Source organism: Megascapheus bottae, chromosome 11, assembly GCF_031878675.1.
Source record: "Megascapheus bottae isolate mThoBot1 chromosome 11, mThoBot2.hap1, whole genome shotgun sequence".
Classification (NCBI taxonomy): Eukaryota; Metazoa; Chordata; class Mammalia; order Rodentia; family Geomyidae; genus Megascapheus; species Megascapheus bottae.
Window position 1 is genome coordinate 42,076,273 of NC_143519.1, and position 133,405 is coordinate 42,209,677.

General features: G+C 42.6%; 2 protein-coding genes across 5 annotated transcripts; one reads left to right on the forward strand and one right to left on the reverse strand.

The window, feature by feature from the left end:
• The first annotated feature begins 5,294 nt into the window (after nt 1-5,294).
• On the forward strand, nt 5,295-12,542 carry Cby2 (chibby family member 2). Of its 4 annotated transcripts, none has more exons than XM_090342114.1 (3): nt 5,295-5,463; nt 6,117-6,197; nt 11,453-12,542. In XM_090342114.1, exons 1-3 carry the CDS (start codon nt 5,389-5,391, stop codon nt 12,401-12,403), a joined length of 1,107 nt encoding a protein of 368 aa, XP_090198240.1. In that variant the 5' UTR covers nt 5,295-5,388; the 3' UTR covers nt 12,404-12,542. The 4 variants fall into 4 exon arrangements, with proteins under 4 accessions (XP_090198240.1, XP_090198237.1, XP_090198238.1 ...); XM_090342111.1 differs by having other exon boundaries at nt 5,296-5,463; nt 11,216-12,542; XM_090342112.1 differs by lacking the exon at nt 6,117-6,197 and having other exon boundaries at nt 5,296-5,463; nt 11,216-12,542.
• A 47,670-nt stretch (nt 12,543-60,212) lies between these two features.
• Nucleotides 60,213-121,416, reverse strand: Siah3 (siah E3 ubiquitin protein ligase family member 3). The gene is made up of 2 exons (XM_090341727.1): nt 121,194-121,416; nt 60,213-61,009 (listed from the first exon to the last, which is right to left on the reverse strand). The coding sequence occupies exons 1-2, from the start codon at nt 121,326-121,328 to the stop codon at nt 60,341-60,343; spliced, it is 804 nt and encodes a 267-aa protein (XP_090197853.1). The 5' UTR covers nt 121,329-121,416; the 3' UTR covers nt 60,213-60,340.
• Between the last annotated feature and the right edge of the window lie 11,989 nt (nt 121,417-133,405).

The following is a 133,405-nucleotide window of genomic DNA, read 5'->3' on the forward strand; positions in this document are numbered from 1 at the left end:
AATTGTACATAGTAATGAAAGCATCAGAATTCTAAGCTAAGAAGTAAATAAATCTGTAGGAGTTTGTGCTAAAAATGTTTTATTGATAGGCTTTACTCTGAAAGTATTTTTATAATACACTGATTTTAGATTAGCTATATTTATCTATAATTCTCTGGTAATGTTTTAAAGAACTAGGATGAGCTTTTAGCTCAAATCTAAAGCATATTTAGAGTTCAGTGGGGTTCAAGGCATGTATAGCTGAGAAAAACTCTGGTTTTTCTGAACACTAATAGCAAATACAGATTCAAATGTATCAAAACCTTTATTAGGTATCTTTTGCATGGTAGGCACAATACAAAGGATGAGTTAAGTTCATGATTCTCACTATTCAGTGAGGAATATTAAACTTGGTTTATAAATGAGGAGACTGAGTATGAAGGGTGAAGTCATTTGCTTTGCTACATAGATAGTAAGGATGATTCACATTCAGGACTTTTGACTTTAAGCCTAGAATTCTCTCTTTCTGGAGGCAGTATTAGGATTACAGAATCGATGCTCTTAGTCTTCTTCTAACACTTTCCAATTTCAGACAAGTTAGTGACTTTAGGCAAGTTATGTAACATGGTACCTCAGTTTTCTCATTTGTAAAGTGAAATGATAGGTAGGTAAAAGTACTATCATGCAGGATTGTTGCAAAGATAAAGTGATTCTCAAAGGTCTGTGATAATATTTGACTCATAGGAAATCCTCAGCAAGTATTGGGTATTATTCCCCTCATCTATCTTGCAACTTGAACTCTGCTAATTAGACTATAATCCTTTGGAGATCAATGGATATCTGGTTTTCTTCTCTTCTTTTCCTTTTTTTGCTTATTTCCACCCAGAAGCACTGTACTCAAGAAAGGATATTCAGGTGTTTATTCATAACATGTCATATCATCTGCACTTTTTAAAAAGAACTATTTACTGATAACCACTGTGGTAAAGCCTATACACCAGGGTTATGATAGACTTTGTCTTTTGTGTTGTCTAATTTTGTGCTCATATAACATCAAGTTGTAAAAGCTGACATGCTCCTTCTCTCACCAAACACATGAGGTTTACCAAGGCCACTGATGGAGGTTATATAGTTAGTTAGGGGTAGAAACAAAATTCCAGGCATCTGACTTAGAGCATGGGCTTCTGAACCATCCCCTTTGACACCTGTGTTCAGGTGACCATTTCTTCAAGTCACCCTAAGAATTTGTCCTTCCTTAGTATGATGCCCATTTTTTCCAGCCAAATGGGACTTACAGGGTTATTTTTTAAATATACTTTTTATAGGGTGCTAGGCTACTTAAGGCTTGGTAAATTGGAGCTTTACCACTTGAGCCCTACTTCCAGTCTTTCTTATTACTTTTTCGTTTTATGCCAGTCATGAGGCTTGAATTTAGGACCTAAGCACCATCCCTCAGCACAAAACTAGGGTTTATCACCTGAGTATCTAGGATTATAGATGTGAGCCACTAGATCTTCACCCTTTATTACTTTCTTTATTTAAAGTTGTTATTATAAAGATGATATAGAGGTGTTACAGTTACATATGTCAGGTAATGAGTACATTTCTTTCTTTTTTCATATATTTTATCATAATTAATAGAAGGGTTACATTATATTCACCAGATAGAAGGTGCATTACTTCACATACATTGATACCCTTTCTCATGTCTTGGTCCCCATTTCCCTCCCCCCAGCCCCACCCCTCCTCTTGTTTTCCCCCCTTCCCTATCTGTACATTTCTTTTTGAACAATGATACCCCTTCCTTTTCTGTCTTCTAGTTTATCCCTTCCAACCCCATCTACAAATTATATGATTCATTTTCAATGTAATGTCTAGTGAGTACCTGCTGCATTTATTGTCCCTCCATTTCTGTGCCTTTCCTTACCCTCTCAAAGACAGATAAACGAGCAAACATGACCAAAAGAAAAGAAATTTAAAAAACAGTGACAAAGGGAAAAAAAGCTCTTGTTTCTATTTCCTGGAGTTCATTCTGATGAGTGTTATTTTATCTGACTAGATACAGATAGGTATGGCACCTTTGTGTTCCTCTCCTAAGAATATCCTCACTGTGTATGAATGCCTAGTATAATGAATGTTCCAGTATAAATTAGATTTAGCTTTCACATATGAGAGAAAACATGTACTGTTTGTCTCTTTGAGCTTGGCTTACCTTACTTGACATGATTTATTCTAAGTCCATCCATTTCCTTACAAATGACAATATTATTATTTTTAGTAGCTGTGTAAAATTGCATTGTGTGTAGGTACCATATTGGGTACAGATACCACTCATCAATTGCAGAGTTTCTGGGCTGTTTCTGTAACTTGGCCATTGTGAATAGTGAAGCAATGAGCATGGATGTGCAGGTATCTTTATAGTATCCTTACTTGATGTTCTGGGCTATTATTTACTTCTTGAAAAAAATATTTTAACCATTGTGACACTATTCGGAGATCATGTGCTATTTGGAAAACATTCCAACAGCATTAAGGCACAATAATAGGCAACTCATTTACATGATTATACATACAGTTAACTTGGTGATTTTTTTTCATTTTAGTCAAATTGAAATGTATACAATCACATAAATCTGATTATAGTCCTAATAAACAAAGACTTCATGTTTGTCAGAAATGAACTGAAGACCCACCTGCTTCTTCAGACTGCCCATCCTTAGGTGACAATGCCAATCATCATCTCAGAGTGGGAGCAGAGATCTTCTTAATCCCTTTTGACCTTTTCCAAACCAAAGGAAATTTACCTAGAGATTGTCTTTTCTGCTGGATATCGTCTGCGAGACCCTTCCTTTTGGATCAAGTGAACAGTTTATTCAATATTTTAGTAGTCAAGGCATTGGGGGCTTAGGAGAATTAGCTCTGAAGTTTAGAAGGAAAATTTCCTAAGAGCTGTCCACAGCTGTAGGGCCATTCCAATGTCAATGTCACCCTCTGAGGACTGGTCTTACACATCTCCCTTGCAACATCTCCTACCTCCATTGGTTCCTCCACTCTTTCTGAAAACAGGAGTGATTATTGTATTGTATAACCAGCTGCCTCCTGAAAGCTGCCATTCAGTTCTACTTCTTTCCTGAGATGTTTCCTTCTGTTGGTCTTTATTTGTTGTCCAGCAGGCACAATGGCATCTCTTACTTTCTGCTTCCTCAGAAAACCATCAGGCCATCCACGGGCAACTTGGCCTAAGGCTTTGCTGTACTCAGGCTTCTTCATGATAGAGCTTCCCTGTGCCCTAAATGGAGAAAATAACCAATGTTTCCACTCACTTTATGCAAATGGAGATGGCCAGTATCAGGATAAAAACCACACCCACTCACTTTCCTATCCCTTTGTCTACAAAGGTGAAGCTGAGAGAGATTAAAATATAAATCTGAATGCCCATCTTTTCTGCAGTCTGGATGACTCTCAAGGGAGTGGCAGGGAGCCCTGGGGTCTCTCTGATTGATCCTCTTGCTGGTTGGATTTCCCCATATGATATATCATCATACAGTTGGCAGGCAGGAGTGGCCTGGGGAGCCTCAAGTGCACGCTTGGTCTTTCCTGGGTCTCTGCTCTGCATGTCTGTTCAGATTAGAAACCCACGGGGCACGTCTGTGCCTGTGTTCTGTGTCGTGCCCACCAATTGCGACGCTGGTGGAACGTGGATGATTGATGACGGTGTTAACCTGAGTAATAACGAGCATTTGGAGCATGATTGCAAGGAAGCTTCTGGCTGCTGGGTTGGGGATGTGTGTGTCTTTTTTTTTTTTTTTTTGTCAGTCCTGGGCTTGAGCTCAGGGCCTGAGCACTGTCCTTGGACTTTCCTCAAGGCTAGAGCTCCACCACTTGAGCCTCAGCACCACTTCTGGCTTTTTTCTGTGTATGTGGTACCGAGGAATCGAACCTGGGTCTTCATGCATGCTAGGCAAGCACTCTACCACTAGGCCAAACTCCCGGCCCATGTGTGTGTCTTACACAGGAGGAAGAAACCCAGCTAATGGGCCACAGCAGGTGTCAGGACTGGGGTGGCCTAGGTTAAGATGCTTCTTCCTTGAATGTTAAAAGGCAGATCAATCTAGAAACAAGCAAACAAGCCATTGCACAGCCAGAATACCAATCTCCTCCCTCTGAGTCAAAGGGAGTAAGGAAATTTTGTAAGAGGGAGCCCTTCCCAAGCCTGTATTTTGATGATAGCCACATTTCTCTTGTGTTTTGCACAGCAGTTCCTGTGCACATGCTTCTGTGAGGAGTGTGTATGAGGGCAGATGGAATTCAGTTTTCAGACAGTATGGGAGCTGATCCCTTAAAAATAAATTCCTAAATGCTAGAAAGAAAACCAGAGTTGGCAAGGAAGTGCCAATTCAGAAACTCGGCTGTCGGTGAGACTATCAAATGATGCAGCTGTGATGGAAAATAGCGTGAAAGTTCCTCCAAACATTCAAAATTAAAATACTCTGTGAGTTAGCAATTCCATTTATAGGAATATTCCAAAAGAATTCAAAATTCCTTGCATCAGGAAGCTAGTGATACATAGGATTGTAGGACATCCAAGGCGTGCAGAAAATCTCTAAACAGCATTTTCCCTGAGTCTGGATCGAGCTGAGTTCAATCAGTGTAGTTTGGAAAATCGAATCTCTTGAACTCAATGCCAATTCACAGATAATGAGATCAGGGTCTGGGAGAAAGGACATGAAGGTTTATTAACTTTTCCAGTCACAAAGGAGGACTGTTTGAATTAGCTCCTAAGTCCAGTCCAAGAGTTCAGGGGAGAAGGTATAGACCTCCAGATGTGCATGCTGAGCCAGGACTTCTCACTGGAGGGTGGGCGTGGGTGCTGGTGTGAGCCTCTAGTGTGTATTCCTGGCTGCTCTGCATGTCCTTTCACTGCCATGGTTAACAAGATCACGAGAGGGGACCATGCTTGAAGCTGAGAAGACATTTTTGTATTCCCTCACATGGGGAATGAGGGGAGGGGAGGAAGTAGGAGAGGAGGGAAAGAAAAGAAGGCTTTAAAATCGAGTGTCATTGAAAGCATCCTGGTTAGGTAGCAAACTGAAACTATAATCACAAGCACATTTAGGTGTCTGTTCCTCTGACAGCATTCCTCTCCTTCCTAAAGGTCCCAACTTCAAGGACAAGAGGCCACTTCTGGAGAGAGGATGGGTGACCCCTCTAGTCTGACAGGAAGGATGAGCAGAGCAGCAGAGGTGATCACACAGAGGTTAATGTTTGGGCTATTATGTGTCACACTGACCCTAAGCAGCCATGTGGTTGCAGCCAGGGCAAATACTTCCTGCCTGTCAGATGCCTCTTGCCTACCTGTAATGCTCAGAGAGAAACCATGAGCCCTGAAAAATCCCATATTGCTTTGTGATGTCACCTCTGGAATGTTCTGAGTGTTTTGGTGACCAAGTTCTGCACAGGACCTATACCTGGCACCTCACGTTGGTATGATTTTTTACTTGTGATAGAAATAATAGTCTTAGACAATGAAGTAGGTTTAGCCATTTCTGCTTCATAGACTTACTTTTTGTTTTTGTTTTTGTCCTTTTTCTTTTTTGTGGTGGTACTGGAGTTTGAACTCAGGGGCTTAGGCTTGTTAGGTAGACATTTTGTCACTTGAGTGATGTTACCTTCTAAACCCAACCCCCCTTTTTTGCTTTAAATAGTGTCTTCTGTTTGCCAGACATCCTTCAGATCCTAATTCCCCTATCTGAGGTCTCCTCATAGCTAGCAGTGTAGACCTAACTTACTGGTTGAGGAGGGGGTCTTGCTAATAATCCCTCCTCCATGCCTTGGGCTGGCTTCAAGCCATGATCCTCTTATCTCTGCCTCTGAGTAGCTGGGATTACAAACGTGCATCCCCCTATCCAGAATTTCAAAGACTTTCATAGCTTATAATACCTCTGTTAGTTTCTGTTTAGGGACCAATAAAGTATACTTCTTAGATATCATCTCTGTGTATCTTCAGACTCAGATGTTCATAATGTATACAACGTACACAAAAATGAAAAGAAAGCCATTATGTATTTCAGGTGAGAATCTGAAGTCCAGAGGATGGGCTGGGAAGTAGAAATCTTCTTATTTTCTCTTTTCCACAGCACTCGAGGCCAAATTTTACAAGAAAAAGAGATACCAGATCTGAAAGCCTAGAAATTCCAGTCAATGTGGTTCTACCTCAGGTAGGGATAATTGCAGAAGGATGTAAACTATCAGCCTTAGCCAGAATAAGCCTCCCCTTCCAACATTCTAGAAAGATGCTTCAGAATCGAGAGCTCAGGCTCTTTAGTTTAATTGTGGCTATGCATTTAGGAGAGGCCACATGGACCCTTTGGGTCTTGGGATCCTCTGGCCTTGAATGAAAGTGCTGGGTCAGGATGATCTGGTAGAACCGCCAGCCCTAATCTTTCAAATGCCTATGATGTTTGGAAATGGCCAGCCTTCTCAAGTGAGATCATTCATGCTGTGTGTGCACCTTTCTGCTGGGTTGTGGTAACCACTTTGGATTTCTGGGTAGAATTAAAATAGGGATTGGAAGGCATACAGGTAAGATTGAATTGATGACAAGAATATTTATTATGTGGACTGAGAGGCCCTGTTATGTACCAATTAAGAGAGGGGAGAAGGATGGACATGTTGTTATTGTGGCCAATGTTATCTTTAGGCCAATGACTTGTTGAAGTCCTGGCAAGTTGAAGGTTCTCGGGTGTCTTCTGCAAGCACCTGTCTCCTTGGCAGTCATTTTGACTGGATTGTTCCTACTGCTGCTATGTCACAAAGGGGTGCCCTTACTTTCTCCAGAGTCACCTAAGGCCCTGTTAGAAGACCATGGCTATGCAACCAGAGGGGGTGAAATGTAGGATGGAGGTATCCAATGCAGAGGTAAAACTCTCTAAACCTTCGCTTAGGGATAGATACAGGAGACTGGTCACCGGTGGGCATTCTGTATATAACATTGTAATAATTTCCACTGATTGGTTCAGCAGGAGATGAGAAAACATCCTAGATGTTTGTCTTCACATTATCCTTGTAACTTGGTGAGGAATAGCCACTTTTCTATCTATATTCTGGCTGATTTTCTTAGGTTTTCGTAAGTTTACCCAGAATATTGGATAACTTTCTCTTGACCATTCTACAGGAAGATAGTAAGCTGTAGGAATCGGTGTAGGTCTCATTTCTTCTACTTGAAATACACAGCCACCACTACTCCTAGGGTGAATCTAGTATCTCTGGTTACTTCATAGCCCATGAAAACCAACCCTTCTCATCATCCTCTTCTTGCCAAATTTCTTCTTTTAGAGGCAATGGGGTTTGAAAAAACAAAATTTTTGTATTATTACTAGGGGAGAGGTAGAGGGAGACAGCCATAATCTAAGGGTGAGATTAAGATTTGAAAGTGATCATGTGATGGAAAGACTAGGAAAATTCTTCTCTATACCCCTTTTCCCTTGTTCTCCCAGGTACAGCCTAGTAGATAAGGAGAAAAGATGTTTTGAGAAAGTCGAGCTGGTTCTGGGCATGCCCACATTCTGTGCTGCAGGACCTGGGGCAGCTGCTGGAGTCTTGGAAGACAGACAGGGAGGAAATGAGGGGATATCTACTCTCTAGGCCTGTGATTATCTGGGCAGGTATGGCTTTGGACAGGCCTGCCACAGGGGCATATGGCAAACACCTGTCAGAATGCCTGAGGCAGGTCCTCTTGGGGAGAGATAGGGGACATGGACCCCGCTGGCTGATCTGAGTCAAAGCAGGGCTGTGAGGAGGACTGAGGCACTCAGAGCTTCTCAAGCAAGAGGATCCACAGCTTAGGGGAAAGGACTGATCTGAGAAATGCTGAGAAGAAGAAAATGGATGGTATCCTAAGGCAGGCTGAGGACCACACAAATGTGAGGGAGACATTTCATAACATCGGGGTTGAAAAACTCACTAATAAGGAGAGAGTTGAAACTAGGGCTTGACACCAATCACATGCCCAATGCCACTGCTAGGTGACTGGGTTGGGCCAAGTGGTATCTTTAGTCTCTTTCCCTCTCCCTCTCCCTCTCCCTCTCCCTCTCCCTCATTTTCCTCCTCCCTCTCATGCCTCATCTCTCTGTCTCTTTGTCTCTGGTACCTGTCTTGGGAATTGGACTCAGGGCCTAGGCTCTGTCCCTGAGCACCTTTGCTGAAAGCTAGCATTCTACTACTTGAGCCACAGCACTACTTCTGTTTTTTTCTGGGGGGAAATTAGTTGAAAATAAGAGTCTCACAGACTTTCCTTCCTGAGCTGGCTTTGCACTCTGATCCTCAGACCTCAGACTTCTGAGTAGCTAGCATTTCAGATATAAGCCACCAGTGCCCAGCATTAGTGTGTCACTGCCTCTTTCTGAATTATTCATCCATGAACTCCCTCTGTGTGTCTAACCTATGTATCTTTATTCTGAGTGGAGGGCCATTCTAGAAAGGATCCGGTCTCAATTCTCCGGGTGCAGGAGGTGCCTTTGGCTCCCAGGTCCCTGTCCTCCTGGGCATAGAAATTACTTGATTATACTACAAGCACTTCTGATTCATTAGCTTTTATCACTTTTAGGTCCTTCAGGTCTTATTGATTTCCTATTTTTCTCTCACACATTAAATGTTTGTGTTTTTTTGGATCTATTTCCTTCCAGCATATTAACTTGTAAGGCATCAAAGTTGTTTTTTATCCTAGAAAACTCCCAGTACTTCTTGGATATAATGACCAGGTTCTCAAAGGCAGGGACGCACATTTTCCTACTAAGTGTACTCTATGAATTTCATTAAGGTGTTGTCTACCCATAGATCCTTAATGAAAGATCTACACCAGATACAAATGAGCTCCCATAGTACTAACGTTCCTCTCTCATTGTGCCTTTTCTCCTATCCCTTTGTTCCAGCTTGCTCTTCAAGCAGTATGAACTCCATCCCCTACCCCACCATAATACCTGTATCTTTGCTAATCTGAGTAATTGTTCAGAGGAAGATTTCAGGAGAGTCTTTAATGGACAGTTAGTTAAAACTACTACCTTTGACATCAATTTTATTCTCTTATATTTTCCCCTCAAAAGGTAAGATTCCAGGGGGCTGAATATAAGAGTTTGGAACATGGCCATGGCCAAATTTATAGCAGTTGATTCCTTGACACCACTGTAGAGAACAAATCGGTGTAATACTATTCTGAGTGATAATGTGATGCAGGTAACAAATTTCTTGGTCACAAGACCAAGAAAAGTTTCGTTTGAGAACAACATCTAGCTGGCTCTGACTGGAACTGGGGGCAGAAGGTGCTCCAAGTTTTCCCAAAAGTTGATCATAACTTTTGTCATTCTAAAACTGCCTTTATAGTTCATATATTTTCATTGAATTTTCTCACTTCCAGAAAAGGACATAGTACCACTTCAGTCCCACCTCAATTATTCACTTATGTGTTTGCTAAAAATGGATTTTTTCTCATAGAAATAGAAATAAATACGATGATTTAAATTTTAAGTGTTAAAATGCTCTCTCTTGATATATCTCTCTGTGTTTAAGTGTCTCTGTCTGTCTATCTGTCTCTCTCTGTAAGAGTCAGGGTTCCACATTTGCTCTATAGCCAGGAAGATCTTGAACTCACAATTCTGTCTCAGCCTCAGAGTTATAGGCATGTACTATCAAGTTCAGCTAAGCCATAAGGCTACACTGAAGGGAAGGAATAGGAAGAATAGTAGCGCCCAGTTATAGAGCATTGATAAGGATTTAAAGTAAACCTTAGTAATCCTTAAACATTCCTGCTCTTGTGGCACACAGACTAGTTTGTAGGTTGCCAATCTTACAAATGTGGACATATTAAGCTAGAGAAAGTTAAGTCACTGAGGGCACATAGAGGTAATATTTCCAATCTTTCATTACACAGAAGTGGAGAAGAAGGCTATAGAGTGAGAGGAGGTGACTGAGCTCTCTTAATACTGACAAGAGTTCAAATACACAGGTTATCTAGGGCTAGGGGTCTATTACATGTTAAGGTTTTGCTTTATGCTTTGAGGAGACAGGTTAAAGTTCCTTAGGCACCTGATTCAATATGTATGGTAGAACAATTATAGCTGGATAGCATGATTTGAAAGCCACCAGCGAAACAAACACAATCACAGACAACTCATAGGAATTCCTCACTGGATGCTCAGCTAGACTAGATTTGGATGGGAACAAAACCATCATAAAAATGAGACAAATGCTGATACTAAGGGATCATTATTAAATAAGAGCTGATATTATTGTGGTTCTACAGATGATATATTGAAATATTTATGCATTGAATGTCATGTTACTTTCATATAATAATCAGGTTTGTGTCTTTAGCCTCTTTCATAATACTAGTAGATCTCATTGATTTTATATATTATTTAAGAATTTACCAACCAACCAATGAACATTTGTAACTTCAGATACAATGCTTATGGTACTTGTGTGTGTGTGTGTGTGTGTTTCAGACTGAGGTTTGAATTCAGAGCCCTGCACTCAGACACTGTACCCAACCCCCCCCCCCCCCAGCCCCCACAATACTTTTGTGGCCTTTCTTAAACTAATAGAGTCGTATTGTCTGACAACAGACTTCAACTGATGAGCTTCTTCTTTGGACTCTCATAGAGAATAAGAATTCTCTTCTTGCAGTTTAGTGTCACATTTTGGTTTTTTGAAATATTGACCTATTTCAATGGTGATTTCGCTATTTAAAAATGACTTCAGAGCACAGTGCTAACTAGTTGCCCAGGCTCCTCAATCAGAAGATGGCAGCGATGTGCTTTATGTTGGATAGGCTTTTGCTAAGGCACGTGCATGACTCTGCTATAGATACTGAATGTGAATCATATTCATTACAGTGTCTTTAAGAACATAAAACTTAGGACCAACCCCGCCCCCCCCCCAAAAAAACACCTCACAGGAACCTGGCCCAGGAGTCCCCAGTACTTTCCCTTGGGACCAATGGTGTTCAGTATTTTGGTCACTTAATTCAGTGATCTTTCTAGAACCAAACTACCTCGAGTAACAAGGACATTGGCTCTTTCCGTCCTGGTGAGGATTGCAGCCATAGTCAGGTGGGGGTTTCCTGGGAGAGACGAGAAGGGTGGTTCCCCCCAGCCACCCACTCCATCGGCATCCCCCCCCCCCCCCCCGGGGGTAGACCAGTTGCCTCCATTAACACCGAGCTTCCCCTTCTCTCCCGCAGAGGGGCACAACCGAGCCCTTGCTGAAGCTCCACAACCTCTACTCCGTCCCTCGCTGCACCAGGCAGGCCACTTTGCCACGAATGAGCCGCAGGGTAGCCAGCCAACATTCCTACCCTCTCAACCGCTTCTCCTCCATGCCTTTGGATCCCATGGAGCGCCCCACCTCCCAGGCTGACCTGGAGCTGGATTACAACCCTCCCCGGGTGCAGCTGAGTGACGAGATGTTTGTCTTCCAGGACGGGCGGTGGGTGAACGAGAACTGCCGCCTCCAGTCCCCTTACTTCTCCCCCTCCTCCTCCTTCCACCACAAGCTGCACCACAAGAGGCTGGCCAAGGAGTACCTGCTGCAGGAGGAGAACCGGGCGCTGCGGGAGGAGAACCGGGCGCTGCGGGAGGAGAACCGCGCCCTGCGCAAGGAGAACAAGATCCTGCAGGTGCTGTGGGAGGAGCACAAGGCCTCGCTGGGCCTGGAGGACAGTCGGGCGTCCTCGCCGCTCACGCGCAAGGACACCACGTCCCAGGAGGTGGTGAAGAAGGAAGCCTCGGCCCTGCCGGTGCAGCGCAGCAAGGAAAACACGCTGCAGCTCCTGCGGGAGGAGAACCGCGCCCTGCAGCAGCTGCTGGAGCAGCGGCAGGCCTACTGGGCCCAGGCGGAGGATAAGGCGGCCACCGGGGAGGAGAGCAAGGCGCCCGCCTCTCCCCACGAGGAACCGCACAGTCCAGGGATGATGCCAGACCAAGGTCCGGGCCTGTCGTCTCCCTTCGAGGAGCCCAAAGGTCCCCCCAACCCGCAGGAGGACTCGAAGACGCTGAGGGCCCTGCGGGAGATGGTCAACGACCTCTCCGGGCCTTCCGGGGGAGAGGAGGCCAAGGTGGGCCCCGGCCTGGCGGACGGAGGGCAACCGCTGCATCTGCTGCGGGAGATGAGCCAGGCGCTGCAGGCCCTGCGCGAGGAGAACCGGCTGCTGCAGGAGGAGAACCGGGCGCTGCACGTGCTGCGGGAGGAGCACCGAGCCTGCCAGGAGGAGAACAAGGCCCTGTGGGAGAACAACAAGCTGAAGCTGCAGCAGCGGCTGGTCATCGACACGGTGACCGAGGTCACGGCCCGCATGGAGATGCTCATCGAGGAGCTCTACGCCTTCATGCCGGCCAAGAACAAGGACCTCAAGAAGCCCGGCAGGGTCTGAACAGCCTCTGCATGCTGTCGTCGACGGGGACAAGAAGGACCACCAGCCGGCGGCGAGAGACAAGAACCCCTCCGTCCGTCTCGTCCTCCCTCCTCCCTAACCCCTAGAAAAGCAATAAAGGCTAAGATGGCTGGGGTCAGCCGGTATCCGTGTGCTGTGTGTGTTTCAAAGTATGAGTGTAGCCGAGCTTTGGTGGCTCACGCCTGTCATCCTCGCTACTCTGGAGGCTGAGATCTGAGGATCAAGGTTCAAAGCCAGCCTGGGCACCAAAGGACCTGAGACTCTTATCTCCTATTAACCACCAGGAAACCAAAAGTGGTCTCAAGGGATAAGGCCTTGAGCTGAAGAGCTCAGGGACAACACCCTGGCCCAGAGTTCAAGCCCCACAACAGACAAAACCACCTTTGCTTGCTTGGTTTCTTCCTTTTTTTTTTTTTTTTGCCTGTCCTGGGCTTGAACTCAGGGCCTGAGCACTGTCCTTGGGCTTTCCTCAAGGCGAGAGCTCTACCACTTGAGTCTTAGCACCACTTCTGCCATGTACATGCGTGTGTGTGTGTGTGTGTGTGTGTGTGTGTGTGTGGTACGGAGGAATCAAACCCGGGTCTTCGTGCATGCCAGGCAAGCACTCTACCACAAGGCCAAAATCCCAGCCCCCCTTCTTTGCTTTTTTAAAATGGATTTTTTTTTTTATTTTTGTTGGTGCAGGTGGCTTATGCCTGTCATCCTAGCTACTCAGGAGGCTAAGATCTAAGGATAGTGATTTGAAGCCAGCCCAGGGAGGACAGAATGTGAGACTGTTTTTTTCAGCTGACTACCCCAAAGCTGGAAGTGGAGCTATGGCTCAAGTGGTAGAGTGCTACCCTTGAGTGAAAAACAAGTCTTAGAGTGCTGCTTTGAGCAAATAAATAAAAATAAAAAGCTCAGGGACAGGGCTCGAGATCTAAGTTCAAGTCCCAGGAACTCTCTTCCTTCCTGCCCCTCCCTTCCCACTTAGTTCTTTTTCTTTAGAGCAATTTTCAGAGTCCATAGTGGAACTGAGCTGAGAATGTCCATAGACCCCCTGTGCCTACTCATGCATAGCCCCCTTTTCAGCACGGCATGTAGTTAGAATCATATAATTGGCTTGCACAAGGATTCTAAGATTCCTCCATGCCTCATTGATAGCTCATTTCTTTTGAGCATTGAATACTATTCCATTGTCTGGATGTACCACGGTTTACTCACATTCTGAAAGGCGATTGGCTTCAGGTTTTGACAATTATGAATCCAGAGTTTTCTTCTCTCGTTTTCCCAGTCTCTCCCTTGTTTGTGTCTGTTTTTCATTTCATCTATTTATTCTGTCCTCTTTCTCCTTTCCTCTTTCCCTCCTTTCCTTCTTCCAATTCCCCCCTTTCTCTACTCCCTCCTTTGTTCTTCCTCCTTGCCTTTCAACCACCTATTTCTGGAGCAGTCCAGAGGACAGAAGTATTAGTTATGAATGACACCTGAAGCAGGGTAGCTGTGGCGGGACAGGGACAGTGCTTACTGTACATTGTGTGGCCCGAGATCTCCAACTGTAACCCCGCCCCGTGTAGGATTTTCACATTAAAATTTCTGAAACACTAGTCTCAAAAAATGTTCAGAGGAAATGAAGGTTTCCATGAGGGAAGTCCTGTTATAGTCACATGTAGCAGATTCAAGAATCTCACTCTGAGCCAGGTGCCAGTGGAGGCTGAAATCTGAGGATTGAGGTTTGAAGCCATCTGGGCAGAACGGTTCCTGAGCCTCAACTCCAAAGAAACTACCCCTAAAAGCTGGAAGTACTGCTGTGGCCTCAAGTGATAGAACTCTGGCTTTGAGCACTAAGAGACTGAGGGACAGTGCTCAGCCTTGAGTTCAAGTCCTAAGACCAGAGAAACAAAAACAAGCCAAACTACTCTGACCAGAAGTTTCTGAGAAATTCCACAGAGAAAAAATCTGCTTCAGTTTACCCAGGATTGTTTGATTTATTTGACCATGGAATCCCTCTGTTTCTCCTGATCACCAAGATCAAGGAGGGGTGGCTGTCGCTTTCTGCTGCTCTGCTTACCCTTTGCCCCTAGGTTTACACCCGTGATCCTCATGGTTTACACATCCCATGATGGGTAGGCTCATGCAGGTGGTTACCAGGCAGTAGGCCTCAAAATGTTGTGTTCTAAGTATTGGTTCTCATTGTGAACTAAACCAGGAATGGGATGGGAGTTTAGTTTCTCAATATTGCTATAAAATGAAATCTGGGGGTCTTTGAAGCAGAGTTGTTAAACCTTTTGATTCTCGATATCATTCACTAGTAACGATATAAAGAAGGACGTTACCTATCTTGCGCACAGGAAAATGATGGCAGCATACGTTTGAGGCTGATGTCTCCTCACACCTAGCCTCACTGTTAATGCTGACTAAATTTCTGAGAAACTCAGAAGGCAAGTCAAGGGTAGGAAAAGAGCCACTCCCTATAGAGCTTTTTCCTGTCAATTTGCACTTATAGGACCCATAGAACCCTTTAAGAAAAGTTTCTACTTCTTTTTTTCAGCCATGAAAGAAGAAATAGCTAGAAAAAGCCATATTAGGACTTCAACAGAGGCAGAACAGCTGCAGATCTCTAAATCTATTGAGATCACATTGCCAATTTCTTGGTCTTATTAGGTTTAAAATGTTTTTGATGCCTTCTTTCCACCCCTCCCACCCATCGCTCCCACCTCAGATTTAGGAACTTGTCAAGTCTTATCCAGAAACAGCATCAGATATTCCAAAGGGTGACGATTGATATGAGAATATTTGTTCTCCCTAGTTGGTGACTACACATGAAATCTGCTCAGAGGGCCAGAGGTGATGAATGTGCTGGTAAAGCCTGAATAATTTATTCTGCTGTTGTCACCAAAATCTGAAAAATGGGAAGTAGTTATGGAGGAGCCTTTGGGTCTTTGTAGATTTGTTTCCTCCAGTATTTGGTAAATTTATCATCTTAGGGCCTCATGAAATTTCTTACCTTATTTGAGTCAACATAATATCTCCAGGGTATAGAAGTTTTCCTTTTCATTTTTTTAAATAAAATCAGATTGATTTCTGTTATTCTAGGCAATGGAAAAACAAAAGATGCACTCTTTCAACGTTTAACTTCAAACATTTAACTTGTGTTAATTTATATAGCAGCAATGGGATGTTTTTCCACCAGCTGAGGGACTCAGAGAAGTTAATACTATTTAACAATGTCAACTTTCTCTGGCATACAGAATCTAAATGGGTGAAAAATTAGCAAGACAAGTCATAAAATGTCATTTTTATGGAGCAGGGGGAGATTTACTTCAAAACAATATTTTATTGTAGAGTACAGTACAATCTGTCATAGAGTAGCTCACATTTCTAACGGGATCTAACCTTCAGTAGAACAGAAGAAAAATATTTTTAAAAGTTTCCTCTAAACATCGTTGCTCCTTTTTCAACTCTACATCTGCCTTCTGTTCCAGCCTTACCTTCTTCTCTAACAGCTGGGCATGTCTTGGGTCCAAGTTAATTAGGATTTTATTAAAAAGAGCTAAACTTGCTTTCTTAACTTCCCAAACTTGGCTCTTGGTTTGACTAGCTTCTTCTGTTGCTACAGTCAACTATAACCCCTCCCCCATAATAAAATGTATAAATCAGGCCCGGGAGTTTGGCCTAGTGGTAGAGTGCTTGCCTAGCATGCATGAAGATCCGGGTTCAATTCCCTGGTACCATATATATAGAAAAAAGCCAGAAATGATGCTGTAGCTCAAATGGTAGAGCTCTAGCCTTGAGAAAGCCCAATGACATTGCCCAGACCCTGAGTTCAAGGCCCAGGACTGGGAAAAAAGTATAAATCCCATCCTTCACCCATCTAATGCTTAAGTTGAGGGTCAGGGACCACAGAGAAGACTATTCACACTTCGTAACTACTAGCTAATTGATGCCCCAGCATTCGGGAGGGAGATTTTTATAGGAAGATTATGCATGGAGGGACATTGCATTCATTTTTCATTACAATAATTAAATACTGGAGGCTGGCTACATATAGAGAAGAGGCTAGAACCCAGTGCTGGCATGGAGCTAGCTTCAGCTTGGCTTTGGTGAGAAATTATGGCAGATGGCAGCACAAGGACAGGGCACTTGTGGAGATAACATATTGTCAAAAAGGGATGGGCATTCCACAACTAACCAAAGGACTCTCCTAGGACTATGTTGATCCCTCTCAAGGACGACCCTCAATAAACTAAGGACCTCCCAACACGACCCAATTGTAATAAGGACTCTACTACCTTTTGACATCACCACTTTGGGGACCAAGCCTCCTATACACAAACTCCTGGAGACACACTCAAACCATATCTAAACCATACTCATCACCTGGAGTGAAAAAGAGTCTCAACAATAGGAATAAGAATCAAGAATCTCTAAGAAAAATTTTCAGGGCTCAAAGTCCATTCTTGAACACATTCTTCCCCATCCCTTCCCAAGGAACTATCACAAATTAGAGTGATTGTCCACCTGTGCTCAGGGATTGCTAGAGTCCAATGATACACTGGAAAGCATAGGAAGCAGCTGAAAGAGAGGAGAGAGACAGAGACAGAGACAGAGAGACAAAGAGACAGACAGACACTGGGGCAAGGTGTCTCATAGAGGAAATTAGAGACCCGTATATCCTTCTCCACCATCATTACCTATATTACCTCTACTATTTTTAGAGTTGAATTTCTGATTCATTAGACAAGAAATGACTGAGCATCAAGGGCATTTGGGGAGTGTCTTATACTGCCAAGAGTAGCTGCTGAGCACTGTCTTTCTTTTCTGTTCATAATATTGAGTCTCACAGTTGGACCCTCTGTCTTTTGCAGCAGACAGAATGCTTCTGCTCGGCCTTGCCAGCCGTTCATCACAGGCAGGTCAGCCCCAGTCTGAGGTCTTGTCACTTCCTTACCATCTTTGTTCACTCCAGCAATGGCCTTTGTAACCGAGAGCAAGTACGGAGCAGGTTGACAGATTATTTTTTAATGTTGTCAAGAGGCATGTCTATTTAATTTATGTCAACTTTCCTCTGTGTAAGCCTATCTCTATTCTTTCCAGACAGGTGAGTCAGAGCTCTCTGTTGGCAGTCCTCATCTTAGAAACATAAAGTCCAGATGCTCTGTGGGCTAGAAGATAATTTCTTGGGCTGTCATCACTTTCTATGGGCCTCCCATTCAACCAACAATCAGGTAACCATTGAATATAGCTCCTAAAGAACCTTTGAATCCTTTTATTTTTCTCTGTTTCCATGGGGCTATTTCCACCCCTGGTCACTGTTATCTGTTGGGGGAATGCTGCAAGCCAGAATATATCCAAAATTACTTCTTCTTTTTATTTTTACCTCGATAGAAACAATATTTTATTCAAGTAATTTCTCATTTTTATTAGTGAATTAATAGAAGCAACAATAATTTAGGGCATATAAGACCCATTATTGTTCATTGAGAATAGGACACGTGTGTGTGTGTGTGTGTGTGTGTGTGTGTGTGTGTGTGTGTGTGTATACATCATGATTCCATAGAGTCTAGTATAAATCCAGAATTACTTCTAGCCCTGTTTTTTTTATCCTGAATATGACATACTATATTCCTACCTCTCAGGACTTCTATTGGGTTCTTTCAAATGAAAGATGTCATCAACGTCTGTGGGACTGATATCCAGAGAGGAAAAATACTTTTCACTTCTATGAAGAGCAGACAAAGCTCTGGGACAGCTGAACTTGGTGGAATGAGGACGGGTGGTTTTGACATTGAAGGGTGTGTCCTCCCGATTTTTTATACAAATACTTTCAGCCCCCAATGTATTCATGTTTAGAAATGGGATCTTTGAGAGACCACTAGGCTTATATGATGTCACAAGGGTTGGATGGGACAAGTGTCCCCTGGGAGAAGAGCCACTAGAAAGCTGGCTCTCTATCTTCTCTCTTCCATTTGATAACACACATGGAGAAGTGGTCATCTATAAACCAGAAAGAGGCCCTCACCTGAATCTGGTCTTTCTGTCCCCCTGATCTCAGATATCTAGCCACAAGCACTGTAAAAAAATCAACTTCAGATGCTGAAGTCACCCCATCTCTAATATATTGCTATGATGGCCATCCCTAACTAAGACACATGACATGGGCCCCTTGCTAGGTGGTTGTGATGAGGTCACCCTGGGCGTGATTTTGCTAATGGACATCAAAACTCAATAGGCTCTCACATGCTCTTGACCTTCAGTGAAGGGCACCTACTCTCTAGAGGTTTGCACCAGCATCATGGAATCCTGGGTCAGACTTTTGGGGATGTCTCAGCTCAATCACTTACTTATGACCTTGGACAGATCTCTTTTCTGTGTTTCCTTGTCTATAACATGAAGAAATCAATGAATACCTTCCCAGGTACTCACTGCCATGCTATAAACTCATTCTAAAACTTGAAACAACCACTTAGGCAGCTCACATTTCTTGTAGTTTGGCAAGCTAGTCTGGACTCAACTGGGTAATTGTTTAGGTATTCTTGGTTCTCTTCCACCAGCAATTTACCCCTTTGTCTCATAGTGGAGGAAAGGGAGCAAGGGACAGAAAGCAGAAGTTTGCAAGCACTCCTGAAATGGAAGCTTGGAACTGCTCCAGATAGCCTGGAGTCAAGGACAGTAAAATACATACTATCTACCTCCTGATGGCAGGAGCTGCAACATACATGAAAATGTGTGTGTGTGTGTGTGTGTGTGGACCGGTCCTGGGGCTTCTGGTCCTGTCACTGAGGTTTTCGCTCAGGCTAGTTCACCATCATCTGAGTCACAGCTCTACTTCTGGCTTTTTGGGTGGTTAATTGGAGATAAGAGTTTCCTGGTATTTCCTGTCTGGGCTGACTTCAAACCAGGATCCTCAGACCTCAGACTCCTGAGTAGCTAGGATTACTGCAGACGTAACTGAGGCAGTACCCAGGATGTATTTAGAAGAGAGACTAGTACGCTATAGCATTTAATGAATGTAGTTCTTATCCATTCCTTAATCAGTATGCTTTTCTGTATATCTATAAGGATGTAGATAAAAATTACAGCCATTGAAAATTATTTACCATATTTAGACATGAGATCAACCTAGATGACCCTCCGTGGATGAATGAATAAAGAACATTAAACCACACCCAAAGAAACATAGGCTTCATGTTTTCCTTCATTTGTAGTAACTAAAATATGTCTAGGATATTCTTCAAAGAGGACCAGAATAGCTCAATACTTATGTGCAGATGATCATGTAAAATTATGTTTATCCAAAGAACTTCAAGATACGGAAACAGGAGGGCTTTCTTTTTGTACTGTTTTCAGTTATTTCTTTTCTCATTTTTTTTCTGCTTGGTTTATTCCATGATGTCATTTTTTTTCATTTCTATACCCTTTGTCTTATATATGTTTATCTGATTTAGAGGAGGGAAGGGAAGACAAAGAAATGACAAGATAAAGGGTGAAGCAATTCAACTGTGATACTCACTAGACAATATGTTGGAAATCAGCTTTACAATTGTCAGGTAAGGGTTGGGGGAGGGGAAGTGGAGAGAATGAGGGAGGGGTTAACATTGTTCAAAAATGTAGTATGTAACTATAAGCCCTCTGTAAAACACATTTACAATAAAACTTAAAATTTAAAAAAATAATAGCCATTGATCCTTTGATAGCGTACCTTATAGACCTTTGAGGGTTTATTTTTCCATTTATTTAACTAGAATATTAATACTTGTGATCCTGGAAGGCCTGTCCGAAGTCAACATGTGGACTCCTTTTTTATTTACAAACACAAAATATTGAGGATTCAATAAGCATATGAAAACAATTATCTTGGTGCCTGGAATATAATAAACACTAAATAATGAAAGCTATGTGATTATTACAGTACTGCAACAGATTCAGTCATTTGAAAAAGAATCTCTACAACTTACCCAGGCCCTATTCCTTCCTAAAACACATCTACTTAACATGATACTAAGAATTCAAAGCTAATGGAGAAATCAATGAATAAAGAAGTGCAATGGTTTTATGAGGAAATTCCCTCATAGACAGATGTACATCATACAAGTAGATCATAACATCATAAGTCCCCATATCTCCAATAGATAAATGGATGGTCAGTTCTCACAACCCTTCACTTCATTTAGTTTTTGTAAAGAAAATTCCAGATGTTACTCATAAATGTATCAATACATACCACCAATATACATTTTATTTTAATTTATTAAGTACTTGGTTATTATTTATTTTTATTTTTTATAATTAATAAAAGGGTTACATGATATTTGCCAGATAGAAGGTGCATTAATTCACATACATTGATACCCTTTCACATGTCTTGGTACCCATTACCTTCCCCCCCACTCCCCCCACCCATCTTGGTTTTCCCCCCTTCCCTATCAAATTTCAAATAACCAAATACAAATAAATTCAATATATCAGATAACAAAGTGAGATACTGTAACAATATGAGATACCCAAGGGACAGCAAAGGAGATGAGAGATAACATAGTACATTAAGGACAACAATCATTCATTATATGGCTTTTGTTTCAATATCCTGGAGGTCCTTTCAATTAGCTTCATACTATATGGCCTTATGTATCAAGGTTTTGCTCTATTGCAGATCTCTGCTAGGAGAGCCTAAGGTTTCTACTGATTATGACGAATGAGGGAAACCATTGAGCCTAAGTTCCTTTGAGTCTGGCTTACTTCACTTAATATGATTTTTTCTAAGTCTTTCCATTTCCTAACAAATGGGGCGATGTCATTCTTTCTGACAGCAGCATAGAATTCCATTGTGTACAAATACCACAACTTGTTGATCCACTCATCAACTGAGGGACATCTAGGTTGGTTCCTACTATTTATTTTTAAAACTCCCTTCTATTATCCCATCCAGCCAAATTAATCATGACTCCTGAATATAATGCAATAATCAGTCCATAAAAAATTTGGAAGGAGATGACAATAAAAGTCTTTGATTCAAACAGCATCCATACATTTTTCTTGTTGTTATGCTCCTTAGGCATATTTTTGCCAGTGCTGGGGCTTGAACTCAGGGCCTGGGTACTGTTCTTGAGCTGTTAAGGCTAGTGCTCTACCACTTGAGCCACAGCACCAATTCCAGCTTTTTCTGTGTATGTGGTACCAAGGAATCAAACCCCGGGCTTAATGCATGCCAGGCAAACACTCTACCACTAGGCAAGACTGCTGGTAGGTTTTTTTTTGAGGGGGGGATTTAGAATTAGCTAATGTCATCTAAGCTCTTATCCTTAGAAGGCCAGGGATAAGACATAGCCAGGCTGTGATATGTTCAATGTAGATATGCCAATGAAGTTTTCTGAACTCAGCACCCTTCAGGAAATGAGGTTACTATTGAAAGTACCTGACACTTCACAGGTTTAGAACTCTTCAAAAAGCTGCTGTATAGAGCTAGAGGTGGTGTAACCAGTATTGATCAAAGGGCTAGGCCTTATTTATTTCAAGGTCATTTGAAATGATGGAGACCCAAGTTAATGACCTTGGGACCTGATCTGTTAAGTAGAATCCACAGAACTAATGCTGAGGAAGGCTTGTAGAGCTCTAAGGTCCGAGGATTGTTATTACTGCCCCCATACCCTCCCCCTCTACCCCCCCCACAGGAAAATTCAATATTAGGCTGTCATACAGAACACTGAATTGATTCCTCCTTCCTTGTTGCTTTTCCTTTCAATTTGTTCTTTTTGTTAGTGCTGACTCTGGCATTGGAAAAGAAGATTGCAAATACCTTACTGTGTTTTCTTTAGTTTTCTGAAGTAGGAAATCTTAAAAAAAAAAACAAAAAACAAAACCCAAACCCTAGCTCAATACATGTGGTGTGAACAATGAGGAAAGATTTTAATCTTTTAGACAAGATAGACTTCTGTATTTATGTATTCATTCAATAGGAGATAAGAAACAGCTATCCTGTGGGAATTCGGTCACAAAATTTGGCCAATTCTCCTTCTTCTTTGTCTTTTCAACTTATTTTTTTCTTGATTGATCTGATTGCTAGTCCATTAAAGGCCTCATCAGCTCTTGTTTAAATGATTAAGGTCAAATACTAAGCAAGTCCATTTTTCATACTATAGTCAGGTGAACAACTGAAACCATAGCTCAGTCTATGGCATGATTCTCCTTCAAAGTTCCCATTGACTATTTTTTTTAGTGAATTTACCTGCCAGTATGTTGTGTTCAATTACTAGTGGGTAGGCATGTGGATTCTTTTAGCTCAAAGGGTGGCCAAGTTGTGAACAAACATATTGATTCCTCCTCATATACCATGCAGCTATCATTTTCTCTATGTCCCATGTGAAGAAGGTATACAAAGGAGAATCCCAGCTGCTAAGACCACCCTTTTACAAGGGCTGTCTTCTGCACCCACCTGTCTTGTGCGATTTGCTCATACAACTTTCGGCATCTAGAATATTTTCAGAACTCTTTTGCTTTTTTGTGGTGCCAATATGGAAGTTTGAACTCAGGACTTCATATTCTTGATCTGCTTTTTGGCTCATGGCTGACCCTTTACCATATTTAAACCATGCCACACATTCACTTCTGGCTATTTTTTGCTGGTTAACTGAAGATAGGAGTCTCTTGAATTCATTGGCCTGGGCTGTCTCTGAACTGTGGCTAGTTTACTCTGTTGTATCATTTGATTTTTAGTTATCCTTCAAGACTCGATTGAAGAATTATTTTGGGAAACTCTTCTAGAAACTCCAGCCTAGGCTGTGGGGTCCTCAATGTATTAGATGTTATTCATCTGTTGGAGAGAGTGATCATCTCTGTTTAGCCAGCTCAAACAACTGCAAATCTCTTACCTAACTATCCTCCCAGATATATCCAGAAATAATACCGGCTATCCAAAAATCCCATGACTCAGTCAAGTTGACACACAAATCTACCCATTTCATAGTCGAGAAAGGGATGATACGATTATTATAGCTTAATTCATTTATCTGATTTTAAAGGCTTCAGGACAGGGGCCGGGAGTTTGGCCTAGTGATAGAGTGCTTGCCTAGCATGCACAAATACCTGGGTTCGATTCCTCGGTACCATATACATAGAAAAAAAGCTGGAAGTGGTGCTGAGGCTCAAGTGGCAGAGCTCTGGCCTTGAGAAAGTCCAGGGACAGTGCTCAGGCCCTGAGCCCAAGCCCAAGACTGGCAAAAATAAATAAATAAATAAATAAATAAATAAAGGCTTCAGGACTCAAACTAGATAATTCCTAATTACTCTCCAATTTTAATGCCAAGGCTTAATACTGATGACATGCCATACACAATAAAAAAAAAAAACTTCTCTTAAAATAGAATATAGCACCATAATAAAAATATTATATATGTGGGGAGAAAATGGCCCAACATCTTATTTTATTCTAAATATTACTCAATGCTACCAAAGTTCTGCTTTTTCCATGACTCATGTACCTGACAGAGATTTCCCAGTGACTTTGATAAGTTTCAATATGAAAATGGTTTGTTAACTTCTTTCAATATGAAAATTTTGGACTATATACACACACATATGTATATGCACATTAACATGCATAGTATTATGCATACATAATGTAAACACACATAGTACACACTCATAGAATGTACATACAAGAAAAATGAAAACTGTGTCTTGAGAAGATCCAAAACAAAGATGAACTAATCAAATTATGTCATAATAATCACATGCTAATAAGAGATTTTCCAACGAGCTTGCATTTATTCAATAATTGCCCAAATATTTACTAAACATCTAACTATATGCCAGGCTTTATTATGGGTATGAGTCACAGGAGAGAAAGGCAGATACACAATTTGCATTTTAATAAAGGAGATGAGTGATAAACAAGTAATTACACAGCAAAGTCACCACAGGTTGTGCTAAATGCTTGAAGAACTTCGTAGGAAATGAGCTGCTTTGGTATTGATGACAGTTTCAGACAGCATTGTCAGGAAAGGCCTCTTAATTGAGCTCTGAGATATCATTGTAGTATGTTCAGGTTGCAGGGAAAAATACTCTAGACTGGGTAATTTATAAATGCTAGAAATGTGTTACTCACACTTGTGTCTGCTCAGAAAATAGCACCTGCTTGCTGAATCCTCATGTGGATGAAGGGGTAAAACTGTGTTAACTCCCTCACAAGGACACCACTACCCATTTCCCTGAAGACCTACTTCTAATCCTCCCATTATCCAGTGGGAGACTTCAACATTTGTGTTTAGTGACCACCAACATTCAGCCGATTGGATGGGAAGTGGGGGCTGTATTCTCCTTGGTCATGTAAGTTCCCTAGGTGTGAGGAGAGTGGAGGGGGGCCCAGGGCATTCCATCATATTCTAATAGTCCCAATCTTTTAGCAAGCCTACGCCCCTGGGCTGGATTCCTTACAAATGCTTCGTAATTCTCCATCTCATCTTGGGTAGGACAGGAGTCCTTCCCTTCTGGGTTGCTTAGGCTCTGATAAAACTCCCATCATGGGGCTGAGAGTTTGGCCTAGTGGTAGAGTGCTTGCCTAGCATGCACAAAGACCCGGGTTTGATTCCTTGGTACCACATACATAGAAAAAAGCCAGAAGTGGTGCTGAGGCTCAAGTGGTAGAGCTCTAGCCTTGAGGAAGTCTAAGGACAGTGCTCAGACATTGAGATCAAGCCCATGACAGGCCCCGCCCCCCAAAAAAAACCAAACTCCCATCAGGTTAAGGTTTGTTAAAAAATAATAATGATGACAATAAGTTTCTCATTTAGAACAGAACATGCCTGAAATTCTATCACCGCAAAGGCTGAGAATTTGAGGCTGGGCTTCAAAAAAGGGTTCCAGGCGAGCCTGTCTTATAGCACAAACTAAAACAAAGAACTGAGTGTTCCGGTATATTTCAAAATAGCTTTTCCCCCGCTTTTCTTTATGAGACCCTGATGGGACTTCTGGAGATAAGACTCACAACAATATTGTCATTACCGATGACCAGGTCTAATGAAATGGAAGTAGACACTACCTTCCGCTGAGAGGGGCCATTCCTTTCATAGACCCTTATACAAGCCCAGGAAGCAGCCTCATCCTGAGGAAAAGGGAGACTCACATTCTTGTGCAGTTTTTTCTGTGATGCTCCCTGGAAATCACAGAGAATCTGCCAGCACACTGGCCTCAAGCGTCTGGGTGGGTGTCTCCACAGGATGGGCTCATCCAAGTGTCACAACAGTTTTTCCTGTTGTGTGAGCCTGGAGGAAGAGGAAGATGGAGGAAGAGGAAGCTGGGTAGTGGAAGGAGTGGCACAGAAGTTCCGGGAGACTGGGCTCAACTCTACCTGCATATGATCTGCCTGGACATACAGAGACATAACTGAAGTCAGATGCTGGAGTCTGCTGAAATCATTTTTAGTGTAACTCAATTGTCTTGCTGACAGAGGACATTTTCTTACCTTGAGGAGGCTTACTCTGAGGAAAGTTGAATACATATGAAATATAGGTTTGGGGCTGAGATTTTGGCCTAGAGGTAGAGTGCTTACCTAGCATTCACAAAGGCCCTGGTTCAATTCCTCAGTACCACATGTACAGAAAAAGCCAGAAGTGATGCTGTGGCTCAAGTGGTAGAGCACTATCCTCGAGAAAGCTCAAGGACAGTGCCCAGACCCTGAGTTCAAGCCCCAGGACTGGCAATAAAATAAAATAAATATAGATTTATACAAAGAAACAGACAAAGAGGTAACTGCCAGGTAAATCCGATCAACACAAAGATCAAAAGCAGCTTCTTTAGATCAAAGAACTGCTGCATTTCTAGTTAACCTTTTTTTCCCCTGAATTATTTGATTAATGGCCCTGGTGGTACATTTCTTTTCTGCTGTGCGCATCCTGAAACAGATTTAGCTTTTATGCTTCGAGTGATGATTTTCTATCACTGCCCTGCAGAAATCACGGGTTGGATGAACTTTTAGTCCTTGCAGTTAGGTGTCTATGTCTTTTCTCACTTTAATCCCATTATTTCATTTCCTTGTTCCTCTTTGTTAGGCTAAATTTTCTCCCACCATTTTAGAAAATCGGGTCTTCCTTGAGCACATTCGATTCCTTTGACTTTGCCTCGTTAGTCGCTCTCCCAATCCAGGAAAGTATTCACATTGACTCCCACATAGGCAGACACATTGAGCCAGTGTAGAAGATGGTGTGCAGAATACTGAGCTGACACCGGGAGACAGCTCTCCAGCATGACAAGGTCAGGATTCATATTCAGATGTTGCAAGAAGTCACAGGGCTCAGACTTGTCTTCCCTGGGAAGACATTTGTGTGGTTATCAAAAGTATTCTTTGTCTTCTGGCTGCATTAGCATGGTCTCTCCTCTATATTTACACGATCTCTATCTCCGTGTCTTCTCTTCTGTTTCTTTTAAGGATATTTATCATTGGATTTAGAGTCTCCTAGTTAAAAAAATGTTCAGAACTATCTCATCTTAATTCCCTAAGATATTGACAAAGATTCTTTTAAAAATATTTAGCTATGGGGCCGGGAGTTTGGCCTAATGGTAGAGTGCTTGCCTAGTATGCACAAAGACCTAGGTTCAATTCCTCGGTACCACATACATAGGGAAAAAAAGGCGTAAGTGGTGCTGAGGCTCAAGTGGTAGAGCTCTAGCCTTGAGAAAGTCCAAGGACAGTGTCTCAGTCCCTAAGCTCAAGCCCAGGACTGGTAAAAAAAAAAATTAGTTATTGATTCTTTTTTAAAATAAGGTTACCCCAAGAGCTAAAACACAGACATAATTATCTTTGAGAATCACTTTTCAATCTATCCCAGTGATTATCTTTCTCCTAGTTTGTGTGCAGTTGTAACTATCCAGAAATACAACTTTAATTTAAACATGGCATCCCTAAAAGATCCCTCGAAAAAGTACAATTTCTCCAAGAGAGGTGGCTTGAACATTTAATGCCCACTAGGCATTAAGGCAGAAAGGAGGATCCTGGTGGGAGAGGACAGATGGGGACCAATTTTAGTAAAGTAATAAGAGCCAACAGTAGGCACTCAGAGATAAAGCATTGCATATCTGTGATCAAAAACCTGGGTCTTCTAGCCATCTAAACCCATGGAAAAGCCCCAGAAGGAAAAGCAAGGAAGCCAAAGGTAGTGTTTGACTGGTCCTAGTTTTGTTTCATATTTATGGTGGCCTTCTCCTTGGATACCATACCATACCTTCCTGCTCTCATCTATTTGTTTCCGGATTTTTCTGAGCAAATGTGGAGACTGTATTGGAACTGAGTTGGGCTTTGAGATATGAACAGGGCCTTTAGCCCCTCATAAAACAGGCCTGTGAGCTGAGGATCGGGAGCTTAATGAATGGTGCAGTGTTTAGATCACTAAATATACTCAAATGCCTCTCCTACCACATTTTCTTGTTTATAATAGTGTCAGTGGATTTTAGGAATATATTTCATGTATACAAACCACTCTGTTAGGATTAAGACGGCTAGTGGAAGTGCTGAAATCCCAAATTCTTTGAGATCCCAGTAATATATGTATCTTGCTCCTTAATTGGTAAGGATTTGAACTCTCTGTTGTATTTTGACTATAGCTGACTTTGGAATAAGCGATTTTGGAGTGAATAAATGAATGAAAGAGTGAATAAGTTAGATCAGCTTACTTTTTAAGGATTTTATGTGTTTTCCTAGTGCTCAAGATAAGCAAATATAGCCCTGAGGAATAGAAGTCTTATTTTAAACATCCTTTTGTTTCTATTAATAAATGGAAACCTCTAGACCCAGATATTAAACCACAGACCTATGGCCACCTAATCTTTGACAAGGGAGCCAAAAAAATAGAATGGAAGAAAGAGCCTCTTCAACAAGTGGTGCTGGCAGAACTGGTTAAGCACCTGCAGAAGACTAAAGTTGGATCCTTCTTTGTCACCTTGCACTAGAATTAACTCCAAATGGATCAAAGACCTGGAGGTAAAAGCTGACACACTGAAAACTCTACAGGAAGGAATAGGAGATACACTAGGCCTCCTTGGCACAGGTCGAAACTTTCTTAATAAGGACCAAGAATCACAACAAATCAGAGAAAGGCTGGATAAGTGGGACTGCAGTAAACTGCAGAGCTTTTGTATGGCAAAGGACATAGCTAGTAAACTAATCAGGAAGCCTACAGAGTGGGAGAAGATCTTCACCAACCAAACAACGGACAAAAGCCTCATATCTAAAGTATATCAACAACTCAAAAAATTGAATCACTCCAAAACTAACCTCCAAAGTAACAACCATCCCATTAAAAAATGGGCCAAAGACTTAAAGAGAGTCTTCTCTGAAGAAGAAACAAAAATGGCCTATAGACACATGAAGAAATGCTCCACATCTCTGGTCATAAAAGAAATGCAAATCAAAACAACTCTAAGATTCCACCTCACTCCCGCTAGAATGGCCAGGATCAGGAAAACGAATGACAACAGATGCTGGAGGGGATGTGCCCAGGAGGGATCACTACTACACTGTTGGTGGGAGTGGAAACTCGTTCAACCACTATGGAAAGCAGTGTGGCAGTGCCTCCAAAGGACTCCCCTATGACCCAGCAATTCCACTACTTGGCATTTACCCAACCACCCAGAAACAAGGACATACTAAACCCACTAGCACAACAATGTTCATTGCAGCACTATTCACCATAGCAAAGATATGGAACCAACCTAGATGTCCCTCAGTTGATGAGTGGATCAACAAGTTGTGGTATTTGTACACAATGGAATTCTATGCTGCTGTCAGAAAGAATGACATCGCCCCATTTGTTAGGAAATGGAAAGACTTAGAAAAAATCATATTAAGTGAAGTAAGCCAAACTCAAAGGAACTTAGGCTCAATGGTTTCCCTCATTTGTCATAATCAGTAGAAACCTTGGGCTCTACTAGCAGAGATTTGCAATAGAGCAAAATCTTGATACATAAGGCCATATAATGTGAAGCTAATTGAAAGGATCTCCAGGATATTGAAACAAAAGCCATATAATGAATGATTGTTGTCCTTAATGTACTATGTTGTCTCTCATCTCCTTTGCTGTCCCTTGGTTATCTCATATTGTTACAGTATCTCACTTTGTTATCTGATATATTGAATTTATTTGTATTTGGATATTTGAAATCTGATAGGGAAGGGGGGAAAACCAAGATGGGTGGGGGGTGTGGGGGGGGAGGGAAATGGGTACCAAGACATGTGAAAGGGTATCAATGTATGTGAATTAATGCACCTTCTATCTGGCAAATATCATGTAACCCTTTTACTAATTACAATAAAAAAATAAATGGAAACCTCTAATAGAACTGCCTATACTGTTTGCTGCAAATAATTTCACATATTATAGTGGACAGGTGCTTTGAGTTCTGGAGCCAGACTAAGTTCATGGCCTAGTTATGCTTTTTAATCCCAGCTAATTACTCAACTTCTTTAGAACTCTTTTGTCATCTTTGAAAAAGAGAGCAATGAGAGTTGCATTTACTTTCGATATTTCACTGTCTCTTCTGTCTCTTTCCCTCTTCCCCTGCTTCTTTCTTTGTCTCTGTGTGTGTCTCTCTCTGTCTCCCTGACTATCTCTCTGTGTGTTCTTAATCCTGAGCCATACCTCTAGCCTTGGCTTTTGCTGCTAGGCTTCCACACCCAGATGAATATTTTTATTTTCTATTAAAGATCACATTTTTTTAATGTAGCTTAAAAAGTTATTCTTACATGTCTTTTTCCATTCAAGACTTGTGCTTTATCACTTTAGCCACAACTCTACTTCCAGGACTGAATTTTGTTCACTCTTCTTCCCTTTACACCACCTAGGCTTCCCTTGATTTGATCTGCTATCCCTAGAGAACAGCATCCTATGTGTAGAAATGAACATTATTATTAGGTTTCTTTCCAATCTTTGTAGTGGGGACACACCTCTAATCATAGATACTCAGGAGGCTGGGATATAAAGGTTCCAAGAACAGAGCTGGTGATATGGTTCAAGTGGTAGGATGCCAGCTAAACAAGAAACAATTGTTAGGCCCTGAGTTCAAACCCCTGTGTTGGAAAGCAATAGCAACAAATAAAGAAACATAACAATGAAGAAAAGAAATAAAGAAAAATAAAAGAAGAGAAGAGAAGATAAATCAAGAAGAGAAGAGAGAGATTTCCTCCAACCTCACCAAGCACGCAGGCCAGCACACTAATGGGTAAGGAATATAGAGACAAAGTGCCATACTTTAATAAACGTGAGTGTAAGTGTGGAGAATGCCTATGACTGTAATGGTTCCCCAATGCAAATTGAATATCTTTTTTTCCAATTCCAAATTATGGCAAGAAGCTAACATGAAATTTTTGCTGCCATGTCAGTGTCTAGAGAAATGATGAGGTCTCCAGGATAGGATAATATATCCTCATCAAGACTTCTAGCTTTAGGAAATTGTTTAATCTCCTTTCTCAGTGGCTGCTGCTTTCAGGCAGCTGCGACAGAAAGGTCCCAAGTGCTATTGAAAACAGCTCATCAGTTCAGAACAAAGCTGATTATGTAAATTGTGCATTAAGATGCAGCTCCAATTTAATTTTATTCTGTAAATAAATATCCCATTAGCATCCATCTGTTGAAAGTCAGGTAAAGCTTTCTCTAAGACGATATGGCCAAGGCCCTGGTGAATGCCCCTTAAAATACTGACAGGGGAAGGATTTTAGGGCACTCAAATTCACTATGTAAAACTTAATTTTGTTCTTTAAGTGGCAAGTCAGCTATAAAAATCAATTGAAAGCAAGAACAAGCTATGATTGGCCAAGAAAGACATTGCATCTATTTCTGGCACTGCTTGTTGGAAGACACATGAAAGCTTTTTGTGATTGCTGTCACAGAGATCAATAATAATTATAGCTCACCAATTCCCTCCAAAAATAAAAACATTTCAGCTGATGAGAAGTGAACATTAAATTAGCACTGGCTCTCTCTCTCTCTCTCTCTCTCTCTCTCTCTCTCTCTCTCTCTCTCTCTCTCTCTCTCTCCTCTCTCTCCTCCCTCCCTCCCTCCCTCCCTCCCTCCCTCCCTCCCTCTCTCTTCTCTCTCTCTCTCTCTCTCTCTCTCTCTCTCTCTCTCTCTCTCTCTCTCTCTCTCTCTCTCTCTCTCTCTCTCTCTCTCTCTCTCTCTCTCTCTCTGCTCCAGGTTAGTTTACTCAACCAGAAATACCATTTGTGAGAGTTAAGTCTTCTGAACAGGCAGGCTCAACTCCCCTTCTGGAGGTGGCAAAATTGCAATGGCTACATAACAAGATGTTCTAAGATAGTCCAGGACCAGTGTAGCCATTAAGAAATGGTATTGAGGACTCAGGCTTTACCCAGCATTCTGTCTCCTAAGCAGGTTGCTATGTTGCCTCATGGTCATCTCCAAGCATCATACTTATCTCAAGATAGAAAGCAGAGGGAAGGGAAAACACTAGTTTCAGGTTCATCTCTCCAGTAGGAACAGTGGAGCAGCTGCCCTGGCTGCAGACTCGAGGGAAGTAGCACACATTAGGGAGGTTTATGAGGGAGGGAAATAGCTTCTTTGGAGTCTAGGGGCTTTGGCTCAGCTTCAGCTTGGAAGAACTTAAGGTTTAGAAAAGGTTCTGCCCAAACTAATGTCTCGTTTTGCAATATGGACAAAAAGCACCATTGGAGCTAATGGTATTGGAATCTTTAACTGCGGTTGAGCATCTCTGCTTCATATTCTATTCAGGATGAACTTAGCCAGCTGTAAAGGGCATTCTTTCTGGATGTAATGGTCACTCACTTACAATCACAGTGGTAAGTACAACATCTCTCCTCCTGACCTGTGGGGCGGGTGGGGAGGAAAGTCAGCTATTGAGTCAATAGCCTTACTGATTTGCACACTGTTCAGTCTGAGCACAGATCACATATGAGGAAGAGGGATTTGGAAAGTGCCTGATGTTGTAATCATCTTGATAGAAAGAATCTGTTCTTTCCAATACTCAGGAGGAAGGACAATGTCATGTCACACATGAGAAGGTGCCAGGGTGAGATAGGAGATAGAAGAAAGAAAAGGCGAGCATGAATGGACAACCTGCACCATGGTCTACACAGAACAGGGCAAGCAAGGCAGGGTAAGTGGGTCCTAAGAGCTTGGTAGCACAAGTAGACAGGGACCAGTGCGAAGCTTCATCATGTTTGACTTAAATGCATTAGGTTAGAAAGCATTCCATTTATCAATTTCCTGATGTTGGTGACTGCCCCATCCATTTTTCTCTGCTTTCTTCTTCTTCCATCGCCCATCTACCTTCCAGGAAGCCCTGGGATTGTAACACAGATGCTCTTGATGTTGGCACCAGCAGAGTCTGCAGCAAAGCTTTAATCTTCAGTGATTTAAAGGGTGGAATGAGAACAACATTGTAAAGAATGAAGAGGGGAGCATATTTGTCAACACTGCATGTTCCTTGCATCTGCAGATGGTCTTTTTGCAAGAGGGTGCTCCATAGGGCTCTTCCCTATCACTCATGCAATACTCATATCATACATGATCACATTTAAATTTATTCATTATATATATATATATATGGCTTAGTTGGTATCCATGAGATTTTTTTGCTCAAGATTAGTGCTCTACTACTTTAACCACAGCTTCCCCTCTGGCCTTTTTGTTTGTGTGTTTTGGTAGTTAGTGGGGGATGAGTGTTGTGGACTTTCCTGCCTAGGCTCGCTTTGAACAGCATTCTTTAGAACTCAGTCTCCTAAGTAGCTAAGATTACAGGTGTGTGCCACTGGTGCCGCACTGTACTACTTATTGATGATGTGTGCAAGATGCAGCTTTTGAACTTCAGGGTTATGCCTACCAAATGTGATTGATACAACAGGAAGTAGGACACCCGCTAGTGACTAGTTGTGGGGAAAAGGCTGAAGTGAAACATGGCTGGTCTTCACATGGTCTCCAAAGAGAGAGAGAAAAAAAAAGAGATAGTGGCGTCCCACAGGTCTGGCTTCTGTTACAACTTCCTAGCCAGTAATATGGGGCAAACAATTGTTTTACATTCTTCACAAACTCATGTCAGTAAGTGCTCGTGATACTGGTCTCTTTAAACAGACATAAAATGAACAAAACAAAACACTCATCTACCATTACCTTGTCTTTGGCTCTGACATGTTGGGGGCTGTCCTGAGGTTAGCATAGCTCTGCTTAGGTCTATCTAATGCGTGGAGCTTGTAGGGACACTTGTTTACATAGATTTGTCACCTTTCTTCCATCAAAAACCATCATGAGTTCATCTCAACAGATGGCTCAAATTTAGGAATCAGTAAGTAGAGATCATTGGAAGAAAGGATTTTCAAAATAAGATACACTGACATAGCCAGGGTTAGGGCTGGGAGTTTGGCCTAGTGGTAGAGTGCTTACCTTGAGAAAGCCCAAGGACAGTGCTTAGGCGTTGAGTTCAAGCCCCAGGACTTGCAAGGAAAATTAAACAACAACAACAAAAAGAAATAGCCAGTGTTGGGGTCGAGATGGATATTATCATTTTATGAGTTGTAAGCAGCCTCATTTTAAAACACAAATGCACCAAAGGCAGGAAGACAAGAGGGTCTGAGCCACATGGTATCTTTCATTCCTTCCGCGCTATTTATTTATATATTCATTCATTCATTTACGTCGGTACTGGAGCTTGAACTCAGACCTTGGGTGCTGTGTGTTAGCCCTTTGGAGCAATGCTGGTACTTTACCACTTGAGCCACAGCTCCACTTCTGGTTTTTTATTGAGTAATTGGGCACTGAGTTTCATGGATTTTTCCTTCCTAGGCTGACTTCAAACTGTGATATTCAGATCTCAGCTTCCTGAGTAAATAAGATTACAGGTGGATATACCCAACTCAGTCCTTAGAAAGAATCATGCCTCAGTGTGGGGGTGAATGCACTCAACTGCTTTTTACAGAAAATGAATTGAAACCTTCTTGCCTTCCATGTCATTGGAGTGAAAAGCATGATGATGATCTGCTGGTGAAATAGACTTCGGACACAGAAATCAGTAAATCACGAGGAATCAGACTGAGACCAGAGAAAAACTGTGCCCTCAATATCTCTCTCTCTCTCTCTCTCTCTCTCTCTCTCTCTCTCTCTCTCTCTCTCTCTCTCTCTCTCTCTCTCTCTCTCTCTCTCTCTCTCCTCTCTCTCTCTTCCTCTCTCCTGTTGGACATGGGGCTTGAACTCTGGGCCTGGGTTCGGTCCCTGAGATCTTCAGCTCAAGGCTACCGCCCTACCTCTGGAGCCATAGTGCCACTTCCCTGCCCTCCATTCTGTTTGTTGGTTGCCTACTTTTTCCCAGCTCTAATGCCCTGGGATCTGGAAGCCCTCGGTCCTGCCCATGGCATCAGTGATGGGTGGTTAGGGTGTGAGAACAGCCATCCTCGCTCATGGGTTTGCCTTCCATAGAGACTGAATCCTGCTCTATTGGGCTTTCCTAATCTCTCTGAGGACAAAGGCAGCAAGGTCAAAGGATAGCTTTCTCTGCCTATGATCCTGGGAGATCCTGAAATCACTTCATGGACTCCAAACCCCTGGAACTGTGCTCCAGGTATCTCAATTTTTACAAGTTCCCCGATTTTTACACCAGTGTCTGCATTTCAGATGATTTTGATCACCCATCTAGAAAAGCACCACATTTTGGAAGACATATGAAAACTTGAGATAAATGATTCTAGAGCCTGATGGTGGAGAGTGTCTATTTGTTCAGTTTTATACTCAAATCTCCAATAAGCATTCTGAAGAAATCACTTGCTGAGGGTTTCTATTTCCTCTTCAATTAGTTCATTGTCCTTATAGCGTTTTATGATTTCTCTTGGCTTGTCACATTGTATCCTCTAACGATGTAACTCTTGGCTCTGTCTCTTGCCTGTGTTTCCTTCAGTGTTCAGCACAGTTGATCATCCCACAAGGTACCACATTCCTTGAAGGAAATAGGCACCACTAAGCTTCCTGTTGTCCCTCAGGTGCCTGTGACCTGCTGCCACATGCAGGGCCCCAGAAGTCTCATATGGTGACCTTTGACCTACTACCTTCAGGATAAACGTTCACATTTTAATGGAAAGCCACCTTGCTACCAGTCACTGTGAACAGCTGGGCATAATTCTGGGAGGCCCCTCCCCTTGATGCCAACACCATCTAAGCACTGACTTGCCATTGCTGCTGAGGTTCAGGGGAGATGCCTGAAGCAACATGACTAAACAGAGCTTGCCTTCCCCATCTTCTGAGGCGGTATGTCTTTTGGCTGCAGGTGCTTTGTAGTTGCACAATGCCACTCATCTTTGTGAATATAAGACTATTCTCCTAATTTACCAGTTCCAGAAGATTAGGAATTTGTATTTTAGGATCCTAGCTCCAGGATATTCAGATTTTTCTGTTCCGTCAGTCTTCAAAGCATACCGAGTCTGGTGTACCTCTGCACCTGTAAGACAGCAGCCTGTCTTGATCGCTGTCTTCTCTCTCCTCTGTAGTGCTCTCACAAGTGTTCTCTTACAGTACACCCTTCTCCAACTTCTGTTTCCAATTCAACAGCCAACCAGATCCTCTGAAAATGTCTTACATGATCTCAGTTTCTTACTAAGTCTCATAGTAGAAAGTCTTGTAGTGGGAAGGAAGGAGAGAAGGAAGGGAGGGAGGAAAGAAGAGAGGGGAGCAGGAAAAGGAAGGGAGGGAAGAGAAGATGGGAAGAAAAGAAGGAGAGAAGGGAGGAATAGGAGAGGAAGAGGAAGAAGGAAGGAGGGAGGGAAGAGGGAAGGAGGAAGACTGGAACAGAGATTGTTAAACTGAAATCAACATAAACCCCAGGCTAAGAGATGGGAAAAACACCAAACTTTTAAAAAAAGACAGTACAAAAGTAATTTCTCACCCACTGATTGTTTCTGATTGAACTCAATAAGAGTGGTGTGCAGTGCCTGCTACATCAATGAATGCTTTCCTGCCCAATCAATTGCTGATCCGTTATTATCTGCTCTCCCACCTGTCAACCATATTGAATGGTGAATGGCTTTCTCTGGCTCCTTGGCAGGCGTTCAGAGCTAGAGGGTCCGTGATATGAAGTTCTGAGAGATGATGGAAGGAGAATCTCACATAAATTTAGATTGAGTCTCTCTATTGGAGGCCAAGTGTCTCCATTAAAGGTGTCCTCTGAAAATCAAGCCCCTTTTTTTCCGAGTGGAGAGGGGTAATTGGTTTATATCAGCTTCATGTGGAAGATTTTATCCCCAACTTCCTGACCTGTGAGCAGTTGCTGCCTATAGCATGGAGTTAGTTTTTTTTTTTCTTTGCCAGTCCTGTCCTTGAACTCAGGGCCTGAGCACTGTCCTTGGACTTTCTCAAGGCTAGAGCTCTACCACTTGAGCCTCAGCACCACTTCTGGCTTTTCTCTATGTATGTGGTACCAAGGAATTGAACCTGGGTCTTTGTGCATGCTAGGCAAGCACTCTACCCCTAGGCCAAACTCCTGGCCCCATTGGAGTTAGATTTTTAAAAAGATACAGAAAGTAGCTGGAGATTGTAGCCCAGCAGTGAAGTACTTGCTTAGTGTGCATGAGGCCCTGGAGTTTATCCTAAAACTGCAAACGACAGCAGAAACAAAACTCAAAAAAAACCAAAAAGAGATGGATAGAAAAAAGCGATGTCTCTTCCTGGGCACTATCCCTTGCATTAGCATTCCACAGCAATGCTAATGTTAACCAGGGAGAATCTGGGGTCACTGCCAGTTTTGTGACTTGCTGTAAACACTGTGCTCCCACAGGGTAGATTAGAGGTGAGCTCATCATATTGATATCTTCCAGCTGCTCTATCACTTTCCCTTGGATGGGACCCAAGGAGCCTCCCATTGTGCTGTTTGATACACTCATTGTTCTGGGCTGCATGGTGAAGAGGCTCGAGGTTGTTCCATCTGTGTGAGAGTGATCATGGAGGCTTCAGAATGGAACCTGTCTCATCAGGAGACTCAGTACACGGTCCAAACTTTGAATGTGTGCTCAGTGACCGACGGTGCATTCCTAGAGAAACGAGAAGTGGGTGCCATGTGATTCCCTAGGGAGGGGCATTCAATGTCCTGCATCTTCCATCTTATGTCTAAACTGACTCTTGGACCTTAAAGTTGACAAGTAGAGTGTGAACCATCTGAGCCCACCCAGCTAGCGAGGCCACAGGGAGTCCTTGCCATCCTGAGCCTTTCCCATGCAGGAACCAGGCTGTCAGTAAAGAGTGCTCTGTAGAACTCGTCCTGAGTCTCGGCTTATGTTTCCCTCAAACCTTTGAATCTCTCACCTGCTGTGCCTTTCTGAATTCCTGACCTAGGAACACTTGAGCATAACTGTGTGTTATTAAATTATGAAGCAATAGTGTTGATGCTGCCACGCAAGGAAAATTATAGCTTTGGAGTCAGTCAGACATCAGTCCAAATGCAATTCCCACTTGGCTATCCATGAGACCCAAAATAGAGTGTGATATTGCTTTAAAGTGGGGATGACATTACTATATTTCAGGCTGATGGAGGATTAAGGAAATACCAGATGTTCAAGGCCATTACATAATGGGGGGTGAATAAAACAAAGAGCCTTAGTTTCTTTTCTCTTCCCTTTTCTTTCATCCAAGAAAGAATAAATGATAATCTAGAGATGTCTGAGTGTATCCAATGGGTACCATGATACTAGGGTGCAGCAGAGCTGATTTGTCTGTCTCTGGCCTTCTCACCTTAGAGGTCTGTGAGTAGCAGGGCTGCCTTTTTACAGACATAGAATGAAGCCCACGGCTACATAGAAGCAATTGCTTGATAAGTGTGGCCAAAGAAAAGGGTGGAAGAGCCAGTGGCTCATGCCTGTAATCCTAGCTACTCAGGAGCTGTGAGATTGAGGATCAAGGTTTGAGAAGAGCTAGAGCAGATAGATCCAAGGCCCTCTTATCTCCAATTAATCACACAAAAAAGCTAGAAATAGAGGCTCAAGTAGCAGAGCACCAACTTTGAGTGAAAAAGCTAAGCAAGAGTGTGAGGCCCTGAATTCAAGTATCAGAAAAAAAAAAGAAAAGAAATTTAAAAAATCATATTAAGTGAAATAAGCCAGACCCAAAGGGATACAGGCTCCTTGGTGTCTCCCATTTGTAATAATTAGTACACATCTAGACGCTCCTAGCAGAGGATCACAAGAGCTCAAAAGCTGTGTACATATGGTCATATAGGATGAGACTTAACAAAATGAACTCTAGGATATGGAAACAAGTGGTTTATCTTTGTGATTGTTTTTAATGTACTATGTGTAGTTATTTCTTTTCTCTCTTTTTCTCCTTATGCTTATCTCATGTGGTTAACTATATTTGACTTTGTTACCTGGTGTATTGTATATACATTTATTTGTTTATTTGAAATAGGGAAGGGAATGGGGAAAGCAAGATGACTGGGAGGGGGTAAGGGGGGTAAAGGGGAACAAAAACATGAGAAGGGGTATCAATATGTGAGAAGTAATGCGCCCACTACTTGATGAATGGAGCTGTAACACCTCTAGACATTCCCCGACAATAATAAAAAAAGAATATTCTATACAAATGGAAAGGAAGCATGTACAAAAAAATATGTTGAAAAAACAGTCCATATGAGGGAAATTAAGCAGGTAGGTATGCCTTCATGTTGGGAGAAGACAGTTCTACCTTTAAGAATCAAATCTGCATTTAAAAAAATCAGCTATGAAGGAACACTATTTATACTGGCACCTAACTGTCTAGGGTCAAATCCTGGCTCTATCTCTTATTGGCTCTGTGACGCTGTGTCTACTTTTTTGCCATGTGCAAAAGTGAAGCAAGTCATACTGCCTACTGCCTACTGTGTTAGGATGAGTTAACACTGAACCCAAAGTGCTACCGCTACACATGGAGCCTGATAACACTGTGTAACGGTGCTCTTCAAAGTATGCTCCCCAGGCCAGGAGCACCAATATTATAAATGATCTTGCTACAAATGTCGAGGTCTTAGACTGTAACTTCTGTGAACCGAATTAGAATCTTCATTTTAATAAGATCCTCTGGTAAGTCATAGTTCTATGGAACTTGAGAAAGACAGTTCTAATAAGCCTAAACTTTTGTGGATATACAGAAGACTCATCACACATTCTTTCTAAACAAAATCTCTGTGTAAGATTGTACTGAAGAACCTGGCCTTGGAGATTCCGCCAAATGAAAGCCAGTGCCAAAAGCCCAGCAGCATCCTCTCCATGTCCCCTTCTTATTGTGCTCCAGCCTTCAATACGTTTTCTCTTCTGGCTTCCAGGCTAACATGCACGGTACTCTATGGGTAGCTCCTGGTTTCCTCCTGGACCTGACGTTTCTACAGTTCAAACATTATGTCCTGTTTAGCCATGTGAAATGGAGTTCTCCATAGTACACTACATGGTGCCATGTCTTAGAGGATTCTTTCTTTGCTCACCTGTCAGCACACCTGCAATTCTGTCCCAAACTACAAACCCATTAAGAAAAAATGAATTCCTTTGTGTAAGGCCTTAAGCAGCTTTCCCACTTTTGCCACCTGGATACGAAAATAACTAGCTTTGTGGAGTTGCAGCCTGGTTTTCTTGGTGATACAGAACTCTGGTAACTACACGCTCACTGTGGTGGCAGCTATTTGGACAGTTGTTAGAATGAAGAGACTCATTAATGTGAAGATATTGCAAACTGGCTTCTCATTAAAATTTTATTAATGCCTCTCCTGACTGTATTAAATGTTTTGGTTTTTTCTTAAATATACCATACTATATTTATACTATTGCTTTCTGCTTTTTACAAACTTAGGTGCTCTCTCCAAGCTTTGCTAGCAGTCTATCACTTGAGCCACAGCTCCACTTGCAGCTTTTTGGTGATTAATTGGAGGTAAGAATCTTATGGACTTTCTATCTGAACTGTGATCCTCAGATCTCCACCTCCTGAGTAGCTAGGGTTACAAGGGTGAAGCCACCAGTGCTGGCTTTGTTTGCTCTTTTAATTGCCTGGAGTGTTTAATTTCCTTTGAGTTAATGCAAAAAATTAATGTAGCATGATCAAACTTGGGGAACAATCTGGCACCGTGTTTTGCACAGCCCCTCTTCCATTCCCACACTTGAGCAATAAAAGCAGGACAGACTTCATTAGAAATTCTGGGGAAACAGCAGACAGAGATCAATAGATTCTACATTTGAAGTCTTCAGATCGTACTGTCATTTGACTGACTATTGTCATTGACTGGTCAGGGCCACCCAGATTTGGGAACTATGACAATTCTTGTATGTTCTTTGGTAGAATGCTAGTGGTGGTGGTGTGGCTGGGTCTTCTCCACAGATGCTCTGACCAATTTAGACCGCAGGGAGGCAGAGCCAGGCTGCACTTCCTCTATTCTGCATAGAGGGGCTCTGAGCCCCTGGTCCCTCAGGGATTCTTCCTCCCCCAGAAATGGCATTCTAAGACCCAGCAGATAAGTGAAATGGTGTGGGTCGCCATGGAGCAGAATCACCAATCTCAACCAGGCACCTGAGATCATGCTGCCTGCTCCTCCTTCCACTGTGATTTAATGATCCCATGGTGGGCAAAGAAAGCTGGATATCTTTCTGCCCCTGAAGGGAGTCTTTCACATTTGCAAAGCCTCCATCCCAGCTCCAAGGAGGCCAAAGGACTTCTGGACCAAATGTGGTTGTTATTTTCTTAATACAATGGAAAAAAAATGTAGCAACAACAAGGGCACGCAATAGCCACTAACATTCAGCCTTTCAGACCATACCGGGTATGTGTCATCAGCTAACACCAGACAGGCTGCCACATTATTCAGGTTATTACAGAATCAGCAATGTTTACTTTCTTATTATAGTTTTCCAATTAGTGAGAGAGCAATGGCAATAGCCCAGCTTGAGGCCTCCAGGGAGATGCCTGAAATTCTACATGCAATTTAAAGGGAAAGGAGGCCTTATCAGGGCTACAACTTGTGCTAATCTTCCCTTCTCACCTAGGGATTAGGAAGAGAGCTGTGGATTTGTGGTTTTAATCAGAGGAGCTGCTGGAACTTTCATCATGGCCTCTAAATTATGCCAGTTGCTCCTTCGATCCCCTGATAGCGCAGGTCATTGAATTCTTCTCTCAAAATCAGGATTATCAAAGCTTTCTCAATTGATGGTTGTATCATCAGCTGTTTCCTGCTTTGAGCTCAATGAACTTTTCCACTTTTCCAGGAGTCCTGAGTCCCTCTGTCTCTAGGTTCCTGCCACCCTGCTGTCCCCAACTGCTCATGCCCTTTGCCTTTATTGGTATGTTCTCACCTCTGTCTTCAGCTGCCCCCAGGACTTGTCTCCCTCTTCCCAAAACTCTAGAGCACAAGAAGTCAGGGAAGAGACCCAGCCCTTGATTCTTAGAAAATATAGTATTCTTTGGGAGGCAGAGATCTGGAGGCTCATGGCTCAAGGCCAGGCTGAGCCAGAAACGTAGTGAGATCCACATCTTTACAAATGAGCTGGGACTGGTAGTGCGAGTCTGTGATCCTAGGTATATGGGTAGCAGGATTGCAATCTGAAGCTGAGCCAGGGCAACATTTCAGAACCTGACCTGGAAAACAATTAAAGCAGATGGGTTTGGATAATTCGCGCCTGTAACACTAATTACTCAGAAGGCAGCGTTAGGGAGGATTGTGCCTTACTCAAGGCTAGCATGACCAAAGAAGTCCATGAGACATTACATCAACAGAAAAAAAAAGGACGTAGTGGTATGGAGCTATTTATTCCAGCTATTGTAAGGAGCTTAAAATAGGAGGATCAAGGTCCAGGCTATCTAGGGCAAAATGTGGAATCCTGTTCAAAAATTACTAGGATGAAAAGGGGATGAGAATAATGAGTGATTGTTGTCCTTAATGCACTATGTTTTCTCTCATCTCTTTCGCTGTCCCTTGGTTATCTCATATTGTTACAGTATTTTACTTTGTTATCTGATATATTATATATATGAATATATGTTTATTTGGTTATTTGAAATAGGATAGGGAAGAGGGGAAAACAAGATGAGGGGAGGGGGTGGAGGGAGGGGAATGGGGACCAAGACATGAGAAAGGGTATCAATGTTTGTGAAGTAATGCACCTTCTATCTGATGAATATAATGTAATCCTTCTATTAAGGATTAATTACAATGAAAATATATAAAAAAAGAAAAGGCGATGAGAGTACGGTCTTATGGTAGAGTTCATGCTTAATAAACATAAGGTTCTGAGTTCAAACCCTAGCAAAAAAGGACTGGGATGTAGTTTTGGGTTCTAGCATGCCTGGGAGGGCCTCTATTAAACCTCACCACTTCATAATATTGGCAGCTTGAAGAAGTAAATGAAAAAAGGAGGAATTACACTGTTTTTATTTATTTCAAAAACAGCACTCTTAGAAGTAATTATATTACTTTTTTATGTATTTATGTCTTTAAAAAATCTGTTTCTTTCCACTGGAACAAAAGACCTTTGATGACAGGGATTCTGCCTGCCTTCATCAGGAATGGCCCTCAACCTGTGGGAAGAAAGTCCAGTCTGTAGTAGACATTCAATTGAAATATGCAAACCAACCCAGTCAGGCTGCTCGTTTCCATTGAGTGAATACTTATTGATTTTCTGTTCTGTGCCAGTCCCAGTACTGGGCCCTGGAGACACAATGGTGAGCAGATATGGATCTGGGATCTCAAACGCACACACACACACACACACACACACACACACACACACACACACACACACACACACACACACACACCAAGCTACTAGAAGTATGGACAGTGACAGAATGACAGGAGAGGAATAGACCATGAGTCTTAAAGTCAAAGGGGTCAGCAAAGGCATGAAGGAGTAGGAATGATACAAGCAAAGGGAAGGGGGTGGACAGGAGGAAGAAAGGATACAGGACATGTCCTCGGCCTGTGAGCTGGTCAGTTAGCATTGCAGAACAGAAAGAGGAGGGAGGAGGGTAGGAAAATGAGGAGGAAGAGGAAGCAGGAAGTAGGCTAGCTAGACCGAACTGGCATACAGAGAGGAGAGCAGGCTGGAGTTGGGCATGCAGTAAAACCCAGATGGGGACCAGTAGTTGGAGGCTCTGAAGGAGCAATGGCAATATTGTTTGGTCAGAGCCCATTCGTAGCTTCTGGAACATTGGCAGTGAGGTCACTCGGATCCACTCACGACCACTAATGGTTTCACAGGGTATCCATGGTGTTGAGGGACTCTTTAAACAGAGTTCTGGAAATCCAGTCCACATTGCAATCTTGGCTTGGAAGAAAGCATTTATTTCTTGTTGCTTCATTGTTTGTATGCTTTTAATTTCAATGAACATAATGGAACAGAAATGCCAGAGATCTTTCTTGGGGGAGCCCTAAGCCATGAATTTAACTCCATTAAGAGGCTATTGAGACATCAGCTCTGTCTTCCCTCTGGTCCTGCCTGACCTTCCTCCAGAAATATTTTGTGCCCCTATAGCAGGATTTGTATTTCAGCTCAACTTGGTAAGCATTTCTTGAGTGCCCACTATGTCTAAGTGCTGGATAGTGCGGAGGAGGCAAAGATAGGAAAGGTGATCCAGGGAAAGAGGTAATGGCCACAAAAAATTAACTCCAACTTGGAGACAAGGGGAGGGGTGGGTGGCAGGAGTGTGGGCTTGGAATAGAGTTCTTGCCTTGAGAAAGCTCAGAAACAGTGCCCAGGCCATGAGTTCAAGCCCCAGGATGGGCAAAAACAATAAACAATAAACAAACTTAGAGACGAGGGGGAAGAGTGTTTAAATAAGGCTCCAGTAGAGCCTGGTAAACTGCCCACAAGAGGTTCAGGACAGGAATGGGGCCTTTTTCACTGGAAATGAGCTCCTGTACTGAGGTTTGCAGGCTGGTGTTATTTTAACAGGAAAAGGAATAGACAGGAGTTTAATCAAAGGTCTAGAGGAGCAAGCTTCAGATACCAAAGTGCAGGGGAAGAAAAAGAATGGTTTCTTGAGCCGTTGTAGGGTCTTAGCTAGAAAGGAGTCTCATACCAAAAGGCAAATTCACAGGAGAAAGCAAGTCAACTTAGTTAACAAGCAAGTTGACTAATGTGATATCTAAACAGACCCACCAGCAATGAGTAGTTCACACAAAGGCAAGCTTGAATTCCAGCTCACGTAGCATCTTCCATAAAGAGCAGTGACACGTTTTAGAGATGTGATGAGACAGAAGGAAAGAACTTGGTGTCTGAGGAATGTCAGGTAAGACAGCATATAGACTCCTCTGGTACCATCAATGCGTGTGCAGACTTGTCCTTAGTAGTTCCCTTTTGTTCTGCCTGGTACAAGGTGGAGACCTCTGTTTTTGCAAAAATAAATGAATGTCCTGCTTTTAAGAGAGGGTAGGGAGCTCTCTTCATTATCGTCTTTAGCTTAACCATCTTTCCTATTTGGGAAGGTGTGTTCAGGGTTCCCATTGAGATGGCCTTATATGGGCCTCAGAAGCTGCCTCAAGGGGCAATGGGGAACCATGGGGATTTTATGGGAGGAAAGTAAGATGGTCTGATGTGTATTGGCAGTCCCAAGGGAAGACTGGAGATGTGGAGATTAAAGTATGTGTGCAGGAGAGTGGCAGGGGGTGGCGGGTCGGGGAGGGAGATAAATGATGGTGTCAGCATCCTGTAAGAATGGAAAGAAAGCTGTACACTGGTAGGCATGCCTATAATCCTAGCTATTCAGGAAGCTGAGATCTGATCTGAGACTCTCAGCCTAGACAGGGAAATCCATGACACTTTTGTCTCTAATTAACCATAAAAGCTGGAACTGGGGGCCGTGAGTTTGGCCTAGTGGTAGAGTGCTTGCCTAGCATGTACGAAGACCCGGGTTCGATTCCTTGGTACCACATGCATAGAAAAAAGCTGGAAGTGGTGCTGAGGCTCAAGTGGTAGAGCTCTAGCTTTCAGAAAGTCCAAAGACAGTGCTCAGGCCCTGAGATAAAGCCCAAGACTGGCAAAAAAAAAGCTGGAACTGTAGGTAAGGCCCAAGTGATAAAATGTGAAGGAGCCAAAAACAAGAGCCTAAAGACCTGAGTTTAAGCTTTAGTAATGGCAGAAAGAAAGAACAATGGAAAGAAGCAGTAGGCTAAGAGGACAGGTGAGATAATAACTGTAAAAGCATTTATGAACTCTAACTTAACGTGACGTTAACATAACAAAATCTCTCAAAATTTCAGAAACTATAAGGCACTAAGAGTGATACCAAAGAGAAGCAGAAAGAAAGACATTGACCATAATAATACTACATTTCTGTATGAAGTAGTGGATATTAGCCAAGTCACCAGGAGGTGACAACCATAAGCACAACATAATGTGGGCATTGTCTGATGTGATGTGATGGATGATGATGATGATTTTTTTAATAGTGGGATATGTCTTGGAGGAGCAGAGATGCAGAGGAAGCATTAAGGAGTGCTTAGGGGCATTGGAAGTGTGGGGGGAAGAAAAGAGAAGGACTTAAGGTCCTGTGGTGGGGTTTCCAGCCACACTGACTGAAGGAGAGTGCTGCCTCTCCAGAAGCAAGGGCAAGTAAACCATTCAAACTTTCTCTTTTATCCTTAGAAGGACTCCTAAACCTCTCCTTAACAGAACTCCTGACCCGATTTCTACTGGAATCTGTGTTTCTTAATTGCAATTCTAAGACTGCCTCCTTGCAGCGGCGCTCCCCCGCCCCTTTCCCCCAGCAATAAACGTTTTAACATTTTGCTTCCCCCCCCTTTTATGTCACAGATCATCTGAACCCTTTTGGATAACGAGGTCAAGGAATTTGCTGTTTTCTTAAGAAATGTGAAGGAAACTGACTCATGTTTATAATCCTAACTATTCAGGAGGTTTCTCTTTGAGGATTGAGGATTGAGGTTTGAAGCCAGCCTGGGTAGAAAAGTGTGGAAGATTCTTATTTTCAACAAAGCACCAAACCCCCCAAAACTCCAAAGTGGAGCTGTGGTTCAAGTGGTAGAGCACCAGTCTTGAGTGAGAAAAGCTAAGGGGATAGCACTCAGGCCCTGAGTTCAAGCCCTAATACCAGCACACACACACACACACACACACACACACACACACACATATGAAAGGCATCTAGTTGGGTATCACTAGAACACATCGCTAGGAGCACTTAATCACTGCTGGCTGAACAGAGATATTGGTTGGCTTTCCAGTAAATCGGGGAATAAGGACATGAGAGGCACATTGGAGATGTAATGCATGCTTCCCAGATGACACAGAAAGATCTTGTGGAAAGGCTGGAGATGCTTTATTGATCTAAGACTCCCTGGAGAGGAGATGGGCAGATAACAGGTTGGCATTCTGCATTTGGATATGTAGGAAAGAAAATAGGATTTCTCTTTTAAGTCACTTGCGTAGCAAGAGGATAGCAGCCCAGGCTGGCTTTCCTGGTGAGATTAGAATACAGGCCTTCCAGGCTGATCTTCAAAACTCACTCAAAGGCAGCACAAGCCCCTCAGCCACCTTTCCAGCCTGTTGTTGAAAAATCCACCTAATTCTATTTTAGCTCCCTGGCCTGCTGTGCTTATTGTGTTCTCTGTCTCTGATTCCCCCAATTGTTTAGTACAACTGAATCAAGCTGACATTTTGATAATAAACTCCAGGCTCAGCCGAGTTTTCAAATTTGGTCTCTCTTTCCCTAATGTGGTTTTCATTGATTCTAGGACTAGCTGGGTCATTGGTGGCTCCTTTATAATCCTGGGGCAGGAACACAGACATCATTCTGGACCAAGAACATACTCTCTCTTTGTGCCAAGACAGCTTAGGTTTCCCCCTTTTCTTTTCTTGCAACAGCTCAGGAAGCCTAATTGAGCAGATGAGGCAGGGCTCCTGTATCAGATCGAAACATTTTGTAATTTCAAAGCAACCAAACATAACAAATCCTCATGCTAGTCTGATTTTCTGTGAAAGGACAGTTGTGGGCATCTCCCCTTCTTTTTTTTTTTTTTTTTTTTTTTAAATCGGAACCTGTAGCCTTTTCGCATTACCTTAGCACAAGCAGAAAAATAGAATTTCTCACCTACAGATGGAGAAGAGAGAGAAGAGGCTAGCCTAAACATTAGGTAGAAATTGCTTGTCAAGTTTAATCAGTTCAGAGAAAACCCTGAATCCCCTTTGAAAAGGCACAGTTGATATTTGGAGATGAGTGAGGTTGTCCTTATAGACCCATTGTTTAGCTAAATTGTCCACATATGCAGCGTGTTTGCTAAATGAATGATACATTTGCATCTAAATGGCCCATAAATAACTTGATTCAGCCCTGCACAGTGCAATGCACACACCCCTCCTCCTGTTGGATGGTGGAGATGGGTGAGTTGTGCTCCTTCTTTAATGCTTGGATGCCACTTTTCTCTGACAAGGCACTAGGGAAAGACTACATGAATCTATTAGTGAAAACCCATCTCTATTACACTCTGAGATTGGAAGGAGTGGGCAGAGAAATTTTCCATAATGTGTAGTTTTTGGCCTGCAAGTCTCAGGGCAAAATAATAAATAAATTAATAAATAAATAGGAAAATAAGATCAAAAGTTTAATAGAAAGCCCACCCCCCTCTCCCATGCAGCCACTGAAGCTACAGCACATTCACTTTGCATGTTGAGGACATTGTGAGGTGTTAATTACCATCTGTGAGCTGCTTTTTATGAGGACATTGATTAGCTATTCCTCTGCACTGAGTATTTATAGCATGTGTGTGGGTGTGGGGCCCACAAGCTGATACCCCAAGTTCCTAAGTGGCCGAGCCACAAGTACTAGGATCACACAGCTCACTCTGTGTTCAAACTCATAAGTTGTGGCAAATTTTGGAAAGAAGACCCTTGAACCACGTCTTTTCCACTTGCCTTTTGCATCGTGTCATGTCTGTGACATCAGGATTTCGCTATCTTGAGATATCCTGTTCTTTTACATGAGATGATGCATTGTGATTTTTAGAAAGCTCAATATAGTCACAGGGACACAAGGTACCTCGTGTTATCTACTTCGTGAATGGACTCAGTGGATGTTGAGATTGATAAACATCCTTGGTGGTACCCAACCTGATTTAGCTCATTGGTGCAGGAATGTGGGCTTGGTGAAATGCTGTCTACATAGAGGGTTTTCGTGTTCATGGGTTCAGACTGTTCAGTCTTTGCTTCCCAGATCTCAGAAACAGGGACAGTGGCTTCCAATCCCCCATTTTGTTCCTGAAGCTTGTTCTTTATTGTGGGCCATCTCTTACACTGGCTCTTCCTGTAAGTAACTACCCCAGATTTGGATCCCTGCTTAAGTTATCTTCTTGAGTTGGGGAGGGGGGCAAGAGCTACATGCTCCTGTGTCCCTGGGATCTGATGGAGGGATTTGGCCCTCTGGCATGCAGGATGTCACAGAGCATCAATGGTGCCGGGGAAGCTGGGACAGAGCCTCTGGCCCCACTGTCCAGTCCTTCACCAGCAGTAGCTGTGAGATTTCTGTTAGAAGAGCTTTGTGGAGAATTGGGGTGCATTCTCTAGCCACTGTTCCTGCCTGTGTGACTCTCTAGCTCTCCCGTAAATGACCTACTATGATTTTCTGGCTAAGCAAGTTAAAGTAGATTTTGTTCTCTGATTCCAAAACCTTTGGCTGGTATGCCCTCCTTTTCCCAGATGTCTTGGGGACTCACACTCAGGGTGACTGTGTCTAGCTGTGTACTGCACAACAAATCTACACAAGCAAAATAGAGTTCCTCCTTAGGAATGGCTGGAAGGTACTATCTGTGTCTAAGCTTCGCATCCCACTGTGACCTTACTCCACAGCCTGGGCTGTCCAGCCAGCCAGGTGTGAAGCGAGAATCTTTAAAGAAATGTAAAACTCTTCCAGGCTTCTCAAAAAAAAAAAAAAAAAAGCTCTTTTTGTCTATAGTTTTTACTGCCCAGACACTTAGAGCAGAAGCTTCTCTCTGGGGCGAGCTAGATCAATCATGTTATTTTGTTTTCTGTATTTTGTGACACTTTGATGTCTTGGTCTTCTAGACCTAGGGGATGTCCTTATTGCTATTCCTGGGTTAACTGATTTCTAGAGGTAGAGAAAACTTACTGGAGAAGATGCCTTTGTAATGCCAGTCAGCAAGTCCCACATCTATACTCTGTGCCTTTTATACAGTTGGAGACACTGTCCCTGGTTCTAAATCATCTCAGGACTAGTTTCAACTAGAGACCAATTGTATGCCTCATAAACCCTCTCAATTTAGCCAATGGCATACCTGCCCACCTGCTGACTTTGCTTCCCTGTTCCTTTTGGGCATGTTTTCCACATCTCTGAGGTTTCCTTTTGTGAGCTTGTGTGGTTCCTCCTCTTGGGAATTTTAAGTAATAAACTCTTCTTATAAAAGTTGCTGTCATTGGGGCTGGGAGTTTGGCCTAGTGGTTAAAGTGCTTGCCTAGCATGCACGAAGACCTGGGTTTGATTCCTTGGTACCACATACATAGAAAAAAAGCCGGAAGTGGTGCTGAGGCTCAAGTGGTAGAGCTGTAGCCTTGAGAAAACCCAAGGACAGTGCTCAGGCCCTGAGCTCAAGCCCAGGACTGGCAAAAAAAAAAAAAAAAAAAAAAAGTTGTCATTTTGTCTGATATCATAGCTTTCCTAACTAAAACATGGCACATCTTAAAACCCTGGGAAAGAAGGTGCTTGGGCTGCCTCCTGTAACATATGTCACAGACTGTCTCTTGTTATAAACTAAGATGGAGTCCTGTCATATGCTTCACGAATTTATTTGTACCCGCCAAGGTACTTCCCTCTCCTGCTTTGTAATGAAGACTTTATCCCAGTAGTTAGCAACGGTGCTCTGAAAGGCAGCCTCAAGGTTGTCTTCATTTTAGTTGGTTTTTCAGGGAAGGACTGGACTTGGATGGTGATCCTTCCCATTCTCTGCCTCCTGAGTAGCTGGGGTTGCAAAGAGTGCACCATCAGGCTGGGGTAGGGGGGGTGAAATACCCCCACTAAAGGGGCACAATGATGTGAGGCTACTTTCTAAACTCATGGCTTCCCTCAGTCCATGCTATCTGAGACTCTGGAATCTAAAATCACGCTAGTCTTGTAAGATGGAGTGATAGGTTCTCCACAGTATTCCAGGAGAAAACAGGCCAATGACCCTACAGCTTCTTGGTAAGAGGCAGCTAGCTGCCTCTGGGATAGCAACCTGTTCACACAATAAATGTCTTTTATTGGACCATCGAATGGACTCTTCGCTTTAGGTTTGCCAGATTCTATAACTATATCATTCCCAACACTCAATTAAATCTAGATTTCAGACAGACATTGAATACTATATTAGTATAAAAAAGATCCCTAATACTGTATGGGATATACTAAAGTTTGTTTCTGTTACTGTGTATCTGAAATTCAAATACAACTCGATTTCTGTATCTTATTAGACAGGGCAATTCTTTCTTTTTTCTCTTCCCAAAGTTCATTACCTGACTGGTAGTCTTGATAAACTAGCTGTGGTGATGATGGGGCTATCCTTTCTTGTACAGCTCCTGTCCTGGGTTGCTTAAGCCAATCATGCTGTATACTTAAGGAATACACACAGGTTTTCAGGAGAGCTTCATTGAATTTTTCTGATTGGCCCATTTTAAGGAAGCTAGACCATAAGCCATGAGATGGGTCTGCTTTTGAATGATGTTAGAAGGTAAAACCACAGAATCTTCTAGTAGACTCAGATAAACAGATGTAATTAGTGGTAGCCTTCCATATCTCTGGGATGGAAATATCCCAATTAACTGACCAATTTGAAGAGATTTGTGATTTACAATTTCTGCTCCGCTAATGAATTCTCCCCCCACCTCCCAACAGCTTTTGCTGTGGAAATCCTCTATTTTAATATATGTCTAAAAAGATCTCTGTGCTTATCTTACGGGACACTGTCATGTTATCCTAATTCCTTATGCTAGAACTGCAATCTTTTGTTTTCCCAATGAAAGCAGTTTCCTTTGACCTCCAAGTCAACCTTTTTTAAAGTTAACGCTCTTAAGTCAAATCTAAAAATCAAGAAATGTCCACCTCCTGTGTCTTAATGGAAGTTGAATTGGAACCTGGGAAGCGACAGAGAGAATGGAAGATTCAATTACCTTCTGGCTGGGTGGTAATCAAAGCCCCCAACTTTGATACTTAATAGATGCTTTTCCCAACGGCCCCCTGGCAGAGGGACTGCAGTCTATCTTGTCTCCTAGGCTAAGAGGAACTAGTTCAGCAATTTCCTTCTCTCTTACCCCTAGGCAAGGCTTATGTAGACTTAGCAGTGAGCTGCAGGAGGAAGGGGACTTGCTAATTCCACTTCCAAGGGCAGGTCCTGTGAGCTTTAGCAGCCAGGGATTTGCAGGCTGAATAAACACTTCCCCAGGGATATGGTGGGTAATTCCTTGTCAGGGACGGGAACAGACCTATGTATCAATTACTGTCCCAGCCAGGTGAGGGTTTAAGGCTGAGTCCTTTCCTACACAGATTTACACAGTGGCAGGCATTGCATTGCCACCAGGCTGTGGGGAGTGATGGCTGTGTGTCGTCCACTGCGAGGGAGTCTTGCACACTGGGCTTATTTATCTATCTTGGCTGATGATTTCCTCCACCCCAACCTGACTGGACAACCATCTTCTCTTGTTCCTCTGTCCCCTTCCATCTTCCACAGCCATCTCCAAATGCAAGAATAAAATTTCCACTGGCCCTGGGGTCCAAGGACTCCCGTTGATGATAGTAGGGGCTTGGGAATTAGGGTTCTTTAGAAAATACCATGGGGAGGGAGACAAAGACAAGCCACCTTCAGGAATCCGGATGTCAGAAGAAAGCCATGTTCACATCCGCCCTTCTGGCTTTTTTCTTTCTTTCTAGAAGTTCTGATATGGCTTTGTAAGATGGAATCAGTTGAGAATTTCTCTCAGCTAAGTTGTGACCAAAACGAAACAGATTAAATTCATGTTTCTATGTCTGTCTTTATACGACATCATTTTCTTCCAATGTTCCAAGTGTTGGCCAAGGAATTCTGGGCTCACTATGTAATACCCCTTTATGTACTTTTTGCTCAGGTAGATAGTTCTTCCTTGCATCTCTCTCCGAATGCAACCAAGGGCATCTCCAGCCACCTGTTTCCTGCTTCCCTCCAGTGTCCTCCTCATGTGACTTTACCTGCTTCTTCATTTCCTACCATCCCGTTTTTCACTATCTTATCTCTCGGTTTTAGAACCTAAAGTTCAAGTCCTGTATCTATCCGCAGCAGAAGAATCCCATGGGAGACAGAATTAACAATTAAAATGCTGGGTTTCCCTTAGAATCTTCATTGAAAAAGTTGCATTTTCCAGTTAATTTTTCAGTAGACAGAGGTTGGGCTGCAATCGCTTACTATCTTTTTGTTGTTGTTGTTGTTGTTGGTGGTGGTGGTCTTAGATCTTAAGCTTCCCGTCTGTGTGATGTTGCTAGCACTCTACCACTTTGAGCCACAGTGCCACTTCTGAGTTTCTGGCGGTTAATTAGAGATACGAATTCCAAGCACTTTCCTGCTGTCTTTGAACTATTATCCTCAGATCTCAGCCTCCTGAGATCTGAGCTAGTGTTACAGACATGAGCCACCAGCAGCAGCTTTTTTTTTGTGTTTTAAATGCTGGTATTGGAGCTTCAAATCAAAGCTTTGGCACTGTCCTTGAACTCAAGGCTAGTGCTCTAGTGCTCTACCACTTGAGCCAGAGCTTTTACTTCTGACTTTTTTGGAGCTAACAGTCTCACAGACTTTTCTACCGGGGCTTACTTTGAACTATGGTCCTCAGATTTCAGCTTCTTGAGTAGCTAGGAATACAGATGTGAATTCCCAGTGCCTGGCTTCTTACATTTTGAGGGGTAGAGTTGTCTTTATTTTAAGGGAGTCTCTCTCCAGCATTGATCCTCATTAGCACAGCTATTTGAAGGCACTGGGAGAAAGGGCAAGAAACTGGGTCACTCTGGGATGCAGCAGAATAGCCTATAGAGAAGACATTGTCTGAGAAGGGTCCCTGCTCATGAATATTCATGCTGGCTGTGTGGTCAGTTTTGATCACTCAGATCAATTCAAGGCACTTTCCTTTCTCTAAGCCTTTGTGAGAGCAGGAAACAGGTTCTGGGAATAAGGAGGTGGTAGGAAGAAGATTGAGGTTAAAATGAATTGACAGGCAATAGGATTAGAACCCTTGCTCAATTCTGATCTTGCAAGTAACTAACGGTGGCTTGAAATTAAAGAATTAAACCATGAAGGTTTCTTTGACAACCAATCTGATAGGCCTTGAAGTAAATTTCAGAGACTGTTGTTGGGGCAGAGGCAGGGGATGGCTGAGATAAGGGGCTCTGGGAGGTCAGGGGAGGGGGTGGTTCTTGAAGCTAGGCTGGCTCTGCAAGGCAGGGTGAATAGATAGGGGGGAAGGTAGGTAGAAGGGGGAAGGGGGGCTGGGGTCTCACTTAACATAGCACTAGCTGGGCACTGAAAGCACATGTGGGAGGAGGGAGTTAATTACCATGGCTGCAGTTATCCTGTGGTGACATTTTATTCCTTACAACCAATTATGGCCTTAAATTGAAGACAAGAGTAAAATGGGGAGGAAGGTAACAAATTTCTGATAATTGTAGCATTTGATGCTAGTCTTCCATACTACATAGTAACATCAAAATGAACAACTCCAGGGCTTCAAGGAAATAATATCAAACACAATTTAATGACACTTTTCCATGGGAGACAGGATAGCGGTAGACTAGTATTCTAAGTTTACCATTTCTTTTTTCATATAATAAGAAAACCTAAAAAATTCTATGTACATCGATTCAGAGTAAACAAAATGTCTCTCAACTTCCTTTTCTCTTTCTCTATATCCTAAAACAAGGATTTTCAAGGATAGGAAATGTTGGTAGTATACTCAAGGCAAAATCTTTTCTTTCAGTATTGGAAAAGACAAACTAAGCAACTCACAAGATGACTGTGGTTAAGAGAAAGCAAACTTATCAACAATAGGTATTTTAGATCAGTGTTTTTCTCCCCTTCAAGCTGATTATTCTCTAATACCAAGGATCTCACTAACTCTTAAAAGGAAACCTTGAAAATAAATAGTCTGAAATTTGGTAATCTGATTAGGAGCCTCCAATGCTGCTTGGAAGTGGACTTTAACCTAAACTGAGTCCTCATGAATCCTCGTGTGTGTGTGTGTGTGTGTGTGTGTGTGTGTGTGTGTGTGTGTGTGTGTGTGTGTTGTATAGTGGGCTTGAACTTATTAAGTCTTGGGTGCTTTCCCTTAGCTTTCTCACTGGAGGCTGGCATTCTACCATAGGAGTTACAGCTCTACTTCTGGCTAATTGGGGATACTTCTGGTTAATTGGAGATAAGAGTTTCTCTAATTTGTTTGCCCAGACTGGCTTCAAATTACGATCCTCAAAACCTCTAGCCTCCCAAATAGCTAGGAATACAGGCATGAGCCACTGGTCCCTGGCTCAAAGCCTAATCCTTTGATGTCTAGCCTCTAAACCCTTCCCCTTTCACCAGATACTGTATCCAACTGGAGGTTGCATGAACCCTCATTTCTGTTACATGTTCACCACTGTTGCCAGGCCTCTGTTCACCAATGACCTTGGACGTTCTGTTCGTGACCAGCACCTAGCCTTCCTTACATAGGCAGAATCTCTGTTGGCGTACTCAGAATAGTAGAGGAAGTTGCTGGGCTTTGTCTTGCATGTATGATCCCTTAAATTATGGTCTTTTCTGTCCTTTACCTCTTGGCAGTACTAGGGTCCTACTTTCATGTCAACACATTTCATGTGGTGTTTGAAACCACTGCTTGCAATGTGGGATATTTCTAATCTCTACTTTCAAAATAAACCATATCTTTAGTTTTGGCCTGCCTGTAAGAAAGACGGAGAGGTGCAGGGACCAAGGAGAACAAAGTAGTGGAATGCCAGTTTTGTGGAGCTTGGCTTTGTTTGAGGGTCTGGAGTTGTCAATAGCTTAGTTTTTTGAACCATAATCTTTCATGAAAGCCATCAAACAGGACCTTGGTCACTAATGACAATAGAGAAATCCATGTAGAGGTCTTTCTAGAAGCCCCATAACCTCTTCTGGTCAATATGATTTTCTCAATAATTTACTGCTTGACTATAATGGCTGTTTCTGTTAGCATGACCATCAAGTTTTGCTTCTCCTTCTAAATTCCCCTCTCCCCAAACCGCTCTATATAATAGCAAAGAGTAGATACTAGGGTACTGGAAACTAGATTTCTGGGTGGGGAGAGGATCCCTGGCTTATGACATTTGTTAATTACCATGGTCTAAGTCCATCCACCATTTTGGCTAATTTCAAGCTATCACCATGAAGTCACTGAATGAATATTGCATTGGAAGATGAGCTACAGCACATCATTTTATAGCATGTTTGTTTATCTTCTAGTAGGTGGAAATAACCTCAGGGAAAGTGAAAATGAGAGTGGTGAAGGCCAAGAACAATGGCTCATGCTTGTTATCTCAGGAAAAAGTGAGAGGCCCTAGCTGAAAAATATCTAAAGCAAAAACAAAAATAGCTGGGTATATGACTCAAGTAAGTAAGTACAAAACCTTCCATTCAAACCTCAGTACTGTCAAATAAGTAATTAAGTAAATAAATAGCAATGAAATAATTAGAAAGTGATGTGCTTTTAAAATTTGTTACCTTTCCACTAAATTATATTTATAAAATTGTAAGTTTATATAATTTAATTTAATAATGGCTACATTTAGTGATCAGCTGGCAAATTTTGAAAAACTTAACAACTAGAATACAAGCCAGCCCTAGAATAGGTTGAGTCTAGGATTTTAAAAAAAGGGAGAGACATAAGAAATGAAAGGGAACACTTGGTGCTAAATTCTAAAAGCCTTCTATGCTATTCAGACTTTATGACTGGGCCCTGTGAGCCTGGAGTCCATAAGTTCACAGAAATGACCTAGGAAATGTAATCAGAAGTAAGGACTGTGGAGCTGGCTCTGTTTGCTAGCTAGCTAATTTTAACAAAGTTATATAGTCTGTCATAACTTGTTTCTTACCTGTGACAAGGGTATAGTAAATATTATTAGCTTCAAAACAATGTTATGAAGCATATGTGAGAAAATATGTCCCAAGTATTCAACCCACAGGGTCATATGCTAAACTTTTCATCAGTAGCAGCCTTGAGTGTTATCCTTATCCATTTCTGAAAGTCCTTAGGTAGGGGAGGTCTACCCCAGGTACAGATTCTTTGTATGACCTGACCTCCATTTTGCCATCAAACATTTACATAGGCTCAGTCTTAAAGGGAGGCTTGCTTCTGTTGGCATACTTCCTGAAAAACCTGTTTACAGATACTGACCCAAATGTAGGAGCTCATTTCTCAATGTTCAGTGCTACTCTTTAGGTGGTGGCTTCCTCCTCCTCCTCCTCTTCTTCTTCCTCTTCTTCTTCTTCTTCTTCTTCTTCTTCTTCTTCTTCGTCTTCGTCTTCTCCTCCTCATCCTCGTCATCCTCCTCCTCCTCCTCCTCTTCTTCCTCTCCTTCCCCCTCCCCCTCCTCCTTCTCCTTTTTATTTTTAAAGACAGATTGACCTTGAACTCATCATTTTCCATCTGCCTCAGCCTCCCAAGTGCTGGGATTATACAGTAAGATTATAAGAATAAACCATCAAAACATATATTTTAGGCCTTTTAAAGTATAAATACCCTTTAGATGATATTGTGAAGTCTAGCACCTATGGCAGCACCTTGATGCGAATGAGAGCACCAGAACCTAGGCTTCTGTTCTTGGGAATCTAAGAAGTCTAGTGGTGGATACAAGGAGACAGAAAGGACACAGGACCACTGAAGCTATCACTTCCCTAGGGCCAATCTACTTTGTGGTTGACCAGATGACCCTCAAGTAATGCTGCTCCAGTCATTATCTGTTTTTTTCTTGCTTATATGTTGAAAGCAAAATTTTTCTAAACGAAGGCTTTTGACTATACATCCTTGTAAAAAAAAAGATGATTGAAGCCAGGTGCATTGGCTCAAGCCTGTAATCCTAGCTACTCCAGAAGCTGAGATCTGAGGATCACTGTTGAAAGCCAGCCCAGGCACTAAAGAATATGAGACTCTTATCTCCAATTAATCACTAGAAAATGGAAAGTGGCACTGTGGCTCAAGGGGCAGGGCAGTAGCCTTGGGCTGAAGAGCCCAGGCCCAGAGTTCAAGCCCCATGAGCCACGCAAAAAAATTTATTTCATCCGGTATGTGAGAGAGTTGACCACCAGAACATGTGCCAAAGGATTCTTGATACAGGTAGTTTTTTTTTTTTTAAATCATAACTTCCGTGTCAATCACTCCATGTAAGCTGATGTTGGGGAGGAACTTAATGTCCAAAGCTCTGAAAAATTCAATAAAATCTTATGTTAGGGTGTGTGTAGTAGCTTACAACCTGTCTTCCTGAGAGGACTCACTCTTTACCTCTGAACGCACTTTTTTCAATTTTAATGGACTATATATTTCACTACTGTGCTTTGTTCCCCGCATGTTAATCTTCTCCTGAGGACTCCAAGTATAGAGATGGCTGTGCTGACCTTCTTTCAACACCATGACAAAGACCCAATTGATTCCTAGGTCCATAGTGCACTCTAATGTGGGGCTGAGGATGTGTAGTCAGGCTTCTTAACTTGAGAACAGCAAGTGTGCAGAGTCTAAGTTTTGGGTATGGTCCAGTCACGTGCATGACTATGAGAAGGTCACATCACGTCTGGGAACCTTGTGTTTTCATGTTGAGGATATTGATGGAAGTTAATCTAACATATGGTTGGGAGATATGTTTGGGAGTTATATAGCTTGAGTCCACATTTTCTGAGTTTCCACTTTCTATTCTTGATTCATTGTTGTTAGTTTATGCTCTTTTTTTATAAGCCCTTCATACATAGATATGGAGAAAAAGGCCTTCTTGAAGCACCACAGATGGAAGAAAATAACATGCTCCCTACCCTTTGTTCTAAAGCTTTTGAGGAGTCAACTTGGAAGTTCCTGTTTGGTATCATGCTTTCAGAATAAAGTATGTACACAATAACAATAACCTCAAGTCATTCCCAGCTTGATTGCAGTAACTTGGCAAGACAAGAAGGGCTCAAAGCTGATATATACAGGAGTCCTGAAGCCTTTTGAGGATTTATCATATTCTTGAGGTTGTGTTTGCTTCTCTGGGGCACCTATAATGGTACACAAATGTTTTCAACATGGGTGAGTATAAGAAGCAAGGGAAGGGACTGAGACATCTAGAATTTATCAATGGGTCGATTAGGTAACTTGAGCAGACTATATTGTCTAATCTTTTGTCAGTTGGCACCTTTTTGGTACTTGGGGTGTAGACTGGTAGCAGAAGTGGCTGGAGAATTATTTAGATGTTGGGAGAAGGGTATTGTGTTTCAGGATGAATCCTTTTTAGTGGAGAAAAAGTTACTCATGGTTAGTTAGAGGCTTATTTGCTTGGAAAGTAAGTACTCAATTGGAAGCCTGCCAGGATCCAGCCAGTGTGGCTGAGATGAGCAAATGGGTTGGCTGGGAGCCTGCTTGGGCCCTGTGAGCATGCAGCTCATGATTTGCACAGATTGCTTGTCTAGCATCTTGAGAGTGGCAGAAAGGAAAGGACAGATACACTGAAAGGAGTTGTCCAGCTAGGAAGGTTTAAAGTACCCAGCTCAAAACAGAAAAACAAAGGTGACTAAATATGCTTCTTTTGTTCAAATTCATGAGGGACTTCCACAAAAAGAAGTGGATGCATTTTTTTCTGACAACCACAGACTTTTGTTGCTTTCTCATTTGAACTGTGCTGAGCACATATGTGAACGGTGCCGATGCTGATGTGTTGAAAAGGAGGCTTAGAGTATTTCCAAAGTAAGGACAGGAAAGAGGAGCCTCAGTGTGACCAGTTGTCCAGGCTCAAGATCCTAGTTGTATCTGTCTGGAATTCTGATATTTGATGCAGAGTTGTACTTCTCTTTTGCAGAGCAATGAGAATCAAGCTGTCCTTTGCCGGATACAAAAGGGGATCAATGGATTTTATAATTTGATAATAAAACTCTCTGAGGAGGGTGTATCTGCCTTCCCAGAAATACGAGATTAAATTTATGCTGTTTTCCCCCCTTCCACTTCTCTTCTCCTGTATGTTGCCCATCTTTCTTGCTCAAGAGAGGACAAAGGGATTTTCAAGAAATCACCAGTAACTTCAGGACTTTAATTCCTGAGCTAAAAAGGATGTTCATGGGCTAGGAACATATCCCTGGGACTCTGACAGGAAAATTCAGCATCTGATCTCCATTCCCAGCCATACGTCAACTCAGAGGACTCAGTGGCATGAGGAGACCTCAAGCCTGGTCAGTCTTCCATCCATGGAGAAGACATTGGTCCTCTCATAAGGTAAACTTTGACCCTGAGACTCCGGGGAACTTGTCAACCAGTGTCTGTGCTAGTCCCAAGCAGTGTCAAGCTGGCTCAGCTTGTGGACCACATACATAGCCTTAGTTCTGGCTAAAACAGCGTGAAAAGAGAAGGGAGAGGCCATTTGAACACTAAACCTTCTGTCAACCCCACCAGAATATTTCCTTATCAAGACAGTGTTTTTGCTCCTTTTGGAAGCAGTTGTGAAAAGAATTGGGTGGGGGAGGGTGGGCAGATGGGAAATAACTATTCTGATCAAATCTTACAAGAGTTCTATAAAACATACCAATAAAACCAGACAGACATCACACAATCTTAATCACGGGATGTTTACATAATAGAAGGCCCATGATAGATTGTAAATACCACAAAGTACCTGAGACAAAAAAAAAAAAAAAAAAAGGAAAGTAGGAGAATAAAAAGGAGTCTAGTGTCCTGATTAGAGGTCCGTGGTGCACGGGCAGAGCTTCCTGGTGGCTCTGTGTGTGAGCAACCAGTGGCCCTTGGCCTCACATCTCTGCATCTGTGGCCTGGACCTCTGTCGCAGTGATCGCAATTCCAATGGCCAAGCTGCCATTGTCAGAGAAGATCTGAGCCAGTGAGGTGTTGAGGACAAGACAGTCCCCATCCGTGATGATCGAGTCTACACACTCAAGGACAGACCTGGGGGTGGCCTCCCATTTGAGACGCCGGTGGTTTCTGTTGAGCTCTAGGCGGTAGGTGAAGCAGTCCGCCTGGGTAGGGGTCCCGATCATCATCATGGTGGCGAAGAACTGGGGGTGCCCTTCGTGCCTCTCCTGCTTCCTGAGCACCAGCAGGAAGTGATGGCCAAGGCAGGAGTGCACAATGATCCAGTCAGCCGGCGCCGGCAGATGCGTGTCTGTGGCTAGGAAGACAATCTCGGCCCCCTGAAGGATGTCAACCCTGTGGGTCTGTCGCAGGTGGGGGACCACTACCTCCAGGTGGCCTTCCCACTGGCAGGAGAACAGAGGGCACATGCAGGGCATCACCTGGGTGGTGATGCCTGCCTCCTGGTGGTGGAGATGGTGGAGGTGGCCGTGCTGGTGAGGGTGGCGGTGGTGGCGGCAGTGGTGATGGTGGTGGGGTGGGAGGTGATGAGGAGGAAAGCTGCTCTGCTCTGCCGTGCCCTGAGTGATCCCTCGTCTACTGGGCACATACTGGAAGAGAAGAAGACAGCGTTAGTGGAGTGCGAGACCTGCCTCTCTCTCTGGCTGCGACTCCTTGGTGTCCAAAGCATTAGGCACACTGTCCAGTCTAGGTAGAAGAATGTAAAACACTTGAAATACTTTTTTAAAATGGTAGAGATTGTGGGCACCCGCGGAGGGACCAGGATGAGATCATGAAAACCCAAGCCAAGAGGATGCAATGTACACATCTATGACACCAAATATATGTGGATCTATCTTTTCCAGTACTGGAGTTTGAACTCAGGTCTTGTCCTTGGTTGGCTTTTATTCTGCCACTTGAACCATGCCTTTGACCTCACTCATTGCTGCTTAACTAGAGATGGGGCCTTTTGGGTTTTTCTATCCAAGGTGGCTTCAAACCACAATCTTGCCTCCTAAGTACAAGGATTACAGGTGTGTCTTTCTGATACTTTCATAAGATGTCCACATAAGCAGGCATTGTTTTCCTCCCAAATAATATGCCTCTGATCATCATCAGTCACAAAGAACAAAACAAATTTTGAGGGAGTGTTGATATTTTTGTGTAGACAATGGCTATCAGTGGAATTGTTTTTCCTGTTTTATCATAGCTATTATTTTTTTGGAACTAAACTTTGGTAATATCCATTGGTCTTTCCAGTATTGCCCTTCTCCCAGGACTTAAAGCCACATGTGAGGTGCAGAAGTGATTGTGTGCATTTGGTCCTCCTCAGTCATCAGAGAGGGAGTCTCAGGTGAGACAGGAGTCTGCTCACCAGGCATGTTTCTACTCTACTCCTTGTCTGCTCTAGAGAAACTTCCTGTAGCCTGGTCTCCAGGCAGCCACCATTGTACCAATTTTCTCACTGTAGTGAGTGTGCTTCCAGGACCCCTTAGTAATGACAGGGTATGTGTCATTGTACATATTTATTGAGCATCTGCTATGGCCAGGCCCTGTGGGCATTAGAGATAGAGCCAGCAGCAAAATAGACATTGTGTCCCATAGTGTAGGTGGTACAGACATTAATCTGCTTTTAATTAATTACAGTTTTGACAAGAATCCTTCTTGCTCCATGAAGATGCACAAATGATTCACATTTTTCATTACAAAAAAAAGAGGAGAAAAAAACCTCAGTACTAATATGCCTGAGGTTACAAAGCTGGTTAACAAAAGATAGATTGTTTTTCTCACCTCTAGACTCTAGACATATCCCCTTCTACATTTATCTATCCCCTTCTAAAGAACACCCCTCATACCCTCCTTTTTTTCTCTCCCTCTCTCTACCCTACAACAAATATATTTCAACAGAATCAATTTTCTTATAAAAAATTAAATATTTCCTAGCTCTTATTGGCTTGCTGGTAGCATGTGCTATGTAGTGATTAGGTGGGGGAGAGTGACAGGGCTCACACCCTGTGTGGGTCAGGTTCAAGGACTCTTTTATAGTCTGTCCAGGAGTCTGCAGGCACGATCGATGATCCACACCTGCTGTGGTTAGGAGAACCTGGTCTCAGGCTTCCATGAAGAATCCCAAACACAGTTCCTTCCAGCCTCTGAAAAGCCCCCTTCATGAGAGGAACATGTTTGCCTTATAATCAAAGAAACTGAATCATGAAGAGATTGAAGGCTGACACATTTGCCCAAGGTCACACAGCTCATAGCAGGGAGGCCAGGGGAGCAGAGCCTTGATCAGTTAAAGATGACAGATCATAGACTAGAAAGATTATAGTCTGGGTATCAAAAAGCTCTCGTGCATTTCCCTATTTGCTTTATCCAGTGGCATTGATTAAGACAGTTTTCCTGTTAGGAAAAGGCTGAGGTAGAATCCTAGGAAAATGGCATTGTAAAATACCATTGTAGATAACTATGTCAAGTGTTATCCCTGAAATTTTCTTTCCATTGAGAATGTGGGTGGAGGTGAACATGACTTTCCATCTTGGCCCTTGGTGGGCTCTGTGCTTTGATCCACTGGTGTGTGTGTGGGGGGGGGGTGGGTGTGTTAGTTCTGGGACTTAAATTCAGGGAATGAGTTCTACCACTTGAGCCACAGCTCCACTTTTTGTTGTTGTTGTTGTTCATAGGAGATAAGTGGTTCATGGACTTTACTGCCTGAGTTGGCTTCAAACCAAAATCTCAGATCTCAGTCTCCTGAATAGCTAGGATCACAGGTATAAGCCACCAGTGCCTGGCTGATCCACTGACTTTTACACTCTGGCTGCACTCTGGGTAAATATAGGCCACCATAAAAGCCCAGAGAACTCAATCTTGCCATTGACCTGGCCTCTGTCTCAACGCTGACTTGTAACGATGGAACATCCTGAAGTTCCCATCTTGAAAGTGGCCCACTTGCCCCTCCCCAGTCCATTTTTGCCATTCTTATCTGTGTCACGAATGTCCCAATGTGAAATTCCAGTAAAGAGGGAGCAGGGAAGAAATCCCATGACCTACCTTCTCCCTTCCTCTAATCTCCCACTAGTGCTTCCATGAATGGATAATTCGATTAGCAAAGGGAGCCAGGACACACCCTTGATTCAGCTCCCTTTGGAAATGGTGGTGGGTGAAGCAGACAGGTGAGGGGAGAGGATCCCTACCTGTGTGCCAATGTCACAGTTTCCTTCAATGTGAAGGTACTTGTCTAAACAGGCTGCCTGTCCTATGCTGGGCTTTGATTGTATTAAGGATGAGATAAGATCCTCACTTAACACACAAGGGGCTACAAATATCAGATGAAACCCCTGTCCCTGCCTCACCAGCTGCCTGATTATGGGTATTACCATAATGCGATGTCCTCCCAGTAGACACTCCATGTGGAGTTCTGTCTGTGATTTCAACCAGCCACATTTAAACAAATATTTTTGTTTATGTATTGAACACATACAATTGCTTTTTCTTCTCATTATACCCTAAACAATACTAACAACTAATTACATAGCACCTACATTAAATTAGGTATTATAGATAACGTAGAGAAGATTTCAACTATTTGGGAGGCTATTCATAGGCTATAGGCATTCTATATAAGGGTCTAGAAAAATATAAGGATTTCAGTTTCCGTACAGGGTCCCAAACCCATCCCCAAGATGCTGATAGGGAGTAGATCAACTAAGGGCTCTGATAAGAGAAAAGTGAGAAGTTTTGCTAGCTGGTGTGCAGTGATATTTGAAATGGGCTGAAGCACCAGGGGTAAATTTTCTAACAAAACAGGCAAAGGGCTTGCCATAGAGAGAACAACTTGTAAAAAGTCAGGTATGAAAGGACATAGGATGTTTAAAAAGGAACAAGAAGTTTCTGAGAACCTGGTGAGAGATGGAGAGTTTTGGGACCAGATCATCAAGACTTCAGAAGCCAAGCTGAGATGGAGATGACCCTTCAGGAAGGACCCAGACACTCTGCTGCATTCTTCAAGAGGTCCCCTTGCACCGCCCCCCCCCCCCCGCCCAGCCCTAGCTATACAATGTCCCCAGCAGAGCCTGCTCCAAGCTAGAATTCTAATAAGCCACAAAGTACCCCACTCTATCCAAACATTGGACTAAATACATGGTTATTCCACCTAGCCTTCCACATCCTTTTCTTTGGTTTCACCTCTCACAAGCCTTTTTATTTTATTTTATTCTATTGTTAATTTATTTATTTTTATTGTCAGGGTGATGTATAGAGAGGTTACAGTTAATTTTATTTTATTTTTAATTGCTGCCTGTATTACAAAGCAGCCAGGAGTATAATCCGAAGGGATTGAAGTGAATGACTATGCAGATAGAGTGAGGCATTATTATGAACTCATGGACACCAGTGTACATGCTGAGCTCTGAGAAGGACCGCAGAAGAAATGCAGTCTTAATCCTTCATTTCTTCCTGCTCCATCTTCTGATGCAAACTATGCTTCATTTAACTGATCCACGGGCCAGGGAGGTCGCAGGGCTGCTGACAGAGAGAAGGGATCCTTTTAATTGGCAAAATGCTCATCGTTTTTGGAAAATGAATTCTAATCTTTCCATCTAATACAGTGAATGTGAGTAATTACTTTCTTCCACTAAACTGTTAATGCAACATTAGTGATTACACTAATTAAAACTAATGAACTCTTACAGACTGATAAACCCTCAGTCAGCCAGCGGATGCCTTCCTTCCATTGGCTCTATTTAACTTCCCATTTGGAAGAGAGATTTTGAATTAACCTTTAGAATAATGCGTGAAATCGGGTTTTGAAATGTTAGGCTTTATACCTTGGGTGTAATTCTTTCCCTAAGTGTTAGTGAGGCTGTTTCCACTGAGGGTGTAATTGAATTTAAAAAATGCATTTCTTAATTTGATCAGCCACACTCTCTTGGTTGATAATGGCTTATCCTCTGAATCCTAGCTTTAGAAAGGGAACCCAGGATCCATCCCTGGAATTACCACATGGTGCTTTCTCCAGCTTGCCCTTCCTGTGGTCAGCAAGCTTAGTTAGAAGATGGACAGCTATTCCTTCCACTTCCTTTCAGGACGAGTGGCTGCTGTGGTGATGCATTTCTTTGGAAAGTGGACTCTTCCCTCATTTTAGATGACAGGTTCTTGCTTTGAAAGTGCTGATGCTCTTACTTGTGTTGGCTAGTGCAGACTTTTAGTTCTGGGTTAAAAGGCAGAGAAGAATGCAGTGCTGTTGATGCATTTCACATAAAGGGAGGAAGAGCAGGCTAAAAGTGAGGGTAACACTGTAAGGGAGATGTTCAAGTACGGGGTTAAAGTCAAAGTCAAGTTGAACGTCAGGTCTGCATGAAGGAACAATAATTGTGACTGTTCCAGATCTCACATTCAGCAGTGTTTAAAACATCTCTCAGCCAGGTACCAGCCACTGGTTCATACCAGTAATCTTAGCTACTCAGTGGCTAAGTGATGAGGGTAGTAACTACCAGTCAGGAAATCCTGTGACATTCTTATCTACAATTGAACACCAAAAAGCTGAAAGTGAAGATATAGCTCAAGTAGCAATGCACTAGCCTTGAATGAAAAAGCCAAGTAAGAGTACGAGGCCCTGGGTTAAATAAAGCCCCGGTACTGCCAAAATTCCCTCAAACCTGTTTCTGAGGCAAAAAATAAATAATAGTTAAGGCTAAATGCTGCCCATTTGATTTTCCTGTCCTCCTATGTGTCTTTCTCAAAATCGAGGGCAACTGCTTTCAAGCACATAAAACCCAGGAGAACACTGGAATGTATTTAAAAGCAGTTGAAAAATAAGTTAGGCTAAGGTGGAAAGAAGACACAAGGCTTGGGACAGACCTTTCCATGTATCTCATGATGGACGGTCCCTATGCCATTCTTAGCAACACACACACACACACACACACACACACACACACACACACACACACACACACACACACACACACACACACACACACCCTGATCCAGTGGTAGCTATTTTTTAGGTCAGGAATTCACACTTCAAAGTGATCTTATTGGAAAAGATCACACCTCAGAGATAATGAGTATGATGATTGCTTCAATTCCTATCCATATTTTTGATTCACACCAGCTGCTGTTAATTAACACTTCTGCCTAGGCCTTCAAAGGCAAGATTAGTGGTTTGTCAATCAGCATAACAGGCACTGGGAATGGACTCTCCTTGGCAAATGGGTATTGGTTATAACAGATCAGAGAGATTGTTCATTTTACAAGTGGATCCTGAAAGCTTCTTCTCTAAATATTCTATGTCCAGCTTCAGGATCAGGACTTTTGGTGGCTAGTTGCCATCTCTTAAGATGTTGGAATCTCACTTCTGAAAGAAATATCACTGCATGCAAGGGTTCTTTCCTGGGGTTTCAATTTTTGTAAATTGAGCATGAAGACATTTCGTACACAGATGAATCTTAAGCTAAGCCTACATCAATTCATGCATTACTTTCAAAAGAGGAAAATGGCAACCTTGGTCATCAGTTCTATTAAAACCAGGCTCCATGAGTGAGAAATAGTGAAAGAGATCCATACAGATGTCCATATAGATGCTAGTCTATGATGTCAAAAGCCTACACTGGTCCTTTTATAAATGTGGGTAGCCTGGCTGTGTGAGGAGATATGAAGGAAAATGTGGCTGATATTGTGAAGACAAAAAAAAAAAAACCAAACAAACCAAAACACCTCTGAGTCCCTAGGCCTGAGATCCTATCCCTCCCTAACCAGGGCTATTTTATTTATATGGATAGTTTTCTGCTCTGTGAGTACCATCAGGAAATGAGCTCCTTGTTCAGACTACAACAGTACCCACATACAATAAAGGTGCTTGACATGTATTTATTGGACAAGTCAATGTGTGATGTACTGGTAACAGCTTCCTTAATGAGAACCACACAGGCTCTGTCCTTTGTATCATTCTAGTATATCTGCCATCAATCCCTCTTGTATTGCCTGACATAATCCTTTGCTATAGATGGGGTATCTCTCCCGTCTCCCTCACCTCTGAAGTAGTTATAATCTTCTCATTCCACCTTGCTTTCTATTCAACCCATACTTTGAGTTCACTTGTCAGTAGTCTTCTTGCCTAAGAATCTGGAACCAGTGAAAGCAGGGCATGTGTTTAATTTTCCCAGTGCCTGATCCAGTGGTCCATCTTGTAGAATCTGGCATTGAATAGACCCTGAGCATGTGTTACTGGATAGAATGAGTGAACAAATGACTTACAAACAGGCCTTACTCTGGACCACATGCTTTGGAGCCTCTGTCTTCTACTCTGGCTCCCAGCCATGAAGAAACATGTGATTTTTGCATGGGTCAGTGAGTCATATCTTCAAACTTGTCAGGACAGTGTCTTGACAATTTCTTATTCAAAACCCAGTGGGGATGAGACACAAGAGCTTTATGTGAGTCTGATCAGGAAGTGAGAAAGCAGACCTATGTCAACTACCAGCATGGAGCATAAAATAAGAAGCTTTGAAGAGAATAGTTCTCATGATTTATTTATTTTAATTTTAGCAGTTCACTCAGAGCCTCAGGCATTCCCTTTTCTGGTTGTAAACTGCTTCTTCCAATTTGATCTAGCCTTCCAAATTAATTCATGAAATTTCTCCACCTCCTCATGGATCTAGACCCACTCTCCCTTCTGTACCAGATAAGGATATCTGGCACAACAATAAACCAGACCCCTTACCCACTATCCTTACTCATTTCTATCACCAAAAGCCAGGTGGGTAGGTTCAACCCAGGCAAGGATAACTGCTCTATGTCCCTCCGAGCCCTACATTCTATCCATCTATATTATCTAGATACTGGAAGTTTCTTCAAGTGACTCGTCAGCTATGCAGCCCATGCCATTCTGGGGATCCATCAACTGGGGATGCAGTAGACCTTAGGATGCAAGGAGTAGCCAATAGGGAGCATGAGCAGGAATGTCTTGTCTAAGCACCATATCCTGTTAAGGAAGCTTGGTTAGGAAGAAAAACTAGATGCTGGCTGGGAGCTGTGGGCACAGCTCATTATAAAGGGACAATGATTAAGGGAAGTGGGTAGAGCATATTTTGCGAGTTTCCTAATTTGGTTTTTCTAAGTCTTTCCATAGTTGCGTGGGGCCTTCTCTTGCACTTAGCCTGGAGCCCTGCCAGTGTCAACAGTGAGCCTGCAGTCAGATCAATGCTTCCTCTCCACCTCTTCCTGATTTGCTTTCTGTCTTCAAGGCTTGGCTCATGCTAACAAATTTTGTGACTCTTAGAAATGAAAGCCTTTTTTTTTCCTAAAAGCAACTTTTTGTGTGTGTATATTCAAACTTTAACATGTAATTGGCAAGTGAATCCTGGGCCTGCAGGAGCAGTTCAAAGGCTCCTATTTAATTACCAGAAGCCACAGTAACTCGGAGCATCTCTGGAGGGTTGGTATGGGAGCACTGGAAGCAGGTGTGCTGAGCTAGCCACAAAGACAGCTTCAGCCAGACTGGACAGGACAGCCTTAGCCATAAAAGACAGCCTCAGTCAAACTGAACAGCCTTGTTCAGACTGGGAAGCTTCAGGCATGCTTGCTGTGGCTGCTGAGCTGTTAGAAACAATTACATATGCAAATGTATGGAAGTGGATGTATTAGCAGGTTAACACATCTGTTAACACACAGAGGTGTGTCTTGAGACAATCTGATCATCAGGGTTTGCCGAGGTCACATGCTTGTTGTTTAGGTCTTCAGTAACATCATGATCAGAAACTCACTCTGCCAGAGCTTTCCATCCTCTGTATACCTTACCTGGAGAGCCTCATTGGCTGGACCAAGTTGTATTCGTCCTTCAGGGGCTTCTTGTTCAGACAAGTCAGGCCTCTTTGGTGCATGTTCTTTTGGTAGTATTATTATTTAAAAAGAAAGCACCAAATTTATTCAACACCTGGTTGATTTCTTTAGATAGCTACCAAATGACCCAGACGTTATACTTTTTAATTGTGTACTGTAGGAAATGAAAGAGGCAACCATTTGAAGACTTATACATGTGTGTCCCTACAGCTTTCATGTACTGCCAAAAATCTAGTATAACTCAATTGTTTGTCTGCAGATGACTGGAAAACCAAATTATGGTATATTCATAATTGGATGCATCTCATCAATAAAAGGTAAAAAATCATGGCTAATAGTGAGGGTGGGGGAGGGGAGGTAAGCATCACAGCAGGGAGAAGATGAAGGACAGCAGGAGTCTTCTGGGTTTGAAAGGTTATTACTCCAAGGACAGGGCTAGAGCCAAGCTTGCTGTGGCACAGGAATTACCCTTTGGTGATTAGGGCAGAAAGCTCCCTTTAGAGGTTAAGGACTGAAACTTTTGCCATAGCATGGCCATGAATCAGCAAGGCTCCATCTGTCTGCATGAGTGGCTCCTTTCCCTTCTGCAATGTAGCCATGACACTCCAAGCCCAAGGACAACACAGGGTGGGGCAGGTGTTTTATTGACTCCTAATCTTTACCAGTGGCTGGGACACATTTAATAAAAATCTTATGATTGGTGGGGAACCGGGGGCGGGGGGTGTTGGAAAACAGAATGGAGATTGCTTCCCTCTGGGCTTGGAAGGTTAGCAGTCCAGCTAAGTCCCAAATAATTCATCCAGGCACTATTCATCTCTGCGTTATTAGAGTCACCGCATGTCTCTAAGGACCAAGTTTATTAGTGCTGCTAAGATAATTAGTCTATTCTACTGCAAGGCAACTGAAATTGCTCCTCGTATATGTATTTCTTCCCAGAGGTCTCCAGGTCATCATGACTCATTTCAAACTTGGTTCTATTTTGTTCACAAGCCCTCCATTGCAGAGTTCAGAAGGTTCCAAACCCTCCCATAGGCCAAGGCTGTTTTGTGTGATCATTGGGTTTTAGTATGTAGTTCGGGCTGGCCTCCGGCTATCAGTTCTGCACAGCCTCACTGTAATCTCAGTGCTGAGAATATAGATATGTGCCACCGCACTTAGAAGCCCAGTCTCTTACCTGAAGATCACATCTGGTCTCCAGCAGTCTTCTCCAGGCCACAGGATGCTGCACCTTGTAGCTTGGATCACCTGCTGATCACTCTGAAGACGGGCTAAGGTTCATGTCCTCTCTCTACCATTTCCTCATGCTTAGGGCATGTTGTATAGGCAAAGACAAGACATACAGAACTTCCAGTGACCCAAAGCCCCAGCCCTATGCCCAGCATGTGTGTGAATTACCTGTAACTTCTTTAGCAGTTTTAAAACCAAGAAAAACCTCTCCTTTCATTCTTCTGCTGAGAGCAGGCTACACAGTGATCCTCAAATACTGTTCAGTGCACACACAAATCACCTGGGCATGTTGTTAAAACGCCAATGGGGTTCAGCAAGTCTGGGCCAACTCCTAGGGATGCTGACAACACTTTTAAGAGCCAGAGGCTGGACTTGCATTTCCTTGTCTATTTACATCAGATCCAGCATCCCTTTTCCCTTCCCTCCAAAGTTGAAGCATTCCTTTAGGAATCAGGAGAAGATCCTTGAAGTCCTCTCTGTTCCTATTAATCTTTGATTCTCTAACAGCCTCCAAGTCCCAGCAGAGACCATTGTTACCTTCACAATGGAGCTAACAGGGCTGCCTATTCAGTGGATAACTGTGATTTGTTAGTCAAACCCTGCTCTGTGAAGCAAGATTTGACAAGGTGACAGAAGGAAAGCAGAGCCCTCAGAAATTCTAAGTCACAGACAAGAAGTTCATTTCTATCTTCTTTCTTGTTGTTGTTGCAGTATTGAGGTTCATGTTTTAGGTGAGAACTTAGCTCTAATGAATAAATTGTCTGTTTTTTTTTTATGACTGCCCTACTATATTTTCTATTATCTTATTTAATTGAGTTCTTGTTTTAGTTTTACATAGTAATATTTCGACTAATATGCTTTTCTATTGGGCCTATTGGTTTAACTGCCATTCCTCCCCCCTCCCCTGCCGCTTTTTTTTGTGGGTCATGGGACTTGAACTCTAGGCCTGGGCATTGTCCCTGAGCTCTTCAGCTCAAGACTGTTGCCTTACCTCTTGAGCCACAGTGCCATTTCCAGTTTTCTAGTGGTTAATTGGAGATAAGAGTCTCACGGTCTTTAGTGCCCAGGCTGGCTTTGAACCATGATCCTCAGATCTCAGCCTCCTGAGCAGCTGGGATTATAGTAGTGAGCCAAGGCGCCTGACTCCATTCTTCTTTTATACAGTGCATTCACTCATTTCCATTCACTCATGGAGGAAAGCAACTAATCATAGTTAAGTATTTACTCTGTGCTGTGGGAGGTGGCTGAGTTAAAACCCTGAAAAATGCAAATATGGTTCCTGTTCCCAGAGACCTGGCTTTTCTAGAAAGGTCTAAAAAAATCTGCCTTTCCAGTAGCTGGAGAAGATTTGCAGGATGGTCAGGGGGCCATCCTGTCCAGTTTCTTACAAAAGTACATTAAACTAATTAAATAGCAGGCCATTTAGACCAAGGTGGCTTCAAGGTTCCAGAATCCCACATAAATAAAATAAAACCTAGGCTCAGCCAATCATAGGCAGCCAACTGGGCATTAGTTACAATGAACTTCATATCAGGACAACTCAAATAAGGCAACTTCTTAAACTTCCATCAATCAAATGCTTTATTTGTTCTGTTCCGCATTCTCTGTTCTCTTAATGAGGTGGTTTAGAGTGGGAAGAAAGAACCTTGCTCAGTTGCCTTGGGTAGAGGATCCATTTTAAGGGGTCCTATTAACACTTGTCTTATATATAAAGTAAGTGTCAAGTAATTCAGAACTTTATTTTTCCTCTAACCCCCCTCCCCCCACCATGCAGAAGTGACAAGTCTAAACTTTCTCCTTATCAATCCAGATATGTTAAGGTCACTAGCCCATCTCTGCCAGGTGTCCCTGCCTATGACAGGTACTTCAGAATGAATGAACCCTAACCTCTTCAGGAAATTTCCCTGTGTTGGCTAAAAAAAAATGGAAATTGAAGCACAGTGAATAGACCCCAATAGCGGCTGATGAGGTGACTCGTCCACAGAAAGAAGACCAGGCGCATGGAAAGTTGAGGCGTGGGCCCATTTCTCCCACACCTTACATGGCCAAGGGCAGATCTGTTCCCATCTCCAGATCTTAGTTTCCATGACTACAGAGTGAAAATGATGCTACCTGCCTTGCTCCTAGATACTAGGAAAAAATGTGTTAAAATGTGTTTTAAAGAGTGAAATTTATTTGTGAGACAAGTATTCCATGGATGCAAACCCTTGCAAGACATGCCTGAAATACTGTCCTGGCTGCTGGGTGTCTGTTCTGCAAACATCACTTGTATCTTCTTATTCAATCTTGATGCCCTGCCCGGAAGGTAAGGATAATTGTCAAAAGCAGCTTGCGTACAGGACATGTAAGCATGGAATGAAGGGTCTTTTCTAAGGCTCGAAGTTAGTGGTAGCATCTAGTTACAGAACATGAGTCTCTTCTGCCCACTTTGGTACCTGCCCCCAACACTTAATTTATCCCCATGTGAATGATATGCAGCTTATATGTCATTTCATTCAAAGCAGCCTTTTTCTTCCCATCCACCTTAGCTCATTAGTTGGCAGGAGAGCTTGGGGACTTAGAACTAATCCTGATATTAAGTAAAGAGCAAAGCATAATTAGGAAGATAAATCTTCTGAGTGGGAAAAAAACCATATGTAACATATTCTACACTCAAACATGGCCTTATTTTATTAATTTGTTTTTGCATCTTTTGGGAAGGCAACACTTTCCTATTCTGGTTGATAACTAGGTGGATGATAGTTTGTTTTTAAACTTACTTTTTCTTTTCTAGCCAGGAAATGAACTTAACTTTTGGGAAAAGTCTCAATTCTTTCATTAGATGAATTGGCTTAGAAAAGGTTCATATTTTTCCCATGACAAAGAATGGCTTTCCATATGAGAGGGAAAAGGAAACTGCTAGGTAAATAGTGGTTAAAAGTAGTGGATCTATCACATGGCTGAGAACATGTATCACATCGTAGTCATTCTTCTTCCCATAGTGCCTTGGACTCCCTGCTCAAATGCTTCCTCCTGCTCAAACTCTTCTTCCCATAATATCCAGTGGAAAGAACCAGGGTGGTGCAAGCACAAGCCATGAAGCAATCGGAGCAAAGTCAAGGGGAGCAGAAGAGAGGAGCCTTGCACTGTTAAAAACAGCCTGCGGAGATGAATATATTGGACTCCACTTTTACTTCCATGGCTTTTCCTTCCCTTTCCAAGACATTCTCCCTAAGTCAAGTTTTTGCTATTCCTGGCTTCATTTCTCTACTATTCTAACAAACAAGAACCCACTTGCTTGCTCAAATATCATATACTTCCACTCATAGGAGTTTAGGCTGTTTAGCTGTGGCATAGTTAGTAACTCAAAAGCTGAGGAAACAAATGCTCCTAAATTGTAAATTGCTGATATCAAAGAACCTTTGGAAAATGTTCTAAAAATTCTTTCTTGAACAGACATGGGACCAGTGTCAAACATTTACAATTAGCAAGCACTTTTAGATATAATGTTTTCCAATTTGTGTCTGAGGACGATCCCTTGAGTTAGGTAAGGAAGACACTATTATTGCATGCATAAAGAAATAAGACTACGGAGTAAGAGGCAATTCAAACCTAAGCTAGTTGACTCCAAACCTCTCATGTTTTCTGTCACATAACCTTAGCTATCCCATATAATAGTAGTATTAAAATGACCTTCAAGAATTCCCCTTTTACAATCTCTCTAGTCCCTTAAAAAAATCAGATCAAGAATATGAGCTCGAAGAGTTTTAGGAGTTCCTTCTGATCTTGCTCTAGAACTCTAGAACCTTCACCTCCAGATCCTGTAATCATGGCTTTGCGGTCCACTGCCTATATGTCTACAGAATTAGGAATTTCTACTTTAGTTGTAGTTTTTTCCGTTATTAGAGTTTTTTTTTTTTTTGGCCAGTTCTGGGCTTGAGCTCAGGGCCTGAGCACTGTCCTTGGAGTTTCTCAAGGCTAGAGCTCTACCACTTAAGCCTCAGCAACATTTCCAGCTTTTTTCTATGTATGTGGTACCGAGGAATCGAACCCAGGTCTTCATGCATGCTAGGGAAGCACGCTACCACTAGGCCAAACTCCCGGCCTCTTATTAGAGTTTTTTTTTGTTTTGTTTTGTTTTTGTCGGCCATAGGGGCTTGAACTCTGGGCCTTGGCACTGTCCCTGAGCTGTTCAGTTCAAGGCTAGCACTCTACCAACTTGAGCCACAGTGCCACTTCAGGTGTCCTGGTGGTTAATTAGAAATGAGTCTCACAAACTTTAATGTCTGGGCTGGCTCTGAACTGCGATTCTCAGATCTCAGCATCCTGAGTAGCAAGGATTACAGACATGAGCTACTAAGCGCCCGGCTTAGTTACTAAATTATTGATTACAAACAATAAACATTTATTTCTGCTTAGGAGATAATGTGCTCTTTCTGTAAAATTTTTAGAAAATTCTGGATGGTACAAAGAAAAGAAGATAATAGTAAGCTCACAGAATGTCACTGCCCCTACAATTATATAGGATTTTGCTATATACTTCTGTGTCCTGCTTTTCAACAAAAATGCCTGAACCTTGCATATGCAGTTTTGTATGTTCCCCTCCCCTCTTTCTTTCTGCTTAATAGCTTATGAAACTATTCATAAGGGAAAAAAGTAGACAAAAACTATCTTTCTTAGGGGCTCTTTTGACCTTGAGAACTTGTGGGGGAATCATATGAATATGATAATAATTGGTTTTATCCCAATCCACCTAAGAGAGACATAATTGTCACATGCATCCAATCATTTATTTGTTGATTCATTTGGCAAACCTTCCAGGTATTGGGGCTAGAAAGAAAAATAAGATTTCTTCCATATTCTCAAAGAAACCATTGTTTTGTCTCAGATGTGTCAATTTATTTTGGGGCCAATCTCATTGACCTCTGTTGCATCCACTTCTCAGTGCACAGGGCCCAGCCTCCAAACTTCTCTGCTTTGTTGTTGGAAGCAATCACGCTTTACTTGCAGACCCTCCCCCATCTCCACCTCAATCTCCCCACCCCCTATTTTTTTTTTTTTTGCCTCTGGGTTTAACAGTGGCATAAAACTAATTTATAGCTCTTGCCAGGAAGAGGACAAATTTTCATCTCAGCCCGTCATACAAAAAGCACGAGTACAAATGAGTAATTGTTGACCCATGCTACCTATTAGAGACTATACTAGGGTCACCCCATTTGTTGTTTTAATGTAAGAAATTAAGGGCCCTAGCAAAGGCTTCCATCAGAACTGAATGGGTAATGAGATAGAACGATGTCTTTGTGAGTGACCTCTCTTGATGCCATGTTCATGTTCACAGGAGAGTGAGAGAAATGGCTCCTGTTCTCATAGTTACCCCCTTGTGCAGGGGAGATTCTGATTAGATCCACTTTTTTTTTTTTTTTTTTGCTAGTCCTGGGCTTGGGCTCAGAGCCTGAGCACTGTCCTTGGACTTTCTCAAGGCTAGCACTCCACCACTTGAGCCTCAGCACCACTTCCGGCTTTTTGCTATGTATGTAGTAGCAAGGAATCCTGAACCTGGGTCTTCGTGCATGCTACGCAAGCACTCTACCACTAGGCCAAACTCTCCGCCCCTAGATCCACTTTTGATTTTAGGCTCAAGGTCCTTTTCCCCAGGATCCTTATCAATCAGCCTATGTCTATGCAGCAAGTAGAATATACAGGAAGGGTTGAGGGAAGGTGGCCATAGATATTGCTAACTTGGCCCCCTGGAACTCATAAACACCTGTCACATGGACTTGCGCTTCTGTGCTATCAGATGCAAGGAGTTCTGCATGTGAGTTCCTTCTTCCAGTATCCAGTGACTTGACTTACAGGAAAGACTTGCATGAGGTATGACCATTACAACAGTACAAACAATGAGAGAGCTCAGGCTTGGGAAGGAGGAGCACCGTGAGCACAGGGATAAAACAGGAGAACAAGCTAGCAGAACAAGGAGAAACAAGGCTATATACAAAAGGTGTGGTTAAACAAGTTTACATTCCCTCCAGTGGTGTATTGGAATTTTCTTTTGGCCATATCCATACTAGCATCAGTTATTGTTAGTTTTCTTGATAATGATCACACTGCTGATAGGAATGTAAACTTGTTCAGCTATTCTAGAAAGCAGTATGGAGGTTATTCAAAAGACTGAACATACAGCTTCCCTATGACCCAGCAATCCAATCCTGGGCATTAATACAATTGACCATGAACAAGGCCACAATAAAACCACCTGCACAACTATGTTTTGCACCATTGTTTACCATATTATATGTTTGTCTAAATATGCTCTTTTATATATAGTTAGGATGTATAAATATCTTTAGCTTGTATATGTGTGAGGGATTAAATGGAAAGAGCATAAAGATTAAGTTTTGCAGGAAAAAGCACTGGTAAATTATGATATAAAATTCATCAGCCTGAGTTTTAAATTAGAAAGAAGATAATATAGTCAGAATGCCACATAAAAATGAATAATACAGTCTATCACCAAAACATGTAAGTGTTTAACCTCATTACCTGGATTAAAAGCTTAGTGCTTTTAATGTAATAAATATTTACAATGTATATGGCAAAAAAACGCACAATAGAATTCTTTTGCTTCCATTAGGAAGAATTATATTGTACCATTTATAAGGAATTGGAAAGACTTGGGGAAATTTATGCTAAGTGAAGTAAGCCAGACCCAAAGAAACATAGGCTGCATGGTTTCCCTCATTTGTAGTAGTTAGAATATGCCTATAAATCCTACAAGTAAACTCAATAGATAGCAAGAGATAACTAATTACACCTGGATATGATTAATTAAATAGCAGTCTAAACATTGACACAGTGAGAACAGAAGAGGACATTCTTAGGAGGGGATTGCAAGGGCTCAATAGCTATGTGCATTAGATCACATAAAATGATACTTATCAAAATCAACTCCAATAAATGGAAGCAAGAGGATTTTTATTATACTGCTTTTGGTTCTTTTTTTTTCCTTCTTTCCTTTTCTCTTTGGTTTATTCCATTCTGTCACCATTTTTGACTGGTATATATTTTGCCTTGTAGATAAGTTTATCTGATTTGGGGAAGGGAAGAGGAAGCACAGAAATGGTGAGACAAAGGGTGAGCCAATTCAGCAGTGAAACCCACTAGACACTAGGTGGGAAATAAACTTTACAATTTAGGGTGTGAGGAGGGAAATCAGGAGGGGAAAAACTGGGAGAGAATAAAGGTGTGACACTGCTCAAAAGGAAATGTATTCATTACTTGACTCATATAACTGTAACTCCTCCATACATCATCTTTACAATAAGTTATTTTTAAAGGTGTAGGCATGTTCAAGATGCTCTTAGGATGCACTATGTTTTGCTAACCCTATCACAAGCTGGGAATATCAAAAATCAAAACTACATCTGATACTCCAACTTTATCAAACACCATGGCTTAGCACTGAGTGCACTAGATTATGGTTGAACTGGGAGGTATGACTGGCTGCTGCAACCTCTCATCTTGAGAGATTGCATGATCCTTCCTGCCACTCCGACACTCAGTGACCCCATGTGAATCATCCCCGAGTGGGTTATTCACAGACTGCTTCTTCCTCCCCTTCCAGCTTTGCTCATTAGTTTACTACTCCAGAAAAAGACCAAAATTCGAAGTACAGAGTCTACCTAATAGGTCCTGCTTTCACAACTCTGTAAATTACCAGAGGTAAGTAGGAAGGATGGAAGAGAGTTTGGTTACTCTTACTCCATATTCTATATATGTGACCATAGACTGTACTGAATATGATATGCCTTCTAATATTAGTGGCTAAATAACACAGTGGAAATGTGTGTGTGTGTGTGTGTGTGTGTGTGTGTGTGTGTTGAGCTCTTCACCTACCTGTGCCTCATTGTATATTTTATAACACATTATATTCTCTTCTCTCTCTAATCAAGAACTAGTACCTTGAGACATCATTTTAGAATTGTAAAGTGATTCCCTACGCGATGTCTCATGTGATCTTGAACAGAAGTAAGATCAAGTGTATCACTGGTCTAGGCCTGCTGATGAAAACACTCAGTGGTATAAAAGCTGGGTTTGGTAGAAATTCTGCTTATTCAGCTGACTTGTGGGAGATAGGCAGCAGGAGTGAAAATGTCCTTCACAGAAATTCTGATAGTAGTGTCTGGCACTGGTGGTTCCCACCTGCAATCCTAGCTGCTCAGAAGGCTGACATCTGAGGTCATGGCTCAAAGCCAGACCTGGCTGGAGAGTCCGTGAGACTCTTATCTCTGCTAAAAACTACCAAAATTTTTTTTTAAAAGCCAGAAGCAAGCTGTGGCTCAGTGGTAGAGCTCTAGTCTTGAGCAAAGGCAGCTCAGAGGCAGCACCCAGACACTGAGTTCAAAACCCAGGAACATCACTAAAGAAAGGAGAGAGAGGGGCCAGGAGTTTGGCCTAGTGGTAGAGTGCTTGCCTCGCATGCACGGAGACCCGGGTCCGATTCCTCGGTACCACATACATAGAAAAAAGCTGGAAACGGTACTGAGGCTCAAATGGTAGAGTTCTAGCTTTGAGAAAGTCCAAAGACAGTGCTCAGGCCCTGAGCTCAAGCCCAGGACTGGAAAAAATAAATTAAAAAGAAAGGAGAGAGAGAGAGAAAGAGAGAGAGAGGAACAAAGAAAGAAACTGTGATATTACATAAGAATCAACTAGAAAATTATAACAGACTATTGCAATTTAATGCAGTGACTTAGTAAGGAGTTTCGTTTGGTTTCTTTTAGAATAATCCCAGATCCAATGGTAACATTATGGGCTGAAGTTGGATGGGACACAGGAGGAACTGTTGAATGAGTCATTCTTATGGATAAAGTGTGTGGTCACTGGGCCAAAGGGCAAAAGGACACGGACAACAACTGGATTTTTCAGATAATCCTCAGCAGAAGTATTCATGCTTTTGACTGGGATACATGGGCTGCATACGGACCACCAAGTACCATAGCACAAGCCTCAAGGTGGACAGTAGGGATGCTCAGGGACAACGCAGTATTCTCAAGAAGTTCACAGGTCATAATAAGGGTTACAGAAGTCCGTGGCTAGCTGCAAATCTGCATTCTGTATGTTGCCATATCAAATAAATATGCATTAGGCAAGCTTCAGAGGGCAGGATAAAGGTCTGATGAAAGCAGTCATGGACCATAAATCTGCTTGTAGGGTGCAGGCAGGGAGAGACTTAATCTAAGTACTTTGAAAGTAGGACTGCATTTTACATGTTCTGTCTTTCTCGACATACACACTAAGTAGTCAAGGAGAATCTACTGATGGATCTAAATCCATACACTCCAGTGTATGGATCCATCCACCCATCCATCTATCTTTCCATTTATCAAACCTTGTCAACTCTCTTCCATGTTGCAGAAGCTGATAGATTCCAGGGATATAGTAAGATCCTCTAAAGTAGTCTAATGCGAATGGGCATAGCCTAGGAAACAAGTAACTGCAAGACACATGCAATTATGCTTTTTGTGTTACAGAAATAAGCAGAATGAGTATCAGTGCCTCATAATTATTATCCTTGCTATTCAGGAGGCTAAAATCTGAGGCTCATGGTGGCAGAACCAGCTTGAGACAGACAAATCTGCTAGACTCTTATCTCTAAATAAACAACAAAGAGTCAGAAGTGGAGGTAAGGATCTAGTGTTAGAGTGTTATCTTTAAGCAAAAGAGGTCCTCGGTGAGAGGCCCTCTGGGTAGGGGTGTGTGCGTGCCTGTGGTGGGCTTGTGGGGAGGCTTGAACTCCAGGTCTTCTGCTCTTGCTCAGCTTTTGTTACTGCTGTTTTAGTGGTCATGAGACTTGAACTCAGAGTCTGGGTGCTGTCCCTGAGCATTTGTGCTTAAGGCTAGTGCTCTATCTTTTGAGATCTAGCATCACTTCCTGTTTTCTGGTGGTTAATTGGAGATAAGGGTCTCACAGACTTTCCTGCCTGGGCTGGTTTTGAACCGTGTTCCCCAGATCTCAGCCTCCTGAGTAGATAGAATCATAGGTGTTCACCATGGTGCCTGGCTTCCTATTATTTTTCGACTGATATTAATATAGTATTATTATTAGAAAATTCAACATGGAAAAACCTTGAAAGTATTATGCTAAGTGAAAGAAGCCAGTATATGGCCACAGAGTCCACATACTCTATGATTCTGTTATAGTCCTGAATGACAGTTTATGCTCAGATATGTGTGTGATTAAGAGATTGTGAATTATAAGAATATCACACAGTATGCCTGTATAACTAAAATGCTCCAGCATTGTTAGGTGGTATAATTTTACGGGCCATCAGTGTTTCCATGGTTTGTTGTCAAGCAAAACACTGTTATGTGTTATATCTCTATAATATATGAAATGTCCAGAGTATCAAAATCCTCAGGAAAAAATTACTTTGGTTATTGGTCTGTGAAGAGTGAAGAATAGGATTAATTTCTAATAGATAAGAGGTTTCTTTTGGGGGGTGGTAAGATAGTCTAAAATTAGAGCAGTGATAATTATACAACTCTGAATTTTATACTTTGAAAGGCCTGTGAATTATAAATTGAGAAAAGTATTGTGAAAATAATACTAAATAGAAGTATATTTAGCAAGGAGTCTAGCATCATGTGTGTGTGTTAGTACTGAGGCTTGAACTCTGGGCCTAACGCTCTCAAATTTTTGCTCAAGACTGGTGCTCTTCCACTTGAAATACCCCTCCACATCTAGCTTTTTGTTGGTTAATTAAACCTAAGAGCCCCATAGACTTTTCTGCCTGGGCTGGCTTTGAATTAGAATCCTTAGATTTCTTCATTCTGAGTAGCTAGGATTACAGACACGCGCTGCTAGTGCCCTGCTAGCATCATTTTTAATTGGCAAATTCTAGAAGTATTATCAAAATATACAATAAATCAAGAATAAATACTGTATTATAATTATTTCATATCCTGCACAATATGCCAATATGATTTGATAGGAAAAATAAAGGATATAAAATTTTGTCAAGGAGAAAAATCAATTAGGAAAATTATTATAAAATTTAACTTCAGGATAGTAAAGTTTGACAACTATAAATCAATGATTTTCATTTATTCAAATAAGAATTGGTTATACACTTTAAAAACAATACCTAGAAAGAAATTTTATAGAAACCATTCAAAAGATATAAGAAAAAAATAGCTTAAAGAAGAGCAAAAAGAACAAGCAAATTAAATAAAATACATGTATTCAACAGGATAGCTTATCACTGTGGAGCTAATGCCATTTCCTAAATTAAGCAAAATCATAGTAAATACACCAAAAGATTCTTTTTTGCCAGTCATGGGGATTGAACTCAGGTTCTGGGGCACTGTGCCTAAGCTCTTTTGCTCAAGGTTAGTGTTCTACCACTTTGAATCATAGTACCACTTCTGCTTTTCCAGTGGTTAATTGGAGATAAGAGTCTCACAGATTTTCCTGCTTGGGCTAGCTTTGAACTATGATCCTCAGATCTCAGCCTCCTAAGTAGTTGGGATTACAGGTGTGAGCCAGTGATGCTCGGCTACCAGAAAATTTTTGTTTAAGTTAAATTGATTTGGAAAGCTTATGAAAAAGTAAAGGCAAGTATAATCAGAATATTACTAAAAGAACTACTAGTAGTTGTCCAACTAAATTGTAAAACATGAAAAATACCTACAATATTCAAAACTGGGTAGTGATTCTGGCTTATCAAAAGCAGAGTCCAAAACTAGATGAAAATACATATTGGCCTAGCCAATAGACTTAGATTAGAAAAGTAACATTGCATATCATCAAAGCAGAGAATCTCCCAACCCTCCCATCCATTGAAATTTTGCATCTCAATTCACTGACATGGGCACAGAAGCGATGGAAGAGAATTTACTGACCTAGAGAAAACCCAGAGTATATGGGGCTTAAATCACTTGGTGGAACCAGTGGCCAGAGACTAGATGGCAACCTGGCAAATCGCAATATTTGAGTATGGACCACAGAGGACTAGAGCTGGGAGCATGCTCAAGAGTGCACCAACTCACAAGAGCCAATGGTTAGTTTTAGGTATATTGTGAGCTGATGCTTAAGCCATTAAGTAAATGGTATAAATTTACAATTAAGTAAATAATACTACAAACACAATAAGTACAGAAATTCATTACTTTCTAATTAACTCACTACATTTTACTTCTCTCCATGTTCTTGAGGTTATTCATATAGATGGAAATTTATATCTGATGGTGAAAATAAAAGATACTATTCAGCATTGCTTTCTAACTTTATACCCAAGGATGTCACACTGGTAGCTAGAAGTTAGCCATTGATAAAGTATTTATAGAGACTTTCTCTAGAGAATTATTTATACAGAATTTGGTAATTGCTATATGTCAGAGGTTGATTTCCTATTTGTTGATTCTCTAGACTAAAGAAAGTGAAGGTGAAGAGAATGTTAATAAGCAAATCAAACATAAAAGTGTACTGTGTATACCACTGTTACTTTGTGTTAAGTAGCATAAAAATTAGGAAAGTATTCTTTCAGCTATCCACAACTGTCATCTAATTCAGCAAATACATTCTTCATGTCATTCTGTAGTGAGTGACAAGTTGACACGCCTCTTTGTGGTGGCAGTTTTGTTAACATAAAAGAAAATATCAGCCAACATTCATATTGAAATCACACACATTCGTCAGTGTCACGGTGACAGCGGCAGGGTGACCTCTTAGATGCATGGTACAGCCATCACAGTCTGATTTTTGTCAGGTGATGGCTTGGATTATAGCTGGATCAGTTGGCTATAAACGCAAGAGCTCAATAAAAGCAGTGAAGGTATTCTGTGCTGCAATATGGATTTTTATGGAAACCAGAGCCATATAATGTGTGATTGTTGTTCTTAATGTACTGTGTTATTTCTCATCTCTTTTGTTGTCCCTTGGTTATTCTCATATTGTTACCGTATCTTACCTTATTTTCTGGTTATTGTATACACCATTATTTGTTTATTTGAAATAAGAAAGGGAAAGGGGGAAAACAAGAGGAGGGGAGGAGGTCAGGGGAGGGAAAGGGGGACAAAACATGAGAAGGGGTATCAATGTGTGTGAAGTAATGCACCTTCTATCTGGCAAATATAACTGTAACCCTTCTATTAATACAATAAAAAAGAATATTAAAAAAAGAATAATCACATATTTCATTATCATTTATAAATTGGGTTACACAGCCTTTATAGCAGTCAACTTTATAACAAAACACCTCTCCATTCATGCTTGTTTCCCAAACAGCTGACTACAAAAACGCATAAGGCCATCACTTCACAGGGCCACATAGTTTGGATTCAAGGAAAAGTAGCAAATCTCTAACTTGGCTAAGGTTAAGTTTCTACTCTTGGTGGAATGGGAGCTCAAAATAAACTTCACTTTCGTGGTGACTCTTCAATTATGAGAATGTTAGAATTACACCCATTATTGCCTAAAAGAACAGAGTTAAAAGCAGGAGGCCACGAAGCCTCTGTTTATGCCTTCAGCAGTGTGTTCTTACAAAGGGCCCGAGTGGGTTTCCAAGCCTGTTTAAACTATATTGATGATCCCTGGCTGGTCCTGACTCATAAAAGAAACTGATGTGGGTCAATGAATCCTGAAATAGACATAAATCCTGAGGTTGACCTGCTTAACCTCTGACCTTTTAGCAGTTGCTGCTGTAAGGTAATTGGCTGAGCTGCTGGGAGGAATGGGGCTATTGGGGGCTTCATAGATCTAAGACCTCTAAATGGACTCCATCATTTTTGTTTCACACTTAAGGCTATATTGGAAATTTACACTCTATGAGTTGGAAATCATTACAAGTAGGAGCCATTTTGTGTGTGTGTGTGTGTGTGTGTGTGTGTGTGTGTGTGTGTGTGTGTGCGCACCAGCAACTCCAAGGAAGGAGAATCTTTGGACATTATGACAGGAGCCCCAGATAAGCCATTTATGCTGTCTAGAGACTAACAGACTGTGCCTCATGGAGAAATTGCTTGGCATGGCCTTCAATCCTGAGCAGTTTTATTTGATTTGCTTCTTTAGCTGAAAGTAGCAGTAATTTGAGTCATCCTCCCTCTAGGCTGGCCAAGATTCAAGCTAGGGGCTACTGGGTTGTAAGTCTGCAAACTGCTCACCCAAGAGGGTCTTTTCTTTATGCAGATACTATAATGTTCACAACAAACTACCTTTTTATCTTTAAAGAAAAAAACGTAAAAAAAAAAAAACTGTGCGAATAACACAAACTCATTTATAAAATTACAACCAGATGTACTGCATTGAAAAATTATCAAAAGCACCAACACTAAATAATAGATATCTCTGGAAAGGATTATAGAGAACTTTCTTAGTGATTTTCTGCTCCTGTCTCTATAGAGCATATGTACTTTTGTAATGTAAAAAATAAATTGTTGGGCCTGCATTTTGGCCTCATGGTAAGAGTGCTTGCCTAGCATGCATGAAGACTCGGGTTCAATTCCTCAGTATCACACACATAGAAAAAGCTGGAAGTGGTGCTGTGCCTCAAGTGGCAGAGTATTGGCCTTGAGAAAAGCCCAAAGATAGTGCTCAGGCCCTGAGTTCAAGCCCCATGACTAGCAATAAATAAATAAATAAATAAATTATTATGTCCAGCATTGGTGGATTATGCCTGCAATCCTAGCTACTCAGGAGGCTGAGATCTGAAGATCACAGTTCAAAGCCAGCCCAAGCAGGAAAGTCCATAAGAATCTTTTTTTTTTTTTAATTTTATTTAGTTATTTGCCAGTCCTGGGCTTGGGTTCAGGGCCTGAGCACTGTCCTTGGACTTTCTCAAGGCTTAGCACTCTACCACTTGAGCCTCAGCACCACTTCCAGCTTTTTTCAATGTATGTGGTACCAAGGAATCAAACCTGGGTCTTTGTGCATGCTAGGCAAGCACTCTACCACTAGGCCAAACTCCCGGCCCTATGTCCATAAGAATCTTATCCTCAATTAACCACCAAAAAGTTGGAAGTAAGGTTGTGGCTCAAATGATAGAGTACTAGCCTTAAGTAAACAAATCTCATTACTTTTTTGTTATTTTCAAAACAATGCAGTTGGTGGGGAGGCATTCTTCTTCTAGAGAAATCCCCAGCAGCCTAGGATGGTATCACTTTGCCATGGGTTAGCTCTGAACCATAATTCCCATAACTTACTATGCCAGAATTCTGGAGCAGCAAGCTGAAGGCATAGACCAACACGGGTACCAGAAGCTAGACATCAGGGCATACCAACATCCTGGCCCTTGAGCTCTTCGTTGTCCCCCTAGAAATATCAGTATCCTGGAGTTGTGCCATCTCCCAAAGAAGACAAGAGATAGCCATCCAGCTCCATCACTCATGCAGCTGGCTGAATGGATAGATGAACTTCCATTTAGCACCAGTGTCTGAGTGAAAAATTGACTGTGCCATATGCTCACATATATCTTAACTCTTGTGTATATGTTGTCTGGCTGATACAGTGATGCTGCAAACCATTCTGGATACTTAAAAATCTAAGGGGCATTTTTCAAACTCTACTACAAGCAGCTGGTGTTTGGTTGCTCAGAGTGAACCACCCTCTAGAAAGAGAAAATGCTGTGGCAGGGATTGAATATAGCATTGGAAATTTAGCCCAGTGTATTTGCCTGGCATTGGTTGATTTTCATGGCTTCTCATGGAGTTAGGGGAGGAGCCTTCAAACTGATAATTGGATGTATTGGTGAGGCTGATAAACTCTACAAGATAGATTAATCAGAACAAATTCAATTGCAAAAAATTGAGCTCTGCATTGTTGGTACTGATCAGTCACAGACCACAAACTTGCCTTGGACTGCTGTCTCCAAGAGCTTCTTAGTGTCAGTAAAATATTGTTTTGGTATCCCTGAGAAAGGCAAACCAGGTAGGAAGGGAGTGAGTTTGGAAACCTGAATTTCACTTCCAGTTTAGTTATTTAATTGCTTCATGACTTTGGGAACATGTTATAACCTTTTTGGGTCTCCTCTGGAAGGGACAAAGGTAGAACTTTTCATTACAGGGAGATCTCAAGAGTTCGTGAATTTTGTGCAAAACCTTAGTACACTGCATGGGACATAGTAGTTGGAATTGATGGGGGTGGTGTTAGTAATGGCGGTGATGACAATGGTAATGATAATTCTTCTCTGAACTTACTGAGGCAAGACTAGTTGGAGGGAGGTGAAAGGTCACAGTAATTGGCCCTTTGGTCAGCTTGGGAGCAATGAGCATGTCCCAAGGGAAATGGTTCCAGCTGGAAAACTCTCATTGGTTTTTGATAGGAAAGAGAATGCTCTCTACTTTTAATGACCTCTGAACAAAACTTACATGGTGACATTTTTCTTTTTGCAGCACAGGGCATGATTTTCAAATCTACATGCTCTGAAAGTGATGGCATGGAACAGGAAGGATAGCTTTGGTTGTCACTCTCTCCAGTTTCTTTTTCCAAGGACCCAAACTAGCCTTCGTGAGCCTGCTGATGTGGCCTCTCGTTTCCACCCCTCTTATGCAGTCAGTTCTCCTGATCTAGGGAGTAGAAGTCAACTTGGAGAAAGGATCTGGGCAGGGAAAGTGACTGTCTCCAGAGATCTCTGTCTTGATCCACTGCTGAAAACAGTTCAGCACAGTTCAGTGGTCCTGCTCTGGAATCCCATGGGAAGCACCTCTGGACATCCAGAGATTCTAGCCCAGAGATTCTAGCCAAACACTCCCCATGCACTCCATTGCTGGAGAGGGAAAGGAATGTGTGGAGCCACCCGGGGAATTCTGAAAACAAGCGTCCAGTGGGTCTCTGTTCAGTGCACAAAGTTACCTAGATGGCGATAATGTAGGACAAAGACTGATAATGTATCCCAATCTTGCTGGTTTCCCTGGGGTATTCATCCAAACCCCAGGAGAGAAGATACCTAAGTTCCCTAAGTCTATTTTATGGATGAGGAAAAAAGCTGAGTATGCTACAAGGAGTCTCTCCCAGTACCATCGCTAGAACATGACATCAAGTGCACAGACAGATGCAGCCCGATTGCCACTACCTCCTTTTGAAAATGTTCACCCAGAAGCGCTTAAAAATAGTGGCTGCTAAATAGCTTTCTCCCAAGGATTCCAGGCACCGTATTAAAGACATCTCATTCATTCTCACATTCATTCAGGAGCAGCAGGTGGCTAATATTATAATGATCATCATTATCATGACATAGATTCACTAGAGCCTAGGGTATAGACTTCTTCCTGCCATACTTTCTTATGAAGTATATGGGTGCATATGTGCACATGCAAGTACACACACACACACACACACACACACACACACACATGCGCACACACACACCCTAAACAGCAGTCAGGGAAGGGAGCTCTTGCTGAATGCTGAGAATCAGGCTAGAGGGTCTAGCAGGAGTACACAGAAATTTCCAAGGATTTTCTGGTGCACCAATAGCACAAATTCCTTTGCACATGACACATATAGGAAATATAGACCATCTATGAGAAGTTCTAGGTGTCTCCACAGGCTCCAATGTGGTTAGCAAACACAGTTGTTAAGTAGCTGCCAAGGCTGGAAATGGGGGAGGGTTGCATTTCCCAGGAGTGGGAAAGAAGCTTGCATCTGGAAGCCCACTCAAGCCTTCTAGGGCTCCTATCAGAACAGCATTAGCTCTTCCAATCTCTGACCCTCTGGGATTACAAGTAGGAGCCACTGTACTAGGCTTCTTCACTTCTTAATACTGCCATGATGTTAGGGATTAGATCTTAGTATAAGAATTTGGGAGATCTGGGAGGGGTGGCTCACACCTGTAATCCTGTCTACTCAGGAGGCTGAGATCTGAGGATCAAGGTTCAAAGCCAGCCCGGGCACTAAAGAATGTGAGACTCTTATCTCCAATTAACCTCTAGAAAACGGGAAGTGGGGTTTCCCTACTCAAGGAGAGAGCCCAGGCCCAGAGTTCAAGCCCCAAGATCCACAAAAAAAAAAAAAAAAACGGAATCTGGGAGGAACATCAACATTCAGGCTACATGTATGTGTATATGAACATACACATGTATGCACGTCCAGTCGTTCCACATCCACAGATTCACCCCATCACAGATCTGTGATAGCTGTGACGGTCATGAACATGTTTAGAGATTTTTCTTGTCATGATTCCCTACACAATACAATAGTAACAACTATTCACGAAGTGCTGGTTCTAGGTTAGGTAGATGTAATCTAGAAATGATGCCAAGTACATAGCAGTGTGTGAGTTTATATGCAAACACTATGCCATTGTATTTAAGGGACTGGAGCCTCAGCAGGTCGAGGTATCTACAGGAGGCCTGTGGCCAGAACCCCATGGGAACTGAGGACAGATTAACTACCCGTCCACACTGTGTTCTCTGAAAAATACTATCATGGCCCAGGCCCAGGTACTCTACACTGCCTGACATTTGAAATTATTACATCCTACCCATCAGGAAAGACCATGCTTCCAGTATTTCTCTGACAATTACAGGTGTTCCCGAATTCCATTCTATCCCCAGCCCTAATGAAACTCCAGTCTAGACAAGGTGATTCACTTCCTGGGATTGGTTCCTTCAACTGTCACACAGCCAATAGAGGTTCAAGTGACATGGCACTAGGAAGTTGTCATTTCCATCACAGAATGGTGCTATTTATGTAGGTGTCTTCCCGGAGTTATATCCTGCACCACTTCGTTTAGTTTCATAGCAAAGCCATGAGTTAGGCAACAACAGAAAACCCATTCTGGAGTTGGGGAGCACAGGGTATGGGGAAACATAGCTGCCTGGCACACAGGGACAGGAATGGAGCCCCCAGGAGGTCAGGTTGGACCCTTCTGCTTCCCACTTCTGCTGGCTCTTGATGGAGACCTGAAAGAAACTCAAGTCACAACCTCAGTCTAACAGACGTTACTGTTACCTGGCACCGTGGTGCCCAGTCCTCAGAGACTTCTCATCGACCCACAGAGACTACAGAGAATGTGACCCTGACATGGAGCCCGTTGCAGGCCTTCATTTTTCCTGCTTTTCCACCCAAGAGCCTCATGACTAGACTGCAAAAAATTCCTTTGAGTAGGTTGACTCTAAGAAATATGGCATTACTCTGATGGAGGAAATAAAAGTGTACTCAGACACTTAATTCCACTATCATGTGAACTGCAAAATAATGTGCATCTATTTTTGAAAGTCCTGTTATGAATTAAGACCGCAGGGCTATCAAACGCTTGAGGAAGAGCTTTCATTCAAATGTAAATGTGAACATGAGCCCGCCTAGCCACTGTCTCAGGCTGCAACCTGTAATTATGCTTCCTCTAGGGAGAGGGTCACAGTGCTCTCTGCTTATTCTGACCTGTCTCACCTGGGCCAGGGAGGGAAGCTGGCTATGGCATCACTGCCTGTCTGTGTGTGGGCAGAGTCTAACTGCTTTTCATCTGCTCTAGGACAAGCAAGCCAGCACGCTGACTTATGGTGGCACAACTAAAAATCTGCAATAAGTGCTCATGCCTACAAGTAGCAGAAATAATGAAGAGTGACAACAAAAAATAGTAATATACAGAGTGTCTGTTACCTACCCGGGTCATTATTCCATTGAAAAGGGGCAGAACTTTATATAAGGATTAGAAATTTGCGTAAGACAACAGAGTCCCATTTCTGCTGCTCCCTATCTTCTTAATTGCTTCATGGGTAGGCTAGGAATAATAATAATATCACTAAACCTTCAGCATTACTGTAAAGATGAAAGGAGTTAATTTGGTACATGGACTTACAGATCCTCTGGATCGTTGTAAACACACACACACACACACACACACACACACACACACACACACACGCACACACACCTGAGTATATGTGTATGTAGTTGGTACTCTGTATCCAGCATTTCCATATCCAATCAATTACAGATCAAAAATAGTTGAAAATATTCTCTACCAAGACAATATTGTCACTGTTGACGTAGCATTTACACTGCATTAGTAATTATAGGTATATAGAAGGATGTGCCTATTACATGCAAATATGACATCATTATATATATATGACTTGGGCATCCATTGATTTTGGAATCTGCAGGGCGTTTTTGAACCAATATTCTAACAATACTGAAAGGATCATTATGCACACGTGTACACCACACACACACACACACACACACACACACACACAATTTTATGCTACCACACACAATAGAGAGGCAACATTGTTCTTCCATTTTAGAGATAAGAAGAGGATCTGTGGGCTGGAAGTTTGACCTAGTGGTAGAGTATTTGCCTAGCATGCAAAAGGCCTGGGTTTGATTCCTTGGTACCACATACATAGAAAAAGCCGGAAGTGGTGCTATGGCTCAAGTGGTGGAGCTCTAGCCTTGAGAAAGCCCAAGGACAGTGCTCAGGCCCTGAGTTCAAGCCAGGATTGGCAAAATTTTTTTAAGAGGATGTGCATCCTGGTCAAGCCCTTCCTCCCTCCCTCTCCCTGCTGCACCCTGTTGTTGTCTGCTGTGTTGCTGTTGCAGTGTGGGGTTTGAGGAGAGGGGGATGTATGCTGTCTCCATTGCCTCAACTGACACCCACACTGATACCTGCCCACAGCAACTTCTGAGCCACTGCTGTAGGAGCTGAGGCTGTCAGATGATCAGAAGAACATGGAGAAACACCAGACGCCTGGCTCATGAGATGGAGGAGGCTGAGGTGTGGAGGGGGAGGGGCTGCACCCAGCTGCCCTCAGTGGCTGTCTGCTTGTGAATGCACCCCACTCACAGGACTTCCTTTATGCCTCTATCCTATATTTCTCTATTGATGTTTCCTTGGGTGCATGTCCTTGTCTCAGAGTCTGCTTCTGAGAGAACCAAAACTAAAACATATCTTGATATCTATATCTATATCTATATATATTTGCTATGTTCAAGCACATGGTTAAGTTAAATAATGACTACTTTTTTTTTATTTGCAGTGCTGGATCAAACTAGATCCTCACTAATACTAGACAAAATCTCTACCACTGAGCTATGCCATTGAAGCAAATATTGACCTTTAAAGACATAATAAAGTGTGTGTGTTTTTGTGGCACTGTAACAAATGAATCTGGTAGCATAAAACAACAAAATCTGACATCAATAATTTGGGTCATAATTAGAGTTGCTTGCAGAGCTATACTTCCTCCCGAGGATCAATGGGAGACACCACCAATAGTGGCAAATGCCTTTCCTTGCTTCTGATGACTGCCAGCATTCCTTGGCTGTGGACTCACCACTCCAATGTCAAGGCCAGCGTCTTCTAATTTTTCACTGCTCTTTACATCATACTCTGTCTCATATGTCAAAGGTCTCTTAGACCTTTTCTTTTCCTTTTGGTGGGACTGAGGTTGAACTCAGGGCTTCATGCTTGCTAGGAAGACATTCTACCACCTGAGTTGGCTCCAATCCAACTAACTCTGGTTAGTTTTGAAATAAGGTCTCATTTTTCTGCCAAGATTAGCCTTAAGGCCCCATAGAAAATAAGCTTTACCAATAGCTGGCTCACCTGCCCTTTTGCTATGTGAGAGGACATGGTGTTTGTCGCTCTGTCTTTCTGCATCAGACGGCCATCTTGGAAGCAGAGAACAGCCCTTACCCACCAATAGAACTTGATGTTTAGCCTTGATTTTGAACTTCCACCCTCTAGTTTGAAGAGAAAGTACTGTTCTTTGGATGTTACTCCCTTGATGCTATCCTATTATGCCAACATAATGAACTAAGATAAGAAAACATTCCAACTAGGAAGTCTGCTCTAGAAAGATGTAGGAGGCTGGGAAGAGGGAAAGAGGTGGAGGAATAGTGTTTCTGCAATTGTTGGCACTTCTGGCCATCTTACACCAGATGTGTATACACTTCAAAGTTATAAATCTAACTAGCAAACTTGAAAACAAGCTATGTTCTTTTCTTGTTCCTTTAGAAGCACAGTCTTTGAACAAGTTGGATGATTCATATGAAATCCTAATTCCTTGATTCTGAGTTGCTGCTTACCAGCTATAATAGTATTTGGAAAGAACTCTTAGAGCCCCCAGCCTACCCTTCTCAGCTTTTAGCCTACCTAGGCTCCAGACACACCACAGGAGATTCACATGTAAAGGTGTGAACACCCAGTCCAACACAGCAAAGCTTCCTCTGCCTTCTCCCACGAAATGACAGTACAATCCCAGGGTCGCTTCAACCCTGAATGCTTAGGGGTGCACACAGCATTGGGGGTGGAGGCTCATCTTTGGAAGTGCTGTGGTTTAAATGTGTCTCCAATAAAATTCAGGTGTCAAAATAGCCAATGGAAAGGAATGCAGAGGGTGGACCTATAAGAAGTGATCGATTGTGAGGAACAAACCACAATCCGGTTGAATGCTTTCTGATGTAGCTGAGATGACAGCCATATATCATGACAATATTTTTTCTGTTGAGTTGGGGTCTCAGGAACTGCTTCCCCACCCCCAGGACTGGCCTTGAACCACAGTCCTGATCTCAGCTTTCTGCGTATCTAGGGTTACAACTGTGAGCTCCCGTTCCTGGCTAAGTCTCTCTCTTACAAGGTCACTGTTCCCCCACTCAAATGAAAGTAATGATGACATCTCTGGAACTCCCCCAAAGACAGAAAAAGAGAGCATGGTCAAGCATGCCACACCTGGGACTTGGGACTATGTTAACTATGCATACTTCATTCTTTCCTGCCAGTTCTCCCTATTTAACCTGAAGCCAATATCTGTACCCTTGAAGATGGCGGAAGATGTACTGAAGTGCTGTCTTCCCACCGCTCATGTAACGAACAGTCTTTCTCTGCCCTTCACCATGTTTCTTCATTTGGCATATGCAAGTTAGTAGCTGGACCTAACAAGGACTTCCTTCACTTTGAGTCTGGGGTCTAACACAAAGGTTCAGCCACAAAACTGTGCAAATATAACACTTGACTAAAATCATAACTGACTATGCTTCTAGTTTATGTAATTGCTATACTTTAGTGATTATGTTACACAGAAATCTACCATAGAATGTATGCTGTGTTCCACTGGCAGCGGCTGTGTATATCTCATTTCCGGAGTCTCTTCATTAGCCCAGAGGACACATTGAAGGATTGATTTATTCCATCGAAGGCTGTGTAGACATGTGCTATGATGTTCACACGATAAAATTGCATGACAATGCATGTCTCAGAATATATCCCTGTGGTTAAGCATGTCTGGCTGTACTACCAGCATGAGCTCTATGTATGTGATCCCAGTCTCCACAGTTACAGCCTCAGCTTGTGAGGGCCTGGGTCATATTGTCCCCTGGGACTTTATACAGAGCCTCACGCATAGTAGGAATTCAGAAATTCAGTTGGTGCCTTAACACTCATCAGACTTCAAAGCAGAAAGCCATTAAAAATCATCTTAACCATGGTCCGGTCCTAATGAAGGTGCTAATTATGAGCGAATGCTATGCAAATGGATCTGCGGCCCTCTTAATTATATCCTCACCTAGACGTTCCCCCCCCCCCCACCCAGGAAATAACTGTTTTCAACTCTTAGGCTGCTGATCAATGAGGGCAGGAAATGATGGAAAGGCATTCAAGAGAGGGTGGCTGCTCAGCCTGGGATCGGGAGGGAAAAAATAGAAAAAGGAACAAGTGTTCGCTGTGCATGGTCTGCAGGTTCTTCCTCCAATGCTAAGTTGATCTGTGGGCCTTGTCCTTCAGACCACCCTCCACAGAGCTGGAGAGAGGGTTGAATATCAGTCAAGACTGATTTATGAGGGCCATCAGATCCTGGCACAGGAATCTTCACATCTGATTACTCCACGATGGGATTATAAGCCATGCTCTTGTGGCATGTGTCCTCTGATGTAAAGGACATGTGCAGTTAGTGTCCCAGAGAACTAGATCCTGAAGCCAGTCTTTGAATAAGCTTGGTGGGTAAGACACAATGACTTTCTAACCACATTGGAGTCTTAACTAAACCTACATCTTATCGCAGTGCCTTAAAAAAAAAATAGGGATCAGAAAGATAGTGGCCTTAGCTGGGAGTGGGTGACTCATGCCTGAACTACTCAGGAGGCTTAGATCTGAGAATCCTTGTTTGAAGCCAGACCTGGCAGAAAAGTCCATCAGGCTCTTATCATCAACTAACCATCAGAATGATGGAAGTGGAGCTGTAGCTTAGGTGGTAGAACACAGTAGCCTGGAGTAAAAAAGCTAAGGGATAGGGTCCAAACTCTGAGTTTAAGGCTTCCCTATCACCAAAGTACAGTTTTTCTGTAATTGCGTACAGTTCAGTTCTGGTACAATTTTTGGGGTGTTTTTGTTTTTTTCCCCGAAGGTGATTCTCTCTTTCCAGCAATCAGTCATTATTTTCCCCAAGGATGGCAAACTGCATGTTACAATAGGAAACTGGACTGAACTAAGAGGACTTATTTTGTAACTAAATAAAGTGCATCGGAATTGGCACAGCCACTGGCAAAAAAGTAAGCTAAAGTTTTCACGATCAAATGTGCACAGAGCAAGACTAGGGCCAAACAAGTCAAATGCAATATTAATAATGATTGCCTCTGGCAGTAGGATTATGGGTGATTTTAATTTTTCATGTTTTAAATTTCCTAATCTGGAACAGGAGCACTTGTGTTTTATATAATCAGAAATATGACGCTTTTCCAAGATTGACTGTTCTCAGCACAGACGTTTACAGAGGGGAGCTGGGAATCAGATCTGTGCTTAGAGCCTTGTCCTATGTCGGAGGCAGGTGTGAAAGCTGCCCTGGTCTCCTTCCTATCTCGTCTCCTGACCTTGTAACCTACAGCTCCAGTCTTAAATGCCACCCTGTGAGATTCTCTTTATTTCCTTTATTAGAGAGAAAATGAAGTTTGGAGGCCAAAACGTCATTCGCTGAGGTCTACCCTGGGGTCACCCTGAAGAGAAACAAATATTCAGGGACTCTTAGAGAGTCTTTCTCAGACTGACAGTTCCCCTTAAGACCCTCTCTTCAGCTGCAGATGAAAGCTACTACTTCTTAGTTGATTTTTCTGCAGGTCTGGGGGTATCCTATTTCACAAGAGTTCTGAGTTCACTCGAATAATAAAAGAGTTACAACTCATATTTGCAGAATGTTTGGCAGTGATGGTTGCTTAACTGTAGCTACACAATTCACCTGCCCTACAGGATTTTGGTCAAAGCTACCGGACCTTGCAGTGGGCACCCTGTAGCTGGAGTTATATAAAAAGTTACCCAGTGACCCTCAGTCAATCAGCTCAGAGAACTCGTTCACTGCTTCAGCTAAATCCTCAGCACCGCTGCAGGCCAGACATGTCTGGCCTATTTTCCCAGGCATGGCTTTTTATAGCTACTACTTTAAAACCTTAAATCTCATTTCTACTTCTGGAGTTCTTCCAATTTTCTCTCTCTCTCTCTCTCTCTCTCTCTCTCTTTTTTTCTTTCCTGGAATCTGCAAGTGCTATGTCTTTCAGCTTTTAAAATTCTTCAGGTATCTGAATAGAAACCCTCAGTCCTTGAGGGCTTTGATCTATTCTGTGATTATTCTCTAGGCACTTGGAACATTTAAGGTCTCCTCATATACCAGGAAGCCTTTCCTGACTCTCTAGAGCCAATTTTATTCTGTTCTCTCTTTAAAACAGGGTAAAGAAATGCAAATGAGGTCAAGGCAAATGAGATGCTCCCCTGGGGGTTTAATCCAAGAGGCATGGAGTGACCAGTGGAGCTAATGGTGTGCATCCAAGAACTGGGCTGAGAGGGCGACACAGGACACATTGACAGTTGACATTGTGGTGGCATTGGGGCTATATTCTTAACAGTGTCTATATAGTGTACTTTCTTTACCACATTTTTTTAAATATTTTTATTGTAATTAATAAAAGGGTTGCATGATATTTGCCAGATAGAAAGTGCATTAATTCACATGCATTGATACCCTTTCACATGTCTTGGTACTCATTACCTTCCCCCCCACATTTTTTTTTTAATTTAGGGCTTTTTTTTTTTTTTTACTATAGAGACTTGAATTCAGGATCTTGTACATGCTTGGCCTGCTTGCTCATGGGTGGTACTCTACTATTTGAGCCATGCCTCCAACCTAGGTTTTGGCTGGTTAATTAAAAATGGAGTCTCTTCCCAGCCTGGTTTCCAAGGACAATCCTCTAGATCACAGCCTCCTGTGATCTAAGCTAAGCTTCTAGGCATGATCTACCAGTGCCTGGCTTAAGAGTACTTTATACATACCATTTTGTATACCAGGCAATTTAGACAATAAGAAGTTTAAATGACTACATTTAAGTTAAAAAAATCACAGAAATCAAAACTGGCTGAACTAGGTTTTGCAATAAGTTCAAGCCTTTTATCAGTCCCACTGTACCATGTCAAGTTCTCTAGAAAGTGTCAGTCATGTTTCTTGCTTGTGAGAGTTTTTGGTAGTTGTGAATTCACTGAGACTGACATCAGGCAGGCGACTTGTCTGCTGTTGCTCTCAATAAAGCTCTATTATTAATAATAAAAATAAAAGCAGAGAATCACCAAAGTGGTGTGAGCTACACTCCATTTCCGTGCCTGTCACCATGGCGCTCCTTCCTCTCTCAGAGTGGAAAGCTCATAGGGTTTGGGCCCACCATCATCTCAGTAAATCAAAACTTGGGGAGGTGGGACTCAGTTTCAGTATTTTGTCTTTGGTTTTTGTTTAAAGTTTCCCCTCCTTCCCTTCCTCCCTTCTTTCCTTTTCCCTTCTCTCCCTTCTCTTCCCTCTTTCCTTTCTCTCTTGAATTCTTTTCTTTTCACTCTCTTCTACCCTTGTTTTTGTCTTCTGAGACAAGATCTCACTATGTAGCCCAGGCTGGCCTTGAACTTCTTGACTTCTTCAAAAGCCTCAGCTTCCGGTATGCTAGGATTACAGCCAAGTACCACTTTGCTCAGTTCTGTTTAAAGCTTTCTCTAGGAGTGCAATGGTGGAATATCCAGGCAAATTGCAAACTGCTGTTGGAAAGAAGACCCTAATCTGCCTTTGGCTTCTCAACACACAATACCCTGGTTTGTAGAGATAGTCATGTAGCTGTCATGCAGACAGCTACAAAAACAGTTCCAATTCTACTACAAACTGAAAAACCTAGGTAAAAATCTGGCTCTATCACTTATTAGAAAAAAGGCACTTACTCACCTTGAGTTTAAAAATCTTCACTTATCAAAAAAACAAAAGCAAAAACAAAAACAAAACCACAAGTAAAAACAATTTGTGCTCTACTGAGAAGTAGTATGCTCAAGCACTCGTCCTTTTGAACACTGACACCGTTTGCAGAAAGAAGGCAGCATGACAGTATTATAGGTACTTAATAACTATTTATTGATTCTCAGGAGGTCTTACCTACCCATCTTTTCTTCATCCTTAAATATGAAGCTGGGGGAAATAAATAAGAAATATAATTGTGCCTCACACTTCAGGATTCCCTAGACATCATGCATTAATAGGTCTCTTCAGCCTTCCTCTAAGTGCTAATAATTCCTGGGCGTTTTGATGGTAGCGCTTTCTCCCTATGATGAATTGACCCCAGCTAAGAGCCAGACTCCTTCCCAAATCTCATTACAATCAGCCTTGATGGCAGCCAGGCTTCGGAATGTAACAAAATTAGAGCTTTTAAATCATTATCTTGACTCTGGGAGCATCATGTTAATAAATGGAAATGTAGAAGATGGAGACAATGCAGGGCCCGGTGTGAGGGGTGACATCTGAGCCTCACCCCCTGCTCCCTCACTATACAGGGATAGGAACAAAATTCTCCCTAGCTCACCCTGGCTCCGTTCTCAGTGCCATAGCAGAGGCTCTGACACCAGTGTCCAGTGCCTGCAGGTGATCCACTTCCCCTGACCCCCTCTCCACCAAGAATAATGGCCCTGTCTGTCTTTGGGAGACATCTTTGTGAGCAAGAAGTGAATGCTCACATCCTTCCTCCCTCTCCTTGACCACTCCCTTCCCAGGGCTCACCTAGGCCTGGGATAGGTTCCTCCTCAAGGACCTTCGTGTCTGATCCCTGCTCTGCTCACAGGCCCTTTTCTTCCTGCCCTGCACCCCCAGGCCTCTTCCTCTATGATCCAGTTTTCCTCCAAGCCCTGCTCTCATCTCACACCCAAGTCTCCCTCTTCCAACCCTGGACTTCTGATGCCCGGGTTCTGTTTCTCTTTGTTTCCTTCTTTCTCCTGAACCTCTGTCCAGATAGGGTTTCCTCATGGGACCTGGTGGTTAGTTCTGAGTCCTTTCATCTTTGCATTCAGAGGCTGGCTCATGTCACTTTTCTAGAGATGTCTTTTCTAGATGACACAGCCCATAGAAGCTTGCTTTAATTCTTTGTTAAAATTTACCCAATATATTTTCTTATGGTACTTACTATCGTTTTTCTTTGTTCTTTTTCTTTTTCTTTTTGTCGGTTGTGGGATTTGAACTCTGGGCTTGGGCACTGCCCCTGAGCTCTTCAGCTCAAGGCTACTGCCTTACCCCTTGAGCCATTATGCCACTTCCAGTTTTTAGTGGTTAATTGGAAACAAGGATCTCACAATCTTTAGTACCTGGGCTGGCTTTGAACCGTGATTCTCAGATCTCAGTCTTCTGAGCAGTTAGGATTACAGGCGTGAGCCACCACACCCCACAACCAGCCTTTACTATCTTTTTTTTTTTTAATAATCCTTCCTAGGATTGCAGGACATCTGCGTTTATTCACAAATGTAAAGCAAATAAAAACAACCCTAAGATACCACCTAACCCCAACAAGAATGGCCAAGATTTTAAACTCAGACAATGACAGTTGCTGGCGGGGTTGTGGAGAAAAAGGAACCCTACTACACTGCTGGTGGGAATGCAGACTAGTTCAGCCACTCTGGAAAGCAGTGTGGAGGTTTCTTAAAGAACTGAAAATAGACCTTCCCTACGATCCCGCCATACCACTTCTGGGCATCTACCTTGAACATCATAACCCAAGATATGATAAGGACACCTGCTCAGCTATGTTCATCTCTGCACTATTCACAATAGCCAGGGGATGGAAACAATCCAGATGCTCTACTCCAGATGAATGGATACAGAAAATGTGGTATATATACACAATGGAATTCTACAAGATAAAATAATGGCATTCACAGGGAAACGGATGAATCTAGAGCGAATCATGTTGAGTGAGACAAGTCAAGACCTAAGGAACAAAAGGAACATGGTATCCTTAATATGTGGCTATTAAATCCAAAGAGTACAAGAGCGGGGACTCAATATTTGCATACCCAATGCTATGGACATGGTAATGGAAATATAAACATAACTATATAGACATAAAAACCTATGACTTTATAGACATAATGTTTTATTTCATAAATTAATACATTTCTATGACATACAAGCCCTTAGCCTAATTTGGATTAAGTTCTAAATACTAAGTCCCAGTGATTGTATATAGAGATTCCCTTCTTGAACACTTGTATGTTAAACTTGTCATTTGAAATATGATGTAAAAATCAATGTTAATAAATTCTTTAATAAAAAAATAATCCTTCCTAGAATTGCAGGAGACCTGCGTTTATTCACAAATGTAAAGTCTAGTAGAATGCTCTCAGCCCATAGTAGGTGGGAGATAACTATTAGGCTGGAAGATGGTGTGTTATGGATAAACGGCCCTGAAGCCTTGTCTGCAAGCTTCCTGTGTGCTTCTAGTCCTCTCTTTCTCTTAATACCTGCCTCCTGGCTATGTCACAGCTTACCATGTGTAAATGGATTTTTGCACAATCACAGCTCCCATCCTGTGGATATCATTAAATACATTTCTTCAAATTGAACATGGATTTGCCTTCTGAGAGTTTATCATTCTGGAAGGAATGGTAAGATGTATTCCGAAAGACCTGGCTAGGTCTATCTGAGTTGTAAGTACCCCATATGGACCAGATAAAGTGGTGTGGGGCCAGCAGGCCATGCATTAAATCAAGGTCCTCCTTCTTGACATAATGCACTACTGTCTCTGGGTAAAATTCTTAGCTTTCGTCAAGGGAGCCATATTTCTATTTTGTATTGCATCCTGCTAATTATAAGCTAGTCCAACCTGCACTTAGACTTTTTTTTATGACATTGGATTACATCTTAGTCTCTCTAAACCTCAGTTTCCATACACACAAAATGAGAATGAAAGATGTTACTTTTCTAAATTGTTGAGAGGACTGAATGAGCTGTTATAAATATAGTTATCTCCAGTGCACCTGTACCACAGGAGAGCTCTGAGCTTCTTCTGTCTGCTCTTTTCTGAAGTGTATGTACTTGATGGACTCATACTGTGTTAAGATGGACACACACACATCCATACTCATGACTGTAGTTCGTGGCCCAAACTCTCACCTAGAGACATGCCAGTCAAGTTCTGGGAGGATTCTGGCCAGCTCTATTTCTTCCCACAGGGCTTGCTTTCCTTGGAGACTGGGAGACTAAAGTTCAATAGACGACAGTACACTATAAACTTCTAGGAATCTGTATCAAAGCTGGCTTCTCCTTTTGAAGTCGAGTTTAGGTTACGGCGTAACTTTACAGCAATGGAATGAAAATGGCACATTCGGTTAGGCACCAATGGCTCAAACCTGTAAGACTATCTACTCAGGAGCCTGAGATCTGAGGATCTCTGTTCTAAGTCAGCCTGGGTAGGAGTGTCTGTGAGATTCTTACCTGCAATTTGCTACCAAACGGTCAGAAGTAGAGCTGTGGCTCCAGTGAGAGAACATTAGCTTTGAGCGTAAAAAGCTAAGGGACAATGCATAGGTCCTGGCACACACACACACACACACACACACACACACACACACACACACACCCCACATTCAAGACTCTGTGAGACCGCAAAATTGCTAACCTGATGGAGCAGTCAGTCTTCTCACGTCCCAGGCTGAGCTTCTGCATGAAATTAGATCAGACAGGAACATTTCCATAAGAATCAAGTGTACCCATGGTGCAGCCTTTTTAGGGCCTGAACAGAGAGCCATGATCAGAGCAATCAAGGTCTTTTCAGTGGACTACTTTCAGCCTCACACTGGTGCTTCCTGTAGGATCCAACTCTGGTGGCCTCATTATGATGTCTGATGGTGTGGACAGGAAGCCTATTCAGTAGGCAGAAAAGTGGGATTTTGGTGGGGGAATTAGTAGGCAAAATGAGTGATATGGACTATTCTGATGGGAGGAGGTTTATGGACGGAACTTCTTTTTTCCTTTTTACATTTAGAAATATTGTCCCATTTCTATGCTAACCTTCCTTCCTTCTTTCCCTTCCTTCCTTCCTTCCCTCCTTCCCTCCCTCCCTCTTCCTTCTTCCTTCTGAAATTTTTTGCTCAAGGCTAATACTTTACCACTTAAGCCACAGCTGCACAGTTGGCTTTGGTAGTTAATTGGAGATAGGAATCCCACAGACTTTCTTGCCTGTGCTGACTTGGAACAGAGATCCTCAGATCTTAGTCTCCTGAGTTGCTGGGGTTACAGGCATAAGCCACGGTGCCCAGACACTTCAAAGCATTTGCATGAGCGAATCCACTACTGGGTTATTTAGAGCTGCTCCTCATGCAGTGTCAGCTCCTCCTGGGATCCTCACAGCTGTGAGATGTGTTGTTCCTGTTCACTTTGTGTATTTTGTGTAGGTGAAGGAGAGGTACTTGGGTTTGAACTTGGGGTCTGAGTCCTGTTCTTTAATCTTTACACTTTCTTTCCCCAGCTTTTTTGGTGGTTAATTAGAGATAAGGATCTCTCAGACTTTCCAGCCTGAGTTGGCTTCAAACCACAATCCTCAGATTACAGCCTCGTGTGCAGCTAGGATTAAAGGCATGAGCCACCCTGTGCAGTTTGTAATTGAGTAAATGGAGCTTTCTCAGGATCAGTAACTTGCTCAAGGGCAGCTTGCTGGCAAAGCCCCAGCTGAGCGACTCCAAAAATGGCTTGTGCGTGATATGCATAAATGTCAAGTGTGTGGCTCAGTGACTTTTAGCACATGCATGCCCCAGAAACTGCCACAGTGTCTCAGCACAGTATCTCCACACTGGCTGCATCTGGAAGGTTCTGCCATGTTGTCTTCCAGTCAAACCACAGGTGACCCTTCTTTTGACAACTGGATTGAGGCAGAACAGTCTCACTTGTTTTCCTTTCTGGTCTGTTTACCTCAAAGAAGACTAAGGGATGAAATAAGAACTATGTTGTCAGGTAATGGATGGAGGGTCTGTACCTCTGGATCCAGCAGTCTCCAACTAACATCTGGAAGACCCAGGCCAGGGTCAATTGGAGATTACACACCAGTTCTCCAAAAGTTTCAGAGTTGCCAACTGTTCATACAGTACCTCACTGCATATCCATCAGCCACAAATAGTTCATAGACAGTATAGCTAAAGAATTTCTATCACCCAGTATCCCCACCCTATCTTTCCTAGGTGTAGAGCCATTCTACCTTTGTGTAAGTACTCTGTGATGTTCACACATGATTATGCAAGGTACAACCACGTTCTACCACTGAGATACACACTCCACAGAATAGGTATGTGGTCTCTGACGATGCAAAACTAAGACGCCTCCCCCAGACAGGGCTGCTTTGGGGAGGGGAAGAGCATGCCAAGGTCCATGGTGGGGGAGGGAAGGGCACAAGGGCTGTAGAGGATTCATTGGCCCAGGGCCAGAGAGGCAGGGACTGAAGCCACCCAGCAAGCAAGGCTCTGCCTTGCCAATTTTGTGCTGTTGTGTTACTTTCAGTGAAGTTTATTAATGTGGTAAAAAATATCATTTAAACTAAATTTGCTGTATGAATCATTTTTAGTTTATATTTCAATGGTGTTAAATGTGATCACAATGTTGTGTAACCCATTACCCCATTCCACGTTTTTACTACCTCAACAAAAACTGTGAGAGCCAAGTAATAATAACTCATTTCCTGGCCTCTTCAGCATTAGTCACCTCTTACTTACCTTCTGTCTCCAAGGATTTGCCTAGCTGATACATTTCCTAACACAGGCAATATCCCTTAGTTTTCCTTTGGTGTCTTCATTATTTTACTAAGCAGAAGGTTTTCAAGATCTCTTCAGGAATTGTATTCTTTTTTATGGCTGAATACTATTCCTGCACATACAATCCTGTCTTTTAGTTTTTTTTTTTTGTTTTTTTTTTTTTGCCAGTCCTGGGCTTGAGCTCAGGGCCTGAGCACTGTCCTTGGACTTTCTCAAGGCTAGAGCTCTACCACTTGAGCCTCAGCACCACTTCTGGCTTTTTTCTATGTATGTGGTACCGAGGAATCGAACCCGGGCCTTCATGCATGCTAGGCAAGCACTTTAACCACTAGGCCAAACTCCCGGCCCCCTGTCTTTTAGTTTTTGATTCATCTGCTTACGAATGTTTGGGTTGTTCCTCCTTTTGGATTCTGTGAATAATGCTGCAATGAATATTCATATATAAATATCCAATTTTTGCTTACTTGGATGATCTACCCAGCAGGTGAGTTCTGGGTCATGTGGTAATTCCTTTGAAGAAAGTTCTAGGGTTTTTGCTTGTTTGGTGTTTACTTTTCAACTCAAGGCTTCTGCTTTCCCCCTTGAGACACAGCACCACTTCCAGTTTTCTGGTGGTTAATTTGAGGTAAGAGTTCCACAGATGTTACTGCCTGGACTGGCTTTGAACCGCGATCCTCATATCTCAGCCTCCTGAGTAGCTAGGATTATAGACGTGAGCCACCTCAGCCAGCATGGTTGTTTTCGTTTGTTTGTTTGTTTTAAGCAGCTGGACCATTTTATATTCCTTTTAGTAATACCCAGCACTTGCCATTCTCCACTGACTTTTCCTGTACCCTAAGAACTCCACGTCTAAATGTTGTGTCAGAGCCTGCTCCTGTCCTCCAGGGGGCAGGCTGCCTAAGGTGTTTTCAGCTTTGTGGGACCTTGATTTCTGTGACTTCTGATTAGCTGAAATAACTCAAAGGAATCCAGTTTAACATCCCTAATGACTGCTAGAAAGCAGACAGAGATGGGACAAAACTGGATAAGGGTTTGTGCTAGCTTCCATTGCTGTGACAAAAACGCCTGAGCTAAACATCTTTTTTTTTTTTTTTTTCCAGTCCTGGGCTTGAGCACTGTCCTTGGACTTTCTCAAGGCTAGAGCTCTACCACTTGAGCCTCAGCACCATTCCCGGCTTTTTTCTACGTATGTGTTACTGAGGAATTGAACCCGGGTCTTAGTCCATGCTAGATAAGCACTCTACCACTAGGCCAAACTCCTGGCCCCTGAGCTAAACATCTTAAAGAGAAAAGGTTTCTTTTGGCTCATGGTTTCAGAGGTTGCAGTCCATAGTCAACCAACTCCATTGCTTTTAGGCAGTGCTAAGGTAGAAAGTCGTGGTGGGAAGCAGATGATGAAACAAAGCTACTCTCATGGTGGCCAGGAAGGAGAGGGGGAGGAAGAGAGAGAGAGAGAGAGAGAGAGAGAGAGAGAGAGAGAGAGAGAGAGAGAGAGAGAGAGAGAGAGAGAGAGAGAGAGAGAGAGAGAGGGGGAGGGAGGGAGGGAGGGAGGGAGGGAGGGAGGGAGGGAGGGAGGGGGAGAAACAGAGAAAGAGGAAGAGAGAGAGAGAGGGATAAGAAAGACGAGAGGGAGAGAGATAGGGGAAGGGAGAAAAGGAGAAGGAGGTGGATAGGGAAGGGACAAGGGAAAAGGGAGAGGATATGGAGGGAGAGAGGAAGAAGAAATGGGAAAAAGAAGGGAAGGGGAGAGAGATGGAAAGGTGAAGGGATGGGAAAGGGGAGGAAGGAAGAACTGGGGACCCTACAAAGGCATTCCTGTAGTAGCCTGAGTCCTCTGAGCAGGCCCGACCACCAAATAATTCATTCAGGAATCCATGGATTCCTAAATGAACTAATCCACTGATGAAGTTGAAGACCACATGCTCCCATCACCACTCAGTGCCTCCACCACTCAACCGTGCTGCCCTGGGGACCAACACACAACTCTGGGCAGCTATGGTGTGGGAGAGGGGTGGGCAGTAGAAAGGGGATTTTATATCCAACCTACAATGGAATTGACACTGGTAGAGAACTCCTCTTCCACGAGAAGACTGTATGGGTGGGAATCTTCTAATCTCCCCATCCCAGCACAGCCCCTCACTGTAGAACAACAATAACAAAATACATATACATTGCAGGTGCTCCAGATGTAAATATTGGAACCAATGAGCCACTCCTCCTTTTCCCCACCTCTCCTCCACTCTCCATGATCAACGACACTTTTAGTTCTCTGCAGACCTGGCCAGGGCAGAATTGAAGGTCACCTTGAGATCAAATCCTTCCCAGGCCTCTCAGATTATCATTCCATTGACCATGGCAACTTTCTTGCTATGAGTTATTCTACATGACTATCAGACTTATGAGACAGGTAAGCACATTTCTTAGAGTTCTTTTTGGAAGAGGCTAAAACTAAGCAATCAAAGAAAGAACTAGAAAGGGGATAATGTATCTAGACTTTTGTCCATTCACATTGATATGAAATGGAGTTGCTGCTAGGCACCAGTGGCTCACGCTTGTAAGTCCTAATTATACACAAGGATGAGATCAGAGATTGTGGTTCAACCAGCCCGAACAGAAAAGTCTTTGAGAATCTGTCTCCAAAACAACCAACAAAAAGCTGACCTGGAGTTATAGGTGAAGTGGTAGAGCTAGACCAGCCAAGTAATCAAACCCATCAAGCATGAAACCCCAAGTTCAAAGCCCAGAGCAAATCTGGGTGCTGGTATCCCTATACTTATAATCCTAGCTACTCAGAAGGCTGCGATCTGAGGATCAAGGTTCAAAGCCAGCCCAGGTAGGAAAACCAGTGAGACTCCAATTAGCATCAAAAAGCTGGAAGTGGAGGTATGGCTCTAGTAGTAGAGCCTTGAATGAAATAGCTGAGACAATGCCAAAGCCCTAAGTTCAAGCACACAAATGCACACATGCTCGAACATACACAATCCTTACCTATAGCTGAGTGCTTTACCAGAACATTTTCACTGGATCCATACCATGTATTATTGAAGGTGGCAGACTGAGTGCTACTCTCTATCCTGGTTTTGCAGAAGGAGACAGAAGAAGAGGTGACTTGCTGAAGGTCAGAGCTGGTGACAACCCTCTCTCCCAGCCAGCCATAACTCACTTTGGTTTCCCTGGCCCCAACCTGTCCAGGGCCTCAGGAAAGAACCCAGTCAGGCTTTCAAAAATTCAGTCACGAATTTTCCTCAGGCCTCTGCATGGGCTTTTGGCTTCTTCTCAGAAGCTGTTCTTGGGGGAAATTTTTTTTTGGCCCAATCACTGCTGAAGTTGGGGGACAAAAGCCCCACAAAACCTCTCCCCCTGCTTTGTACCAGCCAGCCTGGTAAAACCTACTTTCATCCTGAAATTCAATTTGGAAACTGCATTCTGTTCTTATTACTTTGGGCTGTAGCAGTCATTACATCCTAAACAATTAATCCCCAAGTGCCAATTTCTTACTAGAATTATCCTGGACTCAACAACTGGTTTGCTTAGCAGTGAGGCTGAAGCTATTATCCCCAGCTGTGTCTGACACTTGGAAATGTGCTCGTAATCAACACTCATCGTTATGGGGGGGGGGGAATTCTGTCTAATTGTGAAGCCCAGGCTCGCTCAGACCTATGAGCTGACATTGTTCCCCGCGCTCCCTGAGCCTGCTTGGGGAAGAGGAAGATACTCCTCGGGGCCCCAAACCCCAGTAGAAACCAGATGCTAACATGTTCTGGAGCCAAAACCAAGGGGACTATACATCTAGTGATGTATCAAGCCCTCTGTCCTCAGGTCCCATAGCCTGGAAACAGTGTTGTCTTTGGGAATGCTTTGTGGACTCCCCTTCACTTCCCACCAGAGGAATGGAGCCTGTGGCTCAGCAAACCCTGAGCTAGAGTAGGCCCACCTAGTTCCTTCTGCATTTATCCAAACTTCTGGCACCTTTGCGTTTGTTAACCGAATCATTCCTACATGGAACCTGTGTCTCTTTCCTTATAGTATAAGACTCTTCCTTTCAAATGGAAAGACTTAGAAAAAAATCATATTAAGTGAAGTAAGCCAGACTCAAAGGAACTTAGGCTCAATGGTTTCCCTCATTCATCATAATTAGTAGAAACCTTGGGCTCTCCTAGCAGAGATTTGCAATAGAGCAAAACCTTGATACAAAAGGCCATATAGTATGAAGCTAAATTAAAGGATCCCTAGGATATAGAAACATAAGCCATATAATGAATGATTGTTGTTCTTAAGGTACTATGTTATCTCTCATGTCTTTTGCTGTCCCTTGGTTATCTCATATTGTTACAGTATTTTACCTTGTTATCTGATATATTGGATATATTTGTATTTGGTTACTTGAAATTGGATAGGGAAGGGGGGAAAACCAAGATGGGGGGGTGGGGGGGAGGGCAATAGGGACCAAGACATGTGAAAGGGTATCAATGTATGTGAATTAATGCACCTTCTATCTGGCAAATATCATGTAACCCTTTTATTAATTACAATAAAAATATATTTTTAAAAAAAAGACTCTTCCTTTCAACATTTCAAACTCTTTCTCAGTTATGATTGTTTTCCTATTTATTTATTTAGTATTTTCCCCCCCAAATAAATGGGGCTGCTTGGCTTGCTTGCTCTGCTGGTGCTCTACCACTTGAGAAATGCCTCTAGTCTGCATTTTGCTGGTTAAATAGAGATCTCATCTTTCAGACTTTTGAACTGCAATTTTCTAGAGCTCAGCCTCCCGTGGAGGTTGGGTCACAGGCATAGGCCACTGGCCTAGGCATGATCTCACTGATCAAATATTGGTTTTGTTTTAATCTTCCTTATTTAAACATAGAAAGAGTTAAAAGATGAAAGATAGGGAGAGCTAGAAAGGGAGAAAAGAAGGAAGGAGGAAGGGAGAGAGGAAAGAAGAAAAGCAAAGAGAGATCAATGTTCATGCAAGCACTATTCTATGTTCCAGGCATCTGTGTAGGTGTTGCTATATATATTTATCTCATTAATCCTTCATTAACTTCCCATTTCGTATCTTATTATAGACCAGGAAGATGAAGCTCAGAGTTGTTAAACAACTTACCAAGGGCCACATAGCTATGGATATTAGAATTAAACTTGAAGCTCTTAGTTCAAGTTCCATCAAATTCCCAGTGTAGAGAGGGGTTTAAAAATACATCTGTGGACATTTTCTTTCCTCCTAAGCTGTCCTTCCAGTAACTGGTGCATGCTTTCACATGAACCTACTCTCATTCCTATTTCATTCCTAGTATACCACCTTTAGTGTAAATAAATCCAATTGCAAATAGCTATCTCTGTATGTCAAGGTCACCTTGGAGGGGAACAGAGAGTAAGTGTCACCTTCTTGTGCCAGTTGGAGAGGTCAAAGCTGAGTGATTTGCTCAGAGTCCATGGGGAGGCAAGCCAGAGGGCAGGGGCAGCTTGGCCTTGTGGTGAGAGGACCCCTCCTTGGCTGGGTATTTTCAGAAGTGGAGGGAAGTGCCTGGAGCCCACCTTTCTGTCCCTCATTTCCCTCAGATTCTTGGACAGCTCCATGGGTCTGGTACTTGCTTCAGTAAACACAGTGAGCAGGGCCAACTAGCATTTATTTAATTACCATAAACAGATGTATCAGTTGGGGTTCAATGACGCATCTCCTTGATGTGCCCGCCCGTCAGCCCTCCTGTTCATATGAAGGCCTGGACTGGGCAGGGCAGGGGCCTCAGACGACCATCTGGTGGTCACAGGGCCAGAGCCAGCTCCATTGCCCCCATGGCACCATCCGGAGGGATCAGGTGACATGCAAGCATGAGGGGAACTAGGCATGGCAGCCATGGCATGTCACTGAGATCTGTGGCACTTCTCCCAGGCCTTCTGCTGGCCACCATGACTTCTGCCCATGTCCCATCTCTGGTCCAGCCAAGCTTTTTCCTATGTCCCCAAAATCAGTGTGAGTTCCACCCTCTGGAATGGGGTTCCCAGGCCTCCCATTGGCTCTCTTACACTGACACCCCCTTCACCTCCTTCCTCCCAGGACGATTTTGTAGCAGGAAGAAGTCTGTAGGGCACTGGGGGGAGGGCCTTCCCAGAACCCAAGGTAAAGAGCTGGATTCAATCAGATAGGAAATAGCCATTACAATTTCATTTCTCTTTGATTTTAGGGAAAAAAAAAACCCATAAATTTCATAATGGAGTGTGGCTGCTAATGAGAAAGGGTTTTGAAGGCCTGTGATCTCACAGACAACAGGTGCTATTCTGGAAGAGCCATGTTCTCTAAAAAAGCATTTCCCTCCTCCTCTACCTTTTATATAAAAAGATCCTTTTTCTGTTTGTAGAGAAAAGGCAGCCCAGCAATGAGAGACATTAACGTTTCCATCGTGGGGTCACCTCGTTCCCAGTGCTGTTGAAATGCGAGATGGGTGTTGATAAAAGTCACAGGTGCCACATCTGAGGAGTCAGTCCTACTTCTAGACATTGTCCGTCTGTCAAATCAGGTAAGCCAGCTAGGCACCTGTGGCTCATGCCTGTAATCCTAGCTACTCAGGAGACAGAGATTTGAGGATTGTCGATTGAAGCCAGCCCAGGCAGAAAAGTCTCTGAGACTCTTATCTCCAGTTATCCACCAAAAAGCTGGAAGTGGAACTATTGCTCAAGCAGTAAAGTAAAAAGGTTAAGGGACTGTATCCATGCACTGAGTTCAAGCTTCAGCACACACACACACACACACACACACACACACACACACACCAAACAAACAAACAAACAAACAAACAAAAACTCACTGAAAACAAATGCTCCTGGAGCATAATTGTGACTTATTCACTTAGGTACAGTTGTGGAAAATATTCTGAAATATTTTATTCAGATCATAACTTTCATAGATCCTGATTCTAAAAGTTAAACTCTCTTTGTGGAAACTACCAGGCAACTTATTCTGAGATCAGGAACAGTAACATTGAAGTTAAAAAGCATGAACTAAACTGTTCTATTCATGAGATGAGTTCTTATACAAGTTACTTGACCTCTCTGTGCCTCAGTTTCCTCATGTGTAAATTGAACATATAGTTTGGGTCTTAATACTAAGGATTAAAAAATTGTTTCAGGGGGCTGGGAGTTTGGCTTAGTTGATAGAGTGCTTGCCTAGCATGCACGAAAACCCGGGTTCGATTCTTCGGTACTAAATACATAGAAAAGCTGGAAATGGTGTTGTGGCTCAAGTGGTAGAGCTCTAGCCTTGAGAAAACCTAACAGTGCTCCGGCTTTGAGTTCAGTCCCCAGGACTGGCAAACAATAATAACAACAAAACTCAGACTGAGCATAAAAGACCCTGAGACTCTTAATCTCCAGTTAACTCCCAGAAAATTGGAAGTGGAGCTGTGGCTCAAGTGGTAGATTGCTAACCTTGAACTAAAGAGTTCAGGGACAGTGCCCAGGCTCAGAGTTCAAGCCCTACAACTGACCAAAAAAATGATTCAGGTAAATAAATCAATTAGCACAATGCTTGGCACTTACCATTTGTAGTAAATGTTAGGTAATAAAATGCACAAGTTCTAATTGAGTTCCCCAATGCAGAATCAGAGATAAGTTCTCAGATATAGTAGCTTATTTGCAGGCTATTCCCGGAAGCAGAAGAAAGGAATAAAATCACTGCTAGGAGCAATAGGTGGTGTGGATAAAGGGTACAGGGTCCCCACTCACTATTAAGTAAACTACTAAAGATCCACACAGCCAAGCAACTTGGAAGACTTGTTCTGCTGTTAAAACTGAACTTAGAAGAACACCATATCAGGAAGTTTAAAAACACAGGAGTTCATTTTTTTGAGAGTTTTAGTGGGATTTAATTTCGTAGGACAGAGTGAAAGTATGGAGAAATGGAAAAAGAGAAGGGAACATTTCCTTCTGTTCGTATAGGAAATGAGAGTTAAAAACTCCTAATTAAAAAAAAAAAACCTCTCCCACAAAGAATTGGTGATCACCAAACCAGATCATTAACCTCTTTCTGTTTTAATATTCCATTCAGTGGCAAAAAGTACTCCTCAGTAACAGAGTTTCTTGAGATGGCATGACTTCAATAAGTGATAGCTATTTGTGTTTATTATTGCCACTATTGTTATTATTGTGGATAGAGATAGATAGATAGATAGATAGATAGACAAATAGATGGAAAGATATAGGCATAAATATAGATATAGATGATATAGAAAGAGAGAGAAAGAGAGAGATGGCCTGAGGATTTCAGGTTATATAGCCTTGCTCAGCCTAGAACAGGCTACAATAGATCCCTGATTAATAGAAAAGGAAGCTGATGTCCTGTGCAGCTGCTTCCTTTGGACTCCTTGGCCCATCTTGGCAAGTCCTATGAGTTAGATCTGAGGGGCTGTGAAGTCTCTTTACAAGGCCATCAGAAGATGGGTTGCTGACTTCCTATTTTAGTATTTGCATCACTGACTTGAATTTGCTTCCATTTCAGTGGCCTTCCTCATGCCATGCCAATGCCATCTTTCCTCTCTAAATGAAATCTACAGAGCACACTTCCTTCTGCAGAGGACTTTTCTCTGCTATTGTCCTGGAAATGGCAGGCCTGTTCACTACCCACCCAGGCTACTCTCATTGCTGGAGTTCTAATACCACTGGCTGCTAGAGTCTAGTATGCTGCATTCTCCTCATCATGAATTTGTGATAAAAATACATTTAAAATTAATCACAATAAAAATATATAGAAAAATGCATTCAAGAATCAAGAAATTATTAAGAGGTACAGCATTTTGTGAGTGCCATGGACATTTCCAGTGAAATCCCCATTCAGAATGATCTACTGTTCGGTTCTTCTGCTAACCCCATCAAGCAGGTTTCCGATCTGTTTTCTAATTGAGCTTCCACCTTGGGTCCACAGTGAAGACCTACATGTAGCCTTTGGTAGCAGAACTTGACAGTCTGCTCTGATGGTCTGGAGTAATGGTGGCTCTGGTGACTTCCCAGCCCTGACTCAGACACAACCGTATTTCCTGGAAGAGACAAGGCTCCTCCGGGACGCTGCTTGTCAGTGCCATGAGGACTTAGCTTGGAAACAGTGTCCTTAACCAAAGTGCATGGTCCCTCACAGGGTGGCAGAGCAGACAGAGCAGAGGTATGCATACATGCACGAGTGCTAAGCCTGGATCTACTCTAGCCCCATCAGCTCCAAGTCACTTTATCCTTTAAGCCTCATTGGTCAGATTCAGACCTCAAACTAGAACATCGTTCCGGCTATCTTACTGGTCGAACGCATTTTACTTCGACTCTTGGTCCCTCAACAAGTAGGTCCTTTCACTACTGTCCCGTCTTTCATCCAAGCGGAGCAGTTTGCTCACTTAGACAAGTGAGGCGAAAGAGCTGGGTCTTTTATTATCTGAGGTTTCAGTGTGGATAACCCTTCTCAGCCTGTATCATAAGCCATCAAGTATCTAATGTATGAAAAATTGTCATGCTTGAGGAGTTGTACTTAATAGCAAGGATAGAAGCTTTTCTCAATGAGTAATGACAAGCAGGCACTGTTCCTGAACATCACATTATTGCATTTTTACAGCAACTCTTTCATGGGTGAGCAAATGGGGCTCAAGAGAACCCAGATAGTCAAGTCCAGAGGTTTCCGATGAGTGGGAACCAGAGGTTTTCAAGAAGATAGAAACGTTAATTACTTTCATTTGACCTTGGTGCCTTGTGGATGGGTATTGAACTATATCACACTGCATCTTATAAATGCGTGAAAGTTACGAATATGTCAGTTACAAGTTTTAAAACTAGAAAGGAATTTTACTTAGGGAAAGTGAGTCCTAAATTTAAATCCAGATCTGTCCAACTCTAACACCCTATTAAAACATTATTCTTTCTTTACCAGGGAGGCTCACTCTTCTTTAATGGGACAGGGGTCTTGTTATTACTACCCTTTTTTTCCTAGGTGTCTCTCTGTGTCCTGTCATCTTGCATTGTTGTTCTGAGATCACGTAGAGCCTACGCAGGTAGACAGCTCAGCAGACACGATTTGTATCTATGAGAGCATGTGACAGTGTGTGTGTGAGACAGGGTGTGTTTAAAGTATGGGGAGCACGGGTTGCCATTCAGGGACCCCCTAAGGGATTTGTAATTCTCTAATAACATGGGGTTGTTCATTCTTTCTTGACTGGGACAGGTCAGAAAATGTCTCTCATTCTCCCTGAATTCCAGAGGCTACAGTCTTCGTTGAGCCCATTCCTTGTCCCCCCCTTCCCCCCCCTCCCTTCATAAGAACCTACTTCCTCAAGGTGCAGTGAACTGCAGGACAGAGAGCAAAGCTGTGCCCCCTCAGGGAGCCCCCAGGCTGGCTTTGGAACCTCAGTCTACTGGGAGCAGCATCACTGAGTGTGCAGAGACAGACCCTCAGAACCATGTGCCCCTCACAGAGCCTCCTTCCCACCTTGTGCTCATGTGAGCTGCTGCTAATGGAAAGAATGCATGCGTATGTTGTGAGGTGCTGGTTTTCAGGGAGGGTGGAGAAGGGGATTTTTTATCTGTTTATGGCGTCTGGTTTTGTGATTGATGTGCATTCAGCTCCTGTCTCATTGTGGCCACGTGTCTCCTCCCTAGAGCCCCTGCCCTGCACCAGTGGACTTTGGACTCATAGCCTAATAGAGTTTCTTTGAACTTAAACAGAGTAAAGATGAGTCTGACTTCTCTAGAAGGCAAGAAATTGTTCTATTCAAAAATTTTTGGAGGCTAAAAGCAATTCCATAACACCAAAAAGAAATAGTAAGTAATGACTTAATGAAACAGAGAGAGAGAGAGAGAGAGAGAGAGAGAGAGAGAGAGAGAGAGAGAGAGAGAGGGAGAGGAGAGGGAGAGGGAGAGGGAGAGGGAGAGGGAGAGGGAGAGGGAGAGGGAGAGGGAGAGGGAGAGGAGAGAGAGAGAGAGAGAGAGAGAGAGAGAGAGAGAGAGAGAGAGAGAGAGAGAGAGAGAGAGAGAGAGGGGGGGGGGGGGGGGGAGGGGGAGAGGGAGAGAGAGAGAGAGAGGAGAGAGAGAGAGAGAGAGAGAGAGAGAGAGAGGTGGTGGGAAGTAAGGAGACAGGCAGGTGGGGTGGGGGAGGGAATGAGAACCTCTCTCTCTGGGTGGCTCTCATCCTAATGACAACATTAATAATGACGGCTGCTATTTCCTAACTCTTCCATTGCAAACACCAACCTAACGTGGGCTCTTTCAATTCCGTGGAGGAGGGGGCACTATTTCCTTTCCTTCATAGATGAGGAAATGGACTTTCTAAAAGGTGAAGTCTTTAGTTCAAGGTCATGCTTTGACAAGTGACACAGTTGGGATTTGAACTTATACCTGTCTTTCCCAAAGCTTTTGATTCACTCCTCCCCGCCAGCACTCACTGTTTCTCTTTCTACAGATCGGGGCTTTATAAAATATGTATCAAGGGCAAAATATACAGCTTTACCCTTCTGTCTCATACTTCTTTATTATCTAGTTTTGAAAGTACACCATAGATGCATATAAATTGTACTATTTTTAAAATAATTTGGAGATGATTGGTGGGGGGATGGGAGGGAAAAGAGAGATAGATGATGTCCAGGCTCTGATTTGCTAAGGAATGTGGCCTGGTGAAGGGGGAATGGGGAAGGACATAGTAGAGCTTGTGAGATGATGTTACCAGCCCAGAGTGGAGCAAGTTTTGCTCCTACAGTATGTCCCTGAATGGGGATAACTTGCTTGCCATCATTCAAAGGCAGGCTGGGGCAATCAAGCATTAGGATACCTAACTTCTGGTCCCAGTTCTGTCCCTGAACAGGCTGACTTGGCAAATGTCACATGGCGGTCCCCAAAGTCACACTCAGATCTTAAAACTCAGAACCTAAACACCTTCCCTGCTACAGCCCCAAAGTGAACTTTAGAATGTGGAAGATGTGAATAAATGAAGGCTGTGTGGGAGAGAAACATACTCTAGATTATCCACATGGCTCCAAACCACTACCACATGTGATCTTATAAGAACAAAACACACACACACACACACACACACACACAAAGAACAAAACACATAGTGAAGGGAAAGGGACAGATTTGGGGTGGCGTGATCACAAGGAGGAAGGCCCAGGGCCAGCAGAAGTTGAAAGGGGCAAAGAAGGATTCTGCTGTGGATGTTTCTAGCAGAACATAGCTCTGTAGACACCTTACTTTTAGATTTCTTGCCTCTGGAACTGTGAGAGAATGTGTTTTGTGATTTTAAGCTGTCCTGTTAGTAGTATTTCGTTGTTGCCATGTTTAACCTCCCATACAATCTTGTTCTTGTCTGGGACCTCAGTTCTTCACTGACCCCATGGGAGGGGCAGGTTTCCATTCTCCAGGTTGATACTCCATCTACATATAAACTACTCTTCCTGAACTGGTTGGGTGAAGATGATAGTTTAGGGGCTGGATGTGGTGGTACATGCCTGCAACCCCAGAATTTGGCAGGTTGAGATGATAGGATTATGGTTCAAGGCGAGCCTGGGCAAAAATATTTTGGAGACCCTATCTCAAAAAGAACAAGCAAGGTGTGGCGCTCCATACCCATAACTAGCCACTGGAAGATGTAACTAGGAGGTCACAGGGAAGTGTAGGTATGAGGATTACAAGCTAAGACTGGCCCTAAGCAAAAGTGTGAGACACTACCTGAAAAATTAAAAAAAAAAAAAAACTAGAGCAAAAAGGGTACAGTTCAAATGGGTAGAGTGCTTTCTTAACAAGCATGAGGCAACGACTTTAAAACCCCAGTACCTCCAACAAATACCCCAAAGAAGCCAAAAGGAAAGAAAAACAATTTTATAAGGGTGAAATACCTTCACAGTTGCCTTCTTCCTCCTTGTTATTAATTGCTAGAAAAATATTCTGTCTTCCCCCCAGAAAAGCCACCCAAATAACCCTGTCCTGTCTGTAGGTTTCAGTATCAGCTGTCTAATTTCCTCCACATAGTCCTTGCAGTTGGAGAGAGACCCAGCCAGGGGAATCCCGTGCGGTGTGAATTGATGCACCCCATCAGAGGCGATGGCTGTCCTCTCCCAGCGCCAGCAGCAGCCTCCTCTGCAGCTCAATCACCAGCACACAGCTAACCAAATTACTGCTCCGGGCTCTGTTCTCCTGTGATGTGGCTCGAGAGCCTCATTTGCAATCACCATTAACCAGAAAAGCAGCGCAAATGCTCTGTGCCTAAAGAGAGACACAGTATTCAGAAGAGCCAGTGACTTAGAAGATGCCTCAGAGCCATTCCAATGAAGCTTGCAGACCATCAGCCTGGGCCCCTCCCCCCATCACTCCCCTCCTCCCTCCTCCCCCCCCCCTGCCCCGGTGCTAATGAGCAGGTGGGAGGCAGGGCAAGAACATGGGGAAATACTCTAGAGGACAGAGAATGGACCCTGGGGGGAAGCTGTGTGGATGAGGACAGCTAGGAGACAATCTAGTCAGAAGCCTTTGACTAACTGCTTTAAAGTAGGCATTCATGCAGAATGCTGGGAAGGCTGCCTCTGAACTCAAAAATCAGTGCTCAGGCATTCTCCTCCCCTCTTTCCCTCAAAACCTTTCCATTTTACTCCTTCCTCTTTTCCTCCCTCTTCTTCTTCCTTCTCATTTCCCCCTCCTCTTCCTTTCCTCCTCCTTTTCCTCCTCTACTTCCTCCTCTACTTCCTCCTCCTCTCCTCTCCCTCCCACAGCTGCTCACGCCCTTCTGCACCCCACACACATTCATCCATACAGGCTGCCCTCCAAAGGAAGGGCACGCCGGCTCTGCCCCACTTTGAGATTTCCTATCTGCCAGGAACTTAACTGAGAGCAGTCATTGTCCTATTTACTTCTCCTGCACCCCACTCTGTGTGTGTGTGTGTGTGTGTGTGTGTGTGTGTGTGTGTGTGTGTGTGTGTGTCCCTGTCTGAAAGCTCAAGGTTAATAGTTTACACCAGCAAGGCACCTCAGGCCCCATGTGTAAGTCTTACACTCCCAGGTCTACAGGGAGAGGAAAGGAGGACACTGGGTTCCCAGCAAGTCAGCATTGGTACTGGGTGGAAATAACAGAAAAGCCTCTAGGAAGTTTGCCAGAAAGCATTTTGCTCTTCTTCTTCTTCCTCCTCCTCCTCCTCCTCCTCCTCCTCCTCCTCCTCCTCCTCCTCCTCCTCCTCCTCCTCTTCTTCTTCTTCTTCTTCTTCTTCTTCTTCTTCTTCTTCTTCTTCTTCTTCTTTTCTTCTAGAATATTCTTTATTAATGCCTGTGGTTAGGAGGAGGAAGCCACAGTCTATGTGTATAGGAAGGGCTTGAAGGAAGGCTGGCCTCTGAGAGGCTCTGACCAGTACTGCAGACTCTGCACTATGGAAATGTGACTGCAGGGATGGGCCGTGCCACCCTGAAGATAGTGAAGGAGGCAGAGCTGCCTAGGGTGGCTCGTGCCAGTGGGAGAGGAGCCAGGAGAGACTTGGCTTCTTGGGCAAAGGATCTAGCAAGACGACAGTGCTGAATCAGGACCAGGCAATGTCTCACCCCAAGCCTGCTGGCTACAGCTAAAGCTGCAGTGGAGGCAAGGGATACCCTTTGACCCCTAGGTAAGGAGTTAGCCTTATAGCCAGAGACATACAGGCACTGGGAATCATAGCAGCTTACAGATTTCAGTGTCAGACAGTCACTTAAAGCTGAGGACTCTCATGTTCAAGGCCAGCTACTGTAAAGGTCCTTTAAGCAGAAGGCTCTGCCTTCCATTTAGAAGGAAAGGCTTCCTGTGTGAAGGGAGCCCAGTTTAGTTATTGAGTAAACCATAATGAGATTGTGAAGGAAGGTGACCTAAAGAAGCATAGTACATGCATAGTTTTCTCCACTCAGGAAGGGAGTTTTGATTATAACTGGCATTTGCCTCAGGTCCTTAGATGCCAGTACACTTCTCAGGAAAGCCCAGACAAAGCATATAAACATTGCCTCTAAGAAAAGCCTTGGCTTCCCGAACCTAAGCAAATGGAAAGCCAGGTTGCAGCATCTTTGCCCTTGGTTGCTGTTTCCTGTGCCAGTCTGTCACACAAAGTGCAAGAAGCACCACAGATCAATAGCTATTCTAGTTAACATTGCCACATGGCTTTAAAACAAAACAAAACATAGACCGCAGCTTGCCACATTAGGAATATTTCTGGGTCCTATTTATGGACATTACGATTTAGAAAGAGGACTTTTTTTTTTGAGCTGTCATGCAATCTTGAATCTAAGTGACGGTGCAGCGATGCTTTTAGACACTTGTTCAATTAGCCCTTAGGTGTGAGAATCACCTGGACTCGGATAAGCTGAGGAGCAGGGCTGCTGGGGTCTCTCCCTGCCAGGAGCACAGCAGTTCGTTTTGCATGTTGCTCTAGGTCCTGCTTAACACTAGCAGCATTTAATGTGCCTTGTTTATCTGCTGTGCTGCCGTGAGCAAAATCCCTAAATGGTTTCCTATGGGAAATGAAGAACCAAGGGAGTGCAGATGTCAAAAAGTGAGCCATTAAAAAAAAAGCGAGCCATTTGACGCCACCTCTCAAAGCTTACATATCATTTTTCTGTTCTTATTTCTATGCTCTCTTACTTGCCCCACGGCTTTATGGAAACTTCTGAAGTTGTTCCAAATTATATTTAAAGGCATGTTTGTTCTTAGAGGAGAATATTACCAACACTTCTACCTCTAGGATCTCTAGGCATTCTCACAAAGGTGTGGAGAGGGCAGGGAAGACGCTTCTACATTGGTTCACTTTTTGTGTTGAAGGAAAGGGCGGGGAGGCTGAGAGAGCTTGAGTCATTCAAGGTCACCTCAGTTGGCCAGTGCTATCAAGACCTCCGGTCCTGACTCTGAAGTCCTGGGTTGTAGCAGCAGAATTGCTTATTAATATCCAAGTAGACATTATTGAGAAATATACACAGATGGCTGACCCTGCTCCCACTCCAACACTGCAGCCCTGCTCTCCTCTCCACACACCACCTTGACTCAACGAACCATGTAAATTCAAACTTCAGAAATGCTAAGTCTCATAAACAAAATCTTAAAAGTATTAAGATGTGAAACAGGAATAAATGCACTTATTTATTTTATTTATTTTGCCATGGGGAACTAACTAATGTAAAGTGACAAAATAATAGGAGTTCAAATAAGGTTTCAGAAGTGGCCACAGAATGAAATTCAGAATTATATGTTAATATGCATACTATATCCTTGCTTTGCCAAGGATGATGGGGTGGGGGTGGGGAGAGTATTCTCATTGGTTAAACCAAGTCAACAAGGAATAGCCCAGTGAAAGGAGAGACTGAAACAGTGGAAACCAGGGGGAGAGAAGGAGAGCAAGTGTATCAGGTTGAGGGACATGGAACCCCAGAACCCCAGCTACTATGTCTGGTTCATCATAGGGGTTCCAATTCAGCCTGTGGCCCCTCCCTCCACTCAGGGTGGCCCTTACAAGGCCTGGTTTTGTCATGTGGCTTCAGGAACTCCAGGCAGTGGCCTTCCTAGAGATTTCCAGAAACGTAGGTGAGAGGTACCCTCAGCCAATCTACCCTGTTCCAGTGAGAATCAGCTGCCTGATGAGTTGACAACATCCATCAGTGCCCTAACAGCATTGCCCAGAATGCCAGCTTGGCAGCTCTATCCTTGTAAAGACTGCCCAGGGCTCTGCGCCACACACCCTCTCCCCTGGCCCTCAACCCCCCTGCACAGAGAGGACACAAAAACAACTCTCTACGAGGCTTGCTTTTTACCTGAGGACCTAAAAGGTGGCTCAGAGCATCACCTTTGGAGAGTTCAGCTGTGTCCTCCTGCACCCTGTCTTCCCCTACCACCCCTCTTCATTCATGTCCCCATCAATCTTAGTTGTAACATGTGGCAGTCCTTCTCTCTACCCTGTGCTTTGGATATTCTCTTAAAAGCCATTGACCTGAAGGCACAAATGCAGAGGCAGCAGGCGCCGGACGAGTAGCCAGGCAGCCAGGCAGCCAGGCAGCCACCACCAGCAATTCAGCACCCAGCTGTCTGCCTGCCTGCCTGCCTGCCTGCCTGCCTGCCTGCCTGCCTGCCTGCCTGCAGGGCTCCGGGCAGCAGGAGCTTTCAGCTGTACAATTGGAGCACAACAAGCCCCGTTCCGCCTCCTGTCCTTAGCGCAAGCAAGACACACATCTAGCTGGCAGGAAGGAGATGAGCTAAACTCCTCCTGGCAACACACACACACACACACACACACACACACACACACACACACACACACACACAGCCTGAGACCAAGGGCAAATACTTCACAGAAAGAGCTTCTCACCCCCCTCAGTGTCCTGTAGTGACTTCTCCCCTGCCAGAAGGGTCTTCCCTGTACTCAATTGTCTCTCAGGACAATTGGGACAGACAGCAATTTTGGTTAACTTTTGGAATCTTCTCTCTGGAGTACTTCTGCTACTCTCTGAGCCCCTCCCCCCCACCCTCCTTGCTCAGGTTGACAGCGTGGGAAAGACACGCCACCATCACTCCAGTGTTGCATGCCAGCCTGGGAAACAGAATGCTATCACTAGCAGCGACAAGCCACACACAGAGAAAGAATGAGCTAAAGCAGTATCTTTATCCACCACACCGTCCTAACACCAGCGATCAGGGAGCTCCATGCCCAAGCCGGAGAGTCCCCAATACCCCTCTCTCCCGCCCACTGAGAAAGGACTAGAACCCCAGTGGAATACAAAAAGAAAATAATGAGAGCCAACCACTCACCTTAAGGTTGTGTGTGGGGTTAACTACGCAGACAAGTTGCCCAGTAGCAGAGAAAACACGTTTAGCCTTATAATGCTGAAACCGCAGGTGAATCAGATCCAACACAGCTCCAAAGCACTGGGTAAAGAAAAGCATCACAACTTTTGGGGAGGGGGTGAGTGGTTGGCACGGGAAGGAGGCAGAGGAAGCTGATAAGTCCTTGGGCTCTGGAAAGAGCGCAGCCTCTGAGACACTCTGCTCCAGCCCGGCTTAGCATGCCTTCATATTCATCATCAAAATAAGACGGTTAGAATCTTGCAGCAGTGAGACAGCCAATCAAAAGGACAGAAATGTTATCCTTGAGGTGCAGAGACAGCCAATAACAAATGCCTCCTCTACCGAAACTCCCTGATGAATTGAGCCTGGCGGAGAATGTATTATTGAACATTACCATAGATCAGCACATTGCATTTATCTTGTGATTACAGCCAGCCATACATAATGCTGGGGAGATAGGCTGACAAAATTGATTGCTTAATGTGTCTCCATTTATTAATTGACTTAATTTAACATGAGAGCCTTTCTTAATGCCTGGTTAAAATAAATAAAAAAATAAAGCGTCTAGACCGTCAAATAGTAAAGCACCCTGCTCCAAAGTAGGCAGATGGATAACGCAGAGCATGGCTCAAACTCACCAGAGCTGCTTGGGAGAATACTACAAGACTCCAATTCCAGATAAGGATTTGGCACCAACAGAAATGTGTATCTTTCAATCTTGTGTTCTGCAATTTGGATTATAGTCCCTTGATAAACCCAACTCTTTACTATGGCAAAAAGAAAAATCTGCTAAGCACATTTGGAGTTGAAGGGGAAATGCATATATATATATATGTATATGTATATGTATATATATTCCAAAATGACTGTAATTACTGAGGTCTTTTTTTATTAAAGCATGAAAATGTGCAAAGTACGCTTCTAAAAATAATGAAATCCCCGATGCATGAAAGCACACACAGAGAAAAATCTACACAGAGAAGAAAGTGGCTTGTAAATCAGCAAAATAATTACAGATGCAGAGAAGCTTAGCTTGTCATTCATTTGCATATCGGTGGGCAGCAAATTGCTAATTAACCACTAGATTGTTGGAGACATTAAAATAGAGATGAAGGACACACATAGCACATCACTTACTTGTTTCTGGGGTACCAAGTGGCACATTCCTGTTCTCAGACAGCTACCCATCCTCAAAATGGGCGGGGGGGGGGGCTAAGACCACCTATTGGTTGTTGAAGACTCCTGAGCTATATACTTAAAGGATGTTAGGCTTTCCGGGGATAATCCTTGATGGTTTGTTTAGGTCTTGCGATTGGAGCGGGGAGAGCCTGGTATACAGTGTTTTCTCCTTCTTTGGTTGTTTCTCTGCTGAGCAACAGAACAAATCCCACCTGGAGCAAGTGAGCCCCTGAGTGCTTGCAATGATTTCAGTGATTGCAGCCCTAAAGTGCAGCCATTGCTCCTCTCCCAATCTTATTCCATTGTGCAGTGAGTGCCACAGACTGTAATGCATAAAAAGCACAAGAACATCTGTGATACTGAGTCTGTGGCACACTTAGCCATTCAACCTCACGAAAGATTAAAACATGGCAAAGGTATGCACTGGTGGTATGCACTGGTGGTTTACACTTGTAATCCTAGCTATTCAGAAGGCTGAGATCTGAGAAACACAGTTTGAAGCCAGCCCGGGCTATAAAAGACCATGAGACTCTTATCTCCAACTAACTAGCAAAAAGCCAGAAGTGGAGGTTTGACTCAGGTGGTAGAGTACCAGCTTTGAGAAAAAAAAGCCAAGCATTAGTGAAAGGCCCTAGTATCAGCACAGAAAAGGAGGAATGAAGGAAGGAAGGAAGGAAGGAAGGAAGGAAGGAAGGAAGGAAGGAAGGAAGGAAGGAAGGAAGGGAGGGAGGGAGGGAGAGAGGGAGGAAGGGAGGGAGAGAGGGAGGAAGGAAGGAAGGAAGGGAGGAAGGAAGGAAGGAAGGAAGGAAGGAAGGAAGGAAGGAAGGAACGAAGGAAAGAAGGAAGGAAGGAAAAAGAAATGTTCAAGTTTCTTTGAAACTACAACAGAGCCCAGATTAATTTTTAACTTGAATTTAAAAGCAAATGAATATTTAAAGAAACAAGATAAACACCAAATATGAAAGAAAATCCACGTTTAAAAAAAATAATTGCACTGGCACAGAACCATATGACAATATTGAAATAATCAATCCTTACAAATGTGATGGTTTTACAGTAAGGTTCTGGGACAACTGAGTCATTATAAATAAGTTCTGTAAGTGTTGCTAGTCCATAATGTCAAAATCTATTTTCAAAAGTTTACATTGTCTGGAATAAGCTTTTAGCACAATCAGGAAAGCATTCAGTGTGTTTTCATTATCATTAAAAGATGATTCGGAGTGGGGAGGGGGAGGGGAAGGAGGATAAAAACTGAGAAGGGGTATAATGTATGAGAAGTAATGCACCTACTACCTGACGAATGTAACTGTAACCCCTCTATACATTATCTGGACAAAAAAAAAAGTTAAAGAGGCCATATATTCTCATTGATTCCTTATTGGTCCAAATTTCCCCTTTTCCACTCTAATCAAAGATTAGAATGGAACTATTACGTTGTTTTGTTTACATTTAACTTTTGGTCCATTTGTTAATTGTATTTCTTACCTTCCTTAGAAGTATGTCCAATAGATGTGAGGGTTTTGTTTTTGCCTTTTAATTTTGGTTTCATTTGTGTGTTTATACAGGTTCTAGACTGGGACTTAGAAGCCTACAATCTTGCTTAGTTTTCTTACTTATGGCTTGTGCTCTACTTCTTGGGCCATTCCTCAAGTCATACTTTGTCCTGGTTAATTGGAGATGGATTCCTGCAGTCTACTTTGTTGAAACTGGCTCTGAACTTTGATCTCAGCTGGCTGAGATCTTAGCCTCTTGAGTAGCTTGAGCCAACGATCGCTGGCTTGCTGCTCTTTAACGAAAGATATATTTTAAGTACAATGATTATAAACAAAGTGAAGATGCGGTCAGATGGGACTGAAGGTTTGTATTGATAATCTCATGTTAGTGTTTAAGATTAGAACTCAGCAGTTCCTTTTAACTGTTGAATGTCATTAAACCTTATCTTAGAGAAAAGATTAGGCTCATAATAACATGGAGAATTTTTTATGCTACCCTCATCTCCATGTAGGCATAGCCTCCTTTACTACCAGAATCCCTACTGGAGCACTGAGTGTGCTTGTGAAAATTGATCAATCTCCAAGGACACATTCTACCTCCGAATCCATAGTTGACCTTAGGATTCACATTGTGTTGTACATTCTATGAGTTCACACAGGAGTGTAATGACATAGACCTACCCCTGCAGCCTCCTACGGGGCGTTCACAAACTCTAAGAATCGTCTATGTCCCTCTGTTCATCTCTCCTTTTCCCCAAGCTCCTGGGACCACCTATTGTTGCATAGTCTCCATAGTTTTGCCTTTTTTGGAATGTCATAGTGTGAGAATTACACAGTTTATGGCTTATATCAGAGTGGCTTTTCCACTTAATCATAGGCATTAAGATTCTATCTTTTTTTTTTTTTGCCAGTCTTAGGGCTTGAACTCAGGGTCTGAGCATTGGGCTTTTTTTCCCCTCAAAGTTAGCACTCTGCCACTTGAACCTCAGCACCACTTCTCCCTTTTTTCTATGTATGTGGTACCGAGGAATCGAACCCTGATCTTCATACATGCTAGGCAAGCATTCTACCACTAGGCCAAACTCCCAGCCCCCCTCCCCCCCATCTTTTTTTGTTTGTTATTGTTATTAGTCATGGGGCTTGAACTCAGGGTTTGGGCACTGTTCCTGAGCTTTTTCACGCAAGGGTAGCACCCTATTACTTAGAACCACAGAGTTACTTCTGGTTTTCTGGTGGTTAATTGGAGAGAAGAGTCGTACAGGCTTTCGTACCCAGGCCAGCTTCAAGACAAGATCTTCAGATTTCAGCCTCCTGAGTAGCTGGGATTACAGGCATGAGCCACCAGATCCTGGCTCCCATCCTGTTTTAATTTTTTAAATTACCTCTAAGTAGTTGTACAAAGGAGGTGCCATCAACCAAAGCAGTTTATGTAGTGCATCTTGACCACTTCAACAATCTCACCCATCCCTTCCCTTACTTTTCTTAATCTTGTACAATGAAATGTTGACTGTATTCTCAGCCCCCTCCCTCCCCTCCTTCCTCTTGTCATTTCCCCACCTTATTTTGTTGGGATTTGGCCTATCCCACTTCTATGGTGTAACTTCTTTGGACAACTAACTTACAATGAAACAAAATGAATACCAGGAAGATGAACCATGTTTTGATAGAGGAGGGTAAAGGTCAAGAAGAGGGGACAGACCCACGGGGAAAGAGGAAAGGTAGGTGAAAGCAGTCACAATGTTAAATATACACAGGTGAAAATGGAGCCAGGTAAGTTGAGGGGATGGGTGGGGTTGGGAAAGATAGGGGGAGAATGATGGGAGGGGCTGCACTGATCAAGATGCATTGTATGCGTAAAGTGACATGCTGGATTGAAGTCCCTTTGTGAAAAACTTAAAATAATAATAAATAGAAATCAGTTCTAGAAATACCATTATTTAGCCTTTCAACAACTGTATGACATCTTTCAGCTTCTGGTAATTATGAATCAAGTTGTTATAAATATTCTTTTTTTCTTACGACTCTGAACCTTTATCTGGAGGAAAATATTTGTCAATTATAAACTATTACGAAACATGTCAGACGGGTGCTTTTTAAAATAAGTATGAAGCAGATACACTATGATTACTAGATAATAATGTTGTCAATAGAGGTTAGGAAAATAATAGTACAGCAGATTTCAAAATGAGAAACAGTAACACAGTTACAGTGTTATACATAGTAGGTAGAGATGGAAAAAGAAGTGTTTGCAGCCAGTCTGGAATGAAATGTTCATACAACAATCTTCTTAACCCATCATTGAGCTCACTGGCATACACATGGAAGGCTAATATCAGAAGGACTGCAATTCTAGTAGAGCTCATGGCAGAACAGTCCGTAGGCTTCCAACTCGGTAAAAGAAGCTGCATATGGAAACCTAAAGTAGGTAGATCTTATTTCAGACAAGGCTGAGAAAGAAGCAAGACTGTACTTCAGAATTAAATGGGCTGGGTGCATAGATTGTTGCTATAACACCTACCAAATATAAGGTTCTGAGTTCAAACTCTACTAGTATCAAAAAAAGAAAAATAATAGTATTCTTGCACTCTGTCATTGACGGTTTATAAATTGTTATAAATATTATTGTTCAAAATTTTGTGTGGAACTAAGTTCTCAGTTGCTTTAGGTAGAAACCAGGGAGAAAAGTTGCAAGGTTATATAAGAGGATGTTTCACATAAGAAATGACCAAACTGGCATCCAAAACCACTGTGCTATGTTGACTTCTTATTGTTCCACTCTCATCAGCATTTTGGATTGCCAGTGTTCGAGATTTAGGCCATTCTAATATTTGGGTGGTGGTATCTCCTTATTGTTTGAATTTACATTTCCCTAGTGGTTTATGATGGAGAGAAGCATCTCTTCCTATGTTTAGTTGCCATCTGCATACTTTCTTCCATGAGGTGTCTGTGTGTTTGGTGCCCATGTCTTAATGGGGTTGTTTCTTTTCTTGTTGAATTTTGAGAGTTCTTCCTTATTTTTGGATAATAGTCCTTCATCAAGTGTGCAGATATCTGCTCTGGCCTGTGGTTTGTCTATTTTTTGTAACTTACTCTTTCACATGCTGGAAGTTTAAAAATTGTTATTAGCATTAAATTGTTGTATAAAAGGGTTTCATTTTAATATATCTATTTACACATACAAAACATCACCGTTCTTCCTTTCTCCTCCCCCTTCCCAAACCAATCTCAGCAAATCTCATTGTTCTGTCCTTATATGTACATATACAGTACTTTGCCCATATTCACCCTTCTTCATCAACTTTATTCAAGAAGTTTTAAATTTTAATGCTTATTAGATCAATTTTTCACTCATGATTTGTGCCTTTTTGTGTTGTATTTTGTTTTAAAAGCTGGGTGAGTTGTTGCATTCCACTAAGGTATCAAGCATGCAGAAGGCTGAGCCCAAGGATCATGGGTATATATGCTTGTCTAAAAATAAAATTAAAAAGTCATAGCCATACCCAGCATTTTCTATAGTTTATTCCAGAAGGTGCTAGAAGGTTTTATTTATTATTTGTTTGTTTATTTATCGTGGGTCATGAACTTGAACTCTGGGCCTGAAAGCTGTCCCTGAGCTCTTAAGCTCAAGGCCCCACACCTTGAGCCACAGCCCCACTTCCCATTATATAGTGGTTAATTGGAGATAAGAGTCTCACGTTCTTTAGAGCCCAGGCAAGCTTTGAACCCAGTCCTCAGATCTCAGCGTCCTGAGTAGCTAGGATTACACGAGCCACCATGCCCAGCCACTAGAAGTTTTATAGCTTTGTTTTTCTTTCATACTTAGGTGTATGATTCATGTTTTTTTTTTTGAAGGGGGAGGAGTTTAAGGTCTAGGTTGTCCTGTGTGTGTGTGTGTGTGTGTGTGATGACAAGTCATTTGTATTTCTGTGGGTCTATTTGTTTGATCAGCCCATTTGTCTCTTATTTAATCAATACTCCCTTGGCTTAATTACTGCATCATTGTAATCAGTCTGAAAGCCACTTAGTGTCCATCCTTCAAATTTGCTCCTCTTTGAGAATGTGTTATTCTGGGTGTCTTGCTCCTTCACACAAACTATAGAGTCAGTTTCTTTCTTCCTTTTTTTTTTAGAGGCAGTTTCTTTACATTACAAAAAGATTTGATAAGGTTTTGATAAGAACAGTAGTGCGGCCGGGAGTTTGGCCTAGTGGTTAAAGTGCTTGCCTAGCATGCACGAAGACCCGGGTTCAATTCCTTGGTACCACATACATACAGAAAAGCCGGAAGTGGTGCTGAGGCTCAAGTGGTAGAGCTCTAGCCTTGAGAAAGTCCAAGGACAGTGCTCAAGCCCTGAGCCCAAGCCCAGGACTGGCAAAAAAAAAAAAAAAGAACAGTAGTGCATCTACAGATCAAGGTGGGAATAACTGACACTGTAGTAATATTGAGTCTTCCTATCAATGAACCAATGAACGAACATGTCTTCTTTCCTTAACTATTTTAACTTCTTTTCACAGAGGTTTATATTTTGCCTCACACAGATCTTGTATACTTTGCTAGATGTATACTTAAATATTTCTCTTGGGGGAAATGTTAAACTATGGGAAAATGATTGAATTTTGCATATTCAATTTATATTCCTGAAATCTTGCTTCAATCACTAGTTCTGAAGAGGTTTTGTTGTCATTATTGCTAATGCTTTTGAATTGAATCTTTGACTTTCTTTTCTTATCTTACTACATTAGCAATAGTATTATCTATCAAGGAGGAGTGGTGGAAAAGACATCTGACTTTAGTGGAAGAGTTTTCAGTCTCTCACCATTAAGTCTCATGTTGGCCATAGGCTTTGTTTTTCTTTCTCTCCCCCACTTCTTCCCCCATGTTGAAGAGTAAATCCAATGCCTTGTGCTTGTAGGCCCTGCTTTCTCCTGGCTGTCTCCAGATTTTCCTGTTTGCCGTAACTCTCCATTCCTAAACATGTTTGCATCATTATGTTTCAGGATGTGAAGCACAATGGTCTAACCCCAGTCACTCTTCAAAATCATTTTCCATGCTCAATACTTGGAGTTGACCCTCATAGTAGATGTTCTTGTGTAGTGTCCCACAAAGAAGCCTCAATGTAGAGATTCAGAGCTATAGTCACCTCTGAAATAGCCACACAGTTGGTCCTCTGTAATGGCATATACTGTGCGGCCTAGGGCTTCTCCATAGCATCCATCACCTCTGCACCTTATCTGCTCTGAAAGCATCTTGGATTAGTAAGGAGACAGATCTACACTCAAATGCTGTACTGTTGCTTAATATTACAAGACATTACAAGTAAAAGATTAAGAATGCCTGGTTTCTGTAATTATGGCAAAGAGAGGCTCTTTCCTTCTTTTTCCCTTCCTTCTTCTTCATTATCACCTCTTTCTCCTCCTCCTCCTCCTCTTCCTCCTGCTCCTCCTCTTCCTCCTCCTCCTCTTCTTCCTCTTCCTCATTAAAAACACATCTGTGTAAGTGAACATGAAGTACTGGTAAGAATATGGAGTACTAAACCTCTCATGGGTGTTGTGAAGTCCTTTGGAAATTGTTTGGATCACCCATTAAAGCTAAGCATACATATATAAGACCCAGAAATCCTATTGCAGATACTTAACAGAGATGTGAGCACGTACTTACCAAATGATGTGTGCAGGGGTTTTCATAGCAACAGATACATAATGGTTAAAAACTGGTAGCAACCTAAATTTGTATCAATAATAAAATTTATAAATTACATTTTCCTCCCTTATTAAGGACTACATGGAAATGAAAAAGAATGAACTAGGGAACAAGACAATAACATGGAAGATCTCACAGACACAATTTTAAGGTAGAAAACCAGACAGAATATGTATCATTTATATATATACATATATATAATTTATATGAACTTGAAGAATATAAAGTTGAGGTGGAGCTTAGCAGTAAAGTGCTGGTTTAGCCTATTGCTTACAGATACTGAATTTATGCTGAGCTATATAAAAACTGTAGAGAAATAAACTGGCAGAAATATCGGCAGCTGTACTGAAAGAGACAGAAACTATAAAATGAAAAGAGGCCTTTGAAAACTCAAGTTTCTTTAGGCAAGAAACAACTGAGAAAATAATGCAGGAGAAAACATGGGCTGCGTTTTCTGAAAAAGCATGAACTCTCTAGAGAGCGGAACCAAGAGTGCATCCGTTAGAGCTGGCAGCTAGACAGATGCATTTTCAGTCAAGACACGGAGTGGTTTCCCCACTTCTGTGAATGGGGGACTCCTGTCTCCTGGCTTCCCATTTGAAATGGTGGGGCTGGTGGGTGACCTTGTGGATTGGAGACTGCTGAGTCTCCTGGTTCTGCCTTTTAGAATGGTGGTAGTGGATCTGTAAGTGGCTTTCCTGTGTTGTCCCAACATTATGAGAACCTGGAAGCAGGGGGTGAGAGTGAGAAATAACTTCTCTCTTTAGATCATCGGACTCCTTATTGGAATGGATTGAGTTAAGGAACTACACCTGGGGTATCACCTTCTCACCTGGATTTGGTTGTGAGTTATGCTAGAGCGTACGATGTAAGCTGTGATGCCTCGATGATCTAGTTTCAGATTCAGGTGCGTGAGGTGACTTAGCTTCCGATTCAGGTGAGTGAAGTGACAAGACCATAGGCCTCAAGCTGATGTTATGAGAGTGAGACTTGGGTGAGTCTTTAGAAGGGGTTCAGTATATTTTGAATGTGGAAGAATGTAAGTTGTCATATATATGTGTGTGTGCATGTGTGTGTGTGTAGTGGATTTCATGTGCATATATATATATAGAGAGAGAGAGAGAGAATAGATATACATACATGTATGCATTCCCTTCATATGGCCACAAGACATGATAACTCATTATGGCCACAGAATATGATTGACATTACAATGTCTAATTTCATTTTTTTTTGCTAGTCTTAGGGCTTGAACTCAGGGCCTGGGCACTGTCCTCGGACAGTTTGTGTTCAAGGCTAGCACTCTGCCACTTGAGCCACAGTGCCACTTCCAGCTTTTTCTGTGTATGTGGTTCCAGAGAATCGAACCCAGGGCTTCATGCACACTAGGCACACACCCTCCCTCTAGGCCATGGTCTTGGCTCTGAGTTCAAGTCCCAGGACTAACCAAAAAAAAGAGTACCACAGAAGCCATATTGTGGCTTATGTGTACATATTTCTACTTCAAACAAAACAAAAATCAGATATGACTAGTTCTCTATCTGAAACATAAAATTTATAAGATGAGCTAGAGACATCCTATTTCCCCAAACAATAAGGGGGAAAACCTTACTTTTTAAAGAACTAGAAAAAAAATGGTACGGTATCACTAAAGATTTAAAAACAAACAGAGGGGCAACGGTAGCATTGCTGATATCATAACGTCAATAGATTAACATATTAAATAAGTCTACATATTCACAATGATAATAAAAAACTAATTAGCTCCCTTTAGATCATGTTTGGCACTTAATTCATTATTTTGGTAACTGGCAAATAAAGAGAATAAATTAAGCATTTATCCTTGCTTTCCTGTATTGATATAAAATAACCATGCTTTTAAAGAAACAAGAAAATATCTTATTCGGAGACAAACACAAGTAAGCATGGCACAGACACCCAGCTTCAGGGGTTGCTCTGAATGACATAGTCCTCCATAGAAGAGATCATAGGACCAGATACAGTCACAGAACAAAAGGAAGAAAGTGGGGTCTTCTAGCAGCTGAGCTACAGGAAGGTGCTAGCATGAACAAGAACGGAGCCTTTACCGGATTCAGAAGATAGCCTTCTCTTTGTTTTAGGATTTATGGAGGCCAGAGGTCTTATGGAGCTTAGTTTGCACTCGGAGAGTTTTATCTACTAGTGACAAGAATACTAGGCTATAGCCAGGTTGACTACAAATAAATCGTAAGAGGGACTAAAAATAGTCCAAGATAACTTTAGCTATTTATCTACAACATTCCATCGGCCCACAATCATGATATTTTCTGGAAAACCAAGCTCAAACAGGTGGAATCTCTTGAATACGGATGTGGCTTTTTCAGAGTTCAGTTCCCACGTGTAGGAGCTGCATCTCCATGTATCCAAATAGGAAAGGAGAGTGCTTTAGAGAAGCAAACCAGCTTGCAGATGAGGGAGTCTCAGTAAAATGAGTGGTGGTTGTTGTTGTTTTTAATCCTTAATGATATAAGAGCTCTGAGCAGTGATCATTAATGACTGCCACCCTCACAAAACAGAGATGGGCCAGAGTGAGAGATAACACCCATTGTGAAGGACGCTTGCCTCAGAAACAAAAGTGAGTTGGATTCCACCTCTGGAGTCAACCCCAAACTTCATCAAGTTTTAGGAAGTATCAGAAGAACATGAGAAGTGGCAGTATGAGAATTCAACTAGTAAAATTGAAATAGTAGGAAACTACGGGGGGGGGGGGGGGAAACAAGGAATTCCTTAATAGATACCAGAATGTGTTGTGAAGAGAAAGGGAGTTAAGTCATGCGGGGAGAAAGAGATCACATGCTGCCTAATATGCAAAACCGCTCAGCAAACATCAAGTTAAAACAAAGCAGGACATAAAATCAGATTTATGAAAAAAACAGCATCTTTTGTGGGGGTTTGAACTCAAGGCCTCAAGTTTACTAAGGCCGGAGCTCTGCCACTTGAGTATACCCTCAATCCTTTTTATTTCTGGAATATGTAGAGACAAAGGCAAAACAAACAATAGTAACAGTGACTGATAACAGACATGTTGGTAATGAAAATTTTCTTCTTGTTCTGGGGATATAGCTCAATGATAGAGCTTTTACTCAGATTTGTGAGACTCCTGGTTGTCTGTCTGTCTGTCTGTCTGTCTCTCTCTCTCTCTTCATATACATATGCACATATTTATGTACATGTATAATCTATATCATCCGTATCTACTATGTATTTTCCAAATATATTTCAAGAAACAAATGTTTATAATCACTGTATTATATATTTTTTAAACCAACAGAAATAGTAACACAGTTTAAATTTCAGAAAACAAGACTCTTTAAAAGTCATAGTTGATTGGTTTTTTTTGTTGTTATCTTGTTTGTTTGCACAGTGGCCTTGTACTTCTGTCCATTGAGATCCTAGCTGATCCCCCTGGATTGTAGCGTATTGGTGGATCTCATCTCCTTGGTTAACAGGCCTGTATCCGCAAAGGATCTGGAATCTGAAAAGGAGCGGATCAGAGCTTGCCTTGAGAGGTGCCCGGCAGAGAGCAGCTCTGTTAAGGCTTGGTGCTGCTCAGACAGGTCGGCCTTTTCACTGCAATGTATGACTTCTGGTAGATGACAAACAGGAAAAGGAAACAAACAGCCTCCACGTAGGCCAGGTTGGGTACAGATGGTACAAAAGCAACAAGTTTAGTCTGTAATGTTGCCAAGGCAACAGCAGCTGCTTCTGGCATCTCCAATGGTGGGAGGAGGGGGAACTGGAAATAAAGAGGCAGGACCACTCTGTAA

What these genes read in the sequence shown, in the direction of transcription:
- Siah3 (XM_090341727.1), bottom strand. Translation starts at nt 121,328, where the DNA reads ATGCTTTTCTTTACCCAGTGCTTTGGAGCTGTGTTGGATCTGATTCAC. An exon ending in ACCCCACACACAACCTTAAG is followed by an intron (nt 61,010 to 121,193) that starts GTGAGTGGTTGG and finishes CTTCTCTTCCAG; the next exon opens with TATGTGCCCAGTAGACGAGG.
- Cby2 (XM_090342111.1), top strand. Translation starts at nt 5,389, where the DNA reads ATGTCACCTCTGGAATGTTCTGAGTGTTTTGGTGACCAAGTTCTGCAC. An exon ending in ATACCTGGCACCTCACGTTG is followed by an intron (nt 5,464 to 6,116) that starts GTATGATTTTTT and finishes TCTTTTCCACAG; the next exon opens with CACTCGAGGCCAAATTTTAC. An exon ending in TCAATGTGGTTCTACCTCAG is followed by an intron (nt 6,198 to 11,215) that starts GTAGGGATAATT and finishes TCTCTCCCGCAG; the next exon opens with AGGGGCACAACCGAGCCCTT.